Source organism: Ixodes scapularis, unplaced genomic scaffold, assembly GCF_016920785.2.
Source record: "Ixodes scapularis isolate PalLabHiFi unplaced genomic scaffold, ASM1692078v2 PGA_scaffold10__122_contigs__length_95168666, whole genome shotgun sequence".
Lineage (NCBI taxonomy): Eukaryota > Metazoa > Arthropoda > Arachnida > Ixodida > Ixodidae > Ixodes > Ixodes scapularis.
The window spans coordinates 90,276,618-90,420,796 of record NW_024609836.1 but is presented as its reverse complement, the minus strand read 5'-3'; the positions used below and the strand labels follow the sequence as shown (position 1 = coordinate 90,420,796).

Here is a 144,179-nt window from a genome sequence, read left to right as displayed (position 1 = left end):
CTCATCCCGTAATATTCACAAAAATACAAGCACTAATGGAAATTGGAAAGTAGAGAAAACATTGCAGTCAAATAGTTATTTGTTGCTTTTTCCTATAATCTTACATATAGAACACGTGACGAAAGATTTAATGATTTCAACGAACACGTCTTGGCAGCCATCACCGCAAGCTTCATCTTGACTCAGTGTTTCGGGACGGTACCACTGACGACTCGCTGGATTTTCGATATCAAGATATTGACGATGTTGAAGAATTCCCTCACAAATTCGCTGAAGACTTCAAAGAGGCTCTGGTCTTCCCGGCCCTCTACAGCTTCGGAAAAGCTCTTGCATCTCGAGGCCACCACCATTTGCAAAAAGAGCTGCAACGAGAACGTATGTGAGAGCAGGAAAGAAATAGTTTGAGCGCTCGTTTACATATGCTTTCTATCTCTCTCTCCCTCTCATAAACAGTATGCCAGGCTAGAAGCGGCGTTGTGGTGATCGGTCGCTTCTCCCTGTGGCGCGGAACAGTCCCAGGCGTCTTGTCCCATGTGTCCCCATCAGCGTGGTACCATCATCTGTAAGCTGGCAACAGCGTCACAGCGGCAAAGACCAGCCAATTTTTTGGAATATATATATATATATAAGGGGTTGTGTTCCCATTGGCGCCTGATTAATACTTTTACAGAGCAGGATAAAATACTCAATCTGCGTATTTTTGTTGGCACCTTTTAGCATAAGGTGGCGCTGCTTCTGGCATACTGGTTATACTCCCTTTCCGATGGCGCCTCCTTTTCTAGGCAACCATACTTATACTGATCTCTCAAACAGCAGCAGCCGCTGGCAAAGGTACGAGTGCGAGCGCGTGACCTAAAAAAGGTCTTCCGTAAACGAGTACACTTTAAAAAAAGGGGTATCACTTTACACCCTTTTGTCCCATATAATGCACCCCAAAACGACGTACAGCGCACTATAGCCGAACAGACGGCCCCAAAGTTAACGAGGGGCTTGATAACGGTGCGGTATAACTTATTAAATAGCTAAAGTATGTATCGAAGACCACGGAAAGAAAACACTAAGATTTTGCAATAGATCAAAAAAAATTTTTGGTTTGTAGTCAGTAACACGTACATTAGCTATTTTAAAAACCACGCGGCTGTCAACCCTCTCATGAAAGTTAGTACCGCCAGATCGACGTCAGTGCGCTGTACGTCGAACTGAAGTTTTTGGGGTGTATTATATGGGACTAAGGGTGCAAGAATACACCCTTTCCTTTTAGAGTGTACTGCTAGAGAAACAAGCACGTTCTACTAAGCTAAGCCTTTATCTGCACCGTAGACAGAAGCTTATTTCTGTAAGTGAGGGAAAGTTTAGGACGGTTTCTATTGACAACGACAATGTGGCAATGAAAACTCGCTACCTCAATTTAAACATTTCCATTCAAAATTGCCTTTACTGCTCAATAAATATGACAACTGCCCAAAACGCGCCACCGTCAAGGCGAAACCTCGAAATGCGCCAACGCTTGATGCAGATATCTGGCACGGTAACCTCAAACAGGGTGTAATTACTCACCGAAGATGAAACGCCACGACGCAGCATTGAATCGCTGAAGTCGTCATGTCGGTGGCGATGGCGAGCGCCACAACAGATGCAAATGCTTTAACCATGACATGATTTTGTAACACACGACCCTAACTGCAACCACCACGGTCGTCCACACCTACCCCCCCTACCCCCCGCCCCCACCTCCTCGTCTCAAATCACACAACTCATAGACGAGAACCCTAACTGTCATGCATATTAAACATGTTCTCTCTTTCTCTCTCTCTATACCGGATCAAAAAACAAAACAAAAAAACCGCTGCATTGGCGCGTCAACAAGGAAGCAGTATGGCTTACGCGTCTGGACAGGTGGTCCCTCGGGCTTATGTTGATTATGTTATGTTGAACAGAATGCTTGTTTCTGCATTTCAAATGAAAAATGAATAATGCATAATCTGCATTATTCATTTTTCATTTGAAAGGATCTGTCTCTTGACATGTAGTTGATTGAGCACCATTAGCCGGGAACGCTAGCTTCAAACAACAGTATGAAATATTCGGTATGTCACCTCATGTGTTGTGTGTGTGTTTTCTTTTTTAATAAAAATAAATAATAATAAAACTAAACTTTGAGTGACCCACCGAGATTGAAATGATCCAATTGCTCGTAATTCCGCGAAGTTAACGTCATTCCATTTTGTGCAGCTGACTAAACTTCTTTGGCAGTTCGGAATAATTAAATCCCATTTCCTTTGAGCGCACGTCTGCGCTGTATTTGCTGGTTGCCATTCTGGAGATGACTGAAATCACATTTAAACACGGCACTAGAGAAACTAAACCGCCTCCCGTTGTACACGTGTAGAAAAAGCTCTAAAAAGCTAAAATAAATATAGGATATTATGCTAAAACTTTGGCCAACACGGCGATATTGCCCAACCTAAAATATCTGGAGCGTTCACTTCCCTGCAAGGCACTTCAAGCAGCCAGTCGCTGCAATCTGCGGCGGTTGGCCGCTCCTATTTCATAGACAGTATGTACATTTCATCTCGCAAATATCGTAAAACCTTCGCTCTGGTGAAATGCAGTTCCAGGGTCACCTCACAGAGGGCGCCAGCGTGCCGGCGTGCTCTCTCGTTCTAAGAGATCACAAAAACTCGGCAGCAAGCAGACGCATGCGTGTGAACGTAACGCACATGACTCTATCGAGTCGACGGTCAGGTTAGGTGCTTCCATCGACATGGCTATGTCGATGGAAGCACCTAACAACAACTCAGTGTTTTTTCATGTGTGTGTGTGTGTGTGTGTGTGTTTTTTGTACAATTTTTGACCTTATAATAATATAACGTTATATAATTGTATTATAGGGCTTAAAATAATTTAGCAATCGCAATACAATGTTCACAAAACATGGCATGTGAAACTTTATTTATTAGTTTACAGTACGAGCTGTGTCTCGTCCTCTTTCCGTTTTATTATTTCTGCTAGAAGTTGTAATTGAGTTCGGTGATCGATAGCATTTCTTTTATTTCGATGTAATAAATGTGACTTTAATCTGCTATTATCTTTTTTATTTATTTAAGGCTGAATTGCATGCAAGCGATTTAGCGAGCGAAGACGAGCGACGGCAACAACGACGAGCGTCAGCGGCGAGCGACGATTATACTTCACGTGTACGAGATTGCCGCTCGGCTATACTCACACGAGTAAATTATGTTAATTAAGTCGCAGTCTCACTACTCGTACATCCCGCAAAAAAGGCTGTAGACAGTTCGTTGCAGACATGACGACCGAGTTAGCTGCTGACACGTGTCAAGCCATGTTCGAAGCCCATTTGGTTCACACATACGTCTGCTTCGAACATCTCTGCACGCGGTATTATGTATGACCAATGCGAAACCCAACACTCTTCATTATGTATTTTTCAAAGATGATAAAGGATTATTATTATTAATATTATTATTATTATTATTTTATGAAAAAATATTGAAAGAAGAAACAGGCCTCGAACAGCGTCTAGAGACTGCCTTTTATGGGATGTATTGGCAGCCTGACCGCGGTTTGACAGAACTGCGTACATAAAGGTAGTCTACGATCTAGCCTTTATCCGGTACAGGCCAAGGAGACCTTTTGTTTTGTTTTTATAAAAGATTTTATTTAATACATCGTTGCGAATCACTTGTATTGTTTTTATTGAAAACGTCAGTGGGGAGTCGGTGGCTGTATCGCCGCGCGCGTGCTTCGTCTTGGCTCAACGCACCCCAGGAGTACCGCTGATGGCTTGCTGAATTCTCGTCATGAAGACATTCAAGCTCGAGAAGAATGCGAATACGACTTTGCTGAACAGCTCGAAGAGACTCTCGTCTTCTCGGCCCTCGTCAGCTTCGGAAAGGCTCTTGCAGCTCGAGGTGATCATCATGTGCCAGAGAACTGCAGCATGGCACACGCGAGGACGGGAAAGCAAGAAATAGCATCAGCGTTCATTTACTCATAAACAAATGTGGCCAAACTGCGGCTCGCGAGCAGCATGCGGCTACCTACTAAGCGATCCCCTCCCCCTTTTTCACCTCCCGCTAAAGCGAAAGGGAAGCTATATAATAAAAAAATAATGGCTGGCATTTTGGCAACATTGTGTTACCTTGCGCACATTGAACCAATCGGATAAATGGCATCAAAGTCATTGACATAATGAGGAACCTCATTATGAGTAAGATTAACTGTGGCCACCAGTTGGAGACACATGAAATTATTTTTTTTTTAATGCCAAGTCTCTTTTTTTGCGGTTCTTCAGTTAAAGTTGCTTTCTGATATGTCCGTCTGGCCACCCCTGACTTATGCGGAGAGAAGCTGAGGGAAAGGAGGCAAGGAGAGCATGCGATGACGTCAGTGAGCCCAGCTCTGATTGGAAGGATTAGTGGGTACACACAAAGGCTATCTGCCTTTGCCTCTGGGCCCTGTCTCCCTCCAGTAGCAAACAAGAGCGTCGTCTGCTCCTCGTGAAGGGTTTGGCGTTCGGCGTTCGAACGCCAGACCATGGCGGCATGCCAAGGTTAACCAGATTGGTGAATAAAAGTACTTTTTATTTATCCTTTATCACCTATTAAACCTCGAAGGCGGGCATTACACGAGATAAGAGTACAACCTGGAGAATATATAAAGCAAAGAAGCAGGACACTTTTAGAAGAAAACAGCTAATTAAACAAAAAATGTACACAAATAAAATGTTCGCGATATGTTATAACAAAAATACCAAGCACCTGACATATACTGAAAATAGTAATTACCACGGTCTACTTTTCTTTTTCTTTCTTGTTTTGCATACCACCCATTCTTTTTGTACTTTTTCCGGTGAAATCCACCATATGATTCAAGTAATGATACTGATTTGACCCTAGATTGGCGGATTGATGCAAGTTGTTAGGAGAGGGGAAGTGGGTGGGATGATGATTGGCACTGACGCGCGGTAAAGACCAGTTTTTTTTGTTTTTGTTTTTTTTTATCGGCAAGTGCACCTGCTCACTGCTGTTTCATTGCTAAACGCACGCCATTCATGTCACGCCATAAACACGACCTGTTTTATAGATAGTAAATGGTATAACTACAAACAAGATGCGGATGCTCACCAAAGACGAAAAGCCACAAAACGGTGGATTTGACAGCTGAAGTCGTCATGTCGAGGTGGCGAAGGCGTGCGCAAAAAAATGATGCGATGACTGCCACCACGAGCGGACTTGTCACTTATATATAATATTCCCAGACACGTAATTATGATTGCAAATTATTTCAAGAGAAAAATGACTGCACTGACGCGTAGAATAGGATGCGGTAGCTTACGCATCCGGACAGATGGTCCCTCAGAGGAGGCCACCGAAGCATGGATAACGGACAGGATGTTTCATCTAAAATAATTTCTCACTGACAGGTCTTTGATGGATTACCATGACCAGGGATGTCGCGGACCAGCCAAAGTTCGAGCTTGACCATGTTCGACGTTTTCAACCTTTGAAAGCAAAGTTTCAGCAAAAGTTCGACTAGTTCGACTATTCGCGTTCGCCGAAATAGAAAACGAGCTGGCACCACTTAGCGGTGAAGAGGTGGCGACAAACTAACTAAATTCTATAAAATTTGTTTTTGTGTTGTGTAAAATAGAACACAGAACCATTGTATGAATTCGTTTTCCCCAGATATTTGAGCATTTTGTGTAAAAGTCGGGCCACACTGTTCAAAATCTAAAGTCGTACTTCGCCGAATTTCGCCAAAAGTTCGGAAGCTCGCGGATTCGGTCGATTTTCCGGTTCGACGAAAGGTCTAAGGTTCGCCTAATCAGTCGATCGCCAGATTCGCCAAATATTCGCTACGTCTACACCCGGATGACGCTGAAATGCACACAAACAAAGTAATAAAACATTAAGATACCCACTCTAAAATAGTGAAATAAATATTAAACATAAAAACAAGCATTCGGGCGACTCAGCAGGACGGCAATCATCCCATATTGCTCGTTATTCCACGAAACCAACGTCCTTCCATTTTCCGCTGCTCTCGCTCAACGCGTGGCAGCCTGCAGGTTAATTGTTGCGTTTCCTGTGAGTGTGCGTTAATCATCGTCTCTGTCGCAAGGACCGCGCTCAATTACGACGCTCAATGAAATGAAATTTTGTTAACGAACGAGTCGGCGTTTGCCCGGACCAGGTGTAGGCAGCGGTTTGGCTTCGGAACCGCGTCTGGGTGTATAATAAAACTGTGCACACCTGGATATTTTATCGAGGATATTGTCACGAACGACAAACGATGAGGCTTCGAATAACTGAAGAAACTAAACGTTTAATAGGACGAACTTGTGCCCAAAACAAAATAGAGGAAGGCTAGCGTCGCAGGCGTCAATATCGGCGAAACAGCGGGATCGAAACACTGACTCCCCGCTCGTCCCGCGGCGCCCCATGTACACATGTGGGCTTCTGGAACATTCGGCGTAGAACATTCGGCGCCTAGAACAATCGGCGCCTAGAACATTCGGCGCCTAGAACATTTGGACCACGAATACACAACAGGGTTCTCAATTTGCTAGAATGCGAGACTTATAGAAATAATAAAAACGTACGTCCGCTGCCTGGAATCGAACCGTGGCCCTTTGCGCGGGAACCAAGCACAATAACCGTTAGGCCACGGGCGCGCTGCCTACTTGGTGCAGTTGCGCGCGCGGCAATATCTCTATCAACTGATCGCTTGCCCAAACTTCGTCCGTCTACAGTTAGCGAGCTCTAAAAAATTTATCGAACAGTGGTCACGTGATGGTACGAGCGTGACGGTGGTCACGCGACCACTGTTCGCGCTAAATTTTGGCTGGCGGTGCCTCGCGCGCCTCCTTGAGCACATTTTGTTCACTTGGTACATCTCGGTCTTTGGTGGCCGCTGCAACGGTGCCACTCCCATTTCGCTAGCCAGCGGTGTCACTCGCATTTGACTCAGTCCCATTGGCTATAGCGTGAGCGATCATGTGACCATAGTGACCACCAATGGCGTTCTCGCCAAAGGTCGAGGTACAAGTCTCAGTACAAATGCAATTACACTCAGCTTTAGAGACCCATAAACGTGCGTAAACAAAAAATTATAAAGAAAATATTATATATATATATATATATATATATATATATATATATATATATATATATACGAGGGCCGTTCATAAAGTTCGTATCATTGTCACGAAGGAATCGAGGTTCACCAATCAAACTCAAGTAGGAGTTCAGACTTTCTCTATACATGTTCGCCGCCAAAAGTTACCCACTTTTTCCCGCGATGGACAACATGCCGGAAGCCATTGTTATAGAACTGCTCGTTTTGAGTGTTCAGGAAACGCTCCACTTCAGCAATCAGTTGGTCGTCGTCCCTAAACGCTTTCCTCTTGTTTGGCCACACTGGAAGCGTCTGCGCCATTTAACCACACTGTCGTAAATTGGGGCGTTGTCCCCAAACAACGCTCCCAGATTGGAATCAATAGAAACAAAAAAACGGATCACTTCGTGTGCTTAGCGCCGACGGGCGGTGCCATTTTTGTTTCGACTCCCTAGCGGTGTTCCGCGCTACATATAGCACGCGATGTTTATACTGTGCGGAAACTAGAAGGAGGCGCGCTCATGTTGATGCCTGTTTTGTTCCGTTTTTGTAGCGTGAACTACACTGGCCGAGGTTGAGCAGTTTCGCGTGGCTCGCATAATGAGCCGTGCTCCGTGCTGCGCATGCGCGAGGAGCAGTGACGTCACACGGCGCACAGCTGGCGCGCCGGAGCCGCCGCCGCGCCCGCCTCGCCGGTCTGACCGTATTCCAGAGGAGTGACGTCATAGCCGCGGCAGACGCGTTCGCGCCTCCGCGTGTCCCGCTGTGTGTCTCCGTTGCGCAGTAGCCAAGTCTGACGCTGCACCGGAGGCGCTTGATAGCGCCTCTCATTTTGTGCGCATAAGCTCACGCTACGTATATCCTGGCATAGCCAAGCTAAGCCACCGCAATTTTTTTTTTTTTTTTGTAACGATATTACGAACTTTATGAACGTCCCCCCCCCCCCCCCCCCCCTATATATATATATTTATTCTTCAATAAAATCGGTTCTCGTCGCTTTGCCAATTTCACTCACCTTCTGCTTTCGAGCTGACTAGCGTTGTCCGGTTTCCTTTTTCCACATTTATAAGTCCTTTCTAACCGATCATACAGTAATTATATTAAACCGTTCTAATTGAACTTAGAATTGACATTTGAAAAGTTTGATTTTTATGGACCGCATTGTGCGTGCAGGAAACGGATGATGATGGAGGGATGTTCAGTGGGCAGACGATACTTAACTAGGCGCACTCCGATTTGTCTCAATTACGGTGAATAAGGTTGTTACCTCGTTAATAAAGGTTTTCCGGGAATAATCTCATTTCGCCGTTTTGTTATAGTGCAGTATATTGCATTCGCGGGAGACACACTAATACCGTGCCACACGGGCAACTCGAATGCCATTTAGAACGAATGACATTTGTGTGATCGGCCAATCAGCTCGCAATCTGTCGCGCGTGGAATGCGCTACGCCCGGAGTGTCGCGCGCTGATTGGCCGTCCACTCAAATGTCATTCGTTGTAAATGGCATTCGAGTTGCCCGTGTGGCACGGGTATAAGTTAGACGACGTTTAGAACCAAAACAGAGTTGGGTTTTTCTTTTATATTTTGTTTAGAGTAAATTAAGGGGCAATTTGTTCAATATTTAGTGACTGCACGACCCGGCGAGCATTTCGTGCACCTGTAATATGAATAAATTAGGTGTTCGTGACGATTTCTTGTAAATGATTGGTTCGCACATTTGCTCTGACTCAGGTCGAGTGCGTTGCTTTCCCTTACACTCTGGGCCCTGGCACACTGGAGCCATCTACTATATAGGTAACCAATCGCTTCTATTTCGACGAGTGTACACATTTTTATAATCTTCTACAAATCACCCTATCACGGTGGACAAAAAAAATATTTTTAACAATGTTATGAGGAACAAGTTCTCATAGATTGCGCGTAGATGTTGATGTCGGAAATATTACAAAATATCCAGTCTAGTGAATACGCACTTCTACTGGGTGTTCTGGGCGCTATTCGGTCGTATTCCTTTTTATAAATAAATTAACGAACAAAGTTTATTTGCACTTTTTCACGAGGGTGTCTTTAGGCGGTGTATTTTTCGTACTCGAATTTCATGATGTAGGTTGCAGTAAAAACAATGAGGAACGCATTAAAAAAAAAGGAAATGTGTAGCCATTACACCCCTTGTCACATGTAACACACACCCCAAAACTTCAGTTCGACGTGCAGCGCACTGACGTCGAACTGAACACTTTAAAAAAGGGTGTATTCTTACACCCTTTGTCCCATATAATACACCCCAAAACTTCAGTTCGACGTGCAGCGCACTGACATCGAACTGAACACTCTAAAAAAGGGTGTATTCTTACACCCTTTGTCCCATATAATACACCCCAAATCTTCAGTTCGACTTACAGCGCACTGACGTCGATCTGACAGTACTAACTTTCACGAGAGGCTTGATAGCCGTGCGGTACAACTTATTAAAATAGTTAATGTACCTGTTAAGGACTACAAAAACTACTGCTAAACTTCGGTGTTTTCTATTTGTGGACTTTGATACGTACTTCAGCTATTTAAAAAGTTATATCCCTAGTAAAAAAATCCTTTGTATGAGAAATTTCTTGTGTCCAATAAACACAAATGAATCATACAAGATATATAAGAACATATAAGGACATATAAGAACCATATAAGAATTATATGAGAGCTATATAAGAATTATATAAGATATATAAGAACCCCATAAGAAACTTATAAGAAACTTCCCACTAGTTTCTTATATGTTGCTTGTATGTTCTCATATATCGTGTATAGTTCTTATATAGCTCTTATATGGTTCTTATACGGTTCTTACATGTTCTTGTATATCTTTTATGATTCATATGTGTTTATTGGACACAAAAATTCCTCATACAAATGAGAATTTTCAATAGGGATCGCACCGTTACCAAGCCCCTCGTAAAATTCGGGGCCGTCTGTTCGACTATAGGGCTCAGTACGTCGAAATGAAGTTTTTGGGTGCATCCTATGAAAGAAAAGGGTGTAAGGTGATGCCCTTCTTTTTAGAATGAAGGCTACAATTTTTACGAGAGGCTTGATGACTTTGCGATATAACATACTAAACGCCTAAAGTAGAGTACGTATCAAGTAATACAAAAAAAAACCACTAAGGTTTTTGAGTAAAACAAAAAAACTACCCCTTTTTTGTAGTTAGTCACATGTTAATTAGCTATTTTAATAAGTTGTACAAGTCGGCAGTTGCCGCTCGTGAAAGTTGGTACTGTCGGTTCAACATCAGCGCCCTGTGCGCCGAACTGAAGTTTTGGGGTGTATTATATATATGTGTCAAACGGTGTAAGAATTCGCACCCTTTACACCCCTTTGTGTTTTTGCGTCAACAACCCGCTTGTATGACGTTGGATGGAAGGGTAATCGTTACGGTAATCGAATAATTAACTGATATCTAATAATTCGTATAGGCTGTAACACGTTTGCAAGTCCGGCTTCAGGGCGCTGCCATCTTGCCTGTCTGGGGTGCGCTTGGACGAGTCATAATCCGATTACGAAGCCTTGCTAAGGCGTCGTAATCGGATTATGGCCGCGCCCAAAAGCGCACCCCACTGAGGAAGATGGCGGCGCCCTAAGACCGGACTCATACTGCATTTTAAACATGACTCACCAAATCAGAATCAAAATGTTAATAATAGATCTAAGTTAATTAATCTTCCGTGGCTTTTCTGAAGGCGCCGGATTAGAAGATACAAATTATTCCCCCGAAAAATCTCAAACAAATATTAAGCATACAGTAATATCTGGTCAGCCTCTACGTGTATATGCGAAAAAATGTCGCGGTATATAACAGGCCATGTGTATGTCCTGTTCGAATATGTAAATATATCATATATATTCCCGCTTGTCTGTGTAAGTACCAGCGACGCAGTTCGCTAGTATTTATTTCTGTATAAGTCTCTTCCAAGTGAAAAAAAAAACAGTATTTTTGCAATCTTTTCTAGAACAAAAATTCGTCTGGTCTACAAAAAAGAATTTTTGTTTCACATTTCTAAGAAGAGAAACTGTTTTTCTGCAGGGAAACGCAAAGTCAGTAATTTTACACAAAAAAAAAAAAAAAAGACCCGAAAGATTTTTTTTTTTTAGCGATACCGTATTTACTCGAGTAATCGCCGCACTATTTATGAACAAGGCCCTTGCGTCTGCTTTCCCTCAAAGCACATATACAGCCAATCATCGTGTTGCACATAAATAACATAGCGAATAACTAGCTCGAGAACACGATTCTTCATACAAATGCAATCTTCACAGATGGTACCTTCACACGAAGACGTTATCTTTGCCCTGTAAACCGCTGGAATCATGCTGCCGATCGCAGTGATTGGCAAGCCGCATGCTCCGCGGAAAAGCGAACCCTCAGGTTTTCTTCATAAACAGTGCGGTTATTACTCGAGTAAATACGGTAAGTACGAAAACAGAGAATCAGACGAAAACAGATAGTCACCTTTTTTTAATTAATTTTTTTTATTTGTTTTTTTGTTGTAATGGTATATAATGTTTAGTTTGTGTAAAAAATTCCTCAGATGGCATATGACAGAGAGGATATCCTACATGCTGGATTCTTCTTCTTTTATTTTTCATTCCTTTTTTTCTTATGTTGAAATGTTTTAAAAAGATGAGAAAGAAAGTAAGTCGTGAGTCAGCGCTGTGTCTGTGTCCCTCCTTCTACTTGTCCTTGTGTTTGTTTGCGCTGTTTTATTTCTATGTTTACAATAGTCACCTTTCTTCTGTTTTCTTCTATCATTTTTTTTTTAAGTTTCCTTCCCAGTTTTAGGGTACAAACAGCATGATTAGAACGCACCAGCTCGCCTGCACATTGACCATTTCTTCAGGTAATTTGTAGCAAAAAAAGCTTTTCTGTTTTCTTTTTTTTAACAGCTAGTTATTTTTTACAGCGCGTGGACGAGACTCTCAAAGAAACCATATAAATCATATTTATTTGATTTAAATAAAGTCATTCATTATCACTAGACGTGATGTGACAGAGTGACGACACTTGACAGAGTGATCGACCAATCCTCCGGATCATTGAAAGCGACCAAAGAAATAACTACTGTTCATTTGAAGTACACTTTAATTAACAACGTGTTATCAATCAGAATCCCGCTATGCCAGAAAAAAACACAGCTTGATTTTGTTTTAGCTAGTGGAAATAATAATAATAATAGTCATTATTGTATGTGTCCACCAATAGCGCAGGGTCTTTTGTGTGGTACACAGCAAATGCCGACAATAGTATAAGCACTGAGGAAACAGAGTTATCCCAAGAAAGCTATGATGTTTTTTTTTTTTTTGTCTATTTTGATTTACTTGCAAATCACTTCACTTATTTTCTTCTATTTTTTGCGTTATTATTTGCTTGCAATAAAACACAACTGGCGAACGAAGTGGAAGGCAGAACGTTTAAGATTTTCTCAGAAGGGCACCGCTTATTGATCATATGTTGAGCCCGCTACAATCTTTCTCGATTGATGATGATTTGCTTTAAATACAAAAACAATTGCACATGGAAAGAATCAAATGAGAAAGAAATTGTAAATATATATTATTCGGTAGTTATTTGTGCGAGATAGGCTCAATTTAAATCATCAAAATGGCGTGATTTAAATCGCGCACGATTTAAATCATCTTGATATGTGTCTTTCACGCTGGGTACAGCACACGCACAGATCTGCGAAATCTGCTTTCAAAATGTTCATTAAAATAAAAATAAAAAATCTTTCCCGTTTTTCTTTTTTTCTTTTGTGAGTTTGGTAGCGTGAGCCAAAAGGATTTTGGCATTTTCCTGCTCGCGTATAAAAATAACAAAATTGTTTTTGTGATATATTTTATATATATATATATATATATATATTAACTCAAAAATGTTTAGTACGGTAAATGCACCACCTAAAAACAAATTTGCAAAATATATATTTTGTTTTGTATTTAGTTAATTTAATTGTTTATACGAATATTTTGACGCCCCAACGACACCTGAAAACATCCTGTATATATAGTTACAGCCGGCAGTGCACCATTTTGTTCAAATTAACTGTTCAAATTAAAAAAAAAAAAAACATTTTGACTAGGTGGCGCAACACTAGGTGCTCTTTCGTTTGGACAAAGCATCCGTCATATGGGCCCGCTGTTGCGCAACAAGGAAAACTGTAAAAGTTAGGACCCCGCGAATCAATAAAAATGTTAGAGCATGCGCTCTCATGAGGCTAGCTGTCACGTGAATTTTTTTTTTGTCTGATGTTCTTATTGGTTGGTTGGGTACGTTAGGATTCATTGTTTGTCAATTGTTATGCATAAACACAGCACTGCAGTTGCCAAGTCCCAGCTATACGATGGAGGCATCATTTTTTATATCAATCTAATTTCTTTTTTTAGAACCTTCTCATTTACAACACAATCGGTAATCACTGACTTTACGCCAAAAAAAAAACGCATATAGGACGGTGGAAACGTCAGGGCCTTTGGAAGAATTCTGAAAGAAATTGCGCTATATGTTTCGCACAAATAGGGATGGTGTCTTTAGCGAGACTCGTCGGGCTCGTTGCTTCATGGTACCGAGTATACGCTTGACAGAGGACGAACACGAACTTGAATGCTCCTGTCCTTGTCCCCTCCTTCGCGTTCGTCCCCTGTGTTTGCGCAAACAAGTTGGTGATATCGCAGTTTCCTCAATAAACTTTCCACGTGTAACCTAGAATTCCATTCCAGTGAGCGTCATGGAGTATAGCGCCGCAGTGCACACAACCTATACCCAAACGATAGATAGTTCCTACTCGCAGGAAATGAAATAATTGGGTTGCCTACGTGCGCTCCGCGTCGCAGGTGTGGGGAGCGGCAACAAACAAACAAAACACAGAACTGACGCCGTCTTTGTGGAATACAGAGAGCGACAAGGTAACAAATAAAGAAGAAACACAGAGGACGAATCAGACGACACGTGCGGGATGCAGCTGCTGACTCATCGGTTTCTGAAATCGCAAATATTAAATAAAGCATGATGCGGTTTTAACGCTATCCCCCCATGTCCCAAAATATTAGAGAGTTTTAGTAGATCGTTCCCATGACTCCGATGACGATACCCGATACTCCGCCACCGCCTCCCTTGCGCATGCATAGTATCGTTATCGGGGCTATCGGAGGTATCGGAACGATCTACTAAAACTCTCTATTGCCCGTCCGTCCGTGAATTGCCCGTTAAACTTAGCGGAGAGATGGACATCACCAGACCTATACACGATTCAGTTTCTCAGCTAAATTTAGCGGGAAAGTTGACGTCACCTGACCCGACGTCACGGGACGTACAAACCAATTCAGTTTTCCCGCTACATTTAGCGGGAAATTGACGTCACGTGACCGTGACGTCATTTTCAATTCAGTTACCGGCTAAATGTAGCGGGAAAATTCACGTATTGTGACTCCCCTCCCCCCCCCCCCCGCTAAATTAAGCGGGGGAGGGGGGGATCGACGTCACGTGACACATACAGCCATCAAGTTTCCCCGCTAAATTCAGCGGGAAAATACACGTCACTTGATACGCCAATTCCTTCATCAGTAACGCATTCCGTGCATTATGCGACTTTAAAGGTAGGGTCGCTGCGAATTTTTATAATCGCGGTTCTGATAATTACAGATATAATGATTGCTATTCCAATGACTGCAATTATTGCAATCATCATAAGTGCGGTTTCAGCTGTCCTAGTGTGTGTTTTTTTTCATGTTTCGTTACTAAAGGAGATGCACACTAAAGTCACTGGCCGCTCAAGCAACTCGGGGCGCGACTTGTTTCTTCTTCCTTCGGTCTCGGTCGTTCCTATCGGCCAATGATGCAACCTCATTGGGCTACGGACTGATAATGAGATGCACAGAGATCGCCACGCCCGGCGTTTCTTAAGTTATCAATTACAATATAAAGTGTTTCCTAAGGGCGTAAAATGGGTATTATGTAAGTCGCTTCCTATGGGAAAAAAATCGTCAAGAACGACCGTTACGAAGGACCGTCAGAATTGACCCGTCACGAAGGATCCGTCATGAACGAGCGTCATAAACGAACGTCATGGACGAGCGTCATGAACGAGCGACACGTTGGGAGCGTTACACGACGTTAATGTTATATATAAAGTACAAAAAATATGAACATAATAAATAATAATAAATTAAAATTAAGTGTTCGTTGTTTGTGCGGGACACATTCTGTGATCCCGTGGTCCTTGTCAACATAATCAAGCTTGTGTAACTATTCTTTTTTTAACGGGAAACATTTTTTGGCTAGGTTTTCAACATTTCGTGAAGCCCCAAAGTGAAGCCTCGACAAAAGCGTGGCCGCGATGCTCGACACTAATTGGTTGACGGGTGGGAGAGGAGGAGTGAGGTGCTCGGCGCTGACTGGTTCACGGGGAGGTCATGTGACCGGGGGGTGGACTGAGGAGGTGAGGTACTCAAGGTGGGAGAGGATGGAGTGGGTTAGAAGATTCTGGAAGATCACCAGGTTTATCATTTCAAGCGTACACATGTGCCACGCGTCAAATTATCCAATGAAGAGCGCCGTGAACGAAGGCGTCTGGCTGAACAGGCTAGACGTGCCGCTAAACGATGATATAAACGTTTGTGAAGCTACAACGTTTCACGCATGCAACACAATTGCCTAACATGCCATACATTTTTTTTTATATAACATTTTGAAAATGGGTGCTGGCGATCCTAGCGGCTAGATAGAGATATTTTGCAACTCCCTAGGGCTGTACTCCATACGTCGACAATTATTGGACAAGTATAGAGGCACCAGGTATACATGAGCATAAGCAACAAATACAGACGCCACGAAGCACTCATTTACCGCTATCAGGCCCTGTTCACCGCTCGATCTTCTTATGCGCTCGATAAGTGAGACATGCTCATTCGCCATTGACTACCTCAGCAATTCATAAAAGATTATAAATATTTTACTTTTCTTTTTTTCCGTTACTATTCCCCGGGGAAACGTTATTTCTTGAGGTTTAAGGAAGTTATCCCTTAGTAAAAAAATCATAGTCATATACATGAACTAAATATTCAAAATGGTCTATAAAACGACGTGCGATAAAGTTGTTTGAGTTAGGTGTAAGATATAGCTTTCCGCACTGCACTGCAGTACTTTGTTCCGCACCTTTTTTACACCCTTCCAAAATGAAGCATATTCCTAGGCCGCAGTACCTTTTTCCGCACCTTTTTTACACCCTTCGAAAATGGAGCATATTCCTATAGGCCACAGTACCTTCTTCCGCACCTTTTTTACACCCTCCCAAAATGGAGGGTATTCCAAGGGAGTATTCACTGGCGGCCATAGCTGAGTCCGTGGTAGTTGAGGGCGCTGACGGCGAGGTGCGTTTGCCACATGCACTCCACAATACATGCATCAAGATTGTCGGCAGTCTGTATAGGGGTGTGACCTCGTTGTGAGCATGCTCGGTGAGCAGCGCACTCAAACATGGCGTTTAGTGAACCCCCCATAGCAGGCTATTTTGCGATTAAAAAGAGTGCATTAATCGGAATGCCAAAGTGAATAGCGATGGGTGTAAGTCTCTGGAAAAGCATTTTAACAACCTGAATGGCGTTCAACTTTTGTGTATGTTTAGCGGAAACCCTGCCACACGCTTTAAACTTATTGCGTTTTTTTTTTTTTAATAATTTTCCAGTTTAGAGTTTCTGTGCTAAATATCGCCCGCCAATGACAACTTTGTGTTTTCAAGGTAATGTCCCAATAATTTGATGGCACATCCTGTCTGTTCCACGTATTCCCCATCAGAGAGACCACCTGCCCGAATGCGTACTGCCCTCGCGCGATACACCAACGTAAAGTTTTACTTTTTTTTTTTTTAATCTGCGTGTTTTAGAAGTGTATATAAATGTGACAACATGGCTCGCTTTTCCTTCGCATCATCTGCCGTGTACACTATCGGTACCGACATGACGACTCCAGTGTTCAAAGCCGCCGTCTTCTGGCTTTCCATTCTCGGTAAGCATTCACAACTTTCTTTATTATTATTATTATTTTATCGGGCCACAGTGCAGTTTCCACGTGATGGTACAAAGCGCAACACCCTTCAGCACAAACAATGATCGAACTAACATGCCCAAGTAAAATATGTGCTTATGTGGAAAAAAAAAACGCAGATGTCATATTTGCGTTAAAACGATAGCTTGGAGGTGAGTCAGTTACCCGGAACGAGACTGTCCCATTGAAGGTTTCAGAAAATCACTGTTAACTTTTGAATAACGTAACGGTCCGTTCTGAAACTTCGGAATCTGGCACGGACCGTTAGCGCTACGTTTGGGACGGAGAATAAGAGTTTGGCGGTGCGTCGTTTATTTTTGTTCTTAAAAGCAAAAACATCAAACGCTGTAATTATTTTGGGTTTTTTGATACAAGCAAAGATTCTAGCCATCGGTAGCTTCACACCTTCAAAATCGATATCACTCGTGCAGCCGATTCAGGACGTGCGAAGTGTAGTATTTTGCAATAGACCGATCTCACCAGCCAGGTCGACTACACCACCGCTGCCGCAATGTATCGAGGGAACTTTAGTCTTTCTGCACGTGCGACAACCTCGCTGGAGCTCTGCGCGTGGGGAGCACCAGACAGCACAAGCCCCCTCGCGCACTGCAGCCCGCCTCCTGTGAACTAAAGTTATGGCGGCGTCACGCATGCGCCGAACGCTTGGTGAGATCGGTCTATTAGGTTGTGTGTATGTTTATATACAGCCGGAAGTCAGTCAGCCCCAATGTACGTCTGGTGTCTCAGCTTTAGATGAGCAATTTACCTAGCCAGTTCAGTACAACCGCAAGCCCGGGGTCTTGAACGTGCACCACGCAGTAGTGATACACGACCGCACGCCGGCAAGATGCTCATCCAGATCGAAACGGCCGGGGGTGGGGCTCGAACCCAGGATCCCTGGGTTCTGCAGCGCAAGCTTTCGCTCCACGTGCTCCGAGCTGGTGTGCACTATCCCACTTGACCACCAAACTTTTTTTTTTTTTTTACTTTTTTCGAACAAAAGCAGACAGCCCACACGTCGGCTGTTTGATTATGATCAGCCTGCTCGTTATATCATTATACGCTAACAGTTCACATAGATTATTTTTGTAGACGTCCTTCGATAAGGTCCCACTGCTCCTTGTCATCCGGAAATATTTTCGCCGAAACACTGAGAGTCTGCCTCAACCTGGCCGTAAAGTACCGCCATGTTCGCCTGGCACGTATGTCGCATTCGAGATACGCAGTTCGGGATCGCCCAATCGCGTGCAGTCCGAGCACCACCAAAACACGCAGCACAATTGGAGAGCTCTCCTCGCTCTCAATACACAACCATATGAACATGTTCCAGTCAATTTCAAACTCTGTACAGTGAGGAGGCACTTCAGTTTCGCCCAAAAAAAAGGTAAGCGTTGCTGCGCTCCACAAACACGTGATGTTAGGTTTCAGTCGCCCCGGCAGAAAGCGCAGTTCAGCGACCACTGTACAAAGAAACCTCTCTTATCAAGCCACACTTTCACAGGGAGCACTTCAACATGGAAACGAACAAAAGAATCTTAGCTGCTTGTAGGCACAGGCAGCTTTCTCAGCTGCTTGAAGACATCGGATGGGCTGAGAGTGTTGACGGACTGTCGGTACAACGGTACTGTCAAAACTGCTGAGGCAGTGTCCCAGTAAAGTGTCTTCCGTTCCACCATCAGAAGATACACCTAAGAGAAGTGAACAAAGAAGAACCTGATTAAGCCGGCAACCTTCTTGTAATAGCTGAGACGCCTCGACGTAGTCGTCTGGCCCGTGGTGCTCGCCATCCATTGTTGCAGGTTTCCGTATCCTAAGCAGTGGAATGCGGTCGTGAAGATTTGAGTCTACTGAGCACGCTCAGTAGACTCAATCTTCCAAGACACCGGTGGAAGCGGACGTTAAGTAAACTGCTTCGCGATTTACGCTACTTACCTCACCATTATAATAACGACTGAAAAGTGACTCCACGAAATATTGTGTTTCACGGGATCCGGAAGATGTTGTAAAGGTTGTTACATTATAGGGTTCCCAGAAAACAAACGCCGTTGCAATATTTCCGGAAGTATACCGACACACATAATGAAGTAATTAGGAGGAATATTATGAAAACCATCAGGAGTAAATAGGAAGACGTTTATTTGCAATGAAGACGCTATGAATGAACGGCGTTTAGCGACGGCAAGTTATGAGCGTTCGGGAATTTATAAGTTCACGTGATTGCTAACATGCGGATGAAGACCTGTTTTGTCGAGAGATGGAGTTGCGGTGATGACCTGATATCGGACGACTCGTGGCAGACGAACAAGCAAGTTTCTTCTCAGCGAATGGTAAGCGTCAAGTGTCAAGCACAGCACGTGGCTACCGACGTTGTCGACGTTTCGAACACTTACCGCTTTCGACAAAAGTCCTAACACCTGGGCTTACTTTGTGGAAAGACTCGAAGTCTTGCTCGAGTCCAGCGCCATCATGAACAGTAACTGAAAACGATCCACTATTCAGTCGGTGGGTGGCGAGACGTATCCGTACCTGCGGAGTCATGGTCGATGCGTACTCTGAGTGGTTGAAAGTTTACACTATGCCTGCCACGACGTCCAAATGCGTCATTGGTCATTCTACGCTCTCGTTTCCCTACTTTTGCCCAACCGAAGATACTTTTCTCTGATAACGCGCCAAATCTTCCTTCAAATAAATAAACAAGTTTTTGAAAAAAATAAATAAAACGGCATCAGGCATCACATTAGTGCACCATACCATCCTGCAACTAACAAGCAAGCAGAACAGATGGTGTGCCGAACAAAGAAAGCCCTTTTGAAGCTTACGGAAGAAGCAGTTCAGTGAAGAATCGCCAGGTTCTTGTTCCAGCAGCACGCGATGGTCTCATTTTACATGGTAAAAACACCCGCCAAAGCAATGTTCGGCGGACGAAGAGCCACACCACTCGATCTCATGATACTATGGCCTATGAACGAAGATCGAGAGATTCCTAGATCGGGAGTAATGGCAGTTTATTCGGTCGGACAACTCGTCCACGTGAGGAATTTCAGCGGAAGTCGGGCCTTTTATGTAAAACTTGAGTAGAAAAGCCTTTATGTTGGTTGACCAGAAGGTGTTATCCCTCTGAATCGTACATGGGTAAATTACTTCCAAAATGTAATTTAATTACAATTACGTACAATTACTTTGCTCCAAAAATAGTTTAACTACAATTACAATTACTACCATGTGAAAAGTGATTCATTACAATTACAAACTAATTTTAAAAAGTAATTAATTACAATTACAGATTACTTTTAGGAGTAATACAATTACTTTACAATTACTTATTTATTACCCCAATGTTTGAGGAGGCTTCGGCATCGCTGCATTAATGTAACGTATTGTATTTTCCTTTCATGATTTTCTTTTAAATTAACCTAAAGAATTAATGATATAACTTGACAGTTGGGGGTAGTTGAGTCCTACGTTCTTATATTTTTAATAACTAATAATAAATTAGTTCACACACTCCAAGACGCCAGATCGCTAAAGAAAAACATTAGGTTGACACACTTTTGTTAGCCAGACAAATAAAAATGCGCCAATTAGACATATCTTAATATTTTAATAGTGTTAATATAAAGCTACATAGCACACGCGCCCATACCGACCCCATTTACATGCAAACATCACGGTATTGGAAATTATTTACATTGAGTTGAAATTATAATGGCTCAGAAATATATAAGAACCGATTCGGGGCTCCCGAATCATGGGTGACAATATTCACAGGTGCGAGGTTAGTCTCCAAAATGCTTATGCAAATAATATTCGACGTAAAACCAACAGGAAATAAACTTGAAAACAAGACAAAGAAACAAATATGCGACAGTACTAAAAGAAAGGCGTAGAAAAAGGGGGAAAAATTTTTAGAGACAATTAAAATCTCCAACCTCGGCTAAAAGCTGAAGCTCAATTTTCTCTTCTTTAATTTTTTCAATATTTTGCCATGTTTACGGTATTGTTTTCTGCTCGTACCGCAGACTGCGCCACACGGCGCCGTTGAAGTAGGTTCCAAAGCGGATTGTCTCTTAGCCCGCAGCGTAAGCATGCAAAATCTTGTGCAAAACCAACAAAAACAGAGCGACACAATTTTGGTTGTGCGTGGGCGTGCGTGCGTGTCCACGTGCGCGAGTTCGTCAACGAGCGCTATAGGCCGATTGTGCGAGCGTTCTGGCTCTCAGAGAAATTCCGTCGGCGCCGCAAAGTCTTGCAAAAGTAATTGTAATTGTGTCTGAAATTACTTACGCTAGAAAGTCATTTAAATTACAATTACAATTCCTTTTAGCCGAATGTAATTAATTACAATTACAAATTACCAAAATGTATATAAATTATAGTAACTCGATTACTGTAATTGAATTACTACCCAAGTAAGCGTCAAGGTGAAATACGGTGGCACTTGGCATCACAGGGTCACGTGACGTCATGTCAGGTGACACCCATGACGTCACCAAAGCTACACTCCATGCGCAGACACGAAAGCGCTCGGACCTGGTCATATAAATGCTATGCATTTAAAGAAAAGGCTACTGCCACGTGTGAAACAGGCTAATTAAATGAGCGCTCCAAACTAATTTCTTTTTTTCTCCCCTTGCTTGTGCGCAGTTATCTGGCAAATGGTGGTCACCTCGAGCTGCAGGAGCCTTTCCGAAGCGGTCGAGGAGCGAGCAGAACAGAGCGTCTTCGACCTTTTCAGCCAATTCATGGCGGGAATCTTCACCACCATCGATTCCTTCATCACGAGGCTGCAGGAAACCATCAGTGGTAGCTCAGGGACATAAGGAGCCAAAACGAAGCCCGCTGCTGCAGCCACCATCTTCACACATGTCGCCAGAAAAAAAAAAAAATTATTTCATTAATGACGCTGTTCCGAGTAAAAGCTTTTCTTTCAATAATTCGCTTAATAATTTTAATACTTATGTGCGAAAAGACACAACTTACTCACTTTTATGTAAAGAGAATGTCACTAAGTGGAGGCTGCCAGCACATGGCATACGGACTTCTGCCTTTTGGTTGTCTCGATCAGGCTCTCGGGTGTGTTTTAAGCCAATAAACACTTTGACTTTGACTCTGTTGGATGCCTAGCCTCCCTCCAGCATGCGTTCGTGCCTTCCGTCGTACTCTGGTCCAGTGTTCACGCTAAAAGAGCTCCTTGCCGTTCGCAAAACAAAATTGTCAAAGAGAAAGTGCGAAAATGTTTCAGAAGCCGGGACTCATCATGATTATACAAACTACACACGGCTTGGCATAAAACAAATAACAATTTAATCAGACGTTCCGTCTCCCATACGGGAGATATCACCGGATGCACCGGACCCACTGGGAAACAGGGTTGAGACGTTGGGCCGGAGCCACGCGGGAGAAAGTCCTAATTTTCCCCTGTCCCGCCTGTCCGCACCTGTGCTACGCTTCTAGACATAGCTTCTACCACCTAACGTGTGGTAGAAGCTATGTGGGCCAAACCGGACGGTGCCTAAACGATCGCCTTCTCGAGCATGATCGTTCACTAAAATCTACGGTGGGTGGGGGGTCACCTTCCAGTTCACTGCAATTCCTGCTCGTGTGCTCCGATTCTAAAAGGCACAACAATAATTGGACACTATCGAGACAAGACAACTCGCGAAATCTTAGAAGCACATTGCATCAACAGCCTGGGGGACTGCTGCGTCAGCCACCCATCAGTGACACTACTAAACACTGAAACCTTGTTTTTAGAAAGGACTATGGGGCAAAGACATTGCAGTTAGATGGTGTTGTGTCGCGTGTCATAAGCACTGCGTGCCCTGCGTGTCTTTCAAAACGTTTTCTTCTTCTTCTTTCTTTTGTGTATAAATTCAGTTGCGAGTCAGCGCTTGTGTGTCCTGCATGTTCCTTTTCTCTGTCCTTGTCTTTGTGTGCGCTGTTCTGTTCATCATGGCACCTGTGCTAGTTGGTTGTGCAGAATTCAATTTTCCATAGATAATTTCCACTAATCTTCTAATCGCCTCTTTGTGACTGCAATCCTTCTTCCTCCCGTCCTTCCATCGCCGATAGCAAAACCCAGGGACCCGGCCAAATCAATTACCCCGTCAGGGGCGGAGCCCCGTGAACTTAAGAACGAAGTGCTCTAGCGTCTCGCTCTCATTATGGCAGGCGGCATATAATGTGCCTGTCTCCAGAAATTTAGCCCCATACGTCCTCGTCATCAAAACTCCCGTCCTTGTCTCGAACAGCAAATAACTTCCCAGTGAATTGTCAAACACATTTTCCTCTCTTATGTCCTGTTTCTGTGACCTGTGTATTGTTAGAGCTGATTTTTCCTGCATTTTTCCCTCCAACATTTTTCTTTCTGCCTCTTTCACTCCCTTTTCAACTGAAGTAGTCTGGTCAGCCCCATCACTATAGTGTGCAGGTACTTAAATGTTAGCTTTCGGGTTCGGTTTGTCCACTCTACGTTTAAACTTTTCATGTATAAATACTTGAATACCTTCAGTGGCTACCGCATATCATCCATTTCGGTCAACCTTTGTTCAAATTTCAACATACTAATTGCCTCTCTCAAAAGATGACCAGCCCATGCCTTCCTGTACTTCCTCATTTGGTATCTTTCCATGTGCTGTCAGCGCCAATCTTCCTGCACTTCTTTGGCGAATTTCTAAACCCGATTGAACCTGTGATTTCATGCACGCTACTACATTACCAAAAGACAGTCCTGGGACCATCAGTCCTTTCCATATAGGGTGTTTTAATATGACGTCAATGCCATTTTGTTGTAAGTTTTTTTTTTTTTTTTTTTCAAACAAATTTACTAATGTGAAGGATTACATTGCAACCTGTTGAGGAGATGTCAGCATGGTAAGACTTATAAGCTTCTGTGCTCTATGCAGTTAAGGTTCAAGGTTCAAGGTGTTTAATGGCACAACTTCCACACAGCCGAGTGCCTGAGGCAGCCAAAAGGCAGAAGCCCGTACAGCCAAGTGCTGGCTGCCTCCTCGGCTGTGTGTTAACAGGTGAAATGATGATGATGAGTATACAAATGAAAGGGAGGAAGAAATGATAGGTACACAGAGTTACTGAGCTCGGAGAGCACGCGACACAGTCCTGCTGAAGTCGCGGAGTTCGTCCCCAGTCCCCGGCAGGGGTGGGCGCGTGCGCTCAGGTAAGGACAGGTACGTGCTCACCGCGGCGGGGAACAGGGTCCTGTAAATACTTGGAATGCTCGTCTTCGGCACACGCCAAACAGCTCACAACAACAAAATGGGGGACATAATTACAACGGTGAAAACAACCTATAGACCTTTTCATTTTAGTAGTTGCCTCACCGGTGGATAGAGGGCGCTGACGCACTCGGCGCCATTAGGTTGCTTCAATTTAGTAGGTTTCGGTTTCAACGTGAACTCGGCTATGTTGCTGTTTTACGTTGTTTTTGCTTAATTTTGTGATACTAATATTTTCCTTGTAGCACACAACCAATGAAACAGCGGTATTGAACCACTTTGAGGACTCCGAGGTGTATTTCAACCTAAATTGTGGGCTTTTTTTTTTTTTTTTTTTTTTCCAACTCTTTTGATTATGGTCGGTTGCGAAACGCCTGACTGATGTACAGGAGAGATTATCATCATCTACGGCCGTACCCGATGACACCAATTTCCAGAAAAACAAACTAATGAAGAAACTAACACGTGAATGTAAAGAAGCATATCAACAGCTTGCTTGATTAGCAATGTTCTGAATCAGCCAGAACAGATGAACTCGCGAGCTAACTACACACTGTTTGGTTTTCGTGGACACCCAATTTTTAGTGAAATTCGCAGACTAAAAGCGTATCGTGTAATGAGGCAGATAATTGATATAAACAAGTAGTATCGTCTCGACCTCTTTTTTATAATTATTATTTAGTACTCGAGCATGCTTTGACAGGCCGAGTAGGAAATTTCTTAAATTATCAATCCTGCTAAAGTATTCATAAGCAGCATTTCGCGATATTGGCCCTAGAAAATAAATTATTTTTATATGAACATTCGCTTACTCAAGATATGATATAAGTGACAGGCCCGTCAAATTAAACCTAGCATTTGCCTTCCGTAACATTTGCCATATAAAATTAAAGGGCGCAAGAGGAGAAGTACCTCGGAAAGTTTGGCTGAATCCTAGCGCTAGGCACCACTTCACGGACCTGTGTAAACAAACATTTATTTGTTTGAACATATTCGCTTTGTAAATTTCGGCGACGCCAGCCACCAAAAGTAAATCTCTATTCGCCATTGACAATCCTGCACTCAAGTAATTTATTATGCAGATTGTTTTTTCAGCGTTACATATTGCGGATTTCAGATACTGACAAAAGTTGAAACAGCATACATAAAAAAAAAAAAAAGCGTCGTCATTATAGCGCATGCGCCGAACCCAAACCGCGTATTAGATGTGCAAATATAAACGACGTTATTTATTTGTGTACGCTATTCTAAAGCTCGCTACTGTTAAGTTGTGTGTGGCAGTTTCTTACGCAGAAAAGTCCCAACCTTTGTGTTAAAATGAACTAAGTGGTTCGCACTGGTTATCTGATTATAATCAATAAATCACTTAAATGACTGTCGAAATGGGAGCGAGCCATGGTATACAATTTCTTAAACTTCATAAGTAACCGATCAAACGAATGTTTACGTAGCAAAAAATATTGAGAACCTCATACATAGCAAAAATATTGAGACCCTCATGAACAAACAAATCGCCTGATGTTGACGTGCTATTACTTCTAGCCTCAGATAAAATACAAGCTAAACGTTCGTTGTCTATCTCCTCCGCGAGTTTCCTCAAATAATCAAAAGAAACTATTTTCAATATATTATGAATACAAAGCAGGAAATACAGATAGTCTCCTTGCGCTGACCATGCTTGACGCCTTCCGATCCTAGATGCGCGATATAAATATACGCGCTTCTTACTGAGAATGTTCCGCTGTCATAAGGACCTTTTAACCCTTGTTATGTCTTAGTCGTCGAGTACACGTATCGGACTAGTTTCCGAAGTAAGGCAAGAAAGCGCGGTGAAACGCGACGAAAAACACGAATGCAACGCATCCGCCAAGGCGCGGAGGGGAGAGCGGAGCAGCAACTTGAAGCAACCTAATGGTTGCCGCGTCACGTGATTCCAAGATGGCAGCGCCCATGCGGGGGAGGATGAAATGGTCTATACCCCGGTGACCACGTCATATCTATTATACTGGGTGTATCAAGGAGTGGCCAGGCTCTTTAAATCGACCGCTAAATTCGGTTGTTTAACCTATCGCGCTACGACTTTGTGCAGCGTTGCCCACAGATGCTGCTTTTCTTTTTTTGTGTGTGTGTGTGTGTGTGTAAAATTTGTAAACAGCGAACTTCCCTAAGGAAAGAGTAAAGAAAGAAAAAGGCTTAGCTCCTATGGAAATGCGGCGAAGCCAAAGGTCTTCAAACAATACGGCACCGTTCCGCACGAGGACAAGAGATGCCAACTAGGGAGGCTAATGCCAACTGCGCCAACGAGCGAGCATACGGCTGATACGGCGCCGAGAGCCGGCGTCTTTAGCAAACGATCTTGTCGACTCAAAAGCGGAGCGCGTTCCGCAGGCGGCGACAGTCGCAGAAACAAAAACAGACGCGGCGACGTTAGTAAAACACTCAGTTGGGAAACTCGCCGTCGAAACCTGGGCCGCTGGCGTCCACCGAGACCGAGCTAAATGCGATAACAGCGCCACTCTTTTTCGTTTGTCTGTACTATAGGAACCGTGCGGATCTAATTCACGCCCCGACCAGGGCGCCCCTAGAGCACTATATAGCTCCTTCGGAGCAGAGTAGCGCAATCTAGAACGCCGTCTCTCGGCGACTAGTGGCGAACGCCCGGAGGTTCCAACTGCGGTCAGAAATGCATGGAGAACGTGAGAAAATCGTTGTTTCTTCAGTTTTGTGGGGATGTGCGGAATGGAAATCATTTTTGACATAATAATTAAACATTTTAGAATAATATGCGATAAGTTTTGTGCCATACAAGGACGTAACTTTTTTTTAAAAATTGCCTGAGCGGCATCATGCAGCAGACGACACGGCGACGTCACACCATTCACGTGACCCGCTCCGGCCAACCCGAAAAGCCCCATCTCCGCTGCGAGCAAAAATCGTCTGCTTCAAACGCCATTGCCTTGGAAATTGCCTTCTCAAAATTTGCACACGCATCCGATATTATTAAAACTTTGGTAAAGTGTTTAGCGCTTTACTAACTTCACGACAGGCTAGTTTTGAAAAATGTGAACTCGCCGTTACTTTTTTAATCAGCCGTGTTATGTCGATCTCCATGTATTCTCCCATAGGGCGGGCCGCCTCCTGGAACCCTGAGTACCACGTGACTCGCGCCGAGCCGCTCTGTCGGCCATGTTGTCGGCAAAACACGGGGTTCAAAGGATTGCGCTACTCTGCTCCGTAGGCGCCCCTAGCGGCAAACGGGTCCGTTGCATCGGGCATCTTCTGCCAGTCGGTGCATTGGTTGTGCGTTGTAGTGGGTTAGCTATTCCGCACCAAGAAAGCCGCAACCATTGCTGCGTGGTCGGCAAGATCGCGCACGGCACGAAGTACTACATCGTCCCTTCGAAGCCGTACGAGGCGGAGTACTGCGCGACCTGGGTACGGCTTGTGCGTCCATACAGGTTAGTGGCGTTCCTTACCTTCCAGTTCGCGCTTTGTTTAAGCTGCTGACGAATAATACAATTAAGTTTTTTTCTCTTCTAGCGACGATGGAACAGCATCGACACCGACGGCAAACTCTAAATTTATGCAGCAAATACTTCACCGGAATCAAGAAGCAGAATGCGGTCGCCCTCCTAAGCCTACCGTTGGATGTTTCCATCAGCCTACAGGAAGATAGTAAACAGAATCGCGGAACGGCGCGAAAAAAAATCGCCCAGTTATTGTCAAGCTGATTCAGAAATAAACGTACATAATTACCGCAGTCCACTCAACGCCAACAAAATGTTTTTGCGGGCGCGCTTAATTTTGTTTGCAGAGTACGGCGCTCCGTGACATCCACTTGTCCGTCGAAACGGACCTCCTTCACGTCGCACACGCGGCCAGATTCATGAAACAGTTTTCGTCATATTGGCACCACGGAAGAAGCTTTCTGGATTCGTAACCGCCTCAAACCCCGTCGTAATCACCCCGGGAACACTGTCCGCTGTGCTGCTAATCGCCACTGCTTCACGCCGATGATTCTGCACCGGCTACCGAAGAAGCTTTCCGGATTCTTAGTCGCCCACTGTCCTCTGTGCTGTTCGTTGCTATTACTTCGCGATGATTCTGAGCCGGCGGCACCGGCTTCCGAAGGAACTTTCCGAACTCGTAACTGCCTTAAATTCCGTCGTAATCACGACGGGGACACTGTCCGCTGTGCTATTCGTCACCATTGCTGCCCGATGCTCCTGCGGCGGCTACCGCCAGGTCGCGGCGAACAATAGGCGACCGCCGCGACACGGCCGGCTTGCTCGCTTCCTATGGTCACCTCGAGCTTTTTGAAAGCCTGTTTTTGCGTAAAAACAAACGAAAAAGACTCTTTTTGTATGAAATTTATTGGAGTTTAGTACCAAAAGAGGGGCGCGTTATGTTTTTAAAATCTTTAGTTCGCAGAGTTTTGCGGCACAATTAATATTGTTTTTATACAACCATGCCTCAGCGGGCCTTTCAGGTAGCACGTCCCGCCCTAGGTGCATTTTAACTTCGATAGCTTAACGCAGCGCGTCCGCCGGGGAGATGGGGGTGGCACCCCTGTAACCTCTACCGCTGTATCTGTTTTTAAAGCCGAAATAGAAGTCGCGTGCAGTTCCTCGAGTGGCCGCTGCGGGAGAAATGGTGGCGTTGTGTTCGTCATTAGCTCGGTGCTCGGAGACAGGTTGGAGCCACTTTTTGAAAGCTGTCTCTATGGGAGTTTCCCAACTGAGTGTTTTAGTAACGTTGAGACGTGGTAACAACAAGGAACTGCAAAGCAGACGACATCGGTACCCCGAAAAACAAAACAAAAAAAGAAAACAGTCAAAATATTCCGACAAACCATTTTTCCTAATCGATTATGTATCCATTCAATAAGTTTTATCAGTAAAGATGATAAAATAATGCATGGCAACTTTTGGGTCGAAAAGATCGTCTGCTAAAGACGCCGGCTCTCGGCGCCGTACGCTCGTTCGTTGACGCAGTTGGCATCGCAATCGCTTGCGTGCAAAACGGCCTTTGGCTTCGCCCCATTTCCATAGGAGCTAAGCCTTTTTCTTTCTTTACTTTTTCCTCGGGTAAGTTCGCTCTTTGCAAATTTTACCAAAAAAAAAAAAAAAATGCGCCATCTGTGGGCAACGCTGCACTACCGCTGCACAAAGTCGTAGCGCGATGGGTTAAGCAGGGGGGTAAAGGTGGGTGAAGAGGAGTGGCAAATCCCGCGCGCGCCGCGCGCCGACATCCTGGGTCCCGAGTGAAGGACCGCGAAAGAGAGCGACAGAACACGAGAGAAAGAAACCAATGTTACCAGCTGAAGGACGACAGTCGCAATGGTAATCGCGAAGACTGAAAACTCTTAGCAATATAAACAGTGATAATTTGACGTTGCAAACTAAACTCAGCTATTCTAACGCTGATAAAAAGCAGCATAGCCATTACACTGCATTAACTTCCCTTCTATCGAAATCTCGGAAATCTGGTGGTTGCGCCGTTTCGTATTCCCGGGGCGCGGCCACTCATGCGGCCACTGGCGAAGCCGGTTATCTGGTTTAGTTTAGTGTTGACGGGAGGCCGTACATCTGCGCGCTATGCAAAAAGAAAGCTTCGAAAGGAACGCGAATATCTTTCCACCGGTAAGTTCGTGGATTGTTGAAGGTCATGAAACTGCTCTGATGATATAATTATATTTGTGAAATCGAAGGCAGTTGGTAACCACGTGTGGGACCCCGAGGGTCTGCCTCAAGGAGGTTATTATAAGTAGGGGTGTCGCGAACTTTTGTCGAACCAGCATTTTAGGTCGAACTTTCGGGGTTCGACTGAATCGAACCGGTTCGACGAACCTTCCAACTTTTCACCAGATTCGACCGGTTCGACTTTGTGGACAGTGTGGCCAGGCCTTGATACAAGCATGTCTAAGCTTAAAAAAAAAATTATGCAAAATATTTTTTTTTATTTTATAAACACTTGCAATTAAAAGGAACCAATTCTAATCACTGAAGAAGTTAATAACTTAATTTTTTGTACTGTATTAACTGAAATAACCAATCAGCGCTGCCCTTAATTCATTCCTTAGCCATCGCCATCCAATCCGAAGCCAACTGGTCAGCCTGTGGCGCATGCGCACACGAGTCGAACCTCAATACAAGGTTTGTCGAATTTTCCACTGAAAGTTCGAAAAAGTCGAACCTGGTCGAACTGGTCGACCTGGTCGACACCCCTAGTTATAAGCAGGGGTGCCGCGAACCGGCCGCGGTTCGAGTTCGACCAGGTTCGACTTTTTCGAACTTTTAGTGGAAAGTCCGACGAACCTTGTATCGAGGTTCGACTCGTGTGCGCATGCGCGTCAGGCTGGCTCGTTGGCTTCGGATTGGATGGGAATGGCTAAGAGCGCTGATTGGCTATTTCAGTTAATACAGTACTAAAAATTAAGTTATTAACTTCTTCAGTGATTAGATTTAGTTTCTTTTAATTGCAGCTGTTCACAAAATATAATAACCCTTTGCATAAAAAAAAAATTCTCCAAACCTAGACATGCTTGTATCAAGGGCTGGCCACACTGTCCACAAAGTCGAACCGGTCGAATCTGGCGAAAAGTTCGAAGGTTCGTCGAACCGGTTCGACCCAGTCGAACCCCGAAAGTACGACCAAAAAATCTGGTTCGACAAAAGTTCGCAACACCCCTAGTTATAAGTAGGGTGTGTACTTTCCGGTGTTTATTTGTGAGAAAAATCGGCGGATGTTTTTCGGTGTTTATTTATTTTCAAAACACCGGTGTATTTCGGTGGAACGTGTCACGACTAGGCTAAAATCGGTGATTATCGGTGGAAAAAAATTCTATTGATCACAGACAGTGTTCCAATTTTATTCACATATTTCATACATTTCTTCTCTAGGAAGCATCTATTTCTTACACTTGGTTATTACAGTGGATGCAAGCATACTTCGAGAGGCTTGCATCCGTCATGGCAGCACGTTCCTTGCAGTTCACAACCCGCAATTATGAAAGCGCACGCTCCTGTACGACACGGACGTTGGCAGTGTCTTCCAGGAACCACAACAACCTCTGAATACATGGCTTGCACCGACATAACTTGGCCAGACACAATGGGGAAAGGGCACGTGAGAGCCTACCCTCCACTGCGTTACGTTTTTCACAAAAGGGGGCCATGGGAGACACAATAGGGGAAAGGCGTGTGAGTGCTTAGCTTCCACTGCGTTAACAAGACGCTTTTGACCCCCAGAAAGGAGGGCGGATTGATGCCACGTGCAAGCCATGTATAAACACTGGAAGAATGCAGGATCCATGACATAACACGTTTGACGAATCTCTATGGGGAAAGGGTTTCGCTAAGTCGGAAACAGGCAACGACCGGTGTTTTTCGGTTTTAACCAGGGCGAAAATATCCAACCACCGGTGTTTTTCGGTTTTAACCGATTTCATATTTTCGTCACCGACGGATGTTTATCGGTGTTTTTCGGTTAAAACCGGAAAATACACACCCTAGTTATAAGTACTAGGAGGGGGCACGTTGCGATATTGGTGAAGCCTAGTCATAAAAAGTTTAAACGATTTTGTGCCCATTGTGACCGCAGATCTGGCGATTGGTGCGCGTGACATGTCACGTGCGAGATGGATGGTTGATTGTAGAATGACTCCTTGCAGGCTTGCGCGAGCTCCGTCCGGTAGGTTTTATCAGATCGAAGGCTAGACTGTGGTGTATTCTAGTACCCCATAGCAAGACGAAGGCTAGCTACGGTCACGTGATGTGGTCACGTTGGCATGGTAAGTGAGGAGAGTAAGGAGGAAAATGAGAAAGAGGCGAGGCGTCAAGGGAGCATGGCTTGTGGAGGCTACGCGGCCGACGTCATGCCCTCTCCTACGTACCCTTCTATCCTCCTTGGTCTGCCTGCATGCTCCGCCCACTCCGCCGCTTACGGCAGCCAGAATGCATGGGAAAATGGCGGACCTTTTCCTCTAGAGTTAGGATGTATGATCTCTATGGTCTTAAGAAACCGAATTTTGCGGTCGATTTAAAGAGCCCGGCCACTCCTCGATACACCCAGTAGTTCCAGAGTGCCAATTGAGCTTTGTAATAGATTCCCTTTTCTAATTGTGTTCTCCTCATGCTTTTCTAGATATTTCCTTCCCTCATTGAGCCAAACTCCCAGGTATTTGTATTTCCCAACATGGTCTATTAAAATGTCTTCCATCCTCAGGGGTTCCCTCTTTTCGTCGTTAAACACCATTACTCCAGACTTGGCACTACTAAAACTCATGACCAGTGTCCCCTTCCTCTCCACATATTCCAGCTACTAAGCTTCCTGTAATGTGTCCCGATTATCTGCCACGAGTACTATGTCGTCCACATGCATCAGCCCTGGTATTACCTGTATTACATTTCTCCCTCCTTGCATATATAACTCACATCAAAACCTAAGTTGCCCTGCTCTAATATATTTTCCATTTGACTGAGATGTATTATGAAGAGCAGAGGTGACAGTGGACAGCACTGCCTGAGGCCTGTTTTTATTGCTGTGGATTGTGTAGTTTCTGCTTCCCATGTTATAACTACCTTACTGTTTGCGTTCTTTCATACGGGTGCAACGTTTGCGGTTGGTCTCTCCAATATACAATGCGTCAAATTCTAGACAGTTTAATTTATACGCACCACCACACTGGGACTCTGGGGGGGGTTTTGTGTTTTGGTTTGGAAACGAAGTCACATAGATGAAGGTAAGGTTTGAAAGCTGTTTGAATGTTTAAAAGGACGAGAACCCTGCGAATAGACCCAGAAACGCTTTTAATATACGGAATTGTTACTTGCCCTGCTCCATCAGGATTTTTATCCCGACGTCTTCCTCGTCTTATCTGCTTACACAAGCTTTCAATAAAACGTTTAGGAAAATCCCGCTTCACCAGCGAGTAAACAATAACTGTATCTTCAGGAGCTTGTAGTTCCCGATTAGAAGAAATGTGCTCGGAACGATGTAGCACGGTTTTTCCGACTGCTCTTTTGTGCTCAACTGGATGATGAGAGTTGAAGTTCAAGAAGTTAGCTGTGTCACAAGCTTTATGGTACACATTTGTTCGAGTCCGGTGCCATTTCGGCATACATCAACATTTAGGAAAGGCCAGTCTGCCATTCAGTTCTACTTCACGTGTGAACGGGGTTGACGGTTCAACACTTTTCAAAGTCAAATCCACATAACGCCTATAAAACCTTACTGGGTGCACAGTCCACTGTAGAGCGGTTTCCTCCACATGCTCTGAAACCGGACTACCAATTGAACAACCTTACGAGACAACCCCCGCCCTGCCCCGCTCCTCAACCCGAATCCCAGTCTGTTGTGAATAAATTTAACCGTCTAGATTGCGACGCATCGTATATTGGAGAGACCGGCCGCAAACATTGCACCCGTATGAAACAACGCAAGTGTGACATGGCAAAAGCCACACATGCCACTAGGGCAAAGATGAAGCTGGGGGATCATTGTTGGACAACGGATAACAGTTTCGACTTTGAGAACGCTTTGATTTTGGTGCGCAAACAAAGGTGGGGTCCACAAAGGTAGTATGAATAGTGGTGCATCCGGTGCGATTCATCAGCTCGCCACCCCAACTGCGCCCTCCCCCCCCCCCTTCCTCAAGTGTTATGCAGACCTTCTTTAAATAAAAAATTGTATCCCTCATTATTGCCTCGGCTTCACTGATGATGTCTCCCAAACGGGAGACGAAAAGTCTGATTAAATTATTCCTTGTGTTATGTCAAGTCGGTGCAATTCATATCATCATAAAGAGAAAGTATCGACACGTTGCTTCCAACGCCAGGGGAGTCCCAGACCGGTGCGCCCAACTGGAGATGTGCCTGCCACGTACGCAATGTAGAGTTCCGACATCTCGGCCCTTTTACCAGCCCATCAATTTTTTCATGTTTTTGAAAACCCATACCCAGTGGGTGCATTACAGCTGCAGTTAACATCTTTGAAGTGTACAACCGTATTATCCATCCAAGTATATAACTTTTTACACTTTGATCACGACACAAGCACAGGCCCGTATTGTTTCACGGAAATTTATTTTGTGGACAAGCTCGTGCAACATTTTGCCGCTTTTCCTTTTACGAAGTGGAGTTGTGATATCCACTTTTAGGCTTTCTACGAGACCACGCTACAGACGGTCAACCCTCGCCCCGCTCCGTTCGGGCAAAATGAATTATGATCTCGGACGCGAGACTGTACCAAGCCTCATTGGAACCACTGTATCATCTGGATGTCGAATGTCGCAACAACGTGCACAGAAAGATACTTTCGACGAAACGCTGCAAGGTGTGTCGATGAAGCAAACACGGGAGCCTTTTGATGAGTTGAACTGTCGATGCAACGTCCCAGTGTCAACAAAACGATACGTTGATGAAACGTTCGACGAACTGATTGCCACCGGGGAGAGAAGGGTCACCGTCTCAGGGCCCCCTCGACTCCCCAGTGAACAGGAACAGAGACACAGCGAAAAAAAAAGATTCTGCCACACATTTTATTTGATTGCCAAGGGTGGTCGACCACCCGCCGTCCTCTCCCCGCACAGTACGGTAAACCGTTATTTTTTTTCTTCTTGTTTTGTACACATATAAACATGAGCTCCCCCCCGCCGCTCCCGGAGTCGTCGCCGTCACGCAGTACGAAGCGGCGAAGGATGTGGACACGTGCTTGCCACGCGCAATGGCACATCACAAAGCACGCATTCGGGACGAACGAGACACAAGAAAAAAGAAAAACGACAACATCTGGAGGGCAATGCGGTCTAGCACGTTCAAAAAGTGTGATGATTATCGAAGGAAGCCCTCACGGGAGCGGGTGGCACGGAATGGCATCTTTGTTTTAAGTAGCCGGGGCGTTGGTAGTGTACCGTTGGGAAGGTGCGCTTCACCGCGCGGCACCGCTGTTGCACCCTCACCACATTCAGAAGGCATCGAAGAGTGATCGCGTCAGCTCGCTTTAAAGACAGTCAGATGGTTCTAAACGAAATGCTACCCGAAAGCTGAGAGGCAGGCAAGTTGATGGAAGTTTAGTACCACGTACCTAACCACGAAAGGACAAATACGAAACCACAGAAGAAATTGGAGAAAAGACGAATCACATAGGCCCATGTGAACTGGCTTTATTTTGTCCTCAATCTTTTCCTGTTTCAATTTTTTTTCTGACATGTTTTATTAAGTTAGAATAAAGTCCCTGTTAGCCACATCGAACGTTCATTGATTGATGAAGTGGCAGCCTGCGCATTGCCTCGTGTCCCTGGAGGTAGCCTGGTAACGTCCCGAGCAAGTTCTCAAAGCCAGATCCGATAAATGTCGATAACTACTATTAGCGACGGCCTTTTGGGCAGTCAGAAGAGGCAAGGATCGAAGTCACACCTGCTACAGGTTCTGCGAGTCGACTTTCGTTTGCTAACCTTAGATCGGCCTGTACTTTGAACCGCAGTGGCATTAGAAAGATGCGGGGAGCAACAGAGCTTGCCAAACGCTGAAATGCATGTTCCCGACAGACAAGGCCGGAACAACTAACTTTGCACGTGTTCACTGCTGAAACATGTATTCGCTAACATTATCCGAAAGAAACAGTAGATGTACATTAAGAACCAGGAAATCGCCACATACATATGGTGTTTCCCTTTTTTTTTTTTGGTACACCCTTTGCAATAAGGTTGTATACAATAATGCAGCTTCTTCTTCTCTTTTTTTCTCCCTTTCTCGGTAAAATTTGAGTCGTCGTATAAAACATCTCATGTAAAAATGATTATTTAAACTTCTTTGGCTAGTTTTATTGCTTCTATAAGACAGCTAAACAAGAAAAAAAAAACGGTTTCAGTCAGAACGGACAGGTATTACTGAGTAAGTGAATATTTATACAGTGAAAAAGAGTAAATAAAAAAAAAAAAGAAGTCACGTGAACTGAAATGCAGGCGTAAATGTTGGTGACACCGAACAATAGCAGCGTTAAAAATAAAAAAGAATGAGTAAACGTTGAGCACACGGTTTGTCAGACTCCCTCCATCTTGTAAACGCTATCGTAAAAACATTTCACTTTGTGTCAGGGACGGGTGCGCCTTCTGGAGGAGACGGATACGGCCCTCCGTCGGACAGAACTTGCGCGTCTGTCACCTGACCCGAACCGCTGTCACGTGACGCCAAACCGAGACCAGTAGAAACCTCGTTTCGGAGGCGCGGGGAATGTCAACACTCGGCGCGACGCCGCTTGGAAAAACGCTCGCTGCGCGACGATGCTACGAGCACGAACGAAAACGAGACACGGCGTCGCGACAGATCTTTTGCATCCAAAATGGAATCGACGACGGTCACCACGTAGACACTCTGCAACCGGACGAAAAATCTAAGACGATGGCTGGTTATGATTGTGACATGCATAGGTCGTTAGTAGTACCAGGCGTTCGTGAAAAAAAGGATCCGTGTTTTTCGACCCGCGTATACAAACTATGCATCGCAGAAAGCTCGAACTCCGTGAGAACGTCACGCTAGCAGTTGGGACCGAACGCGATGTAGAGCATGACGTTACATGAATCAAAAGATAATCAAGAGGAACTTTCTTTAAGAGCCATCCCCCTAAGCCTAATATGGTCAAAACAAGAACCGAGATTGTAGACGCATGTGGCATTTATATCAGAAATAGCACTTGTTGGCAAGAAAGATAACATTGTTTTCTTTCTTGCTGAGAACCTTTTTCGCTGGAGTAGATGCTACGGGCGCCCACAATGTCGTTGTTTCTTGTTTCAACGATATTAGGCCTAAGTGGACGTCGGCTCGCAAAAGAAACTTCGTCTTCCTCTTTCATCTTTCGAACAACAAGTTCTCAAACTTCTGCGTTCTATCACGACCGCTAGCGTCACATTCTCGGGGAGTTTCAACTTCCTGCAATGTATAGATTATTTTCGTGGTCCGAAAGACACGGTTCCGTCTTTCTCACTAACGCCCAGTACTTAAAAAGATTGAGAGACGAAATGCGCTGCAATGAGGGGAAAACAAATAGTACAGTCATGACTCATGATGTAGTACCAACATCGTTAAGAAAGCGCGGCAGCGACAAGCTGTTGGCAAGAGTCCGAAGTCGCCCCCACAAATTTGCCAGCTGCCGAACGCACAATGGAGGGAACTAACGTCGGACCAATATTGGGATTAGGCTCCAGCAAATGGGATGACACCGAGGACTAATTTGAGACCAACTTACGTCCGAGACTGGCAGGGCGACGTTCAACTATGTAACAAAGACGGGGGACCGACATGAACCTTGGAACGACCTTGCACGTCTCGTATGCTACATAACTGACTCTTCCGTTCTTGTCGGAACCACTATGTGTGGAAGTAGACTGATATGTCACATGCAGGAGTGGCATCGCGTGATAAATGTCACGCAACGCGGGTCTTGTGTCGCTTTCCAGTTGTTGTGTGCCGCATGTAAATCCAGGTACAAGATGCCGGGTGAGAAAACAATGTTTTTCGTACACGGAAAATGAACTACGCATTGCAGAAAGCTCCGACCTTGTCAGAGTGGCACACCAGTGTGTTGGGATGAAATGTGCGAGCTTTAAAAACTTGCGGTTACGGAAGTGAAAAGCAGTAAGTGAAAGACTGTTTTGCCTATTGGAGGACACCATCAGACACCGAGAACACACGGAGTGCATTTCCCCTCCGCTGCATCACTCAGATGGCACTACTATTGGCGACACGCCGGGCCTCCGCGAGAAAACCGAACCCTGTTTTTCACACTGCAAAAATAAACTAGACATCGAGGAGAGCTCAAAGTTTGTCAGAATGCAGCCCCAGCCGTTCAAGCAAGATTCCAAAGTTTTAGCACCAACCGTTATCTTATTCAAATGTCATCAGCGATTTTCTGAAAATTTCAATAAAAATAATATGGCGGCTGATGGAGCTTCCGAATACGTGCTCTATGGCGCCAAGAACCGAAAATGAGTGAAAACGGGCCCTATTTTTCCATCGAAAATTTCAGAAAATCACTTCTAACTTTTGAATAAGATAACAGAGGGTGCTGAAACTTTGGCATCTTGCTCGAATGACTGGGGCCACGTTTTAACGGAGTTTGAGCTCTCCACGATGTCTAGTTTATCTTTGCGGTGCGAAAAACAGGGTTTAATTTTCTCGCGGAGGCCCGGTAGAGTAATTAGCAGGCATTAGGGCACTGTCTGCTCCTACGTTATGTCTGCCTGTTACCAAGAGCGGCACCATTTGAGAGATGCAGCAGAAAAAAGACAGAGCATACTACGTCTGCTTTTGCCGCCTTTCAGAGGCAGACGCAGTTGTTCTCTCTTTACTCTCGTAAGCGTTAAGTTTTGAAACTCCGGAATTTTAACCGAGCCACTGGAGCTAACGTTCTGGCAGACTCTAAGCTTTCTACAATACATAGTCTAATTTCGCAGGACAAAAACATAACACGGTTTGCTTTCGCCTCCCGACATCATGTACGTGGCACAGCAGTTCTTGCATGTACTACTATAGACCTAGCGCTTTAAATAAGGTTAAGGTGAGCTTATGGCCGACGAACACAAGAGCTGCTCGGCAGACGCAGGGCGGCATCGTTCCGGTGGTCGGAGTGGGGTGAGACGGGGGCAGCTTAAGCGTCGGGGCTGCCGAAAAACCAGTCGGTGAGCCTCTTGAGCTGCGCGCTGGCCGACTGCGACTGCTCGTGCAGACGGTGGTTCTCTTGGCGCAGCTGCCGCACCTGGTGCTCCAGGTTGGCCTTGTGATGCTGCTCCTGTGTTCACCACGCACACGGCACTTAAAACAAATTAGCAAGACCATCCAATCAATCTATTAATGGTTAAATCAATCAATTTGCCAGTCAATTACATAAAAGAATGAACCAATTAATGTTTTCTTATATTAGACAATCAAACCAATTTATTAAATAAACAAGTGAATCAATTGACCAATAAGCTATACAACCAATGAAGCAATTACTCCATTAACCAATCAATGCATAAACTTATCAACACACAAGTTAATTAAGCTATAAGCTAACCAACCAATGATGCAATTAATTGATCAATAAACTGTCTAAACTATGAACAAGTCAATGTATAAACGAACTAACCAACTGATGAATCAATAAACCAATCAACTAATAGACCAGTAATCCATAAATTAATAAAAAAAACAACCAATTAGCCTATAAAATAATTGATAAACGAACCAATTCATATACTAACCAACTAAGTGATACGCGACAAGGCACCTCAGTAAGACAGTAGGTCCGGATATTCAAACTCGTTGCGACTAGACGACTGGAAACAATTCCGTCAAAAACGACGTAAAGCCAAGAATATCTGTCTGGACGCGAACAAAGCAGACCAAAGTGATAAAGGCCATTTGAATAGCACACTCTATGGAAGTCTTTGAGCTTTAACATCACGTTCAGCGATTTCACTGTAACTGAAGGGTTTCACATAAAGCAGCACTTTCAGACTTGAATGGTTCTCAAGCTTTTTCAAGGACCCCAAGAGACTGGCAAACACAAGGAAACAAGCAAGTCGCTGAGCAGCCGAAGAAAAGCCAAAGGAGAGCAAGAGTAACATTACAAGAAGACCTATCCCTAATTGAAACCTGGTGTGCCGAGTGGCTTATGTCCATTAATCATAATAAATGTAAATGTGTATCTTTTTCTAAATCCCGTAATCCAGTAGATTACACCTATCAACTTGCATCCCAGCCCATTGTAAAGGTTTCATCTTTTAAATACCTTGGCGTGCACTTAAGCTCTGACCTTACATGGAGAACTCATATTGAACACATAACTTCCAGTGCTAATAAAACTTTAGGTTTTCTAAGACACCATCTTAGTCAAGCTTCACCGAAAATCAAACAGCTGTCGTACTGCACCCTTGTTAGATCCAAGATGGAATACGCTTCTACCATTTGGAACCCCCATCAGGCTTACCTATCTGACATGTTAGAATCAATCCAAAACCGCGCAACTAGATTCATTCTTGCTGACTACTCACCCACGAGCATCTCTGCCCTTAAGGCTTCTTTATCACTACCTCTCCTTAATACTAGACGCACCGTAGATAGATTATCCTTTTTTCATAACCTGTTTTACAAGCCCTGGACTGATCATGGATTCTTCTCTTCAGCCAGTCATGTCTCCCTACGCCGTGATCATTGCCAGAAGATAGAAATGCCCTTTGCCAGAACCAACATTTTAAAAAACTCTCCCCTTTTTTTGTGTATACGGGATTGGAATGCGCTACCTGAGTCCATTGTAACAATTACAGATCATACCTTGTTTTTAGCAGAACTTACTAAGCATATGATTGTATAATGAAGATATTGCACTGTAAAATAACAGATGTTCTTTCAACCTATTTGTCCCTACATTTGATTTCAACCCTTGAAGTGTTATACTGTGTTTTATGTTACCCCCCTTATGTAATGCCCCCAGGGGCCTTTAAGGTATAATAAATGAAATGAAATGAAATGCAAGCACGGCAAGGAGGAGCGAGTCGTCAACCTACCTGTGCCAACGTTTCCTGGAGTTTCACGACCCTCTCCTCCAGATCATGGAGTCGTCTCTGGGGCTGGGGCTTCCTGCACGTCACAAAAAGTTGCGGCAACGTCAAAACCAAACAAGAACCCCGTACGTTCTCAAGAAATTCTTATTTTGCTTCCCAACAAAGAAAGGTACAAAACAGTGACAGAAAGGCACGAGAGACGCGGCTGGGAAAGCCGAATTCGGGGGTTTTACGAGCCAATCCGGCACACCCCAGCTGATACCACCTAGAAGACAAAGCTGCGTGACGTCACCGTTTGCGGAGATCCGACCTGCCTCAAGCGGCAGAATCACCAAAAGAGCCGCTGCAAGGCAGCCGACTCATTTTGGCTGCACGTCAAATGATCCACAACGAGAAGTCTTTTGAGATGCAACAGAAATTTCGGTCGCACGGTGCACTCTCTGACAACAAGACTGCGTCAGATTGTGGGCACGTCGGCCGCAATTCGAACCTACCACCCCGGGACCCGTACGCCCCGGCGCTACGCCTCGAAGCCACCGAGGCGGCGACGCGAGCGAAAGACTCACTCGTCCTGCAGGTGCGGTCCCCTGTCGCCCGAGGGAGGAGGACTGGCGTCGGGGCAGGCGATGACCTGGGCGGGCTGCGCCGTGGTCAGGATGACGTCCTCGGCCGACGACGGGCACGACGAGCGGCAGCGCAGCGCCAGGCCCTGCCGACGGCCTACGCGCTCCAGAGACGAAGAGGGCGTGGCGGGGCCGGAGCGGGGCCGCTCCGGAGCGCCCTGGGGGCACCACGGGGGATCCTGCACGCAATGACCGGACCCCACGCGATGTTAGATATTTGGGACAGCCGACTCCTAAGTGACCCTTTTATCAAGTCGGATTAACCGCCATATGGAAACGGGAGATAAAGCGACTCGCGAGTGGTTCCGGTAAACACGGCCGTCATTGGAGACGCGTTCGAGGCATCGCAACGCCAACTGTGAGCCTTCCAGAATGTTCAAGAAGCTAAAAAATCTTGCTTCAAAGCGTGCCCGTGCCCCTCCCCTCACCTCGCAGTCGCTGTCCAAGTAGTCTGGGCCAATGAGCTTGAGCAAGTCCTCCTGCAAGGTGGAGCCGCCGGACCCCGGGCCGCTGCTCGTGCTCCCCGCGCTGCTGCTGCCTTTCACCGACGACGGGGACCGGGACGAGCAGGCGGACAGGGACACCGCACCGCCCGCCCGCAGCGCCAGCGACTGCGCCGGCCGCACCACGGACAGGGGGCTCCGGGGCTCCCCCGCCTCCGCGCCCACCCTGCAGCTGAAACGCGACGGTCGGATCGGATTGGATTGGATTGCAGCAACTTAAACCCATCGCATCGGGCGATTGCGGTGAAAGATCTAGTCGAAACGAACGAGGAAATATGAAAAAAAAACGCTAAGCGCAACTGCAGTGGCATTCCTTCTTCTACTTGCTTTTTCACCACCAGTCCTCTGGTTTTATGCTCCACAGGTGCATAGAATGTGAAATAAAATGTGTTTTGTGCTCGAAGCTGGTTAACTTTAGCCGTGCTAAAATGTTAGCCGCCCTTCCCTACTAGGTACGTACAAGTACCTAGCCAAGTTTGAAGAGGGCTGTATGAGCGATAGCTCCGTGTTTTATTACAGGGTGGTAGTTGGTGTCACCTACTGGTTGTAGTGAATAGAAGTGGCTTTGGTGGAAAAGTTCCCAAAAAGGGGGGACCCAAGAACGCGCATTACCAGGTTTTCGCGACGTAGCGTGGCATACATTTGAGTTTAAGAAACATGTTTTGTTGCTCGCGGTACAGATATTTGGTAAGGTAAAACTAAATCAACCTTTGTTCGAAAAATATCTAAATGTTTGGCTATCTGAAGTGAAGACAAGCCTCGTTGAAATTTCCTTCCAAGTTCTAAAGAGGACGAGGAAGTTCAGTCCATAAAACGATCAGAAAGAAGTGAGCAGTGAAAGGCAGGCAGTACACCGGCAGTGTGGTTGGCCAGCATGTAAGAATTGTATATAACACCATCATAAATTAAAAACCACGCAATTTGGCTTTAGTGAAAACATACCGTACCTATTCCTAAATTACCGAAGCATCGAAAAGAATGCTGAAAGTGTAATTCCACGCTCCATGCGCACTGGCCTACCCGTATAAAAGATTCGAAGTAAATAATCATAATAAGGCTTTGACGAACGCGCATACAAGGCAAAATATATTTTCAGGCTTTTGCTTTAGAACAGTTACCGTATTTTCCGATGTTCAAGACACACTTTTTTCCAAAATTTCCGGCGGTGCGTTTTATACACAGGTGCGTCTTACACACAGGGGCGTCTTATACACCGGAAAATACGGTACTACTGCAGACGGCAGCATGTGGAGCATGTGTAACTACACTCGTAGCAGGCGCCTTGGTGCTTGGAAAATTTAGCAAAAGGTCCAATTGGGACGCTGTCTGCATTTCTGCGCTATAAATACGTGGCCGATTGGGTCAGGGCAATCTACTAAATTATTCCAGACGTTGCCATGCCAACAATTACTGCATTCATTTAGGCTTAGGAATGGCCAGAATTGAAAGACTATCTAAAAAATGTGGCGAGGTCATTGTTCATCCTTTGCGATTTAAGTGAGGTAAAGCAAAACAAAAGCCTCCTGCACCATTCATTGCTGATTAATGCATCCGATATTGCAGCTACTACGAAATGTTAGTTCCAAAGCAAGCAACGCTCGCTCGCGGTGGAACCGCCATGTTTCCTCGCCGTCCTTACTCTGCTGGTCACGTGATTTAGAATTCCCTCTAGTAAGAAAAAGCGGTTAACTTTTTACCGCGGTTAAACTTAACCGGCTTCGAGCAAACAAGCCCAGCACTCCCATAATGTTGTGGGCTAAGGGCAACAGATACCAACGCACCTTTAACCCAAATTCTTAACACAGTTTTTGCTTTGGGCGGAGATTGGACGACTCACCTGAGGCGGACCTTTGGACTGTGGGCAGGGCCCCGGTCACAGAGGCCTCGCTTGGGCAGGGGACTCCCAAGATGGCTGCCGCTGCACGTCGACAGCTCGTCTGCACGCCACATCAACCACAGAATGTCAGAAATACGGCGTCTCGACGAGCGCGACTTGGAGCTTAAAAATAGCGCGAGAGGTCGCAAGCAATCGAGGGTATGGGAACGAGCCTTAAGGGCCGACGTGCGACCTCGGTATTCTGCAGGAAAGATAAGCCCCCGCCTGCCCCGCCCCACCCCGCCCGCCCCGTTTCGAACTGCGGGGAGCCATGTTGGGGCAAGTTGAAAGGCGGAGAGGACACGAAGGAAAAAAAGAAAGAAAAGTGGGAAAACGCCAAGTGTACGTCGGCCTTTAAGGGCCACAACACAAACGGCCGGACGACGAAAGGACGGGCACCCACCGGCGCTGCTGCCAGCGCCCAGCGCCCATTCGCTGGAGCTGTCTGACTGGTAGCCCGAGGCCAGGGGGACGCCGGAGTTGCTGTTGGCCGTCTGGTTGCCCCCGCAGCAGCGATCCAGGGCCAGCGAGGACGTCGACACCACGCTGCTCAGGTCCCCCTGGCTCTTGCGCTGGAGCTGCACACACAAGCAAGCAACAATGCGAAACGCGTACTAGCATGGAACGTTTTTGTTTAGCCCACCAATTCTAAAATTTTTTTATCGTGAGGATCTACTGGCCTCGGCATTAATGCAACGAAGCAGCGCTAGGGCAGGGGTTCCTAACATTTTCTAGCCAAGAGAAACCTCTCCCGACATCAGTGTTCCTCCAATAAAGCGGCACCGAAATTTACAGACCGTGTACGCAACGAGGCACGTACTGGAAATACGTGGCTCATAGTTACGCATCAATGAGCGGCCTACGCCCGCTAAAATAGACCTTAAACTGGAGAATGCTTTGCTTAGGGAAGGATGAGGAAATTCGGAGAGCTTGGGGAATGCACCGGGGTGCTCCGAAGAACCTCCGGGTTCCTAGGATTCCGGGTGTTTCCCGGACAACCCTCGCGGGTTTTCCCGAGCACCCGAATTTTCCTCGACCCTCCCGTCCCCCAAGTAATGTGCACTTCCGGGCACTGTCTCAGCGGATTCAAGCCACCCAAGAATGAGTAACTAAGGGGCAAACGTAACCTGCATTCTTCACTACAATGCACGTAAGTGTGCCGCTTTACCACCTCGGGTGTTCCTCGAATTCGAAAAGTTTTGACACCCCGCGGTTTACTCTATGGTCTGTTGCGGGTTAAGAACCAGTGAGCAGTCTATCTAAGGACCGTGGCATTAGTCTTCTACTTGTCCTAGTCTGTAGTGTCACCTGCGTTCCCGATACGTTCGCCTAGCTACACTTTGTTTCACCGTAACTCGGCAAAGGGCGAACGCTGCGGGCCCTTCAGAGCCGGTCAGAGCGACGGAGGAGGCGAAGCACGTGATAGCATTTACCAAAGGTATGGGGGTTAGAGCGTAACCCAAGCAGTAGGAGAAGAGGGGAAGGAGGAACTCCCCCTCTTAACACAAACCTTCCTGCTGACGTCGCTATTTTTCTCTTATAAATGAGCCCTTCGCTCGAAATTTGTACAGAGGCAGCTTTCCTCTCCCTTCCGCTCGTGACATCCAAAGCACTGCCCAAATTAGTGAGATAGAACACAGTCACGTGTACTTCTCCGACGCATTGAACGGCTCGAAGAAGCCGTAGCGCTTGCTCTTTGCCAACTCGTTGTGAAACGAAGTAGAGCCCAACGCTCCACGCCGGTTTTCACCTGCGATCCCAGGGCGTCGCGGGGTGCCGCGATGGTGTCGAGGGTGCCGTGGCGCGCCTGCCTCGGGTGCAGGCCGGGCACCCTGATCTGCTGCTCGTGGGACAGCTGGGCCAGGCTGAGTTCGCTGCGCGACACCACCAGGGGGCCTGCGAGGGGCTCCAGCAGCAGGAGGGAGGCCAGCGACGGACTGCTGCCCCCACTGCGGGACGAGCCTGCGACAGACAAAGGGAACGGCACTCACATTACCCGTCCGTTCCGACGCAGAATTCGAAGACCGTCGTAAATAACCGTCTTGACGAACCGTCACCAAGAATTGTCAAGAAGGATTGTCATGTGCTGCCAACCTTAGGGATTTCCCCCTATATCTAGGGATTTCTGTCATCATTTAGGGGTAAAAAGAAATTCGCTTAAATCTAGGTATTTTTTTAATGGGTTTCAAGGGCTTTAGAGACACATTGCTTCCCCTTTTCCTCTTCGTGCCGGTCGAGTGCAAGGGGAAGGCTTCTCTGTATCTTGTCGGGGTAATAACAGTGGTAATAACAGTGATTTTGGGGGGCCACACAAAGCCCAAGTAACGAAGTTTAACCATGTAAAAAGGTTTCCACGAAGCAAATTTAACTTTTAAATGGCCACCCAACTACAGGAATATATTCTTACGCTACTCTATAATGAAAATCTCAATATTGACATAAACTAACACATTTTTCGAAAATCTAAGAAAATCTAGGGAATTTCTTTTGATAAAAATCGGGGAAGAAACATTTACGCAGGTTGGCAGCACTTCACGTGACACTATGACGTTACACGACACCATGACGTCACGTCTGCCACATGACGCCGCACAAAGATAGCACGTGTCCGCCTCATTCGCGACACATTTTGTGCTCCCCCCGTCTTCGTCAATCCAATCAAGCCGGCGTAATCTTTTTTTCTTTTTTTTTTTTGAAAGCGCTCAATCATTTTGACATTTTTTCAAAACAGCCCTATGCTGCCGGGAAGTTTGTCTGCTCCTTGCAAAGTGAGACCCTCGCGTCACACCACTGAGCTCCGATCGGACGGGTGGACCGCCCACCGTGTCTACCAATCACAGAGAGCAGGTTCATCCACTCCTTGCGCAGAGTGACTATAGTCCGTTGCAACTCAAGAAGGTAGGGCGAGGGTAAGACGGGCTGGGGAGGAGGAAGCAGACGAAATGCTAAAGAGAAAGGAGGTTTCCCCCTCTCTTCTCCAGCATTCCGTCTGCTTCCTCCTTTCCAGCCAGTCTTACCCTCGCCCTACCTTCTTGAGTTGCAACAAACTATAGCTACGGCCACTGCACCCTCCGCTTGCTACTATGAACCGCCGTTCCCGGGTGGTGGAAACCACGCGGGAAAATGGCGGGTCTCTTCCTCTAGATTTATAACGTGGAGTCCGTCTTGTCGCTCACCTGTGTGTGCAGTGGGGGCCACCAGAGGGGGCAGAGAGGTGCACGCCTGTCGAGGGCCCCGGTCGCACGGGGAGCCCCCGGTCCGGCCGGGGGGGCTGCGCGCCATCCGCGCCGGCACGGGTGGAGGCACTGGCGACGGACGCTCCTGTTCCCGCAGAAACGCACCATCACCGACGATCGACAAAAGCAAATGTTGCTCGATCCCACAGATACTACAAGAACGCGCAGAACACACATATTTCTCCTGACATAAAGAATTAATTATCGCTATTCGTTAATACTTATTTATTTATTAATTTAGCTGAAACCAGTAGGCCCCGCAGCGTGCTAAACTAAACAACATTATTGAGTCAAATTATTATTGCTGTAATTCGTTATAATTCTACGTAAATTATCCAACTATATTAAAAGTTGATTCAATGCTTTGACCTTTTGTGTACCCTGAGCATGCGCGTGCGGCCAAAGTGTGGCAAAAGGCACGGAGCACGTGCAGGAAGTCAAGCGTTTAGAGGCGAAGCCCTGCTGTTCTCGCTGCATCAGCAACTGTAGCTGTTCTACTGTCTTGGAAACTTCTAGGATCCGAACGAACATTGCTGTTTCTGATTCTGGTGTCGTGCATCTGGTACCCTTGCCTAGTGTAGCTCAGGGGCAAATCCAAGGGGGGGCGACGGGGGCGGCCGCCCCCCCCCCCCCCCCCCAAACAAAATCGACCCCCTCCCCTCCCTCTTTCTCGGAGGGCAATTTGACATGGGTGGACCCCCTGGTGCACAAGAAAGAATGGGAGAACAGTATCCTTACAAATTTTCCGCCCCCCCCCCCCCCGCCCCCCCCGCCCCCGCCCCCCCCGCCCCCCCCCCCCCCCCCCCCCCCCAAAACGGAGTTCTGGATCCGCCCCTGGTATCGCTTCTCCGTCAGCTGAGGCTGCCACATACAGTGGCCATATACAGTAGACACATGAATTATCGGAAGACTGAATTATCATAAATTCATCTAAATATGCAGCAAGATAAATTATGATTCGTTACATGGGTCATTCTAGCAAAGATGAAACGTTTAGGTTTGTGAAAAGTTAACTTGGTGACATTGACTTTTGTTTACTATCTTATGTTGATCAACAGGTAATTCGTTTGTTATTTTTGTAGAAAAGACAGCCAAGCTCCCAGATACTCGTTTCTACCATTAACAACAAATATTGTAGAATATACTCAAGATAAAATTAGCGATAGTTATTTTAAGGCTTTATTTTCTTTTTTTGGTGCTTATCAAATGCACTGCTTTTATTTTGCAATAACATACATAAAACATATAAACTCAAATTTTGTGTCTAGATTAGAAAATATTCTTGAGAGGAATGTTTCTTTTGCAAAAGGGGAGCGGAAGAACAACATTCATGCTTTTGCATTCACAACTCATAAGATGTGCTCAGGTGTCCTTGGACTTTTGATGAACAGTTTAGTACCGTTACAGAAACCGAAAAATAAATTTATCACGTAAAAAGTATACAGTAAAAACATTTTCAGCGTACCCAAGCATTTTAGTTGATGCAAATGCAAAAGGGAGATCTACATTTTTTTTTTAGTTGATGCAAATGATTTGTGTTGTAATTTACTTGCGACATGACTGGCCGTTAGGCCACTGACCGTTTTAGGAACGACTGTTATACAGCTGACGATTCTGGCAAACTTATTTTTTTATAAAGATACTCACATTTCAATTACCACATAAAAGATCTGTTACACCACTGACACATCAAAACGGTATGCATTTGTTTCTATTTATTCATAAGCTAATAAAATTTCAGGGTTTTGCCCAGGGTAAATGGCTCTTGCAAGACTTTTCTGAAAATTTTGCAAACAGTCTGCATAGTTTCAAAATAAATAAGGTTTGCAAAATTTTTTTAATAAGTTTGTACATCTTACATTATAGTACCGCTCACATTCAGGTCGGTCGCACTAGTTTCTTTTAATGCGAAAGCATCACCGTAAAATACCGGGGAAGCGCCCACTTTGTTCAAGCGCCCACTATTTACATTTCCCAAACTTGGGAATTCTGCAAATCGTACGTTAAGCACCTGATTTGACCAGACAAGCGTCCATGTCTAGATTATCCCAGTTTTCAGTGAAAGTTGGGTGGGCGCTCCTCCGGTATTTTATGGTAACTGTCTCGTGGAGCGAGCCGACGTCATCGGTTTGAAGCGCGAAAACAGTGCCTAGTTTCCCTGATCCCAAAGATCCCATTAGCTGGCGCGCGGCAACAAGGCTCCCATTGGCCGCTGCGCGCGTCAGTTTTAACGACTGCCGCCAGATGGCGCTCCATGTCCGTGCAGCCTAAAGCCCCTTTATCCTGGAAAAAGTGGTGCCATTCATTGTTGTTAACATGCTCGAGACACGTGCCGCGCGCCACTTCTGAGAAGAACATGGCATCTAAAATCTAGCTCAGGGCTGCGCTGTGCCGCCATGATCTTCACAAAGGTTGCACGCTGCACGTGCCTCGTGCATCAATGCACCTTGCGCTACTTTTGAAACATGAAGCGGCTTTAGTGTAGCCTAGAGTTCCTGTATGGGCTCCCTACGGGAGTCAGAGTTGCGCGTTCATCCCCGTAGCGCCGTCTTTCCTGCTCCTCACGTGACTGAATTCGGTGAATAGCGGCACCGCACAATTGAGGCGCGCGGCATGCTCCAAAGCAGGGGAATGTACGCCGGGGTGCGGGCAATGTCTACTTTCCAGCGCGGCATTTGATCCGGCTCCTCAAGTGATCGGATCTTGGCGAATAGTGGCGCGGTGGCAAGTGAAAAACAGACGCGCAACTCTGGATCCCGTAGGGAGCCTGTACAGGAACTCTAGTGCCGCCAGCGCGCCAATAAAACTAACTGCCGCAACCCCATGCCACTACGGGCCCCGCGCCGATTAAAACGGACACGTTGGCGCGTGCTCGGAGGCTTCTGCTCGTCTCGCCGCCGACGAACATACTGTCGCCTTTATCATCCACGTCGTCAGAGGGGCTTCTATGCTTTCGCATTCACAACTCATAAGAAGTGCTCAGGTGTACCTCGAGCTTTTTCTTTCTTAAAGTTCGTAAGAATATGGATACTTTAGCAACACTGGACACTGAGATCAGATAAATTAGATCTGACGTTGGTGCGCGATTTTTTAAATCAAGCTTGTAAAAGTTTACTACGCTAAAACAAAAGTTCACACCTTTGAAACTTGTGTGGCAGTTAGCAGACACAAAACAAATGCTAAGATTACACATAGGACGCAATCTAAACTCAATCTTTTTTTTAAAAGCAGTCTTAATTATGATAACTTGCAAATATTTGTTTTTAGGACCCCCTGATGCTATGCTAAACAAACAATATTTTAGGAATGACGGAAGGAGTTTGAAAGTTACTTGGCAGTCACAGTAATGATTAATTTTCGCGAGATTGACCTTTATGGATGGCTATGCATACAAAGTGGGTATTTGATGATTTCCTCTACAAAGACCTACTGATCATACGTAGCTATGCCACGCATGAAACATTAATAAAATGTATGGACTGTTTAGATAGTGCATGACGCCTCGAAGCAGAATTAGGTTTGTTCATATGTCAAGGAAAGTTGTCTATTGTGGACTATGAGCCCCGCTGAGCTTGTCTTACGAGCCCCGGTGCACTGCGGAAAGGCAACATCTGTGGAATTAAGTTCCATAGGTGCTGCTTTTCTGCACTGCACCGGTGCTTGGTAAAAAGGGAGCTCAATGGGGCCGCAAAAACGAAAGGTAGATGCACAAAAATGCGGTTTGGATTTAGCGGCTTATAAATACATTGAAAACATGGCTGGACGACCAAAATCGAAATTTGTTTTGAATTAACCGGACTAAGTGATTTGTCCGCTGAGTTGTTCCATTGTCCGCGTCCAATCTTTTACGCGTCAGACATCATTCGTGACTTACCAAGGATTTTTATTATGTTTTTGGGGATTATGCCATATTTTTTGGAAGCCTAAAATGCTACTACCACCCCTAAACTGTACAACGAATAAGAAAAGCGTTGACAAGCGTTCAGTAGCAACACCCAGTCACTCTTTTCATTATGCGCATATTCAATCGGTAATTTGTTGATTGGGTTTGGGTTTTGCACCACACATTGGTATCCAATTAAAATCAAAGTAATTGCACCTCATAATCACACATTCCCCTTCCGGGTTTGGGACCACATCACACTTAGATCAAACGATCAAGTACGCCACCAACAGAAACACTGCGAGGTAACACCCGCTTCCTTACTACAGAAACATGAGCATCGCTGAGTCGCCCTACAGGGGCAACGAAAGAAGCATCGCTCACCTCAGATGAGGTGTCGCACACCCTCTGGGATTGGTTGGCACTTCTGAACTGGAGATCATTCCTACGAGGGTTCGAGAAAAAACAATTTGTTACCCACATCTCGCACTCTTCACAGTTCGTTGTGAAAGGCTTCTCAAATAAAACAACACAAAACACACTACCTCTGTCACTATACTGCAGGAACGTTAAAGCACCCCTCAGATCTTTTACGAAATGTTTTAAGTCACTTTCTCCGATGTACTCGGAAAGAAACGCTTACGTATCGTGAAAACCATAAAATGAGAAAAAAAGAAAGGAATGAAAAACAACATGCAGGTTGTAGCGACGGCTCGGCTGCATGTGAGTCTGTCACTGCTCAGAAGAGCGAAGTCGGGATGGAAAATGTCTAGTGTCCGACTTGGTGTTGCGGTAACCTTATGCCGAAAAATGATTGGTCCAGTTCACGCCGCTCCACCTCAACAGCTTCTTCTTAACGTAAAACATTATTTCGCTAGGTGTTCGGCATTTCGTGAAACTCAAAGGGAAGCCCGGATAAAAGCGTGGCCGCGACGCTCCACACTGATTGGCTTCGAGTGGAAGGGAAGAGGCCATCGCGGTAAAAAACAAGTGTTTGCACGAGGAGGGAATCGAACCCAGACCGTTTAGATTATTAAGTGAGCGTCTTTCCAGCGTTTCACGACACATCGCCGTGAGTTGAGGTGCCATTTGGCGGGCAAGCCCTGCGGGGCATCCGCTCTGCATCCGGCGGATGGCAACTTGACACCTTGTCGCACGTTTTTCAAACTTGGGTTAGGGCTGGCATTTTCAGTCCAGGAATTGCTGTTGAGTGTACATGCCACGCGCTATGCCAGTCGCAAAACTAGCCGATGGAAGAGTGCCGAGAGTGTAGAGGGTGTCTAGCAAATTATTATTTTGAAATTCCCTGACTTTTCCAGGTTTTCCCTGACAATTTCAGGAGAAATTCCCTGACGTCTGTAGAGGTGGTTAAATATAATAAGACCATAACAACACAAGGCTTTGAGGATTGAGCACAGTGAGGATCATTTTGCACGGGCTTAGTCTAACTTGCATATTCCGAAATATTTGGGTTCGTCCAGTCCGGATTAAACGAGCACGTTCTTGCCGCCGACATCTTCAGTGAAGAGGCCACTTCCGGAAACACAATGAAAACACGACGCTCAACCATACATGTCAATAACCGAATGGCAGCATGGCGAATTGCCGCCAGATGCACACTTTCGGATACTTTCGGCTTAATGCTAAAATTGGATTGGGGTCATCTGTTACTAAATCTAGAAGCTCTTACTGAATCTAGCCTAGTGTCGTGCCCTCATACCAAACCAATCCAAGGCTTGGACTGGATTTGTCGGCTGTTCCCTTTGCATCGGGTAGCACGCTGTACATTGGGTGAGCAAAGCCCGCGCTCCGCTATAAGCAGAATTTAGAGTAGACTCTCATTAATTCAAACTCTAGGAGGTCACAGATTTTAGTTTGAATTATCAGAAATTCATCTAAATATGATACCAGACAACATTATGATTTGTTACATGGATAGCTACACATACAAAGCAGATTTCTGCCACTTTCCTCTTCATAGGCCTAACTATAAGCAAGTACAGGCATAATACATGTGACAGTTGGTAGTGGGTCATCTTTTTCTTCATCATCATCTTCACTCTCACCGCTGCGCTGTGCCGGCATTACTTCCTGTACTATGTTCTTTAATGAGTCATCACGACACACACACATCGTTGTCAGGACTAGCATATCCCGCCAGCTCGGTGTTCACATTATGTGCTTCAAGGCCAGAAAGCATGACGCCATTCAGCTGGTCCTTATCCTCAATGTCGTCTTGGTCATCATTGCTAGTTTTGAAGCACATAATGTGAACGCCGTTTTCTGCTAATGTGTGCCCGCTTCAGCCGCGTTGAGTGTGCTTCTTTCCGAACACCGATGCACTGCGGAGAAGCAACACTCGCGAAAGCAAGCTTTGCGATAATTGCTTCTCTGCGGTGCACTGGTGCTCGAAAAGAAGCGCATTCAACGGGGCCGCGACAACAAAAAAGTATGAATTAAGTGGCTTATAAATACATTAAAAACATAGCGGGACAACCAAAATTTTCAAATTTGTTTGAATTAACCAAAAGTATGAAATATCCGAGTTTGAATTATCGCAAGCCTACTGTATTGCCCATTCTTCTGCCCCCAAGTCCTCAAGTCTTTGCTCAGGGCACTCGATGGCATTTCTGGCTCATTTTGCCTGTCTGGGCTCGCTTTTTGACAATATCCCTGACAATTCCCAGACTTTTCCAGGTAATTAAAATTTCTCTGACAATTCCCGGTCTTCCCGGTCGCTAGACACCCTGGTGTAGACGCCACATGTTCCATGTGCAACAAAATTGCTGAGCAATTTGCTACGCTTTTTTTGTTTTTGTTTGAAGTGCATTACATGCATTTAAAGTTACAAAGTTTTGTCAGCCAACGTAAAAGCAAATGAAGTACACCATATTCGTTCGAGCAGTGGGTGCATCGTTTATGAAAAATGCCTTTGCACACACCTTCCAACAGAGTGCCCAGATAGCCAGTCATCAATTCACAATTCATCAATCGAAAAAAAAAAAAGAAACCCAGCGAATGACGTGAAACGAACTACTTCGTTACGAAAACGACGCCACGTCTATACTACGACATTGCGCACGACGGTTTGCAGCCCAAGATTCAGCATGGACTGGTTTGTCCGAACTTGATGTTAGCTGCGTTTGGTGCCTAAAACACGGCGATTCGCCGCATCTTGGCTCTGCGGACCCGTAAATGCACAAGCCCCATTCAGAAACGGTCGAGCTACTAGTTGAGAAAACACAACCCGCTCGTAAATTAGTAAGCAAAGAAGATGCCTAAGGAACAAGTCAATCTTGAAACACCGTCCAAATGCGGCTGGCATATCGTGGGTAGGTATTTATCGCGGCCGTAATCGCCAATGGCCTAAGGAATGCATGGCGTGGCAAGTCCCATGCATCATGCACCTTATTGTCGTTCTGCACCCAATGAGATTACGGCGCTAGCCGATAGGAATGCTTAAGAGCAACTCGCGAAGTAAGATGTGTAAACACAATGAAGCGGTCAGCAGCTAGAGTTTGAGACACGTTTTCAGGGTAAAAACTCCAGGTAGCAATGAAGGTAGTGTACTTAAAAATACTTTTCAAAAAGATATTAAAGATATTAAAGACGTTGAGAGAAATTTGAGTAATGACAGACTTTAATGCACAAACGTTTCGAAAAGAGTCTTTCCTTCTTTGAGCGTGTACACCTGTGAGCAATATGAAGGTGAACAGCCCTCTTCTTGTTTTTGACGCTCCTGTAAGTTTTGGAACAAGCTCTGTTCCAGAAGAGGGCTAGAACGCAAACATTAGACCCCAAGCCACGTACCATTTGAGACGTTGAGAGTTAATATAGCTTTAGGGAGCTGCAAAACAGGCAAGAAACCAGGCAAGTTGTTCACCTTCATATTGCCAGCGGGTGTACAAGTGTTAAAAAGCATATGCAGAAGAAAAATACTATTTTTAAACAGATGGAAAACGGAAATAATAAAACAAATTTACAACACAATTTTTTTTTTTTTAGAGTTATATTTACAGCGCGGAACAAATTTGCAGTAGGTGCCCGCGGGAGGCCGCGGAAAAGTGGCCGTTATAGTCAGGTGACTGGCCGCTATGGCCACGTGGTGCTTGCGCTCTTTCGGGAGCTTAATATGGGCTCTAAAAGTTACTTATTCATCTTCGTTTGAAGTGCAACAAAAAAAAAATATTAATAAGTAACTTTTAAAGCCCTAAGGAAGCTCCCGAAAGAGCTCAAGCGCAACATGCTAGACCTGTGCGCCGGTCAGAAACTGACGCCGCACAGCGTTCCCTTCTGGCGCCGGCGTAGAGAAACGCTTCCAGCCGACGGCGTGCCACGCTCAGCGTGTGGCAGCGGCAGGGGGTCTTGGGGACTTCAGCGGCGGCGCTGAATGGTTCCGGCGTAACTTGCGGCAGTGGCAGCGCTGGCGGCGGCGGCGCAGCACGGCAGCACACAGGCCTACCACGTGACTAGTGGCAGCTCCCGCAGGCGCCAACTACTAGTTCGTTTAGCAAAGTAAATATAGCTCTAAATATTTTTTTTGTTCCATGTATATTCATTTTATGACATCCTTTTGCCATCCAGGCTATTAAAAAAAATGTTTTTTTCTTTGGCATATGTTTTCTAACAACTGGGTATTAAAGCCTATTGTAATTCGAATATCTCTAAACGTCTAGCAATCGAGGGGAAAGTAGGCGAGCTAATAATGTGTCCGAAGGCGGCTTCGAGACTCTGAAGAGCACGGAAACGCCGTTCGGTGACAGTGGAGCTTACAGAAAGACAGCAGGGAAACGACAGACACCGGATGCGAAGGATCATCGTCGTTGCCCGTTTATTTTTGTATGCTTATAAATGGCTACAGTCCCCAGCAGGATGAGGACGGCAGAGAGATCATTCAGTCGTTCTGCCTTTGGCGCGTGCTTTCTACCTTCGGCATCGCGTGCAGGACGTCGGGCGTTCGAAAGACCGGCCCTGCCGTCCTCGTCCTGTCAACGACTTTAACTGCCCGGGAAAGTCAGACGAGGCTACTCACCGTGCCCTGGCTTTGGCGTACGAGGGAACCTGCTGACCCACGGCCGACGCGTGTCCTCTCGGAGGCGACGGGACGCCGCCGCCCCCCAGCTCCGCCATTGCACCCTCGTAGTCCGACGCAAAGTAGCTGCAGTTCTGGAGGGGGCAGCCCCTGCGACACGCCCCACGGACGCGGAGTGTGAGTCTCGTGATCCCGCGTCACCCAACAAAAGAAGTAATTAAGCCCAACAAGAGCCAAGGAGAAAAGGGAATGCAAATGTCAAGGACATACTTCTCAAGAAAGAAGCACTAGCAAACAAAGTTCAATGCCCGTTTCATGCTTTACCAGTGCGGAAAGCTTATTCGGTTCACGAAGAAGTTAATACACAATCCGTTTAATCTTGTTGCAACCTTAACATGGAGCAGAGTTGACGCACAGAATAAGAATCGGCTTCTAGTCCGTTATGTCGATGGTACAAAACAAAATTTCGAGGATTTAGGTAGCAAATTGACGAAGTCATCTGAAATGTCTCACTAGGGGACTGAGGATCGGCTAACACACCCCGAGGATATTAAATGTGCAACCCATTCCTTAACTTTACAATGCCCCGACTGTGACAATCTTTCGTCAAATTCGACGACTGGGCATCCACAGTAGGCTGGCACTTGGCCTCGGGCTCGCCGAGACAGCATTGAACAGCCAATAAACCAACTGCACTATAGCGGCACCGTAGTGACTGACACGGTTCCACCTAAAACTCTCGAATTCACACTTTTTAATTTAAGACTAGAGGCAATATACCGTACAGGGTATTCAAACATTTTTCTAGAGAATTTGGGTTGACAAAAATATAAACAGATGACGGAGACCGACGACAGACGTAGACCTGCCACACCCGGAGGCAAGACGAACGTCGCTCACCTTCGGGGGCTGCCATCTTTGTGAGGTGGCACCACGGTGACGCTCACCATCACCGAGGTCTTCAGCAGGTCCACCATCTGGTCGTAGCTCAGGGTGGCCACCGCCACCTTGCAGATCTGGGACGACCACCACAAACACAAATTTAGAAGGCATCGCCATTTCCAAGCTCTCAAAAAACTTATTCACAGGCACTTTCACTTTGACGGAAATACATGCGCCACGAGCCTGCTACAGGATCTGAGAGTTTGCAGAGTGATTGTCAACAGCATGATTACAGTGCCTAGAACGCGTCATCAACCAGCACATTTACGCATCAAAAGTGGTCCCAAAGCGGCGACAAACGGACGTCGCAATCCTGGTGGTCTGTCGTCGAGGTCCCTGGAAAAAAGTACAAGGAAATGCGAACGCTGCCAGCATCATGGCATCTCAACTCTTGGCTGCCAAAGCTTCCGCGAACTGCAAAGCTGGAGAGTGAACTACTGCAGAAGGGTTCCGGAGCTACCCAATAGGTGGCATCAGCAGGCTCCCTTGTTGTAAGCGGTCACAAGCGGTTGCATTGCAACATGGTTGATCATTCTCGAACGCGAATGCATCGACGAGCCTTCGTATGCGGCAAGCCCCGACGGGCTTCTCTCCCGGGCGCATCGAAAGTTGTGCCCACCTCGAGCAGACGGCAGCCCCTGCGCAGTCCGGCCTCCCAGGCAAGGCCGTGGGGCTCCACCTCGGTGACCAGGCCCTCGTACTGGACGTGGAAGCCCAGCTGCCCCACCGTGTTGCGGCACAGCATCAACTCCTGCGTCTGCAAACGAGGAGAAACGGGCGGGCCATGTGTGTCGCCGGATCAGATGCACCGATTGCAACTGGGATTTTTGGAACGTATTCGCATCGGAGGAACCGTAGAATTCCGATGAAACGTGGCGAAGAGATGAATGGTGAAAAAATATAGAGCGAGAGATATACTATTTGGGGATGCGACAGCGAAATGTTCCCAGAAATGGGCAATAGACGGGGCAGGCGCCTGCTGTGAGCCACGCGACGAGGTTACCGATACCACAGATCGAGGACGCAACAAACTCGGGTTTCGTGGTGCTATAAACACGCAAGAATTCGCTACGCACTCGATCTGTCACTCCCGTGTCATGAGAACTGATACCGCAGATTACAGATGCAACAGATTCGTGTTTCACGGTGTGATAAACATGCGGGAACCGGATACAAACTCGCATGTCGCGAGAACTTATACCGGAGATCTCGCAAGTCACACGATTCCCGTCGGACATTGCGCCATGTTTGAGAATTGGGGCTGGGTGACGTTCCGGAATTTTTAACTTACGGACATTTTTGAGAACTAATTTACATTTAAATTACCTCCACTAGTTTTTGACCTAATGCCGTGAGGCGATAGAGCGACAAACACGGCATTACTCTGGCAGCTAGAACATCCGTGTAAGAGGGAGGGGGGCCTCTAGCCGGGCTTACCTCGCATGCCGACGTGACGCAGGCAAGCCTTGTCACAATCTCCTGCACCTCGTCAACATCCGAGTCCTTTGTTCGGAGGACGATGCACTCCCCCTGGTGGTAGAACAGCTTCAAGCTGCGGCGAAACAAAGCGCACGGGGAGCTTGGGAGAGGTGCCACAAACAAAAACCCCTATTTCCATCCGCTGCCTCAAAAACCCCTACAGTATAGACCACTTACAATGTAACCGCTTATAGTGTAGGACCGGGTATAACGCGGTTTTTTTAAACCACCGGTTCACCTCCCATAGAACTCCATGTAATTACATACCGCTTAAAATGCAGGCGCGCGAAGGGAAATACCGGTTATAGTGCGGTTTTTGGCACAGCCCGCCGACCGCGCCGACGACCGGAGCAGCGAGCTCGCTTTCCTGTGCGACACTAGATAACGGCGCTGACGGCGAGCCGCAAGCTGCACTCGCGGGGCAAGGAGGTTGCTCGAAAACGCGGGGAGAAGCAAAGAGAGAGGCTTCAGTTGCCATAGCGACGGAGGGACGCACGCACGAGTCGTTCACGTGCGTGCGTCCCTCCCCTCCGCCGCGTCGGAAACAAAGAAACAAACAACCGCAACGACAGACCAATCGCAGGTCGAGGAGAAGTGTTCGCGCGCGTTGCATGCCGGTCGCGGGCCGGCTGCTTCTATCGCTTCTATTCTGCAAACATGGCGTCGGTTGTGATCATTGTCGTAGACGGCGTGCATCTCATCGTTCTGCGTAAAAACGCTATCCTTGACTGTGAATTTTCGTTGTGTGTCGCTATGATAACCCAGCACGTACTAGAAGGGAAGATCCACCTACTCGTGCGGCGATGTCGTGGAGGCGCTCTCAAGACGGCAGAAACGCCCGTGTCGTCGTGTTTGTTTACTTCGACTACAGTGGTGATTTCTAAGCATTTGTGTCCTCGAACATCGCCCGGATTTCTTATTTGGCGCATTTCATGCGTGTGCTCAAATTCAAGGTATTACTGGCGCGTACCGTATGAAGGATGCGAATTTTCACGCGTTTTCATCTCCGGAGAAAAGTGATTAGGGTTAGCAATCCTGAACGCTCGCAACGTCCGTCCGCAACCCGCGGCGCCGTTAAAAGGCTGCGCCAGGCAAAAGCCGCTCATTTCTTTCAAAATGTGTCACACACTTGAGACAGAACTGTACTGGTCTGGTGAAATGAAGACTTTCCTCAAACTAAGCTTTATTTTTCATCTAACATAAAATAAATTCTCTTATAGAGGTAAGTTGTCTCATGGCATGTATTTTGGCCTGAAAAATTGATGTTTTGGTTATAGTGCGGTACCGCTTATAGTGCGGATTTTCGCGACTCCCGAGACATACGTTATATGCGGTCTACACTGTATGCGGTCTACACTGTATTTCCTTCCCATATCCTGCAAACCAGGCACGTAGCCAGGATTTTGTTTTGGGGGGAGAGGAGGTCATGACGAAATGCTGTATGAGGGGGAGGGGGGAGAGGAGGTCCCAGCAAAATTAAAGATTTCGGGGGGGGGGGGGGGGGGGCCGGGCCCCATGGCCCCCCCCCCCCCCCCCCCTGGCTACGCGCCTGCTGCAAACGGACTGCGGCGATACAACCCAGGCGATGCAATCTCTGCTCCACACAGACTACACGGAACCTCACTACATCGACATTTACCCACCAAATTTAGCGGAGGAATTTTCCCGCAAGGCTTAGCGTCGTAGTGAAAAATGCACGAAGCATTTCCTCGCCGAATTTGGGGGTGAAATTTTTTCGCTAGACGTCATGTGATACCATGATGACACAGGTGATTGTGATGTCACATGATGCCGTGGAATCGCGAGCCATGATGACCCATAAAACACATCCCGCGGATCTGCTGCGAAACCTCACCAACAACGGCTGCCATTGTAATACAGTCAAATCTCATTAATTAATTCAAACTCTCTTAATTCAAACTAACATGCAGGTCCCATCTTATGAGTCTCCACAGGAGGAAACTCCCGGTATATCAAACTTTGCTTTATTCAGACAAAGTTTCTGTCCCCCTCGAGTTTGAATTAACGAGATGCGACTGTACAGTAGAAAAAAGAGAGCTTCGAGGATTGGGCGCGGGTCTCCCACCTGCCTGTATGGGACGACCAGCCCAGCAGGGAGCCTGTCGGGCAGCCGAAGAGCGGCTCCCCGGTCATCTCATCCAGCAGCACCAGGGAGCTGATGGAGACGCCCAGCAGGCAGTCGCACACAGAGCCCTGGCCCTGGTCTTCGACCTGCAGAGAGAAAGAAACGAGGAATGTTGATCCTTCACGAAAGCGCAGCACAAGCAGAGAAAAGCCAACCAAAATCTCATTGTTACGGGACATAGAATCCACGTTACAGAACAAAGATATTCAGGCTCTGGTTTTGGGAGACTCCTTAGCTACTTCAGAAGTGCCGCCCCTCCCTCCTCTCGACAGTCTTGCAGCAAAGCCATTCAAATATTACACAGATAGGGAGACAGATGGGAATGACTGGTGCAAGGTATTGCATGGGTTCTCAATCTTGGTTCTTAGAGAGCTCCCCAGGGTATACCTAGGGGTTCCTGGGGGGGGGATTGGTGGCCGATTGGGCCAGCGCACACCAGTTCAGAGCACGTGGAGCGAAAGCTCGTGCTGCAGAACCTCCTGGGCTCAAACCCCACCACTGCCCGTTTCGATCTGGATGAGCATCGTACCGGCGTGGGGTCGTGTATCACTACTGCATGGTGCATGTTAAAGACCCCAGGCTAGTGGTTGTACTGCACTGGCTAAATTGCTCATCTACAGCTGGAATACAAGTCGCTCGTCGAAGCAGACAAGTTCTAGGCTTTATAAACATACACACACCCCAATTTTTACAGCAAAGCTGTTTATCGCTACGGTTCTGTGGATTTTTCGTGTGCGTGACCAAAATATCTAAGCTCACACAGCCGCACACACATGCCTTCCCCATATAAAACATTCAAAGTAAATAACCAAAACATGAGTTGATGAACGTGCGTGCAAGATGCCAATTGTTTTAGGCTTTTGCTTTAGAAGAGTTACTGCTGCAGACGCCGGCACGTGCGTGGAGTGGAACACCATTCCCCACATTCTCCTTGATGCTTGGGTAATTTTGCAATGGGTCTATTTCACTTCTCCTCTGCCGTCATAATGGGGAGGCCACGATGACCACCGATCAAGACAATAAATGTGTTTGTACCTTTGTACAAAATTCTGTGTCACGTCTGTGTCGTGCGCTAAACAGCATCACTGGCCATCCAACTTCACAAAGTAAAATAGCTCATGATTTCTTTCTTTTTTTTTTTTTGGGGGGGGGGGATGGTTTCTAGAGTACAGAGATGGTCTATTATTCCTATACCCAACTGTTTTCCCCGTTTAAGCCCTATCCTAGCATATCTGAGCCCCGAATGGATGCATAGCCCGTTCTGAAACATTGGCACAAGCTTACCTGCACCAACCACGAGATGGCACCTTTCACGAACGCCTCGGGAACGAAGCGTGGCCGGGGCCGCTCCTTTTTCCGCACCCCGAAGCTCAGCAACGCTGAAAGGTTAGCACAGGTGGTTGCGACCTCAGTCTCGAGTCAGTCCCGATTCACGGTCACTCAAAGAAGCAGCCAGACGCAAACTGAGCTCTCGGTGGGACCATGCTATACGTTAAAGTTCTCAGACAAGTGGTGTATGTACTCTTGAAAGTGGACGTATCATTTGCCTGAAGAGACGCGGGTTTTAAACGCGGGTTTTAAACGCAGGTTTTAAACGCGGGTTTTAAACCCGCATTCAGTGACGCGGGTTTTAAAACCGCATCACCACTGAAGTGGTGACGCGGGTTTTCAAAAATTTAACGGCAATGCATAGCAGCAGGATGAATTCAAGGATGCCACATTTTTTTCTGCAAAATTTGCTTCATCGTGGATTTTGGTTGTCTTTACTCGTAAACAATGATGCAAACTGTCAAAAGGCCTGGGCAGTACAAATTTACAGTCCTTTGCTATACCACTTCAACATGGGGTACAAGTGTATGCGGGGCAAAGTATTACACTTATAACCGGTGTTCCCAAAAATATTAAATTTTTGAAAAGCAGGAAAGAAACATTTTAAAATATTCCTACTATTTAAACATAAAAAGTGTAAGATATTTTAATGTGTCTCGTTATACATGTTAAGTATTGAAATCATGGCTTATAAGAAACATAGTGTACCTATCACGCCCATTGAAGTATCATCAAAGGCATTGGCAACAACTCTGTGAAACTTGCTTAACTTATCGCTACAGTTATTACAAGAGCACGCAATCGCACCGAACAGGTTATCTGCCATATCACGAAGGGCGATTCCGAAGAAATGACAATTACATCCAATATTTCAGCCTCGAAGCACTTTCCAAAACGCAGTAGTTTTCTGAAAACGTAGTTCAGCTTCGTACCCTCCGAGCTAGCATACGACGTTGCAATTTTAGGTTTCCCACAGCACAAACATAAGGTCAGAGACCAACCGCGCTTAAAAATGTCAGTTTTTTGCCTCGAGACCAACACTCTTATGGTTAGCCATGCCGCACGTCTGAGACACGTTGCAGAAAAGCTGACATTTCTAAGTAAGCAACAGCGCGTGCAACAAAATTTTAAGCAACAACACGCATAACAAAACGAGCAACTCGAATGTGACCGATGAAACGACCCCCAGAGACGAGCCGACAGGTGGCGTCACTCACAGAACTTGGCGCCGGAGTCGAGGGTGGTGCTGGTCGAGTAGTTGCTCGCTAGATCCTTGAGATACTCTTGCCTCGTCCGCTGGGCCATGGTGGCAAACTTCTCCGACCGATGGGCCGCATTCTCTGCGTTGATCACTGCATGGCCCAGCAAAAGACGTGCATGCACGTCACACCCGAAGGAACTCGTTCGTAGTCGCAGACGGGACGCAGACGACAGGGCACCTCTTTCGAATGATCATGCTTTGTCCCTCACAGTCATGCTTCTTCTGCATGGGTTGTGGTGACATCAGAATGCCAAGCTCCGATTGGCTCTGATTGAAGGATAAGGATAGCGGGTAGACCTCAAAGCAAGCTGCCTTGAGGGCTACCCACTATCTTATTATTCTGGAATTCGTCACTTTCTAGATATGGTGTTACGAGACCCCGGGGTCGTTTTGCCAAGTGGGAGCACAGAAATCATGTCCCGCCTTTTCGTCGGCACATTAGCAAAAGCAGGCCACAACTGGCAACACTGGTACTGCCGCGCGTGAGGCACAGCTGGCAGCGCACGCGGAGGAACCGGGCTTGAACCCCGCAAAGCCCGATTCTCTCTTTTATCAATCTTGGCTCTTCCGGAAAGTTGTAGCCCATTCAGGTTCAGAATGTTTCCGAACGTACCGGGTGCATGTAAGCAACGGGAACCCGCTGCCTTCGGCACGGTCGCTCTTCCGTTGCCATCGCGGGACGTGCGACGTCCCTTTTGTTTGGTTTTAGGCACAAGCTCACCTTGTGAAACATTTATTTCAACTTCTACATTTGTCTACCGTTTTCCGTCTGTGACAGCGTTACGCGACAATTTATGACCAAAGCGAAGCTGCTTTAACGCGTAGCCAATTTGGTGGCTTCAGCTCCTTCCGTCTAGCTAGGAGGGAGCGGGGAATCTCACGGGCCAAACTAGGCATACGTAGATGTTTGACTCGCTCTACGCAATGATTACAATATGCGCTCAATGCCGAAAGACGACATCCTGAATTTATTTCCCGAGATTAGATGCTCACCTTTGGCCAGGATAAAGTCCGTGAACTTCTTGGACTTTGCGAAGGTCGCGCCTTCGGGTATGGGCGGCCCGAAGACAGGCACCTCCTTGGACCGGCTCACGGCCACGCTGAACAACACAGTGTGAAAGTCGTATCACAGACAAAGCCTTTTCAAAACTCCACTTAACAAAAAAAAGAAGAGAAGTTTTTTGAGAGGTGCTGGCTATCTATATTGCAAGATATTTCTTTGTTTATGACTATCACGTTCAATTAAAGCAACAGTTGAAACTCAAACATGTGGACCCTCAATTTCTTATAGGAGCAGCGTGCACACAGCACGTGACAGTTAGCACACATTGCACACGACTAGTTGCTTAGTTAATGTACCACAGAGGCACATTCCTCAACACTACTAGTCCTGGTCAGAGCCTTCTATGGCTGCAAAAGCAAAACCATGGAAAACATGGGAATGGCTCGATCATGCTATGTGTGCACTCCATTCATTGCTAAGCTGACAGTGCGACGGAAGCTACGTGCTTGCCGTACCAATGAACCACCTTCCTTTTGTCACCCGACCCCATCCCCTGTGTCTGGGTATGGGCGGGAGCGTAGTCATGTGGCGAATGATAGACGTACGACTTGTTCAACGAGCAAGCACGTAACTCCCACCGGGCTGTCGGCTTAGTAGTGAACGAAGTTTAACTGCTGTGCTCCGTACATAAAGATGACAATCTGTATGAAAAAAAACAAGAAAATCGTCGCTCTGAAACTTGATTCTCATCCAAATAGAGGCAACCTACCCCGACATTCACGAAAGAAGTGCGCATCCGCCCCTTACCTGTAGCGTGTCTTGTCCGAACAGGGTTCGATGGCCCTGACAATGATGAAGACGTGTTGGAAGTGTGACCGGATGTTCTTGGGGGTGAACGGAAGTGCCCTTGGCTCTTGGAACACCAGAGTCACAATGTCGTTGCCTATGTGCCTCTTGCGCAGAAGCTGCAAGCAAGCGCGCGAGCCAGGATCAAAACAACTCTCCCTGCAGAAACCTTCACTAGCGCAGGAATCAATCGTAAGGGATATGGCAAACAATAGGCCACGAAGAAGAGGAGGCGCGCACCTGTTGTTTGTTGCTCGGAGTATACGGAAGTAGAGTTGACACGTGAAACATGATCTCGCAGTCTTCGTAGGTGGAGTAGACGGAGTACAGACCCGTGGTGTCGGCTGGGAAAGGGCACGCCACCAACGAATAAATAAAAACGATGAAACAGGTTTGTTTGCAACAAAGATAGAAAATGAACAAACAGATGCTTCAACATTTCTGTTGCTTGCCCCTATTCATTCCATGCTTTTTTTCTTTGCCTAATTTAATATTAACAAGCTTAGTTTATGATCATGGTCTTAACAGAGAATGATGACTTTCGGTTGTACACCTCGTATTAAAAGCGTTACTTTTCGTGCAACCAATAAAATATAAAATAAAAAAAAAAGAGAACAGGTGGAGAACAGGTGGAGAACAGCGACGGGGAGACGCACAACATGGGCCGACACGACGACACTCAGCAGGTGCGACCTACTCTTGTTGTCGAGACCCGCCCTGTAGTTCTGGAAGCCCTTCAGCCGGACCCTGTGGCCCAACATCTCGAGGAACTCCTCGAATGCGGGACCAGCCATTTCTGCAAGAGGCAGGCGACAGGGGCTCAAACAACGGGCAACGAAAGGCTCGTGCAGAAAGCGAGAGTTAGACAGCTGCCTTACGACGACGCATGGGCAAAGTGGCACGCAGTTAGAGTGACAAACACACTATCCCAAGTCTTTCCTGAATTTTCCCAACCAGGCTGAAAGGCAGTCGTCAAAACTGCCTACCATATTTATTCTAAAGCAAGTCGACCTTTTTACGAGCAATGAATGCCTCGGCGTGTTTTTCTCTGCAATGCTCAAGAAGAGCCAATCGTTGCAATTTACGGAAGAGGCCCGGCGAATCCGGCGCTGGCCCGGCGCCGGCACCGGTAACAACAGACGCAGAAATCAAATCTGTGTGGATTGAATTTTTTGTATTCCAAATGTTATATCTGCTTTGCCATTCGCCAACTCCTTTCGTAAGTCTTAGTGATTGGTCTCCGTGGATTCTGTGGCAAATTAGACACACGGATCTTATCGTAAAAAAGCTGACCTTTTTTCGAATAAATATGGTTAAGCAAGGCAGCAGTATGGATGGTAATATTTCACATTTAATTCTGGCCTGCCAAAATAAAATAGAAACAAAAAAAGTGTCAATGCTGTGTTTTTCTTAACTGCATCGTACCAGATGCGTTTGGTCACAGTTGGCCCACGCGTGAGGTAGCCCCTCTGCATTTTGTACACATTTCGAGTGCCAAGCCAGAAAGCTAATGGACCCAAGTTCACACTCCAGAAACGTGCGTTTGATCATACCATTCGTTCCAGATGGCCCTTTGACATTAGAGGAAAAGGTAAGAGGCCAGAATTGGTGGCATCTGTGTCGAAGTAGTGCTAACCTGTGTTCTTACATAGGTAAGCTAAGAGGCACCCACCGTTGTTGTACATCTCTTCCTCTGTGGACTGCCCAGCCTTGCAGTACATCACGCCCACCTTGTAGGTCTTCATTAGCTGTAAGAGTGACTATGGTCATTCTCAATAACACACACACACTTTTATTTAGGGTAAACGTTTAGTACATGCCTTTTTCTTCACCACCTAGTCAAACCCACTTATAACGATCCCACATATAATGACCTATCGGTTATAACAACCAACTTTCAGAAAATATACGAATTCAAGGCCCTACCCGTTAAAATTGGTCCAGATAAAACGACAGTTTTTGAAAGCATCATACTGTTACAACGAACACAAAGTCAGCTTTCGAAAGAGAAAAAAAAAGAAAAAGAACTTCTGCACACAAAAAAAAGCAAAAAAAAAAAAAAAAAAGCAACATCTTGGGCGCGGCGAACCGCCAGATGCTTAAGGTCATTTTCACGGCATCACGGCAGGGGAGAAAACAAAACTACAAAAGCAAAAACGCCCTCCCGGGTCGCGCAGTCTGCTCATTGTGCATGCACGGGAAGGAGAAGAGGAGGAGAGAGTCAACTCTCATGCCGTGCTGCGTTCGTTCGTTCTCTGTATGCAACTCAAGAACAGCTCAATGCTCAGTACAAGTTGGCTAGCCCCGTCCAGTGTTGCCAGATTGGGCTATATATAGCCAAATTGGGCTACATTTTCTTCTACTTGGCGTCAAATGTTTGTGGTTAGCTATGTTGCTATTTTGGGTTATTTCTAAAAATGCGGCAAACTTCTGTCGAACCTCGAGTTCGATGCCAAACTTTTAAAATTTTCGAACTTCGAAAAAAAATTGTGTCTGTTTTGGCTAGTCGAGAGGAGAGAGAGGAAGGAGAAAGGCTTCAAACTTCTACAAACTTCGGTGTTTTCACAATGCGCAGTGAAGCAATGCTTGCAGAGTTCAAACGGTCTCCCTACAGTGCAGTGGAGCAAACCAAACAGATTGCACTATTATCACAGGCACGATAGCGTGCCTTCAACCCGGGCGCATATGGCTCTGCCGGGACGTACACTAAACTTCCCAAATGCTGCTTTGATGCCCATTGTGAGAATCCTTAGGCATCCAAGTTTGTAAAGATGAGAAGTCCGAAGTTTTACCGCGAAACAATTGACTACCTTCCAGTCGTTGACCACCCCAAGAAAGGACAACACAATCAAAAATAGCGTGAACATGAATGGGTGACACTAATATTCTTCGCAAAGAAAAAGAGAGGGGTGGGATACTGGTAAGGACCTGAGATATTGGGGTTTTGTTTGAAATACCCAGTGTTCTGACTGTTCTGCTTCTGTATTTTGTTCTTTTACTGTATGATCATATCTCCCGGGCTTCACAATAAAGCTGCTTGTGTTTTGTACTTCTGAAAACCTACGAAGGAAGGTCCAGTTTTGTACGGATTTTCATTCTTTCTAAGCTTTTCTTGAAAAATTCACAAGTAACATAATGTACACAAAAGTCGGTGCATCTGAGGGTTGAAACAGATTGTAATGTGTATTGTATGAGTGTGAGAAATTGTCAATATAAGGCTTAAAAATCATTGTTTTTAGTCATGGCTATTTTGGGCTATATTTTTTTTACGGCTTTGGCTATATCTGGGCTATACCTCCCAGTCGTTTGGCGGTTTTTTGGTGGGACCATCTGGCAACACTGGCCCCATCACGATTGTGACGGTTTGTTTACGTTCACCATTTTGGTATCATGCATATTCTCTCGCGTCTACGAAGTCGTGTCTGTCGTTTTAAGACGGAGAAAACAAAAATCCACCAAGAGGCTTTATTTAAACGAAAGGGCATCACGCTGGCGGAAAAAGATGACAACGGAGCAGCACTGCATGGCCTCGCAATCCCAGCCACCCGACGAGCTCGCAAAGTGTTGTTTGAAAGACGACGCTGCCAGAGGCGACAGCTGCGCACTTGTACATGTGCAGGAAGCGCGGCACTTAAAACGCTTTAGACCAAAGCAAGTATTAATTATCTCCGAGGACAGTAAAGAACCATCGTCGGACTAGTGCACGGCATTTATTTTGTGGTGGCGTGCGTTCATAAAATCTGTTCTCTGAGGTATGGGGTCAATCTTCATTATTTTACTTGCGCGGCAAAATCGGTAGCAATTTAACTTTAATTTATCTGAAAGCTAAATCTGCAATAGCGTTAGAATTGGGGGCCCGTTAGAATCGTGCAAACAGTTTCATTAAATAAAGAGCTGGCAGAGTGAAACTACCAATATACTAGCTTCATTATCCTTATTTATAATGTTTTAAACCACTTTTCGCGGAACAATCACTCTCGTTATAAGTGGGTTTGACTGCACATCATGGGGGCATGATGGAAGAAGCATCCTTGCACCCCAGAAAACATAGTTTGAAAAGAATGAAGAGGACGTTGAAGTGAAGGAGAAATTGTTGGTAGAAAGTTGTCAATCTCATTTAAATCAGAGAACATCAACAGGGAGAGTTTGCAAGTTTGTACGACAGGAAAGCCCTTTTACTGTCTTTAAATGGCAGGGTGTCCTGCAAATAAAAAAATTTCCTGGTGTACTTAGATCTATCGACCGAACAGTCATTTGCAGAATTATGTTTTACGAGCAATGCAGCGGTACAGTTGAGCCTTCCAGGCACGCGACACCATGTCTAGCATTGCCACATTCTCCTTTTGTTACAAGAAATATGTCACGGGTTCAAGGCGTGCGGACATCAATGAACTTCTTGACCATAAAATAGCTTGTCTGGATTTTTAAAACCCGTGGCTGTGGTCAAAGAAAAAGAGGAAACTTTGACGACGAAGAAAAAACTTTGAAGTATTCGACTTCAAAGTTTCCTATCTTACCTTCAGCACAGTCTCGGGCTTTAAACATCAACATTAACTAACACCAGCTCGCCTGCACACTCACTGTCTTTTTCGTAAAATAGGGCTTTCTCATAAACAAACATTCTTCGCGGAACGGGCTAACGCGTTACAGAGACCGAAATTCGGGCTCAGCACACGAGAAAAGAAGACCCGACGCTCAAAGGGTCAGCGAAAAGTGAGAAACGCCCGGCCGCCGCTCACCCCCTGCTCGTCGAGCTTCAGCAGCTGCTGCTCCGTGGCGGGGCCCGGGAGGGCGAGCCGCAGGCAGGAGCCCTGCAGCTCCGGAGCGGCCAGCTCCAGCAACTCCCGCACGGGCAGTCCCCCGCTGCCGGCTCCCAGGCGCCCATTGCTTGCCTGGCCCAGGGAGTCCTCCGCCAGGCTGCAACGCAGCACCGCCAGCTGCGGAGCGGGACGTCGGGCGTAAGAGTGGGCGCTGGCTCGTACGACACTCGTACCCAATCGTCGGGTGGAAGTCAAAGAATCACGTTTGAGGACGCGGTAAAATAATCCAGTCAGAGGTACGTTCCAGGCAGCGTGGCGGACTACCTGGGACAGAACACTGGTGAGGGGGACGGAGACCACGCAGATAACTTCAAAGGTGCTGTTCGCAAAATTTTTTTGACTTCGGTCAAATAATTCTGAGAGTTCTTCCCAGTCATGTCTGGAGTAAAAAAATGAAAACCAATTTTGCCAGCGTGCGTTATACAGTCAAACCTCGATGTAACAAACTTCTAAGTAACGAAACCCTCGATGTAACGAAGTGCATAACTTTTTCTAACTGCGAGTGTATGCACGCCATGTATTTTTGACCTCCATGTAACGAAGTCCTGTTCACCAAAATTTCTATGTAACAAAATTTCATGGTCAATTTGTCACAAACTTTCGGGTCCCAAAGGAGATTTTGGAAAGCACATGCGCTGAAATGGACCCCCAAAAAGCGCAAAGGGTGAGAAGGGCCGAATCTGGCGAGTGCGGTGTACAGAACGGCTACTAGAGGACACGAGAGCCGTCGCCGTTCCATCCGTCGGCTTCGTGTTCGCTGTGTAGTTCGTTTCGCGGCCTAAGTAAAAGCATGCGTTTCTCATTGTCCTGAGAGATGGAGCTTTGAAGGCGAAGGAGACGCCCCTGACAACGTCGACCTCGACGACTTTCTATATGTCGACTCTGCTGCCATTGCGACGGAGGAGGTGACCGACGAGGCGATAGCTAGCGATGTTCGTGGGAACTCGCAAGACGGGGACGACAGGAGCCTGATGAGCAAGACACCTGCGATGTGCCCAGTAACCGTGAGGTGGTGGACGCGATCAATGTCTTGAGGCGGTTCGCGATCAGACAGCAAGACGAAGACGCGATGCAGGCCGTCTGGCTATGCGAACGTCGCGAGATGCCAATAATAACGCCAAGAGTGGCCCAGAAAAAGGTGACAGACTCTTTCAACCGAAATAGAGACGTTCTCGGTGCGTTTTGTGCACCCAAGAAACATTTGACGTTAGCCTCGAATTTCTATGTAGCGAAATTTCAATGTAACGAAGTAAATTCCGAATTTTACCGACTTCGTTACATTGAGCTTTGACTGTAGTTGTTTTGTGTTTTTTTTTTTAATTGTCAAACGATCGAAGTTTTGGTTGCCTCCCTCCCAGCTTCTCTCAACTCTTACAACGGTACTGAGTCAAGTGCACAGTGATATGTAGCAGGGTGGGAACACAGAGTATCCAGTTATTTCCTCTTTCAGAGCCTTCAGAGCACGCTGCCTCTGCTTGCAATTGTCAACACACATGGCAACCTTGAAGGTTGCCCAGTCGGAATGATGTCGTATTGACAGGGCAACGCTACTAGAACAACTCAGTTGGGAAGCTACCATAAGAGCCTGCTTTGAAGGGGCCCTGCAATCATATTTAAGCGCCTACCTTTCTAGCGACTTCCACGGCTCTTGAGGTTTGGGAAAGCCATCGGACACGGAGAGAGTAACTAAATATCAGTGCATCATATTTTAACCGGACGACGTGGAAACCTACTCCACCGACGGGGGTGACCCGCGGTACCGAAAGCGCGCGATATGTGACATCTTCGGTCCCACTAAAAGCCTCTTTTTAGTCGAAATACAAAATATAAGTGGCGCGAACCGTTTGAATTGTTTATAAAAGTAGTTTTTGTTCAGTATTTCAGATCAGAAAAAAAACAAATGCAGTTTATAAAATACAGAAACAAGAGATGACCCGTCGACATACCCGCCACCAAGCGGTGGAAAAAGCGGCGCATACTAGAAAGGAGTAGTGGGATCAGGCGCCGACACGGAAAGGTCCCGGATGTACGCTGCAGCACTGTGGTCGTATGGACTGGAAAATCCGACCGGCTCCGAGCGTTCCCAAGGCCTTCGGCGAGCAGCTTTGTCGTGCGGTTTGGCCATTTCGCGGTATGGCAGCGCGAAGTGGCTCCCATTCTGAACTGATCTTTACCCCGTGTTTGCTGTCGTTTGTGGCCAATGAAGTGTCATGCCGAATTAGCGTTTAATCGTGCAGCAAATGCAATGAGAGCCGGTCTGGCTGCCCGCTGGATACAGCCTATCCAGAACATGCTTTAGTGGCGCCCTCTCGCGCCGTCGACACGGAGTGCGGCAGCTGTGGGCGCTCGCTAAGCTCACTACCCCTCCTCTAGTTCACGGCCACTCAAGCAACCAAGGACGTCATGAAGGAGGTTAATTTTTGCTTGTTTTTGTAATTTTAATTTGCCTATAACTTTAAAAATAAAGCGAAAATCGAGAAAAGAAAAGTTTTATTAAGTCACTACGTTCAGTGTGCTCAGGTTCGGTGCAAATTAAAAACCAGTAAAAAAGCCCTTGCAGGGCCCCTTTAAAAAGTGGTACTCGAGAACCAAACTAATGGCGATTGCAATGCCGCCGTTTTTCCCGCGACGGCCACTCCGGCAACTGCTTGGCTGCATGTACTGGTTCAGGTCGATTTGCGCAAGGGCCGGTGGCACCTTCTCGCAGTGCCGTTTCGCCGCAGTTACATAAATGAACTTTCATATTTTGATTCCTCACTAAAGGGCGGCACTGTTATCATATTTAGTTTGGTCTCAATGGACACGAGCGGTTCGGGTTTCAAGGCTGAGTTTCCCAACTGAGTGTTTTAGTGACGATGTGACAGGGTGAAACTCGAGAGAGGAATGGTTTTGTTCGTCTTGTGCAGATGGCGCCACTAAAGCTGCATGTAGTACAATTTTGTTGAAGGTATGAAGCTTTTAACACTCTTACTCATGCTGAAACGACAATATTTATAAAAGAATAGCCTCAGATTGAGCATGCAATTGCACATCTTGCCGACTCATTAGATTGTGCCCAGCCGGGCATCACACCTTAGTTCCCATGGCTGCCACCTCGTGGCTCCAAATGGCTGAATATTCCTGTTGTTTGCTTTGCAGTTACGCTACGGAATAGCAATATTTCAAAGTTACGCAACAGAATAGCAATATTTCAAAAGAATGAGGCGGGTTTCTCCACATCTTTTGGTAAGATAAACAATGTAAAAATTAAAAACTCTACATTTTTTCGATGCCATTATTGTTGCATCGTCCCATTCAAGCAAGTTTTGGCAAAAAATTGTTGCATTTCTACTCAATTTTAATTAAAGAAACAACATAATGACTCACAAAAACTAGCCAAGTTCAGTAACGCAGCCAAGTTCGGACCATAAACACAATCTGTGTTGAAAAGTTTAGATCTTCTATAAATTTTAATCTTTGAACTTCCATCTTCAGCTTTTCATCTTTATCAGAATAGCACATGCAAAGTCACTTAAAGTGCAACTCTGCAAATGATTTATGTGCAGTAGGGTGTTTTCAAGTGCAACTCTAAGCACCAGGTATTACCGTTCCACTTAGGATAAGTTCCATTAAAAAAAGCTTCGACTCAGCAGAAGTTTAAATTAGCAAAAGTTCACTCAGCAGAAGACAAAAAAAAACGACCACTCTAAAGACGTGAGGACCCAAACAAACGTTTTTCAATGCTCCAATAATCTAAGACATTCCACCTATCATAGTTTCACATAAGGCAAATCAACTGTACCACATTCACTCCCACATGTGCAGCAAGAAGGTTCACAGGAACCTTGTAAGCGCAAACAGAGACAGAGACGAACAAGGGGACACAGAAAAGGGCCGAGTAAAGTCTGCACATTTTTACCAAATTTCATTATAACCTTTCTCGTGTCTGCCTTTGTTTACAACTAGGAGTTCTCTAATCGTCATACACCAACTAGCTTAAAAACTTCGAGAATGCATGGCAGCACTCAAAGACAAGAACAAAAGGAAGGGAACTGGACAGCACTGTGCACACAGTGGTGTCCAGCTCTCCACCTTTTGTCCTCGCTTCGAGCTCTACCACATATGCTCAAATTCGGCACCAGCTTGCCCAACTATCAGCACCATTCAGCCCAAAAACAACAATTCTCGTTAAAGGTAATTCAAACCCACCCCGAGATTTTGCAAATTTTGAAAACTTGCCTCGCTGGTGCGCACGATGACCCTGTAGAGCGCCTGGTGTTGCGCCCCAGGAGCAGACCTTGAGTTCGGGCCATCCGGCCGCTCCTTGCGTAAGCTCACGGCCACAGGGCCTAGCCGCTCGTCCAGACCGAACCAGTTCTGGTGACCTGGGCATCGCAGAAGACGGACAGCCTCAGGTCAGTGGCATCGAGAGAAAGCAGGGCTCTCCAGACCAGATTTTCTTAAATTTCTCGATCATGAGGGGCCCCTAAATGCACCGAACGGCACTTAAAGGGACACTGACACCCCCCAAAAAATTTATTTTTATTTTTTGCCAGGCGCTTCATTATGGTGTCGGAGGACTGCCTAATTAATATTTTGCAACAGAGTAGCGTATTTTTTTAATAAAGCCAAAAGACGCAACTGCTCGAAACCCGAAACCGAAACCCGACAGAGGTCGGAGAAGTGGAGAGAAGAGAGCGAGTGGCGGAAGTCACATGGCTACACCCGACCGTGCGTTTTTTTTTCTTTTTTTTTTTTCTCCTTTTTGTAGCAGACGACACGACATGCGGCGTGCGGGAACTGCTCGCCGTGCGATTACTTGCAGTTATGTTTGTTCCGCTCGTTGTTCTGTACTCCAAGATGAGTTGTTTTGTACATTGAGGAGTTGGAGATGAGTAGTGAGTGCCCTTGGTGAATTTCCTTGATCGGCTCCGAAAAGAATACGCCCAAGATGTTGCGTGAAGAGCTGGCTCATATGTCCTGCATCCGAAAAAAAGTGGCATTGTGCGACAGAGTTTCCGAAAGATCAACGGGATCGGGACCAATGGCTGGCTGCAATTCCTGCAAAACAGTTATGGGCACCTCGGAAAGCGGATGCTACCCGATTTATATGCTCCTTGCATTTTGTGGAAAGTGATTACATGGAGTTCGGAGGTGTCAAAACGGAAATCCCATACCATTTATTTCAGCGAAGTACCGCCCACAACATTTGTTTGTTATTTTTTTGTTTTGTTTCTTCAGTGATGATTGTAAAAAAAAGAAAAAGATATGTAAACATCGAAAAATGTTTGAAAAAAAAAAAAAAAAAAGTTCCACGGGGGATTGAACCCGGTCCTACCGCGTGTGAACCGGACGTCTTTCCCACTGAGCTACTGCAGCATTTCTTCAAAGGTGGATCTCTTTCCTTAGTAATAATTCAGCCGGTAACTAAGTTAAAAAGCTTGCTGTCGATTTTTCTCTAGAAAAAGCACTCCCTGGTCGAAGTCGGGAAGCACCACGCATTGGGGACATTCGCACCTAGTGAAGAAATCGTACGCGTGCATATTCAACTCGAAGTAGACACGTCGTGCTTGACGTTTGCGCGAGCGATGTCTTCAGCCACGAGAAGGGAGCGACGGCTCGGCGACGTCTTCGTGCAAATCGGCTTGGTGGCCGGCCGTGTCGTACGGGATGAATACCAATTCTTTTGATCAGTCCCAAATTTCTCTTTTAACGGTCGACAGAATTCGCCGGTACCGCGAACGACAGTTCTGAAATAGAGGTCCCACGCCCGTCGTCCGCTGCCATCGCCGTCTCCGCGAGTCCCACGGTACGCGAAACGACGAACGCACAGAATGCTTCCGGTTGTCTGTGGAACTTTTTTTTTCAATCAACGTATTTACAGCTTTTTAGAAGCCACTAAAAATGGGGTTCATATTTTTTTCTATTTTTAATATTGAGTGTGTGCCTTCAGTGACCTACGACTTTGATTAAATTTGGTGGTCGCATCGATACCTTAGAAAACGGCCCGTGACCGCGAAAAAGAGAGTGAGCGAGACTCGAACCGGCCAGTTCTTGATCGGCGGTTTTCGGGTGGAAAGAAACCGAATTTCGAGCCGCAAATTCTGTTCTGGGTAGTTGAGCTCTCATATGTCACGTACAACTAAAAACTTCGGCGATCATAAATACCCTGTCAGTGTCCCTTTAAGGAACCCCTCTTAGTCTCAACACTGAAGTAACAAAACAGTGCGGAAGCTTACGGACCTCGCAAACCACTCATGAACATATTATGCTTCGTTTCACCGTAACTTGGCAAATGGTGAAGGCTACGGTGTCAGTGAGCCAATCAGCGTGTCGGAAGGCGCTGCGTGACTACTCTATCTCGCCAGTTATTTTGCAGTGCTGTCGAGGTCATTGGCAGGAGAGAGAAGAGAGCCGCTTCTGTACGAATTTTGAGTGACGGGCTAATCTCCGAGGGGTACAAGAGCAGTATCTGGGACGCACAAGAGAGGGTCTGGGTAAGGGCAAAGTTCCTCCTTCCCCTCTTTTCTTACTGCTTGGGCTACGCCCTTGCCCCCGTGCCCTTGGTAAGGGCCGTCATGTGCTTTGCCTCTGTCACTCTGATTAGCTCAATGGTTTTCAACCACTGATGCTTCAGGGTCCCCTTGTGGATAGGCGGAAGTGATGGGGGACCCCATCCACCAGGAGGGAGGGGAGGGTATTGGATGATTACAATTACAAAGCAACTTTCAAAATTTCAAACAAAGAATAAGTTGCCAAGTTACAGTGAAACAAAGTATAGAGAGTGTTTGCCTGATAGGCACGAATGGGTGGCTCAGATCTGGTAGAAGAGTACTTAAACCGGAAACACGCTTACTTAGGGGTGGAGGCAGTTGAGGAAATTTGAAAGCTCAGAAGGGCGCTTTAGGAGAGCCCCCGACTTCCAAGGAACCCAGTTTCAGAACCCACGCTATAAAGAATCCTCAAATCGTCCGAGCCTACATCTTCGCGAGCACCCACCTTTCCCATGGAAGTGCGTCCTGTAGTAGAGTGCCCCTCGGTCCACGCCTTCAAGAAGCGTCGGGGGACGCTGGTAGGGACACGCCCCCTCCTCCGCGCCGGCGCGCTCTAGCACCGCCACGCCACACATCGCCGCAGGCCTATGCCAGGGCCCCGGCATCACACCGCCGCGATGCGAGCCGCCGTGCTGCGGAAGACTCCTGGATGTTGCCCTGCTCAGCCCCAGCGCCCTCTGGGGCTCTCCACCGACCTCGTTGCGGAAGAACGGGCAGCTCAGCAGCAGCGCGCTCTGCCGGCCATCGCCGACATCCGGCACCCCCTCTGTACCCTCACCACGGGCGCTACGCTGCGCCATCGACGCCGCCGAAGCCCCCGTCGTTGTGTTCCGCCGCCGGCCAAGCAACGACGCGAGGCGTCCCGACGTGCGGCTCAAATTGGCTCCCAAACTCTGGCAGTCGTGGTGTGCGAGCGCGCGCCTCCGGATCCGTTCTTCCGCGGGATCCGGAAGGAGCACAGCGGCGGCCGCCGCGGCAGCCGCTGCGGAGGCATCCGCGCTTCCGGCCCGCACGTCCGTGGACTCGCTGCGTCCGCCGGGCTTCCACTTGCGGAAGAGCGAGCTCTCCTGCCCGCCGGGAAGACGGCTCCAACCCTTCCCGCGGTCGCGGAGCTCCAGGAGCCTCTGGAACTTGGTCTTCAGGCGCGGACTCGAGGCCTCGTCGACCGCGCCGTGCGCGAGCGCATTAGAAGCGTTCTGGAGTGCAGGCGCCGGGTCTAGGCGTCCACGGAGGAACTCGTGGATGTTGGCCGGTCCGGGGCTGCGCTGGTCCCGCGGGTCCTCACGCTTGCCGGCGCGGTACTCGCGGAGCATGGCAAAAAAGCTGCCGTCACCCGCGGAAGCCGCGAGGAGGTCGAGGGAGGAAGCGGAGCCGTAGTCGCGCCGCACGGGACCGCGGAGGCCGGGCTGCTCGCAGCCGTGCTCCAGGTCCAGGCTGCTGTTGCTCCGGTACAGACTCATCCTGGGAGCGGTAATGACAGATGCAACGATCAGCAACCGAACTACTCATCCTTAAAACTGGAAGGGACACTGCACACTCGAGTGATCAGTCTTGCCCAGACTCGCTGCGGGATTCTGCCGAACCAGATGTCTGGCAACGACAGACTCGGAATATAAATAATGGGAAGAACATAACACACAGGGACGGACAAGACGATTTTCAAAAGGCAGCAGACGTCTGCTGCCAGGTGGAAATCACCCTGTCCGTTCCTGCATTTTATGTTGATCCCATTATTCATATTGTCCTTATCACCATGCTCTCCATTTCAAGCATAGACCCAGATTGCCAGTTTTGGTACTAGGGAGTAATAACTTAAAAAAATGTCAATAACCAAAGGTTTACAGTTTCTATAAAGCCCTGAAAGGGAATTGTTTGTCACAACTTGATATTAAGAATAGTAGTTTATTTCTTGAGCACAACTCAGCTCACTTACACCTATCACCTTCCCCCTTCGATAAAAAGAAAAAAAAAGAGGACTAAAAGGGAGCAGTGTTCTGATCAAGAAATAAATGGTGTCCTTGATTGATATTTTTCTTGTTATTACAACAGGACGTAAGCCCACGAAGTTTAAAGCTGATTCAATTCAGTAATTGGCAAAAGCAAAAGAATTACGCAGAACCCAACAATAGCTGGACCCGCGGCATCTGTTCCAGGGCCATCCGATTGACGATGCCAGCGCTTCCTTTCGCCGTAAGTGATCACGTGCAGTTTGCGACGCAGCCGATCACACTCAAGCGCAAATGTGTGGACAAACCTTTACGGCGCTACCTCAACATCCCAACGGAACATGATCCCCCACAGTGTAGTTAGAAAAACTGCCTCTGGGGGCTACACCCAATCCCCACAGCTTGCCTGGAGGTACGCTGGGCCGACGAACGCTCGCTGTGAGTCCTGTGGGGCCTGTCCGGGGCGGGGGGCCTCCTCGCGGGGGCGGGGCTCGCAGCGGCGGCGGCGGCGCAGCCGTTGAGTTGGCTCGTTGACCCACTCCTACGCAGGCCTTCGGGCAGGCAGGAAGTGTAGTAGTGCGCGGTGCAGGCGCGCAGGACGCTCGAGCTGAGGGCGGGCCCCAGAGGGGCGTCAGGATCCAAGGCCCCGCCCCCTTGCTGCGGGGGGCTGGCCCCCGGGCCACGCCCCCTCTGCCCCGCCCACCCCCACTGCTCCACCTGCGGGCAAAGACGAAAGGGCGAGGCGTAAGAAAGGGCTCGACGACGATTGGTGAAGTCTTTGCCAAAATTAGCGGAAGTATCGGAGTATTGCAACAGGAGCCATTTCGAAAAGAGGCACTGACACGTCAAAAAATCATTCCTTCTGGTGCGAAACACTACATAAAACACGGACTATGTCTTTTTGCCTTCTTGCCGCAGTTGCATATTTGTTGATAAAAAGAAACGGAGCGCCATCCTCAGTGTAGGGGGATTCTGATGTCAGAACGTAGGGGAGTAGCAGAGAGTAACCCTCCACAACTCCAGTGGTCAAAGTTTCTTTAGATCGACAGGTTTGTGGTGTTATGGCGATGATGAAAGGTGTTTTGCAAATTGCACTGCTTTTGATTATGAATACATGCCTTAGAGGGCCTCTCAGAAATATTTTTGGCTCAGAGTTATCACAGTGCACAACAAGAAAAAGGGAAGGAAGAAAAGCAGTTCTGAACACCCAATTCGCAACCAGTGTTCTCCGTGCAAGAAGAAACAGATTTCGAGCTGCAGTCACTATATTTTCTGGCCTGTAAGTAGCTGTCACCTATAAACTGCCTATTTCCTAAAAATAAAAGGTGGCGCATCGGTAAGTCACATCTTTTGTATAAGTCCCACTTTTTTGTAGAATTGGTGGGGTGAAACTGCATTGATTAATAAGTCTGCATATGTGTAGTGTGATTCTGATATATATGCGCAAGCGGGAGCCAGTTTCGACATTCTTACCAACAAATCAAATGAGAAATATAACCCAGTGTCAAATTTGCGCTTAAGACATGGAGTACTAAAAAGACAGACATAAGTCACACCGTTGTATAAGACACACTGACGAAAATTTTGAACGCAGTTTTTCCGAGTTTTGGGCCCTTACAGATTGTGTTTCAGTAAGAAGTGAAGCAAGCATACATACACTGTCGGTGTCCCTTTAATGCAGACTTAACTTTACCCGCTTCGGTAAAACAAATTTTACATTTCGTAGAATAAGGTACGTAGCGCGACACACACAATACAAAAACATGAACCGCATTTTCCCTTTATTTTTGTAGCGGAAAGGTTACCAACAACACTATTAGTGGGGTGGAATGGGCCTATATCAGACCCTTATTTAGGCAGTCAAATTTAGTGGTCGACAGATGACCTTTTCGAGTAAATTGTGAAAAAGCTGCAATATCATGTTTGGCCTAACTCTGTCATACAGTGTACAGCTAATGTAGAAATAATGTCTTCAAAGTAAACAGGACCGCAAATACAGGCAACTCGACGAAGAAGAAAGTACAATGGTTAATACAAAGGCAAAAGAATAGAAACACACAATGCACTACTCTATCTATAGCAGGGGTGGCCAGGCTGACCGGGCCTAAGGGCCGCAAGCAAAATCACAAAACTTCCAAGAGCCGCGGGAGGGGCTAGAGCAATAAACGAAACTCGAACTACTTTCAATGTATCCGAATCAAAAGCAGTCCAACTGTACGTAAGGTAGCAGTAGCACATGACTACGAAACTGCTACCTGTCTTTCAATTTAGAATGCGTTCCATTTCTCTTTTTGGGGAAGTGCTCGTGTGACCCAGAGCCGTAAATGTAGAGAGTTTGGCCATTCGTTGGGAAGTAAGGAGACAAATGAGGAGGCACTATTCGCCGAAAGGGGGCTGGGCGTGTTCCAGGGCGTCTTCACAAATTCGAATGTGACGAACCAGAAGCCGGAAATAATACCCTGGCGGTGGTCGCGAGAGACAAACCTGATAAGTGCATCGGAGTAACTCTCGGTGACCGAAAATATGGTACACGTGATGTTTCAATCATGCTCATCCAAAATGATGGTGGAAGAGTGCGACTAGCGGAACGATCGACATAATCTTTGGAAAAATATTTGACTCCAACCAAAAATTAATTAAACTCGGACCCAACGTTTCAAAACCAGTTCGGTTTCTTCTTCAGGGGCGATTGATCTCGTGCGTGGGAGCAGCCTCGTCTTCTTTGGTGATACGAATATTTTTTAATCGCGCTTCCGCCTTGCCATCCAGTCTTTTTCTAATCACGTGTCGTAGTCCGCTCACATAAACAGATGGTAAGGTACCCATAGATCTATTGATATTTCCTGGTGTATTTTGGATGTGCCATGATTCAAGGTGATGTCTTTTTCGGAGATTGGTTTCAACATCAAGAACGGACGCGTTCGCGAAGTCTATCGGATGGTCAAAGGTGTCACAGTGCTCCGCAAGAGCACTGCGTTCTCGATCGAATTTGCGTACATCGTTCTTGTGCTGGCGTAACCTTTCCATGAAGTTCTTTGTTTCGCCGATATAAGATGCAGGACATTTTAAGCAGGGGATCCGGTAAACAATTCCCGGTGCTTTTTCCTTCGGGGGGCGATCTTTTGGTCTTGGCATGAACCGTCCAAGAGTGGATACCGGTTTGTGAGCCACGTGAATGCCTTGTTTTGCTAGCACCCGTGATAGCGCTTCGCTAGTACCTTGAACGTAGGGAACGCTGATGCGCGTGATGGGGGGATGCGGCGCAGCTCCCTTTGGTTGTGGGTTTTGGCGAGCGTGAACCGTACGTTTGGTGACTTGTCGAGAGTGGATACACAAGAGTGGATACCGGTTTGTGAGCATTCACGTGGCTCACAAACCGGTATCCACTCTTGGACGGTTCATGCCAAGACCAAAAGATCGCCCCCCGAAGGAAAAAGCACCGGGAATTGTTTACCGGATCCCCTGCTTAAAATGTCCTGCATCTTATATCGGCGAAACAAAGAACTTCATGGAAAGGTTACGCCAGCACAAGAACGATGTACGCAAATTCGATCGAGAACGCAGTGCTCTTGCGGAGCACTGTGACACCTTTGACCATCCGATAGACTTCGCGAACGCGTCCGTTCTTGATGTTGAAACCAATCTCCGAAAAAGACATCACCTTGAATCATGGCACATCCAAAATACACCAGGAAATATCAATAGATCTATGGGTACCTTACCATCTGTTTATGTGAGCGGACTACGACACGTGATTAGAAAAAGACTGGATGGCAAGGCGGAAGCGCGATTAAAAAATATTCGTATCACCAAAGAAGACGAGGCTGCTCCCACGCACGAGATCAATCGCCCCTGAAGAAGAAACCGAACTGGTTTTGAAACGTTGGGTCCGAGTTTAATTAATTTTTGGTTGGAGTCAAATATTTTTCCATTATCACTTCCCAACCAGACAGACGTCTGTCGAACATGTTTACCTTCAAGACATAATCTTTACGCCAAGCGCCGAGGGCTGGGAACGTGCCGTCCGAGCGGTCACACTCTGTCCGAGCAAAACAGAGTTGAACGGCGCATTCGTTTCTTACATCTTTCTGCATGATATGATCAAAACATCACGTGCACTCAATTTTCAATCACGAAGAGTTACTACACCTCACACCTACGCGCCTATTAAAACCATAAACGAACATATACCTTTGATCCGAACTGTTTCTCGCTACCACCGCTAGGGGATTCTTTTCGGCTTCTGGTTGGTCAAGAGAGCATGCCAAGCCCTCTTTCCGAGTCTGGCGCACGCCCTGGCTCTGCCCTCGAGCCGCGAGCCGCACTTCGAAACGCAAAGAGCCGCAGCTTGGCCACCCGTGATCTATAGTAACTAGGGGGATCGGTGGCCGATTGGGCTGGTACACACCAGCTTGGAGCATGTGGAGCGAAAGCTCACGCTGCAGAACCCAGGGATCCTGGGTTCAAACCCAACCCTTGTCCGCTTCAATCTGGATGAGCATCATACCGGCGTGTAATCGTGTATCACTGCTGCATGGTGCATGTTAAAGCCCCACACTAGCGATTGTACTGCACGGGCTAAATTTCTCATCTACAGCTGGGAGACAAGCCGCTTGTTGAGGCAGACCAAGTTCTACGCTGTATAAACATATACACACCTCAATCTTTTTTCCTATAGTAACTACGTAGAAATAATGGATTCCACAAGCCTGCGACAAGTTTGCAAAATTCATTTTGTTTTGTCACAGCAATTGTCCTGTCCCTTGCATTTTTTATTTTATTTCGTTTCAAAATCCACTTTGACGACACAGTTGTTCCATTCGTACAATAGTCATTGTACTTCCCTCTAAGAAATACAAAGCAACTTTGGTCCAAGTAATGTAGAAGTACAGACTTTTGACATGCGGTTTTGAGTTAAATGTAAACACTCAACTTACACAAAGTAAAACATTGACTCCATGGATGTTGTCAGGGTCAGCACAGCAGCATGAACGCGCCGTTTTGTACTGCCTCGTAACCATCGACTGCAGGAGTAATTAACTGCGACAGAGTTGGTAGCGCCAAACAACTGGTGACAAAAGCGTTGAGTGTGGGGCCTGAGAGTTTTTATTAGAGAGGCCTGGATGCGCTCATTAACCAGCTCTCGAGGGCAATTGAGAAAGCATTAATGGCCATTGCTTCTCTTCTTATTCATTGTACACTGTGGCAGCGAGTGCGTCACTAAGCTGCCCAAAGAAACATTTTGTCTAAAGTGGGGATCATTAAGATAAGTAGAGGCCTTTTGACCAGCTAAATGCTTCAAGCCCTCCTCGCTACGAGCCGAGTATGTTTTCGGTGTTCCCGGAATAGAACAATGTACCGTTAAGCACTGTTTATAAACGTCATTTACATTTTGCCTCCCTCCCAATTTGCCTTTTTTTTTTATAACAATTTTGTTTTATTTTGTTTGTTACAGACAAAGTAGACCACTGCAGGTAGCATTTTTCACATTTTAATACCTTCTGAAATCACTGCTGCTTTATAAATAAATATTGATTCATTCCAAAAAAAGTCAAAGTTATCAAAAACCAAAAAGAATTTAATAAAGCTATTGCAAGGGCCAGAGAAACAAATATTAGCAACACATTTATGCACCCAATATACTTCACCATGCAAACCTGCATTGCACAAGTTTGCAGTCATTTCCCTGAAGGGTGTCGTCTTTAACAACTGATGTCTCGGCATTTTTTTGTGTGTCCTGCAAACGTCTGTACAATTGCACAATTGCATGTTGGCAGGGTCATAGGCAAACTGCTAAATGGCACCACATTTTTCCCGAGGAGTCATGTAACACAAAATTAGTACTCTCTGGGATAAAATCAGAATCAAATAACAGCAATAATTCTGGTGAAAGGACAATGCAAGCATGTTGCCACATGTTGCACGAACGGGCCAAAATTCCCGTGCACTTCATTTATCCCTGGCGAGTTTCCTTGGTGTTAACTCTCGTGTAATGTCATAATAAGCTAGATATCACATTTCAAATTGACGTATGACTATTAATAACCCTTAAAGTATTTTAATATTATCTTTTCTTTTTTTGGCCTCGAGACAGCGACAAATTCCTAATCCAGTTCCTTAGCCAAAAAGATTGGAAATTTCTGCTCTATAGGATAGAGATTAGTCTTGAAGCATATGCTTTATAAACACAAATCCAAGACAGATTTATTAAAGTGTATGTCAACTCCGGCGAATGAAGAGATACCTTCTCCTCGAACCTGGCAGAGAAGTATGTCTCAGCACGGGAAACACCATCGGTTCTTATCTCGATACAAAGCTTTCGACTATAACATTTTCGCCTTATTTGGAGAGCTCGCGTTATTGCCTTTTGCCAGCCAGCTGCCAAGCATCAGGTCTAGTCCAATAAGAAAAAAGAAGAAAAACAGATAAAGTTGCCCCGGTAGCAAAAAATAAAAGCATTGTTATTACTCAGCTTGCATTTCTCCACGTGTTGTTATGGTCCCCTGCCCTTTACAATCTGATAGCTGAGACAAAGTCAATGACTTGCTCTAATACAGAGAGAAGGGAGTACTTTTTACTTGCCAGGATGGTTTTGGCAAAGGGCAGCCAAGTGCATTATTCTACTCTGTCTCACTCTAAATGCGGGTACAGCAGAAGCCATAAGAGCGAGCACTGGCCTTTTAGCTTCCCTGCCAAGCACGTGCGCTTGTAGCTTCGGCTTTGCTAGCACTAAAACTGAAACAAACTGTAGCTTTGTCCGCAAACTCGAAGCTCCCAGAAAGATTTTTTAAAGATTTTTTTAACAATAAAGAAATAACCTTGCTGCTTTTCAAAATATTTTAGAGCGCAGCTCTTAGGCACTCGTTCCTGTGCTTCGCGGCGTCAACGTAACCGCGCGAGTTGCATTATGGGACGTCACAGACCTATACATACCAATTCAATTCCCCGTTAAATTTAGCGAAGAAACTGAATTAATGCATAGGTCTGTGAGGTCCCGTAATGCAACACTGCGGATTTAGTTTCCCCACTAAATATAGTGGTAAAACTGACGTCGCATGGCCTCAACACCAATCCAGTTGCCCCGCTAAATTTAGCGGGGAATTGAACTGGTGTTGAGGCCACGTGACGTCAATTTTCCTGTTAAATCAAGCGGAGAAACTGAATTTGTTCATAGGTGACGTAACACGAAGTCATGCGACGTCATTTCCCGCTAAATTTAGCGGGGAAACTGAATTGGTGTTGAGGCCATGTGATGTCAATTTTCCAGCTAAATTTTGCGGGGAAATTGGGGGAGGAGGGGAGGGTATGGAGGAGGAGGGTCCTTCATACATTCCCTCCTCCTATATATATATATAGGAGGAGGGAATATATATATATATATATATATATGGCAGAAAACGCACTTGAGACGGTTGTTAAAGTTTTTAAAACATATTATTCGTAAAGTTTGTCGACGTTTCGGCCTGAGACAGACCTTTTTCTTGAAAAAGGTCTGCCTCAGGCCGAAACGTTGATGAACTTTACGAATAATCTCAAAAAAAGGTTCGTCTTAGGCCGAAACGTCGACAAACTTTACGAATAATATGTTTTAAAAACTCCAACAACCACCTCAAGTGCGTTTTCTTCCGTATATACTTTTCGTCATCCTGCGCTATGTTTTCTCTCTCTCTCTTTTTATTTATTTATACATATATATATATATATATATACATATATATATATAATTTTAATTTATACTATGTACGCAGGAGTATGAGGTCTATATTTGTACATAGATATTTCTTCCTCAAATTCTTTAGCGTGGTATAACGTAGAATCAAAATACCTCAAGAGTTGCGCTTTAATTTCGTATTACATAGATTTGTAAATATCTGAATTTTTTTTTCACACTTAACATCATCTTCTCACCAGATGTTCATGCTCAAGAATTTTCTCATAGAATCTTGACCTATAGAACTGTCGTGACGTTAAAAAAACATATAAACCCTCTTACAAGCTAGAGTTTTAACTAGGGGGTGCACATTTCTTAAGACTGTACACCTGCAATACTGAGACATCCATAGCCAGAAAGTAAGGGAAAAGATTCCAAACCTCTGCCTTTCGTCGCCATGTAAACCACCGACTGAATATTAAAGGGGCCAGAAAACAATGCTTGGTTTGAATGTTATGCACTTTATACTTGCATACTGAGAAAAGTGTGACCCAGGTATACTTCCACGCAGCACTACTGCGAAAGGAGCTTCTTAGTCACTGTGTAATTTTGACGATAGCAGACCATTTCGTTCGTCTCTCCTTCTCAAAATCTTGCTGACACAGTCGTAGGAATCACAATGGTGATGTAGTTGGAGGCATCGCCTCACGGTGACGACAGTCAAATGCAGCGAGCACTCGACCTGTGCTCAGTCACAATTAACACTGCCTTGGCAAACATGAAGGTTGGGGTTCGCGTTCAATCGCCACAGCAGCAGTGATAGCCAAAATCTAACAATGCTCAGAACACAGCATGTACCCCGTGCATTGCCAACCCCAGCTTCGTGGCTACGACGAACGTTGGTCGCACTTAAGTGGCGCCAAATTATGCGCACACTTATTCTGGTTGTGAATTGAGGGGATGCCTGCTCGTCTTCATTGAAGAATACATTTTTTTGGTTGGGAAAGAGGCTACCAAACTTCTCCGATCTCGAAGAACCCCTCCCAGTCTCGACACTGATGAGACAAAGCAGCGCAGGAACCCCACAGACCTTGTAAAGCAGTAATGCACATGCTAGGGATAATTTGTCACATAGTTATGCAACAATATTTGGCTCAAATGAGCTAAAGTACTGCTCAAACTGGAAAAAGCACTTTACTTAGGGAGAGATACGGCAGCAAAATTTTAGAAACTCTAAGAAGCCCATGAAGATGCTCTGGGGAACGCCTTGATGCCTAGAAACATAGTCTGAGAACCGATGGACTAGGTGGCGACCCTCAAAAGAGGTGCAACATCACGGACAAATGTAATGTCACGGATGGCGCACACATCCCTTTTCCCGCAGAATTCAGTGGGCAACGCTTCCGTTCAACTTTCCAGCTTTTTTTTTTCTTTTTTTTTTCTGCAACTGTTATTGTGTGGAGAGAAGGATAATGTTTTTTTATAAGTTATGAAGGACAAGGGTTCACATTCAAATGCTTTGAAGGAAAAAATAATGTGCATTCTGTATGTGATAATTACGAACATCAAGGATTATTTCTGAGCAGTATTTAGCAACAGAAAGAAATTAATTTAATGGCCTCTTTAATAAAAAAGCAAGTATTCAGCAACACCTGTTTTTAACTCTCCCCTTTATTTTTGAAGCTAATTTTAACTGGGTGAGTTGTGTTTATAAGAATAGTTATTGCTTTTGCGCTGCCTGTCTTATGGCTCCTGAAAATTCTTGTTTTTATGGCTTGTGATTTCATGGTTTTCCAAAAGAAATTGGTCACAACCGAATTGCTAGGGTGAATACCAAGGATGCAAAAAATTTGGATTCGTCGAGCTTTAATCAAAAACAAGAAGTCCTGTTTCATAAGCCGCACGAAATGAGAATAATCACACCGTTCTCTAAATGCAAAATGACCTGCCTAGCATTAAAACTATTCCACATATCTCTTTTCAAAGCCAAGCTCAGTCACAAATTCCACTAACTGGAAGCAAAAAAAAAATTTTTTTTATCTGAATTTTGTGTTTGATTTTTATCTTGTTCAACTGCTTCAAAGATATAATCAGTGGCTAAAAAGGTAGCAGATAGCAAGAGTGCCCCACAAATAGCGTGTTATCCCAGCATTCTCAACGATTCATGATCTGAGGAGAAAACGACAGGAAAGTTTGCGAATAACAGTGTTTATGGAGATCGCCTTATCGAGACAAGGACTTCCTAAGCAGTCACTTAACAACTCTACGCTCATCCATGCATTTGCACGTCACACTGGCAGAGTTGATACAACACTGTACCATTCATGGATTGTGACTAAATAAAGTTTGTACCCCTGTAGACTAAGCTTACCATACCCCGTCACGTCCTGTACACAATGTAAAACTAAAAAGACGTATCAGGCAATCATTTCTGTGATTCTGTCACAGGACAAAACAGAGATCTAAACACATTAAATTTGTGGCAGATGAATGATTAATATGGCAAACAATTAGCATTAAATGTTAGACTGCATGGCCCCCTCCATCAGTCTAGAAGTTACGGTACCTCGTAATTTTACGTAGTATTATGCAGCAATAATTTATGGTCCTTCTTGCCTGTTCCCTCCTTACCATGCTTGAAAAGTGTGTTGAGAAGAGAAGAGAATGCTCTGTTGCAGTGAGCAAAAACTTCAGTTTCCTGCAAATGCCCACACACAAATCAAGCGTCCCCAGTGCCTCGAACAGATCTAACCCAACATGCCAGTATTTCAATGTGCCGTAGATGAAGCCTAGAACTGTGGACCGACAACGTAAAAACGGGGGCCCAAAGGCACGACAGGGCCGTGCCCATCTGCTAGCGCTACCTTGGTGGGTATTGGGTTCATGAGGACACTGAGCTCCCACGAGATTCAATTCAAACCAGTGTGAAAGTGTGTCCTCTTGCTACAGCCAGCCACAAGCGGTTCAAATGCATACGGTCACCCTCAAATCCAAACGTGTGAATCGGCCAATAGGTTTTACCGCAACCACGCCTTGGGCAGTTGGTCGTGGTATGAATGATCCGGACACCTCGAGGTGCACGGTGCAGGCCAGCAATCGGGTCGAGAGATCTCGCACCAAGGGGGCAGTTTAAACGTAGATAAGGCGCCTTGCGGCTATGTTTACGTTTCGCGTCGCCTGCAGATCGCTGTCGCGAGAGAAACGAAAAAGAAAAAGAGAGAAACCTACCTCGCTGTGTCCCAGCGCTCCGGTTTTACTACGCGAGTCGTCGTGAGAACTGGAGTGAGAACGACGACCCTGGCCGCCAAGCTAGCAGCTCGAAAAGTAAGCGCAAACAAAACAACAACAAAAAATGACCCGCATTAGGTTCGCGCTTCTCCACGCACGGATACCAACTTCTCCCGTGAAGGCGGCGGGCGTCCCCGCTTCTAAGAATTTCGGGGAGTCAGTACCACGGCGGGGCCGATAACTGAAAGATTTGGAAAAACAGAGCTTCCTTTCTGTGTGTGCGCGCGTGTTACATCGCTGAAGAAAGAGAAGCGTTCGAAACATTCGAGTTAGGTTCGACTTTAACATGGCTCCTTTTAAAGAAGATACGGACCCTAAAAACGACTTGGTTTTCTCGGTTTGGGTCGGGTAGCTCCAAGCAGCGCTCGCCGTACCCCACGCTGCAACGAGCAGCGCAAAGACGAGAGAAGCCGACGTTCGGTGGAGAACAGAAAATAATAAAAAGAGGAATATCCGAAATCCGCCTCTTCTCAACGACGAGGAATCCGTGTCACTTTCACCACGAACCAAACGACTTGGGCGGACCGACAAATAGAGAGAAAAAGAAAAGGGCACATCCCAAGGACCGCCGAGGCGTTTGCCGCGACAAGAAATAATAACAAGAACCAAAAGAGTAGTTTAGGCCGCCGAAGTCAACCCTCCCACACTCACGAAATCCAGCTTACCGTGGTAACGTTCTCCAGCAGGGAGTTTAGGGCGGGCGACCGACCACAAACCGGTGTTGTCACGCCACCGCAGATCACTACACCGTCTTCGCCGCTGCCGCCGGGGCGCTTGAACATCCGCTATTGTCGGTGACTTGAAGGGCCGCCACGGCGACACGGACCACAACAACGAGAACGGGATGCATCGGGCTAGTAGTACGGGTCTCCGACAACACGTTCACGCCGGGGACAAGCACGCACGGATAGCACCACCACCGCCGCCGACACACACAGACCGACGAGATCCTTGGGTGGCTCGGCGATCACGGCAGCGTTAGCGGGGGTTCAGGGCGGATTCGGAGGTCGTGGAGATGTTTAGGCGTCGTTGTTGTCGCGTTGATTGTGTTGTTGCCGTAGCGCTGATCGTGGACGCCATCGTAGCTGCTGCTGCTGTTGGCTTCAATGGAGGGTCCGTGTTCGGCTCGCTAGCGCTCGCAGCGCAACGAAGCGGGGGCCGCCGGAATGCCTTTTTCCCGTTTCCGCTCGCATGCCTCTGCCAGCCTCTGCTGCTTTGCCGCTTTGCCTCGGTCGTGGGGGAGAGGAGGGGTGATATCCTCTCCCGATTTGTCTCGTCGGCTGTAAAACATTTTAATCCGCAAAAAGTAAGAAAAAAAAATATATATATATAGTGAACGAAGAGGGGAGAAGGTGATTATTGAATTTATTGCTTTAAAGTTAGGGAAAGGGTCGCCACGGCAACCCTTTCCCATTTTTCGCCAGCTCTCTTTCCCTTTTCCTGTCCCTAACTTTAAAGCAGTGAATTCAATAATCACCTTCTCCCCTCTTCGTTCACAATATTACTACGGCTGCACTTGTCAATCTTCACTCATTCCCATTAGATATATATATGTTTGTGTTCTTGCTTTCTAAACATACGCAAAGCTGACAGGCGCACCGCGTAAGGGTTCTCACCTATCTGTTCAGCCCAGCACACCACCACCTGCGCCCTTGGAAGAGCAAATAAAATTATTATTATTATTATTATTTATTGCACCAGTTCAGCGTCGTTTAGATGTACCCATTTTCCTAAATGTTTACCCTTTGGAGGCTGTAAAACATATACATACTCTCTCAGATGTTAGTGTGTGTGTGTGTAGGGGGGGGGATGCACACACACTCCTCCTCTTTGGGACATTCGCCGCGTTGCTCAGCAAAACAATGTAAAATTCGATCTCCAGTCTTTTCCATATATTTAATCTACCCGGCCCATGATGAAGAACCGTTATATCTCAGAAGTGTGTAATAGCGTAGATTTTATAACACGCATCTAGTGCTTTTTTTTTTATTTATTTAAACATATTGTAGGTCACGAAGGCCCTAGTAGGAGACAATCATACTTAGACACGCGCCCTGTTTAATAACGATTAAAAAAAAAAAAAAAAAAAAAAACTCCTATTTAGAAAACAGAGATGCGTGCGTACCAACGTCCAGAGCACGGCCACAACATAGAAAACAATCTGCAGAAAGCTTTATTTTTTGTACAAAACCAAATTATTCTCCAGAAAACACTCGCACACGAAATGTTTCACAATTTAGCTTGTGCCCAATTTCCATATATACAGCGTTAAAATTTGGTAAAAGAAAAAAAAAAAGGTATTGACAACGATGTTTCTTTCGAAAGCTTGCTTTCTATGTTTTACTTTTAAGGTAGGACAATTCCATGCATACAGCTGGTCTTATTTTCTCATCGCAGCTAATTACACCCTTTTTACTTTTTTTTCTTCTCTTTCTTTTCTTGTTCTAAGTTGTTTTAGGAGCTCCTAGTCTTTAGCTGTGACGGAACACGTGGGCAGGCGGAACCCACAGCCGCGCGCGCACGCTGTGTTTCGCGGAAGCGGACAGCTCATCATCGTTTGAGCTGCACAAGCAGAGGCAGCGGTGGAAGGTTAGGCGACTTTTCATGGGGACTCCGTCCGCGGTGGTCGGTCCGTCGACGGCGATTTGCCGACGCAAACCGGTTTCCATTGTGCGGGATCGTACCCCCCTTCTCGCTTTCACGGCGCGCTAAACTTCGTTTCGCCGAACGCTGGACCGCTGAGGAAGCTACGAACGATATCGTAGCCAATCCAATGCCGGTGGAGTTTCTCGTGACCACGTTGTAGAAGGGAGAGGAGACTCAACGAGACCAGGCGATGTGACGAAAATCAGGTTGATGTCTGTTGCAGTAGATGGCGCTACACGCCTGGGGCCCATCGTCGGTTAGAAGCTTTGGGACTGGGTGCATGCCGTGCACCGTCGTGCACGTAACCGCACATGACTTTCGGAAGGCGCGCAGAGTTCGAAAGCGCGCTCGAACAACCTCACCTCGTCGCCGCAAAACGAACGCAAGTCTACCCTGTCGTCGTTGTCGTCTGCTTTCTTTCTCCGCGCGCTCGCTGTCGTTTTCGTGCTGTCTCTGCCCTGGTCCACCGATGTCAGCGGTTTTACGATTTGCCGCGTTCTGCCAGTTCTGTTCCTGTCCTTAGTTTACCCCTGGCAGCGACTCGAGGGACGCGTGGTCACGTGTTATGTCCGCAGTGCGTGATTGGCTGGGATGGCTTGTAGCGTTCGCTGCGGTCTATCATGAGGCGATTGCGTGCGGGCGCGAGAGGCATTCTTCTGTGCTGTCCTCCGTCGACGGACGTTCTGATTTTACGCCGACCACGCTATTCGCAACGGCGGCAGCTTTTGTTCATAAACGAGCACCGGCCTGTACCGTAAAATATACTTAAAAAAAACAACACTCAATTTATATATATTTTTCTTTTTTTTTTTGGCCGGGGGGGGGGGGGGGGGGCGGTTTAGCTTTGAATATTCATCTTTTGTTGTATTCGTTTATTTATTTTAGGCACACCGAAAGGATGGACTTTACAGGTGTTCGTACATTATGCGCATTGTGGCACTGACTTCGAGACACGAGAACGGTAGCGTGTGAATACAGATGGCACTCAACAAAAAATGAAATTCAGAAAGAAGGAGCAGTGAAACTACCAGAATAAAATAAACACAACGTATACTCGGCGGCCGAAAGGAGCTGTAGTTTCTTTACAGTCGTGCCGGTACCCCGCACTGCGATAAAAAGAAAAAAAGAAAGTGTGAGAGACATAAGCTAATTGTTTTGTTTTATCTAACTACTGTTGTTGACCCCTGGTTCTTATTAGCCCGCCCGATCCTTTTAATTTGATTTCGCGTCTCCTTTTCAATTTTGCACTTTTTTTTTTTTTCATTTTAGCTGTATGTGTCCACCATGTGCCTAGCACGGGCAGCGACTTTTAGCGTACTAATCAAGTCTTGTACATCGTTAAAAAAAAGAATAAAAATAGTGCGAGCGCGTTGTAAATTGTTTTTGAAAATAAAATTGGTTGTTCAAACTTTACCTGCCTGTTTTTTTGTTGTTTTTTTTTTTTTGTTAAGTTAAGACAGGTTGCGTCGAAAAAACGAACTTGGCCCACGCGGAACTTAAATGGTTTGAACTCTGGGCCTCCCAATGTCCGGTCGTGTGTGGTAAGCACACCCGACCGGACATTTCACGATATATATATAACGACTTCATTGTGAATTCTTCCAAGTCCATGTTGAAATAACCTGAGACTGGGGTAGAGAAGAAGCATCAAATCGTAGAAGGGACAAAAAATAGACAGCTGGTGAATATTAAAGGAGCGATGCAACAATTTTTGTACTTTGCGCAAATACCGCTTAAAACGGATCCCTAACGTTAATGACCTATGAAACACGCGTTCGTTCTTCACCCCACGCAATAGAAGTCCCAAAAAAAAATTTAAGAAAAACGAGCAGCGTTTACCCCCTCAACTCACAGCCAGAACAAGCGGCCACGTGATCTGGAGCCGATTATATGCCGCCAGTGTTCATCATAGCCACGCGCTGGAATTGGCAAAGCGCAGGACACGCGCTGAGTTCCAGACATTGTTATGGCTCGGCTGTTGTCGTGGTTGCAGCGATTGGACACGGGTCACTACTCGAATGCTTCTCGAGCTAGCAATTATCACGAGCCAAAGTCGAGTGCCCACGCAATGCTCGGGTCCAATCTATGAACCGCATTCAAATATCGTCACTTGGGTGTACTGCGACCCCCACATTACGTCATCAAATTTTGTAAAGGTGAGATTGAATGAAAATGATCGCTTTTGTCCTTGAAATTACACAGCAACAAAGGAATTTCTTGGCCAGTGGTGTTGCGTGTGGGTATCCTTGAGTCCCAGGTGTGCCAGTAAGCTCGTGTAGAGTGAAAACCATTCCAACTGAATATTGTTGCCAAGGTCCTTTAACATGGTTAATATTCACCAGCTCGCCTGCACCCTTACGATTTTTTCTATGCTCTTCCAAGTCACCGGGAAATCTGTGCTTCGTATTAAGCCTGGCACGCGACATTCGAGACACAAATGTTTCGGTGACGACGAGCTGGGACGGTGTATTACCGTGGCAGCCAAGGACACAAGGCTCGTCGTAACGTAACGAAAGGAGTTGAGCTCGGTTCAACTGTTCATACAACACCATTTTCTTGCGTTACGAGTCACCGAAACATTCGTGTCTCGAATGTCGCGTGCCAGGTATACCTTCTCGAATCGGTAGCCACGCTTGATATGAAGCGCAGATTTCCCAGTGGCTTGTAGTACTTGTACGTACGCTTACATAACGTATCGGGGCTGTGTGGACTAGGGTGCCTCAATGTCCTTCTGTTTAGGGTGATGCCACCCTTTGTAGTACCCGATGCCGACAGCACGCGCTCACGGAGAAAATACAAAGAAATCGACGAAAACAAAATGTCGCCGTAGCACAGTTAGCGCCACGAGCGCGTGCAGGCACACGCTCTTTCACGCGCTTCTGAACAAAAAAATAAAAGTGTGAGACAAAATGGCCAGATGTCTCCACCCTAAGCAAAGCGCACATGAAGGCACCCTATTGTGGACAAGCCTTCACATGGAACTCGCGGATTGTACACCACGTCAACGGTTGGTTCGTCCAATGCGCCGTTTTGCGACAGCTTTCGTGTGGAAAAAGAAAATAAGTAAAAACAGGCATAGTCAAATAAATACAACGCAAAAAAAAAAAGTTTTTTTTTTTTTTTTTTTTTTTTTTAGGTGCAAAAATAAATTATGCATCGCCGAACGATAATTTTTGCCCAAATATAAAGCGCTAGACGTCCGAACCAGATGCCAAATACCTTATTCAAAACTTAATTATAAGTGATTTATTTTTAAATTTTAATAAGGAAACTGGGGCCCATTCTTGCCCGTTTACGGTAGCTGCATTTTTCCATTAAAAATTCAGTAAGCGTTCGGCGGAGTGTCGTTTACTTCGTTTCGTGCTCCTGGCAAGTACATACCTATGCATTGCGTCCCTAAAACACACAATCTTGGACCTTTTATTTTTTTCAGAAAATAATTATGCATCAGGACAAACAGTATCTAAAACGTTGCTGATCATTCGTTTTCGAAAACCGCGCGGCCGTGGCTGCCGTGGCGCGGTCTCCGAAACGAAACTAGAATTACCACCTAAATTATTTAAGATAACGGCAATACAATTTAAACATAACAAATTTAAAGGGCATATAACGTTGTTTAATTATATTTATAATCCTTCAGAAACTAAAAAAAAAAGAAGGTTTGTTTTTCGCATTGTGAAGAACAATACATTTGGGGAATTTTGTACTTTGTCCGACAACCCTCTCTTTTCTTTGTGCGTTTTTTTTTTCGGTGTTGGCGCGCAGTTGTTTCATCTTTATTTGCTCCGAAAAAATAGGTATACAGCAAATTAAATCATACAGTATGATGACATTTAAAAGTAAACATTTGACAGAGATCTGTCTGGTTGGGAGTAATTAATATTAAAAAATTCGAACACCAACCAAGCCCTTCTGTAGGGACCCAACATTTCAAGGCCAATTCGGCCTCTTCTTCAGGGGCGACTACGGCTATGGCCGTTGAGGAGCAGTGTCCTTTTCTTTTTCTTCTACGGCGTGTGTCTGGTCTTCTTCTTCTACGGCTCTGCCTTTTTCAATAATGTGACGAAGCCCATTCACATAGGCGGATGGTAAAGCCCCTAGAGATCTGTTGATGTTCTGTGGCGTTGTTTGAATGTGCCATGATTCTAGGAACAGTCTTTTTCGAGGATTTGTCTCAACGTCAACGATGCATGCGTTGTCGAAGTCAATGCGATGGTCCTTGACGTCGCAGTGCTCAGCAACCGCGCTACGCTCGTGATCGAACTTGCGCACGTCGTTTTTATGTTGACGGATTCTCTCTCTAAAGTTCTTCGTTTCGCCAATGTATGAGGCCGCGCAAACCCCGCACGGAATCTTATATACAACGCCTTGGGCCCTTTCTTTACCAGGGCGATCTTTTGGGCGTGGCATGAGTCGTCCAAGGGTAGACACAGGTTTGTGCGCTAGTTGGATACCCTCTTTCGCAAGCACACGTGCCAGTGCCTCGCTTGTTCCGTTGATGTAGGGAACGCTGATGCGGGAGGTTGGGCGGAAATTCGCACTTAACTGTTGCTGCACGTGTCGCTGGTTTCGGCCTACACGGCGGGCAACGCGATGGATGAAGCTGCTCTTGTAGCCGTTTTTCTTAAGGTCAGCAATGACGGTTCGTTCCTCCTTTCTTTTGTCCTCTTCTGATGAGCAGATGGTCTTTGCCCTGGTTAAGAGCGTCCTGACCACCGACGCCTTATGATTGGCTGGGTGGTTGGATTGAAACTGGAGGTTGCGTCCAGTGTGCGTCGGTTTTCGGTATACAAATCCTCGAAAAAGACTGTTCCTAGAATCATGGCACATTCAAACAACGCCACAGAACATCAACAGATCTCTAGGGGCTTTACCATCCGCCTATGTGAATGGGCTTCGTCACATTATTGAAAAAGGCAGAGCCGTAGAAGAAGAAGACCAGACACACGCCGTAGAAGAAAAAGGAAAGGACACTGCTCCCCAACGGCCATAGCCGTAGTCGCCCCTGAAGAAGAGGCCGAATTGGCCTTGAAACGTTGGGTCCTTACAGAAGGGCTTGGTTGGTGTTCGAATTTTTTAATAGTATGATGACAGTTCCTTTGTACAAGGAACTCTCATCGTGACATTCAGTGCATGCATCTCTTTGGTAGATAAGCGAGTCGGCGAATTCTTGAAACAAGACGCTCTCCGTGCGTGCTCTCAAAGGTCAAGGTGAACATTGTTTTGATTCAAGTCGACGTGACAGCCTGCTTTCTCAAGTAAGTGACAGCGTTTCCTTGCTCTTCTGTTTTAAAGTACGAAGGGTCCAGCGTTACGTCCGACGGAACCCGAAATAAAAATTAAGGTCACGTCCGACGTAACTTTACCCCAAGGTTTCGAGCTATGTGTAACCCCAAACAACACACTGATAATCTTAGGATATCCAAAGGACGTCCGTACCAAAACTGGCGTGCGTACTGGTGATGTCCCGAGGGTCTCCTGGCAATCTCCTCATAGTGTCCAAATGTCACAGACTGGTAGGTCTTCAGGTTGTCCGCAGGACATCCCACAGGATTAACTCAGGATGGTGTCAGGATTCTTTATGGCCATCCCGAGTTAATCCCACTGGATTAATCCAGGATGTGATGACTTTTGACGGACAATATCTAACATACGCGAACCGTGCATAAGTCACAGCTATACATACCCCGATTGAAGGCTTACTCAGACATTTCCGTTATAAGTACGGCCCATTACGAATGCTTACACGAGATGCTACGTGGGTTGCTTAGCTATAGATACCCGTGTGGCATCTTGTCATCAGCATTTGTAATGCAGTCGGTCATACTCAGAACACAAATGTCTAAATTAGCCTTCATTCTCGTGGGAAGCAAGCATCTAAAGATCAGCTGCATCGAAAAAGCAGTAAAATATTTTATTGTGCACAACTTTTCCGAAAGGGGGTTAACCTACCCGAATATTTGAATGGCTGTGTCTAGAGTGCCGTCCGACGGTGCTTGTAGCAAACATTCAAGTGCCGTCTGACGACACTCCAAGCGAGCCTTCCACTGCCAGTGCTCGAAGCGAGCGTTCAAGTGCTGTCCGCCGACGGTGCTCCAAGCGTGAAGTGCCATACTTACGACGATCGTCAGATTTCTGCATTTAGGTACGGGTGGTCCCGATGGCATGACTGCCCTTTGAATCGACAGCATAAATCGGTTCCTGCTTTTGTGCTGCGACTTACTACATACGTGACCTTAGACTACTGGTCAAGAAAAAATAAGAATGTATAAAGTATAGGAAAAATATAGTTTTGCTGTCATTTTTCTATAATTTTAGTATAAAATAGCAGTCTTCCTAGGCCTGTGTGCTGAAATTACACCAGAATTTTGTTAACCCTTTCACTGCCAAATTTTGTTTAAAAAAATGATGCGAATCTCCCAAATTGTTTTCTTCCTGCATTGTTTAGAAACATTATTTTAAAAGAAGCTATGACCAATTTTTAATATTGGACCTTAGTTAATAAATGTTGTTATTTTTTGTATTCATACGTAATGACTGCTTCCAATGCAATTTTTCTATTCTCAAACAGAAAACAGTCCGTGTTATTTTTGGAACATTTATTATGGAGATAAAACATTCATACTTTGCAAAGAAAAGAAACTGGCAAAGTTTTATTTTTTTCTTGACATTCTGTGCCCAACTGAGGACCGACTTAGAGAATCTAGAGGTTGGTCCTCGTATGGTAGATCTCGAAGCATGGGATTACGCAAACCGCCACGTTGCAGTCTTTGCACCAATATCTTGTTTCCTTCCGGATCTTGGTCCCTCTGGCAGACGAGGCCCCGCAGCAGACGACACAGCGCCGAGGCGGGAGCTGCTTGTTCTTTGTTGGAGGAATGAAGCTTACAAAATGGGGAGCTTTAAGCCGCTTGGCTTACAGCTTATCTGACGAGGCGGCTTTGGCTGGTACAGCGATAAAGTCCACCACCTCATCGTCGCCAGTCGCTTGCATCGCGGCCAAATGATGTGTGTTAGAAGCAGTTCCCAATGATGCTCGTGGTTGTGAGGTTCCTTTCCATTCCCTGCCGCCTGTCTTCGAATGGACCACGCTGCACAACTCTTGGTGCAACTGTTTATTTGCGTCTTACGTCAGTGCGGGGGATGCTGTCGATCGCCAAGCTGTGGCCGGCGTTAGCTTGCCCTGATGTCGCTTGCCCCGAGGTCGTCGCACCCAGGCTGGTCCGTTGGGCCGCTGGTGGTGGTCCACGCCGCCGATGACCACGCGGCCGGCCATGCTCCACCATGGCTCCGGCGATTCGTCCGCCCAGGAGAGGCGTTGTTCGGTCGTCCCCGTGGTCTCTCATCAGATCCGGGACGTCGGGAGCCGGGCCCCAGGGAGCGGCCGGCAGGGCCGGCGTCAGCGGGGCTGCCCGTCCGCCAGTCCTTGGTCCCTGTCGTCCGTCCGTCGTCTCCCCCCTCTCAGCTCAGAGCGCGCCTTTTATAATTTCAACCTCGGTCGATCACGTGCACCAACACAATCTGTTCGTGTGCACCACTTCCCGTGACCCACTTTTCCGGGCCACGCCCAGCCCGCGGCTCTTAGCTGAAGGCCACGGTTGCACTCAGGCCGTGGCTCTTAGCTGAAGGCCACGGCTATGCTCAAGGCCGCGGCCCCTTTCGGGCGACGCTCAAGCAGCGGCTCCTAGCCGAAGTCCACGGCTTCTCGCTGACAGGGCCCGTCCAGACGGGGGCCCGGGAGGCCCCAAAAAGGAGCGCCAGGTGGGACGGCTGGGGGCCCCGAAAAGGGGTGCCAGGCAGGACGGCTGTTGGAAGGATTCCTGCACGTTAATGCTGATCAATGCGACCTGAAGCATCTCGATCGCCATATACAAGTCGGATGTTGGTACTGAGTTTCAGGCTCATGTTGATCAACACCCTGTCAATCGGACGCTTTCAATAGTCCGCCTTGAAAGCCATGATGACACCTTGGTCGAGGGGCTGTATTACCGCTCAAGTACAGCAGTTGTGTGTTGAACTGTGCGATTGTCCAAGAATAGGCAGATCTTTATCTTCTGCTTCTTGAGCTTCTCATCTCAGTCGTGAAGCCATTTGGCTAAAATGTCTATTGACATCCATTGCTTCTTGTTGGAAACATACTCCAGTTTCCCCACTCCCTCCACCATGGTGTGTCGAATCTGTTCACTTCCTGGGTTCACTCCGAGTGTCTTTTCAATCGTCTTCCTTAGTTTCTGCTTTCCTTTGAAGCTTCGTGGAGATGTGCTTTTCTCGATCACCAATGTTGGCATCTTCTACGAGCCTTCAATGTTGGCACTAAGAAGCACAGTGATGCGCACCTTGCTTTGCGTCCTACTATGGCAACGATCGCCTTTGAGCAATACAGTTCTCTGCGGCAGCATTTGAAAAAAAAAAGTCCAGTCTCGTCAGCCTTAAACACATCTCCCTGCTCCAACAACTGACCAATGCTGCTCTTCACCTATGCTGTAGCCTCTTTTTTGTCCACTGACTGACACTCACCGTTAATGACTTTGCTGACAATGTTGTGGCATTCCTTGAAGCGCTGCAACCAGCCAGCACTTAGAACAAAAGTGTTAAATTTCATTATGCAAGCGAAATCTCTTGCCTCCTTCTGGAGTAGTGTTCCACTCACCGGAACATTTGCAGCTCTGGTGTCCAGGAACATTGTAAACAATGCTTTCTCCACTGCTTCAAAAGCAGCAGAACGCAGCTTCTTGCGGCTGCCTTTCACGCCACATGCAATAGCTTCCGCGATGACTTCTTTGCTGTCAGGGATGTCTTTGCCGCCGATATTGGAGAGCTGCTCGTGCAGATCACTCTTCTCAGACCTGTCGAGCGCGTTCGCGATGCCAGGCCCTTTGATTGAATGAATGCGCGACAGTTTCTTCCGGGATGGAAGACCATGCCTTGGCTACGAAGTCCAGGACGTCCTTCCGTGATGGCTTTCGCAGGTTGCCTTTTGGAGTCTTCTCTTTTCGCATGAAAGCCTCCCAGGTCCTCTGAAGACTGGCCTTGAATGGTTTATTCCAAAACATGTCAGTGGACTGAAGCAGACTGGTGGATCCAGCTGGTACGTACACGACGTCAGTGCCGCGCTCCTCGATCACGTCCTTAGCTGCCGGGGTCTTACGTTGAGCGCTCGGCCTCGCACTAGCAGTCGCCGCATGTCGTCAATGTTCGGGCCCTATTCTTCCCTAGCTACTACTGGAACTTTTTGGACGTCATCCATCTGTTCTTGGGAGCTGTGACGTGAACATTCACTAGTGATGAAAAAACAAAGCAAAAGAGGGATTAGCATGCAGCCTCGCAATGCATAGCATTTCTCAGTCATAACATTGCAAACAAAAAGGTTCAATGAAGGACGTTTATGAAGGCTCTTACTGGGATTTTCCCAGCGTTCATAAGTAAACTAAAGTGATCATAGTCTTTCTTGTGGCCTTGATGGTATTAATTCAAAGTTTTTGCAAAACACAAGTGAAAATAGCTCTATAATCTTGGATCATAATTTCTCTAAATCTTTTAACGATGGTTGTTTACCTAAAGAGTGGAAAAGAGGCAGAGTTATTCCACTTCATTAGTCTGGCGACACTCATAATCCTTGTATATATCGTTACAGGGATTACAGGATGGAAGCACCACCATGGGGTGGTGCTTTCGTCCGCAGTGCCCTGACGACAATGGGTAATGCTCGGCTGGGAAAACATGTCTTAGCTGCGTAGGTTGAGCACTCCACCACCTTCTTGAATGACGAGGATGTCCGGTTGGGTGTCCATAAAAGTCAAATGGTTGAGGTTTTTTTTTTTTCTTGCGGAGTCCACGGCAGTTTTACTGCCAGATGGTCGGAGGCTGCTGCGAGCAGCGAAGGTTCAGAGCCGTGGAAGTGTTATTCATGGTGTGCAGGATTGCGGTCTTGGGTTGAGGCAGATGTACGCTTGTGGGGAAGGTGGCCCTCTTCTACCCAGACAACGCAGAAATGTCCCAAGGAAATCCCAAGTATATTGTTCCGGGACATTAGTGACATCCCTGGGATGTCCCAGGCAACTTCCAAAAAGTTCCCAAAAGCATCCCAAGTTAAACTCTGAAAAACCTCCAGAAGAGCTTCCTGGAAAAATCTTACTGGACATTGTGGGTACCAAAATAGTATCTTATTGGGACAACACATTTCACAGAAATGTGTCGTAATTGAGGGGCAAAGGTTGTTGTTTATCTAGACGGTGGTTTTGAAAGCGCAAAAGACTGAGAAGAGAAGGAGGGGACAGGGGGGCTTTGTTGCTCTTTTTGCACTCCCAGGAGACTAGGGAGAGGGAAGTGACGTCAACAACGCAGCAAATGCAGATTGGATGTTGATTTCGTTTTCTTCTGTCAACATCCAATCTGCATTTGCTCTAGTCGTTGACGTCACTTCCCTCTTCCAAGTCTCCTGGGAGTGCAAAAAGCGCAACATAGCCCCCCTGGACAGAGCGCTTACTTACAACTGACAAATTTAATAGAGCATCTAGAGAACGACAAGGTGGAAGTGAAAAAAGAAAAGGAAGAAAAGAAAGATGAAATTAAAGTCACTGCTGCTAAAAAGAACATATTTAGTTTTATAAATCGAAATAAAAATTATTTTAACTTCAGCCAAAGGCAAAGTACTTGTCACGTAAAAAAAAGCTCTCTACTACAAAAAGAAAAAGAAAAAGAAAAACATGAAATAGAAGAGAAAAAAATTACGCTGAGCAAACGGCTAAAACATCTTCAGATAAAACACCGCTAGAACTGAGGTTCTCTCTGTGTTTCAGGTCTTCAGGGGAAACACCGAAAGAACTGAAGTTCTTTTTGTGTTAGGGTCACTGATGGCGCGTTTATGCACTTGTCGCCACTGGTGAGGATGACTTGAGCCTCGTACAGTTCTCTGGTGTTTTTGTCACGGAACCGCTTTAGAACTTTGGTGTGGTTGAATGTTGGTGAGCATTTGCAGTCTCTGACATGCACCGCAAGATGTCCCGATGGTGAGGATTTTATTGTTTGGGTATGTTCTCTTAATCTGGTATTAATACATCGCCCCGACTGACCTACATACATTTTGCCGCATGTAAACGGTATTTGATATACCACTCCACTTTGACAATCCACATACTTGAGTCGATGTTTTACACTGCACTCTGCCTGTTGATGCTGTTGGCAATTGATCTTAGGGCAGAGCCTTTTTAGTTTGTCCGGAGCTGAAAGCACCACTTGGACTTGAAACTTCGCAGCTGTTCTCTTCAAGTTGTGGGACAAGCGGTGTATATATGGCAGAACAATCGGTCGGTGTTTCTTTCGTTTTTCAGTGTCACGTTTTTTATTTGAGGTCATCAAGGATTCGGCGACGTCATATATTATGGAATTCGGATATCCCGACGCTTTCAGTCTTTGCACTTGAGCATCGAAGCTTTCCCCCGCTGAGTGCATGCAAGATTTTTTAAGGGCTGTATTCAGGCAATTTTTTGCGATTCCTCTTTTTATAATTTTGGAGTGAGCCGAATCATACTGTAAAAGACCTTTCTTCGATCGAGGGGAATACATCCAGCAAGCGTGGTTGTCGGAGAACACCAGTCTTAGATCTAAAAAGTGGAGTACGGAGTTCACTGGTGATTCCTGGGTGAACTTGAGACCTTGGCCATTTTCTAAAAAGTTAGATTGGATGATGTTGAATATTTGCGTCTCATTCTCACTTGGACGATGTTGAAGGAGAGCGAGGTAATCATCAACATATCGAAAAATATGAGATACATGGCTGTTAGAAAGTGTACTGTCTATTGCCCGATCACATTGGGACAAGTAAATATCACATAATATAGGTGCCGCACAGGAACCTATACATATACCTTTCTTTTGTAGGAAAGAATTACCTTCAAATGTGACGGCTGTAGCAGAAAGGTAGAGCTTTAAAAGTTCTAAGAAGGACTCTATCGGAATGCCGCACTTGTTTTGAAATGAAATAGTTCCATTGGCTTCAATACATTCACTTACTGCTGCAAATAATTTGATGTGAGGTACTGAGTAAAACAGATCCTCCACATCAAGTGAGAAGCCGAAGCGCACTGTCATTGCATTTAGTTGCAGATACTTAATAAGTTCCTCTGAATTTGTTATTAGGAATGGGTCATTCAGCTGGAGATTCAACAAATGGCTTAAGAGGAACCGTGACATTAAACCCTGCCAAGACCCTTTCTCAGTGACCACAACTCGGAAAGGACATTCGTCCTTGTGTGTTTTTGCCGTGAAAAACATATCCAAATGGTCCTTTTTTGTAGCAGTAATTGTCTTCCTCAATTGCTCCAGCTCAAGCCTGTGGCACAGTTGGAGTGCCTTTGCCTTCACTCTCTTGGTTTTGAAATCATGCAACTGGTTAAAGTTTTTCTCTATGGCCTTCCCTGCTTTTTCGAAGTAGAGTGACCTAGGAATGACAACGAAACCTCCTTCTTTATCAGAAACTAGAAGGCTTAGGCTATTCGTTTTGAAATAATTGACAATAGAAGGAATTCTCATATTCTTGTCATTAACTTGACCAGTATGTAGCAGCACATCAACACAATCGTCCACACATCGAATTCTATCAGTTTCTTGGGCCTTAGCCGCTATGTCGTGTATCTTAGACACCAGCTGTACGCCCTGCATTTTTGGTGGTGTGCAAAACTTTGGACCTTTTTCGAGTATCTTGCCTATATCTGTAGGTATTGTAGCATCCCCCAACAAGGTTACGTAATCTCCCTTGCGTTGGTTATTTTGGGCACGGAGACTTTTAATATGTGGAATATATGAAGACCACAGGAATTCCGTCTCCTTACTTGCTCTGTCAAGGAAGGCTCTGTACCTTCGTCCTTGGCCGCCACCGGGGTCTCCACAACCGGCAAGAGCCCAGAGGCAAGTCCTGAAGTAACGGACCTGCCTCCACATCTCGGAGCGAACGATCTTGCATATTCTTTTTGTATGATGTTGAGAAGGTCTTCCAAAGCCAAACTTCTATTTCATGTTTTTCTTTTTCTTTTGCTTTTTGTAGTATAGAGTTTTTTTTACGTGACAAGTACTTTGCCTTTGGCTGAAGTTAAAATAATTTTTATTTCGATTTATAAAACTAAATATGTTCTTTTTAGCAGCAGTGACTTTAATTTCATCTTTCTTTTCTTCCTTTTCTTTTTTCACTTCCACCTTGTCGTTCTCTAGATGCTCTATTAAATTTGACAGTTGTAAGTAAGCGCTCTGTCCTGTCCCCTCCTTCTCTTCTCAGTCTTTTGCGCTTTCAAAACCACCGTCTAGATGTTCAACCAACTAGCCCCCCAATTAATTCTGATGCAGAGGTTGTTGGATCATTTTAAGAATTTAGTATCAATCGGTTGTAAAACCTACTTGGGTAAAAAAAAGCGTTAACGCGTGGAGAAGCTTCCTTATTTCTTGGTCCGGTCTCTTCATCCAACCTTTGTTGAGCATGGGCAAGCCACTTCATAGTAGCTCTTTCAACTTCACTGAGTGTTCCCTGAACCCTGCTTTCCTTCTTGTTCTTAGTCAGGAGAGCTGCAAACAATAGCAGAAAACGACGTTAAGAACTGCGTGAGCAGTAATTAGTATGGGCCGAATCAGCCAAAGTTTGGCACGCTCAATGCCTAGGTGCTTTGAAATGTGAAAAACCAATAACTCTTAATGTGTGGAATGTATCATAACGGAATCCCCCAATTTTAGAAATCTGTCCATTAGTGCATACAGTTGCGTTCAAAGGCATCTTGAATGATAATGTAGTGAAGCTGTTTGAGGCATCGCGTCAGCCGTTCCTCACCACCGGTGCATTTTAACCTTGTTCCTGAGCAAGTAAAGCATATTCCTAAGACGACGACAAGCCTCAGGAAATTCCATCAGAATTTTCTGAGGCTCTTTGTCGTCTTGTTCTGTGAGGTGTTCAAGAAATTTCGGCGTCAATCATGTTGCCGGTCACTGGAATATCATTCTCGTACGGGGCGTAATCTTTGGAATCAAGGTCCCCGTCTGCACCACGGTCGGCACAACCGATCGGTCTGTGCACTTCTTCGCAGAGTTCGGTGCAGTCGCAGCACTTTTGTGTCTCTGGCTCCAATGAACTTGTGGCACGAGAGAAAAAGTTAATGATCGACAATGGCAGAACCTGCTTCCAGGTGTTGTCGATGAGATGCACTGCACCAAGGAGGTTGCCCCGGCACTCTTTTTTATTGTCGTATTACAGCAAAATCTGCCAGGGGGAGACTTTTCCTGTGGTGCTTCCGAATGATTTCAATGACTCCTGGATCCATTGGCTGGAGTACGGACGTCATGTTTTGGGGAAGAAATTCCATTGTAATCACTTTCAGGTTGTCCATCTTTTCGTGCCCCAGGTAATTGTCGACAATGGAGATAACTTTTCGGTTTTCTCAGTCCAGCTTCCGGTCCAGCACGCGGACATACTCTTCAACGAGTGGCACCGTCATCCTCGCCGTCTTGTTCGACCGGTAGATGACATCCTTTGGCAGCCGAGCAATGCGAAAGTACATGGGCTTCTGCACTTTGCCGATCACCAGAAGTGGCAGCTTCTGTTTGCCACCAATATTTGACCCAAAATGGACTATGTCCTTCCGCTGTATCGCTCCATTGCACGTTCCTTTTTCGGAGTGAAAGTGAAACTGGGCAGCATCATGTAGAAGAGTGCCGCCTCATCCAGGTTGAAGATATATCTTTCTCATGGTAGGTGTTCTGAAGCTTCCCAGTTATATTTTTCGCAAAAGAGAAGCAAACTCGTTGGAAATTACCTTTGTAGATTCCCTAATGAATACGTAGTGGTGGTCCAGCCATTTAGGTTTTGGTGAAATTCTTTGATAAAAAAAAAACAACTAATTTTGGGGCAGCTTTGTATTGGAAAAGCACAGATTCTGGAGCATGAAGGAGGCATTTGCATGTAGGCAGTGCCAGCACAAAAAGTATCTAATCACACTCTTTGATGCATGTTAGATCTACCATTTTAGCAGTCGTACTACGCTACCTGAATTTTTCTGGATGGATAGATTGATAATAACGACTTTACCCCTCATAACAGGCAATATTTTGTGCCACCTAGCCTTAAAAAAGAAAACAAAAAAAAAAAAAAACTGATTTTTTTCCCCCAAGCTATTGCGTTTCTGTAAATATCACCAGGTCATGAAGGTGATTGTCAGGCAGGCGTTTGGGGGATCTGGCAAAAAAAAACTAAAAACATCCCCCCACCTCTTCCCCCAGTGAAGGAGTCTCCAATTTCCCTCCAGTTGAACCTTGTCGGCGTCGCCTAACACCAGACCCACTGGGGGACAGGGTTGAAACTTTTGGCCGGAGCCGCATAGTAGGGAGTCCCATTTTTCCTCTGTCCCTGTTGTCCTCCAGCCGTGCTAGTTAGTTGTACTTCATTTGATCTTCCCTAGATAATTTACACCAGCACTCCAACCTCCTCTTCATTGCCTCTACTGTTCTATAATCCGCCCTTTGATCTTCTACAGCAAAACCGAGGGTCACCGGTACGTCTGTCATTCTTTCAGGAAGGACAAGACTAAGCTCCTTACATTTTAGAATCGCAAGCTCAATTGTTTCTGTCTCTAAGATAAAACATTCATGCCGGGCAAAAGGCATCTAATTCCATTCCCATTCCATTCCCCTCAACGTTGCCGCCATTTCATTCCCATTTCATTCCCGAGTCGCAAAAATGCAGAGTGATTCCAGAATCATTCCAACTCCGGAGTGGCAACTCCGCAACACTGGTAAACATCAACTAATGCCTCATGCACACTTACTGGGAGGCATGTTGAGCCTTCCTGTGCCGCCAGACTGATTAAATGGCAGCAGCATCCAATGACGGCAAAATGTTCTCGTGATTCTCCTTGACGACAGCAGCAACATTGTTCTTGGATCCAATCATGACTGGAGCGTTATCTCATGCCATGCCAATACAGTTCCGAATAGGAATGTTCTTGCTCTTTAACGTCTCCATGGCAAGCGCACCAATGTTATGTCCCGTGGGGTCGCCTTCGAGAGCAGGCATCGCGAGAAGGACAGTGCGAGTCGTCCTGTCACAAAGCATGACTATGATGGGATAAAGCATGGCATCATTGCCAACGTCATTGCTCCCGTCAGTTGCGACAGAGAACGGCACGGACCTTAAACTGCTAACATCACCAATCTCTTTTTCAGCCATTTCCTTCACTATCACAGCTGTCTTGGTCCGAGTACAAGCGTAGTTAGTAGCTTTTTTTGAGCCTGGAAACATTTTCCGAAAGAGGTCTCCGGGGTGATCAGCCGCCATGAATGGCACTTTCTGTTCAATCAAAAATGCTGTAAAAGGCACCCTGCTCCGGAAGTGTCGTGATTCATTGATTGGCTAAGCTAGCCTCCAAGCTTCTCGTTGGTTTCAACTAGTTTTGCAGAGTCCTTGTGCTTTTTGTATTCAGATGACACAAAATGTCCCGGCAACCAGCGTGCAAAATGTTGACATCGCAGCGGCACAGACTACAAAATGCGTACCTTTCGCCCTTGCGCGACGTCTCGATAAATGGAAAGTTGGTCGAATAGCTGGGAATAAATACTTGAAAGTATTTTTTCCCCGACATCTTGTATGTAGTAAAGGTGGTTTCAATGGATCTTGCGCAAAAGTTCCAGTAACACAACGCACGACGTGCGCCACAATTAACGTTTCCACAAGAAAGAAGATTTTCTAAAAGGAAAGTTATTTTGTATTTGGATGGATGGATGGATGTTAGCGGTTAGACCCCTTGTAACGAGGAGCGGTAGCTTGCACCCCCTAGCATACAAGTCGATGTACCAGTGTTGCCAACACCGACTTGTAAACTGGCGAGATGCAGCTCAAGCGGAAACAATTTGCAATTTGTTTTTTATACGGGATTCGGAAAATTGTACAAATATTGTTGCTAATACGATAACCGTAAGAAAGCGCCGGAAAGCGGGCACTCTGCGATAAAATCGTAAAACTTGGCAGGGATGGGTATGCATTTAGTACATACTTCTGTGTTATGTTTTCCTTCCCCTGGCCTTTGAATTAGCGGGAAGAATATTCCCATGCCCAAAGCAGCCCAAGTGAGATAGTCATTTTAAAAGCCTTTAGAACAAACTCCTTTAAAAAATTTGCGAACTAGCGTACGCCGAAAGGCACGTGCACAGTCAATATGGTGAGCTGATTTGTCAATATTTTAGAGGAGTTTGTTCTAAATGCCTGGTCACACGAAACATCCTTTGGCTCGGACACCGCTCATTTTGTGAACCTTGCCTGTTGTCGGTTGTATCTTTGCACGTTTTTGGTGGTGGGTGCATTTCGATAACGAAACCGTGACGGGGCAAATCTGGGTGCATTGGGTCGTCTGAAGGATCTTCTGTAAAAGGAATAGGAAGACATCTATCAGCTCAGATGGAATGCAGGGTACAAGGTCATGTATTTCCAGTCGCACTTTTTGTGCATTGACTTCATGCATGCATAAATGGTGAGTGTACATCCACACTTTGCTAAGGCGAGCACCCTGTTTTGGGTTATGTCACGGCAGCCCATACAGGAAGTTGTGCAGGGGGCAGAGTATACCATTGGCTAGATTTCACTACTAATAATACAACAAATTTATTTAAGTTCATTAAGGCTGTGAAAGACAGACATAGTGGGGACGTGTCTTTCGCAGTTGCATGATTGCGCCTTCAAAACCAAAATGACATGGTGGGTACACACCGCTTCATAGAGCAGGTCCTTCGGAACGTAAATAAATATTTAAGCTTTCTACCAAAATTTGGTTCGAAGCCTGTGTTTCTGCTCGTAAAGGTAGTCACCATTACAGTTCTACCCAGAGAAAACTTTAAGCCTCTGATTTTTTTGCTGTTACCCACACAATTTTGAATTGTAAAAAAAAAACAAAAAAAACTGAAGGCATGCGGCACACAACAGGGCCCCCCATGCTGCGTTTCCTTCCGTACTTTTACATCGTCGCTGACACATCCGACCGTGAAGTTTAGTCGTAGCGGCAAATGCAAATCCGCGATTCATAGAGGCGGCACGGAACACTCGTTACCGAACCTAATTGACCGCTCCGCGCAAACCAGGGATCGAAACAGCGGGTATGGCAAGCAAAATCAAACGGTAGGCTTCTAAAAGCCGGGAAACTACTGGAACCTTGAACGAAACTTGACCTTCTGCTAACCTTTCTGTTGTGACAAAACACACGTATCTCCGTTTTTTTTTTTTTTGTTATGTCTTCTGACAGTGCTGAAAGTGTAAATCACCTCTCAAAACAAATGAAAACTGCAGTGGCTCCCCTTGTATGAAATGTGCAGAGCATATTTGATTTGTTGTTGTTCAGTTGCCACTTGTCCCTCTTCATGGCCTGAAGCCACGAAGCTCTGCGCTTGGGGTCTACCGGAAAGCGGTGCATCCTTGCAGTAGAAAGTAAGTTGGCCTCTGAACGCAAGCTGCAACCAGGGACGCTGCAACACATTCTCTTGCTTGGCAGTTGAGAGCACTTTGTTTGCAAATGCATATCGGTCGGAGAATTCGTAATCTCATCGCGAAAAGACACAAAACCTACGAAACGAAAGGCAAGCAAACTGCTAACCCGTGTCGCGGATACATTGTAGCCGTGCAATGAAGTGTATCAACATGACTGCAACAAAGATTAAATTAACTTTAAAAGGTTGAAAGAGGACCACCCTCTCGTGATCAGCGAGCCGTTCCTTCTCGGAAATGGGAGTGAGTTGTGCAAGGTCGACGAAGCTGTCCAAGTAATGTGGAGAATACAAAAGTACATGAAACAAACAGCTCTTGAAGGTTTTAACAAGCATTCTGGATTAATAGTGCCATCTCACCGGTTGACTTGACGTCCGCATACTCAAAAAATTTTCATTTCATCCAAGACGTGGCTCCCACGGCAGGAAAACTCGTCCATGTCTGCTGTTTTCTCAGCAAGGGCATCAAATATGTTCGAGTTGAAACCAAAGCCATTCGTGAAACTCAGAATGCGCTTTTCAAGGCATGTTCGTCCTGGGAGAGCCAAGATCTTGTAATGCCTGATATGTTCGTACACCCTTGGGCTCTTCATTTGCATTCAAATGCATTCAAGCAGCCACTCATCAGTGTACTTCATTCCCTTTGCAGACTTGCGTCTGACGGCTTCGAAACATATCCTGACGGCGAGCTGGTGCTTAGAGGGAAGGCCACTGATCCTCTGCTCTAACTCGGTTTTAGACAGCTGTCTGTTTTGACTCTTCATTTCCTCGAGTACGTTTGGTACCTTTCTAAGCTTCTGCTTCATGCACTATAGGGCACGGGTCTTCAGAATTCGTGTCTTCGTAATTACCTTCTTTTTTTTTTTTCGAGACAGTCAGTGCTCATAAAAAAGTGGCACTCATTAGAATCTTTGAAAGATTTGCTCATAGGCTTAAAGGGGCGGTGCAATGATTTTAACACTGAACGAATGTGCAGCTTGTATTTTTTATATTGTTTACTCTGGCATAAGTAAGAGAAAAAGTGCCACCATACCCGAAAATACCTCTATTTCGCTGCGTAATCGTAAAATAAAAAACACTTTTTTTCCCAACCTGCGGCCACATGGTGGCCGCAAATGGAACCTGGGGTGTGACGTCATTCGGAGTGGTTTTTGTAAGTGATAGTGTTAGGCAATTGTAAGCTTGATTTAAGGTTACGGTTAAAAAATCTTGTTGGTTAGGCATGCAGAAGCGCTTCAAAAGCCTAATATTGCTGCTAAAAGGGTATGAATTATTTGTGGCGCCATCTACCGCAAGTCAACAAAACCTGCCGTCGCCGTCATCCGTCGACGCCCGAGGCGTCTGCGGCGGCTACACGAGCAACCCGGACGTTTTGTCTTTCCCTCGCTCGACGGAGTGCGTTGGTCGTGGTCCGTAGTATCGTGGTGTCGTTATTGTTCCTGGTGTCTCGACCTCGACTTCGACTTTGACTGCCCGCCGCGTCGCAAGCATCTTGCGCTCGACGTCGCTCAGGCCGTCCGCCCATGCTGCCATGTTGGTCGGGAATCGGTGGGAGAGCGGGAGAGCGGCGAGCCTAGCAAGCCGGCGAGCGCTGGGGAAACGGAAGCCAGAAGAACCCAGCCGGAAACTAACGCCACTCCGAATGACGTCACAGGCGAAGCTGGTGCCGCTTCAATGTTGAGTTGAGGGGTGCCAGAGATACCAATTTCTTTTATTTTTTTTTTTATGAAAACTAGGGCAAGCAGGAAAGAATAGTTTTCGGTCCTTCGTTTTATATGTGGCCGGATCGATTCCCGCAATCAATTAGCCAAAGTCCGCAAATTGTTGCACCGCCCCTTTAAACTCACAGCTGGGGCACAGGTTCCCAATTTCTTGCGACAGATCATCAGCCTCCTTTGTGGTTTTTATATCTTGATCCTTCAATTTCTCTCCTCGAATGTAGTGTCGCTTTCACGATTACCTCTTCCGATACACTGAAATTTAGCACAACATGCCGGCTCAGATGTAAGCGGTCTAAAGCACCATCTCTGCTGATATGGCAGTGAGTAAAAGTTGTTTGGTCACTGGTGTCAAGAAGATCAACCTTCGTCCAGGGCGAAGGTGCTTGTAACTCACTAAATTCGCAGATGACAGCAGCATTGCAGAAAGTATCATCGGTGAAGAGATCGTCACCATTCATTTTTGCATCAGTACACCAGTGTTTAGCAGGCAGCAGTGGTGTTGTTTGATCGCACAAGTTGCGTTCCCTTCTCTTCTGAGGCACAAGTTTTGACAGATACCTTGGCACATCTGGAAACACTGTCGGCACTGCGTCCTTCACTAGCTGGAACAGGTCGCGAAGAATTTCTATGACCTCACCTTGAATGACATTTTTGAAGGTACTCTCGATGAAACAGGGTTCGGAGTGTCTTTCACACGACATGGGCATCGTCGAGGGACTTGTCACTGCGCTTTATGTTCCGTTCCCACTACTGCAGCCTTTCTGGGTCCTTACCTAAGCACCCAGAAGAGAGATAACTTTGGCTTGTACGAACAGTAGCCACTCCTGCAACCGGGCATAAAATAGGTGCTGTCGCGATTCTGTTGTTTATTTGAAGACATGACGCTTCCCTCGAGGCATTTGGGGCATCGTAGCTGATCAAGAATGGCACATGCTCGGGCAGCTGAAGCTAAATCTAAAACAAAGCACAAAACAAATGAGCGCCCGCATTCAAAGCGTCGCCAGCAGCAGCTACACGTGGAGGCAGCGAGTAGAACCGCACCGGCCGCACTCCAACAGGACGCCAATTGCGCGCAGCACCCCCTGCACACTTCATCCACGGCGCTGCCTTCTCGCTGCATGGGGAGAGGCATTTGAACAGGAGACTAGCCAGTCTTTCTAGGGACTGTACCCACACCACCCTGTGCCCTGTTTCTATAAGAAAGAGAAAAGTGGCTAGGAATTTCATTGTAACTTTTTGAATTTGGTTCTTCACGGGGTAGACCGACGTGCTCGTTCGTCCAACATGCTCATTCCAGTCAAGCATAGCGAGGCTTTGTCTTGGGCCATACGTTTCATTCTTGTAGTGAATGCATTTGTCCATGTACATGAGCACCAAGTTGTTGAACGATTCAATGTAAAAGTGTTTTTGGACCTCACAAAATTGTGTACATACCTGTACACTGTCGTTGACTTGATGAACTTTGTCAAGATATCGAGAGCTATTGGTTCACTGATGATCAGCGTCTCGTAACGTGCCGAATGCCCTTGCATTGCGAATCTGAAGCACATCACCAACGGTCACCGGAAAAAGGATTAACGCAGTTTAGCAGTGTTGCCCATGGGGTGTCAGCATCACCTCCACAGGTGGCCATCGCAAAATAGACATGGTTGCATAGTTGATGGCATTTGTCCGAGAGTTGCTGATGCCACTTTTTTTCCTTCATTTTTCTTTGGTCCCGAGGCTATGCTCATCATGCCCTTTTTTGGACTTTTCGCTGCATGCCAGCGTTTGTTCATGTTTGTCGTATTGCCATTTCTCTCTTGGGTGATCTTCTTTAGAGGGGTCTACCTGTCTTGAGCGTGGTCTTTCAGTTCGATTCCTCTTGAATCAAAATACTTGTTCAACTTCTTTGTCCCCACGACTTTATGATTCTGTTGGTGGTTTTCCTACACGCAGTACCAATAATAAAGCCAAAACTTTATAGAGGAGACCACCTCTATCGACTGAAGGCATAAACACGATGTGAAGCACGTAGTGCGTACGTCGGAAAAGAGATACCGACGAGCGAACCATGGCGTCAAACATCTCCAAGCATCGCGCAGGATAATGCTGTGCCTAACAAAGTCACTTAGGTTGTATATCAGTAAGTGATTGGAGATAAATGACCAAGTATACAAAATATAAATAGAAGAAAATGAATTCCTAGCCAAAGCAGTGCTTATTGCGAGAAAAAAAAAAAAAAAATACTCGATTTTGATAGTTTATGCACCAAAATGTCCGTGCACCAAAATGTACCTGCACCAAAATGTACATGCACCAAAATGTACATGCACTGAAATACCCGTGCGCCGAAATGTCCTACAGCGAAACGCTCTACACTAAAAAGTGCTAGACCCATCGCGGATGGGATCCTCCGTCTGTCCTCCATCACGTCTGCCGGTCCCTGAACCATACTGATTCATAACCGCAGGTCTATGGAACGCGATCCCCGAGATACCGAAAAACCCCGCTTATACATCCCACTGTTGCCATGAATTCGCCTAAACAACGAAAGATGCCAAATGAGAGATTTAGAGTTGAAATAGATACTTCAATGACTACTTCTTTGAACAGAGCAGTTATTTGTGTTCTCACAACAGCAAGTATCATTCTCCAAATCCATGCTATGGTCCTTGGAACGACTTGCTAGTCTCCCGTCCGCTGCCCGGGGCGGCGACTGCTACGGAATGACTGCGTGTGGTGGCGCTGCAAGCAGTTGGTGTGCTATTGGCGGCGCGCCAGCCATCCAGCCATCATATTTCTAAAGTAAAAAACAAAAAAACGCTTTCGCCTGCGTGTGCTAGTTTTTATGTTAAAAATGGACAAAGATTGAGATTTTTGGTACCTTTTAACTCCTCCACCATCTTCCGAGTCACGTGCACTGTGACGTCAATGGGGTTTGCGCGGGGTTCGGGGAAGCTCTCTCTCTAGAGCCACCAGTGAGCAGCGAGAACTCATCCGCTCGTGACCACGTGCGGGCGGGCGCAGCGCGAACAATATGGTGAAAGGAGGAAAGCCTCATCCGGGTCCGGCCATACCCGTCCGGCTCTGTCCCCTTCCCCCTCCGGCTTCTGTTCGCGGTAGCACATAGAGCTGACGCTTTTGTGGACCTAGGATAAATGGCCCCACTAACTCTGTATAATAAAATTTTTGTCGATGATACCAGGTTTTGATGCATTTATATTTATGTTGGAACAAGATTTATAGAAAAGTTACCTTTTATCGAGCAGGTATCCGCACAACTTGCTATCTTTCTACAAGACCCCCATTGACGTCACGCGGCATGTTTCTCATGACTGCCGCTCGCGGCTGCAGGTGGGGGAATATTCTCATTTTTGCCTTGCGATTACGCGGCAGAATCGCAACATTTTGAAGGAAGGAGGTGTGTTTTCTGTCCTTTGTGACAAGGTGAACTATGTCAAAAGTAGAAGATGCCAATTCTTTCAACGTTGAAATCGTTGCACAGCTCCTTTAAGTGGGAAGTTGCTTTGCCGCATTTCACGCAGAGAAGCCATCGTGGCATGTCAATAAGGGCATTCAAAGCACTAGCGACACCGTACCGGCAGAGATGGCTGAGAAAGCCTAGATTTAAGAGGGAGCAGTAAGTACTCCTGCATTTGTGTCGCATGGCCAGTGTGGCGAGGAAACTGTGCAGAGAGGCGGGGACACGTTTGCAGAAGGTGAACGCTTTTGAGTTTTGACTCCTTGCATGTTGCGGCTTGTTTTGCTAACGTGGCCCACAAACCACGTCACCCCAATCGAGCAGTTGGCCCATCTCTCTCTAAAATCTAGACTCTCTATACCGACGACAAACAAGCTTGAGCGTAAACTCAGTGCCGTGCGTGCCTTTGTTTGTTTCGTGATCCGTGTCAGTGTCTGGTCGGTGAGGTCGCTCTTGCGTGAAAGTCTACTTGCTCAAGCACCGATTCGGTGAGTCATCGTCCCTCAACAATGGAGAGTCCCAGCACTGCCGGCAGCTCGACGGGGAGGACGAAGGCAATCTCCTTGAATCAAAAAAGTGCCATCATTGACGAAGTGCGCATAAACATAAAGAAAGCTGTCCGCCGCCGGTGTCCTCCACTGCAGCCGTAGCAGCTGTCGACACGGTTCGTACATAGCAGGATCTTTTTTCGATCGGAGCTTGTCGCAGCTGGCGAGAAGCGGCTGCGAGAAGCGGCTCCAACCTAGCAGAGGACGCGTGCAGGGAAGCCTCAACTGCTTTCTGCAGGCTTGTTAAACATGTGCCCGTCACATCCCGTGTCACGGGCACACGATGCAAAGAAGCAGATATAGTGAAGCGATTTCCGATTCCCGTTGACTCCGTTATAACCGTTCTCGACAGTATTCAGTCCAAATTGAAGCTACTGTAATAAAGAGAGTGCATCCCTTCCTCACCTCCAACCTGCACCTGCTCACAGTGGAGGATCTTGTTCACGAGGGGCACGTGAAGGGAGTAAGTGAGGTACTTGGCGCTGTAGCCAGGGGAGTCGCACCTCCCGTCCCCAGCAAGGTCCAGGGGCTGGTCACGAAGCTCCTCCAGCAGCATGCCTTGCTCCCCTTTCCACACCTGTGCGAGGCAATGCTGATATGTTTGACACTGGCCTAAACGCTGCAATGAAAATGTGCACCCTTTTCTGCACTATTATGGTAGGGGCAGTGGTCACACAAAACATATTATGTGTCGCCTCACTGTTTGTGCCTCAATGGTCCAATCAAATCATTTGGTGCAAATATCATTGTGCATAATCTAGAAAAGAAAGCCCTGCCTCCAGCATGAATGGAATGCAAAGTTGGTGTCTGTTATGGTTGAGCGCACTCCCACCATACGTGCAAAAGCGTTCACACCTGCGGGACGACCCCCTTTTCTCTCGTGCGCTGCTAAAACAGATGGTCTATACTCGCAGTCAGCTTTCTGTGGCAATGCAGTCAATGCTAGGGGCGAGGGTGTGCCAACCGCTGTAGACGTGCTTTCATCCTCTCTTCGGATTGCCACAGAAAAGCTGACCATGAATATAGCATCATGTAAACGACTGGAGGGAACCTGGTTCGAAACCTGGCACCATCCTGTCTTTTTCTTTTTCAAAAGGGTGATTTTGCGTCGCTTCCGTAACTAACTTTCGTTTCAGGCTTCCCTTTCAGAATAGCATTACAGGGAGTGCTAGCAGCCAGCCGCAAACACATTCTGTATTAAAATCCTCCGGTTTACGTTTGGTGACACAGAGTGTGCAGTGCGATTTGGCAGTAGTGTCGTTGGGTCTATGAGCTTCTATCCTCCCACCTCTCACTACACATACTCTGTCACCAGATTTTAAGTGTGAGATGAAAGCACCAATATGACAATTAAATTAAAATAAATAAAATATACACCAACCAAATCCTCGTATAAAGGCAAAACCCTACGTTTCGAGACCAGCTCGGTCTCTTCTTCAGGGGTTGACTGCGGCTATGGCCGTTGAGGAGCAGTAATCTGTTTTCTTCTTCTATGGCAGTGTCTATCGTTTTGCATCGGTGAGGTGGCGAAGTCCGTTCACGTAGCCGGTCGGCAGAGTGCCGAGGGATCTATTTTTATTGAATCTTTTCACATACAAATATCGCCAGAAAACATAAATAGATCCCTCGGCACTCTGCCGACCGGCTACGTGAACAAACTTCGCCACCTCACCGATGCAAAACGATAGACACTGCCATAGAAGAAGAAAACAGATTACTGCTCCTCAACGGCCATAGCCGCAGTCAACCCCTGAAGAAGAGACCGAGCTGGTCTCGAAACGTAGGGTTTTGCCTTTATACGAGGATTTGGTTGGTGTACATTTTATTTATTATTATTGTTGCTCCCCAACCAGAAAGACTTCTCTCAAATGTTCACCTTCAAGGCAATGAAATTGTTTCAGAGCCAAATGAAAATTAAAGGAAATTGCCACATGCCTTGCCCAGTAGTGCACGAGCCACGTAGAGCAATACTTTTTAGCTGTGTGTATCGAACAGCAGCAGAAACAACACTAGCAAAGCGGAAAAAGCAGCGGTTATGATTGGCAGACCCGGCTATATCCCAATAAATCAGTTTGAATGATTCAACCGCATGGTGTCAATTACCGTTCTGTAATCACGCAAGCATACGTGATTGTATAACATTATGTGATTATGCAACATAAAGCGCGAGACACATGTGCGAAAAATCCATCCGATCCGACGTCCGATCCGGCAGTGCGACTGCCTGATCCGAAAAATTTGGTCGCTTCAGGCGTCGGATCGGCGGTCCGACGTGCGTCCAACGTGCCAGATAGTTTCGCACGGCGGACGGATTGTCGGATGCGTCCAGCCAATGACAGCACAGCTAGCGCGAACGTCATGATGACGTACTGGGTCTGGCGGGACGAAGCGAATGCGATAACGGGACAGGCGAGGGGAAGCCGGAAGCGTGGATCCCGCTGACCCATTCGAGAAAGATGGCTTCGGCAAAGAATGCACGCGCTAACGAGAACGAGCTTCTAACTTCGCTCGTGTGAGCTAAACCGTCAATCTGGGACCAGAGATCTGTGAACGCGGGCCTCCGCTGGAGTGCTTGGATCTCCTGGGTGGAGCCGAACGGATAGTCGTGTCGCATGCAAGTTCGGAAGCGTGTGTGTTTTGATTACCCTTTGCCAGCTGGATCTCGACTGACTCCTTCCCTGGCTTCCCGGTGCTTAAATAGGAATGCCGGGAGTGCCCCCTGGCGGCGCCCCCTCATTGGTCGGTTTTGGGATCATGTGCGGATGACCCTTGAGGGAGCGTCGGCAGGGTTCACCAGGGTTGGAATCCATCGAGCCCAGAGGCTCTTTATTACGAAAAGTACAGAAATTGCCGTGGCAAGTTGCCACGGCAGGGCTCTCCCATGACCTCTGGTGATCGCTTGTACTACGGCTTGGTTGTCGCACAGGATTATGGCGTGGTCCGGGCACAGGAGGGCGGCCAACGCCAAAGCCTTAGCTTCCCGAACGTAGATGTCTGGTGCGGGGGTCGTGATGATGGCGAGGTTGCCTTTGCTTGTAGCAAGTCCCATTCCGATTGGACTTGCGTCCGAGGCGATGGTCTCGGTGGGGGATCGAATCCACCACGACGTGCGGTGCGGTAGGGCCGTCCAAACTTGCTGGAGGGTGTCGACATAGCGGTCAGGTAGAGGTTGGGGCGTATGTAGGAGGCGAAACAAAGGTCCAAGCATGTGATAATGGCCTCTATACAACGAAAAATAAAACACTAAATGTCCAACATAGCGCTCGACAGTCTTGGGCGGCAGTGGTGTCTTCAGTTGTTGGAGCAGCTTGGCCAAGTCTTGTTTGCGTGGCCCTGTGTGGCCGATCATTTCGTCCTTGCCTTCGAGTAAAAATCCCAGGAACGTGATGTTCTGGGTTGGTTCCATCCTGGTGTCTTTTGGATTGATCCGAATGCCGCAGTTCTCTAGTTCTTGGGCAAAGTTGCGGGTGACTCGGGCAAGGAAAGCGGGGTCGGGGTGGGCGAGCAGAAAATTATCTAAGTGGCTCCAGGCCCACACCCCGACCGCGCGAAGATGGCGTGAGAGTGCTGTGGCCAACTGCTGCATTACAAACGGACCCGGCCTCAAACCGAAGGGGAGGCGGGTGAAACAAAAATACTGATTGTCCAGTTTGAAAGTTGTCAAGCGTTGGGTATGTGGACTTAAAGAAAAATGATAATACGCCTCCGCGAGGTCGATCTTCGTAAAATACGCTTTCTTGGGAAGCGGATTCTCAAGAATTGCCACGGGCAAAGGCTTCAGGTAGAATCTCGGCGCTTTCATGTGGGGGGTGAGGGCGGACGCATTCAAAATGAAGCGGCTCTCGGTTGCACTTTTGGGGGCTAGTTGAATGGGGCTGAGGAATTTGCCTCTTGTTGTGCGCTTAAGTACTCCGGATTCCAACATGGATTTGACGGCCGTTCTTAAAACTGGGACTTGGGATGGCGGTGGGGGGCGGTTGTTAACTGCAGTGTTCCTTGTACATTGGAATTGCAGGGCGGAGGGATCACACGGTGGGAAGTAGCCGAAAGTTTTGCTCACCCTGTCCCAGTCGACGTTGGGGGGGGAATGTGACGGCCGGACCGGAGGGTGGGGTGGTCCTGCTTGTCGGGCTGGCTGCTGGCGGGAGTCCGTTTCCTCGGAGAGGTTCTGGTCCTCTTCGTCGTTGTCGGCGGCATTTCGAGGCTGGTCCGCTTGAGGGGGGATGGTGGGCTGATGCGCCTCAAGGTACCGCAGGATGCGGTCCGCGCCGACTTGATGGGTGTCGACTTCCTCGGGCTCTGGCTGGGGCTGGTGGAGGACTTGTTGGGGCTGGAGCTGCGGAACAATGCCCGCGATATTCAGGGCTTGGGCCAAGATATCATCTTCCGCGACAACGTCCTGGACGAGCACTAAGGTGGGCTGGTGGTTAACCACGAGCCACTGTGGTCTGGGGTCTGATAGAACACAGTTGAGGTGAAGGGGAGTCCCTTCTGGCGCTTTAAAGTAGTCCTTTAGTCCTTGGATTTCGACGGGCGTCGGAATCACAGGGGGCGGCAACGGGGCTGCAACAGGGGCAGCTGGGGTTGGGGCGAAGGCCCTCGAGTTGGTGACCCCTGGTTGGGGTCTGGGTGGGACACAGGGTGTCCGGTTAACTCGCCGGCTGTTGCCGGTTCCGGCGAAGTAACACGTGTGCGCTCTGGTGGCGCTAAGGAACGCGGGGGGCTCTGGAGTAGAGACTGGAACCTTCCTTGAGGGTCAAGGGGTAACTTGCGAAAGAGTTCTCGGGGTGGACTAGGTCCGAGCACTCGTCGCGGGGAGGAGAAGAGGGTCTGGGACTCACTTATCCTCCTTGGGCTGGTTCCTTTTTGGGTTGTCTTTCCTGCTTTGGCGGCCGGGGTTCTTGCGAGGCCTTGTGGGGCTTGCTCCTCGTTGAGGCTGCTCCGTGCGTCTTGCGGGTGGTCCCAGCAGGTAGCTGGCGCTTGGATCGGCGTAGCCGTCGAGTGCCGTATTCCACCCGCTGGTGGCGACGTGGTACAGGAGCCGTACCCTGTCAAAGACTCGGAGGCGCCTCTGGGGGGCGAGGGGGGGGGTAGGAATCCCAGACCTCCAGGAATGACTCGAGCAGCTGGAGCTCGATGATATCACGTTTCGAAAGTAGCTGGGTGCTTCGGTTGGCATTCTGCACGTGAATGAATGCTTCCCCAAGATCCCTGCGGGTGGGGATTCGGAGCGGCGTTCGGACTGTCGGATCGGACGATTCTGCTGTCCATGTGTCTCGTGCTTAAGGCGATCACGTAAAGTCAGACAATCTTTCGCACATTGGGCAGCTAGGAACAAATTTTTTTTTTTTCCGTAATGTTTACTGTAAACTTTATCTCTCGGAAACCATAAATATATTTTGTGTTAACCCTGCATACGAATGTAGAAGCACATCAGGCCAAGATCAGATAGCATCATAATCACCTGTTCGACTGCTGGAATCAAGATGGCCTGCTGGTAATTGAAGAAGGTCTTCCTGCAGATGACTTGGATGTTCATGAGACGCCACAGCCGCAGGGTTCTTGTTGGAGAAGCACCCGTAAACAGGACGAGCGATGAGAGCAGCAGATCTCCAACAGCCCTTCTTTTGATGCACGGCTGGCTGTCCCAGCGGTGTGTGTGCTTAGCAGGACAACAGGTGCGCACAGTCAGGAGCGTGCCTCTTACTTTCATAGACACGGTGCAGCTGCTGTAGCATGTCTGGCATATTGCAAACAACAGTCGTAAGCAGCTCTCAAATACAATAAACTTCCTCTCCTTGTAGCCTGGCTCCCCGCTTGTGGTGGCATCATCCCTGGAAAAGTTAACAGTGTTTAGAGTTATTGAATAACTTCTGTGCTCACATTACCAAAAAGAATAGAGCATTATTGCCTCATTCATGTCTTAGCAATTGACTAATACGTGTTAGAGACATTCTATGCAAACAACACTATTTACAACCGCTAAAAATTTTGCAAAGTGCAAGTGTTTGATCAAAATGGACTAACACTTGCATCAAATATGACTTACTAAAAAATTTATGGTGTCTTGCTAGTGCAAATTATGTGGCACACTGCATTTTCTTTGCCCTAACCCAATGAACCTATTCCGAGAAGATTTCTGCGTGCACTGAACATGTTTATATAGCTCCATTCATAACAAGCAAACATTGCGATTGATGGCCGAGTGATCTAAGACGTCGTGTTTTTGATCTCCCACCGTAGTATTAGTTGCACTGTAAAGCAAGCAACTACATGTTCCTTCCTGTCTAGCCTGCTTTATCTAAAAGAAAAAAAAACATTCTTACTTGACAGACCCTTTTTTGACGAATGGCTCGTACAGGGGGTTTCCTCTGTCCTCGTCATCCTCGTTGTAGTCGTCGTCTTCCTCCTCCTCCTCCTCCTCCTCCTCCTCCTCCTCCTCCTCCTCCTCCTCCTCCTCCTCCTCCTCCTCCTCCTCCTCCTCCTCCTCCTCCTCCTCCTCTGAATCACTTGCGTGGGGGCTCATGGCGGGTGCCAGGGCCGGGTTAAGCGGTGGCACTGGAGTGGTTGTGGTGATGGTGGCATGGTTGCTGGTGCTGTGGCCGCTGCTGCTGGCAGTACTGCTGCTGCCAGGAGGCAGCTCCGAGCCTTCCGTCTGGACCCAGTGGCTGGTCACACCTTTCGCGTAAAAATTTACCTGCGTGCCTGAAGGAAGGAAAGGGGTTAGCATACTCGGTTCTTCCTTCTGCTTCTGACCAGAACAAGCTTCTACAAAATTGTGTTCTGGCACAAGACTACACTTCTCAGAACCTCATGAACCGGAACTACCAAGTTCCCGTTCATATTGAAATGAACATCAACTACAGCAGGGGTGGCCAAACTGACAGTGCGGAAGAGCCGCAAACGAAAATTGCTAAACTTCAGAGAGCCGCCGACAAGAGGGAGAGGCAGAACATTTCCTCAACAGCCAAGCAGAAGTGCACGCATGCTTTTGCAATTACAGTCCCTGACTTGCTTTGCAGGATCCGAAATTATTTCAAGAATTATAAAGGAAAGAGTTCTTTGAGTACACATCTGAGTCCAAAGTGACCCAACTGTATGCATGGTGTGAAACGGCTCCAAAACGGCAAGTATTCGTCAAGCAGACGAATACGGGCAGCTCTTTCCATGCTTACCAAACGACTTTTTTCCCAGCCTAGGGTCTGTTCTAGTCGATCTGTCTTTCGTGACAGGCGGCCTCAGAGTTAGCCCAGGCTCCACCTGAACTGCTGCGTCGCGTGCAGTCGGTGGGTCCACCTGAAGCGCTGCGTCGCTTGTCGATGCTCGGTGACGGAAGTGGCACCTGCCCTCACGAGGCATCTGCTCACGAGGAGTCTGGTCAACGAAGCAGTCCATCTCCTCAACCGGATCATCGTCCTAGAAACCGAAAATTTTCGGTAAGCCGCTGCGCTAGAGGTTTTTGACCGTCTGCCGCTCACTGTATCGTAACAGTGCACTCACCAGAGTTCGCTGACGTTTGGACGCTGGATCTTCGGCTAGGGAAAAGGGAGGCTTCCCGGTGAGGGGCGAACAAAGCGATGGAACCGCCTCGGGCTTCAGACGGACATCCTTCATGGTCTGCCCGGCGTCTTGAAGCACACTTCCTACGCGACAGTAGTCACGATCCCCGTCGAAGTGATCGGAACACACGCGGAGCTCAACCTGTCCGGGGTCTTTCCTCCCGATCCTCCGACACCACTCAGCTCGGTGAAGTTCATCACACGGTAAAATGTGATAGCCGATGACTCTTCCTTGCTCCCGGAGCTGGCGGCTTCCTGGAGACCGGTTCGGACACAGCGGAACACCGCGCCCGGTCGGCATTGTCGACGTTAGCAGCGGAAGATCAAACTAGATACTGAAAACAGAAAGTTTGCTCGTTCCTCACGCCATGAGCAAGTGAGCAACGCTGCAACGCCACAGAGCAAAAATGATTTTGTTGACATCTGATAGATGGCGCCACTAAAACTACGAATAATATTTCGTGAATGGTAGGATACTTTCGATACATTTGTTTATGTCAATACGACAAGATTTCTAAAAATAAGCCTTATGTTTAGCAGATAATAGCACAACTTGCCAATGTTTTACACATTCCCCACTTGACGTCACGCGCGCGTCATGTCCACGTCACGTTGGCCGCGCTCTGTGGTTCCGACAACCAGCTCTGTGCGGCTGCAGGCCGGTAAAAAAACAGTTTTAAAATGTCCAGTTACTTAGTGAAATCGCAACATTTCCGAGGAAGCTTTAGTGTTTTCTGTCACTTAGGGCAAAACACATAGGATAAAAATTACAGGCTGCGATTTCTTTCAACGTTAATATTGGTGCACAGCCCCTTTAAAGGGGCCCTGCACGAGGAAGAAGAAAATTAAAGTGTGTTTGGAATGGAGCACCAATCAGTGGCAAACGCAGGCACTTGGTGACGTCCTGCTGACGGCATTGGTTCAGAGCGTTTAACAATGACGACATTGGCTGGACTGGCTGGAAAAGTACACGTGACATCAACGTTCATGCATACTGGCGAGTGGCATTTTCTCCCATCTTCAAGTGAAGCACCTACAAATCCGTGGGCCGTTCACATCTTTTATAAAGAGATGTTCCAACATTTGTGAACGCTGCTGGTTCTGCCTGCATGTACTCGTTGTGCTGAGTCTCCATTGGGCTATTTCAACTGTGTCATGAACAAAGAGAAAAGGTAGCTGCAGTCGTGAGTTTATTTCACATATTATATTCTAAGTAACACAAACTGGTTAACAAATACATTTTACTGTGTTACTAAAGTCTCATATACTACCTTGTGCATAGGTTATGTATGCACAGACAAACCTATCGGAAACCCATTGCAGGGCCCCTGAAGTGAATAATCCACTTACCAATGACGACATAAATTTTTTCTGGGGTGAGCACCCCACTGCCCCACCCTTCAGAAGGCGCCTGCAGGCTTGCTCAGTGACGCTTCGGTCAAATAGCGCTTCAGGCTCCCACAGACCACGACTGACCATCCTGATGAACCGTCCTGGACTGGAGGCATGGCCGACAGCATGGTTCAGTGTGGTTTCCACCATAGTGATTCCGTGGCCAAGACGAACCTGCAGCGTGGCACGCAATTTCAAAATAAAAAAAGATGGCCATCTTTATTCCCCTGTAGAGCTGCTGTGATCGTGTTCTGTATGACTTAAGTTTGAAACAATCTGTGTCATTGCTGATATCAAAATAAGCAAGTTATTAGCACCTCCTTTTTACATATCACAGCGTCTTGATCACCGACACAAGATGGGCGTACCTTCATGTAACACTACTACTTTTCACAATTCATTCATACCCCGAACTACAGTGTTGTGGAACCACCTTCCAGCGTCTGTGGTATCAATATCTGACAGCGTTGCTTTCAAAAATTGCCTTAACAATGTTCACATTTCAGCGTTTCACTAATATGTACATTAAATAAATAAATAAATAAAAGCAGTAAAAAAAGGGAGTGTGCAAAAAAATGGGTTTTTATTGCTCTACTGTACTCGTAGCATAATGCTATTCATCAGATGACAAAACCTTCTGTAGCCACCGTTTGTTAAAATAATATACTTTAAAGTAGAAAAGAAAGACCACCTATGCCACTGACTAGTATTATAATAATACAGTAGAACCTCAGTTTGTTAGAAATTTCAGATAATTCATAGAATTTCTACAGTCCCGTAGTTTCACATGTAAATATGACCAAATAATATGTACGACCAGAGTGCACCTACTTTGTTAATTTGTAGATTTTTGTCAGCCCGGCTCATTTTTTACACTCAAATTCATTAGCAGAAACAAACATGGCGGGTCTTCGCCATTCCGTTTCGTTTCTTGTTCGCATGCGAATCCATGTGCTTAAAAGAACTTCTTTGTGTGCTTCTCTGCTTTTTCCGGTGTGATCTGGGGGTCAGTGAGGTCAGTCTCATGTGCGATTGTAGGGCAGACAGAACATGCCAAAGCACAAAACCCTAACGCTGCACCAGAAAGTGTGCCTCATTGAGAAAGCGAACAAGTCCGAATTTTCGAGAACGAAGCTTGCTGAGAAACATCAGGTGCCTCTTCACGAGGATGAAGGTTCTCGAGGCCTCCTACAAGATGCACTCCTCAAAGCGTTTACTAATTCGTCGTACATGCTATGCAGACACTGAAAGTGATATTGCTGGGAGTGTGGCTGACGTAGACCAAGATGACAGCGACTTTAAGCCCACCCGAGCCTTCACTCTTGAAAAGTCGTCCAATTGCTAGGTGGTGTCTGCAGTTTTGTGGAGTGTGTAACGGTGGCTATTCGGAAATGGTTGCCTGGTCGTCATTTTTGAGAACAGAATAACTGTCACTAACCGCAGGACGTGGCAAACACGGATTGACGATTACTTTATGTAATCATATCACGTGGTGCAAAAAAACGTTGTGCAAAAGAAAGCCAACTATAGATGAAATCCTTCACAGAGTTATCGTTCTAGCAAGTTACGTCATTCATCTCTTCATAAACCTCGATCCTCGGGTGGGAATTTCCATGGAAGATGCCCCCAATCCTGTGGTGCCTGCATACCTAATTTTCCAGCATATTAGGGAAGGCCAGGACTAGCCAAATGTTGGGATTAGAACAGGGCAATGCAGCAGAGCTACAGTGCTAGCAAAAAAGTAAATCCAAGCATCTCTGAAGTCCACATTCACGTTGGAGACTAAGCTCAAAGAAGGGAGCATTGAGTATTAATCTCCACGTCACGTGGACAGACTGACCGACAAGGGAGCATAGCCTTTTGCAAAGAAAGCAAACATCAAGTTCCTAGGCAGGCCTCTTTGCAGGCGGCTGTTGATGCAGCATATGTACTTGTTGGGAGCTTTCATTGGACGCTGTAGCCAATGGGGATGAACACTAGTAAAAATATTCTTCGTTTCTTATCCCTTGGGTGCACAGTAGCTGAGGGACTGCTCCATATTCTTTGTCTCCATGCAGTTACCTGAAAAAATCTCGGGGAAGTGCCAGTGATTTTTGACAGATTGTAAAGCGAGGGGCACACACACGGTAAAACTGGGTGCCTTGCGGCGCAACACTCGGCGATGCACGCAAATGCCCGTCGCGCGAGATTTTGATTACCCTTTGCCAGCTGGATCTCGACTGACCCCTTCCCTGGTTTCCCGGTGCTTAAATAGCAACGCCGGGAGTGCCCCCTGGCGGCGCCCCCTCATTGGTCGGTTTTTGGGATCATGTGCGGATGACCCTTGAGGGAGGTCGGCAGGGTTCGCCAGGGTTGGAATCCATCGAGCCCAGAGGCTCTTTATTACGAAAAGTACAGAAATTGCCGTGGCAAGTTGCCACGGCAGGGCTCTCCCATGACCTCTGGTGATCGCTTGCACCACGGCTTGGTTGTCGCACAAGATCATGGCGTGGTCCGGGCACAGGAGAGCGGCCAACGCCAACGCCTTCGCTTCCCGCACGTAGATGTCTGGCGCGGGGGTCGTGATGATGGCAAGGTTGCCATTCCTTGTAGCGAGTCCCATGCCAATCGGGCTTGCATGCGAGGCGATGGTCTCGGTGGGGGATCGAATCCGCCACGACGTGCGGTGCGACAGGGCCGTCCAAACTTGTTGGAGGGTGTCCACATAGCGGTCAAATAGAGGTCGGGGCGAGTGTAGGAGGCGAAACAAAGGTCTGAGCATGTGATAATGGCCTCGATATAGGGAAAAATAAAACACTAAATGTCCAACATAGCGCTCGACTGTTTTGAGCGGCAGTGGGGTCTTTAGTTGCTGGAGCAGTTTGGCCAAGTCTTGTTTGCGTGGTCCTGTGTGGCCGATCATTTCGTCCTTGCCTTCGAGTAAAAAGCCCAGAAAGGTAATGTTCTGGGTGGGTTCCATCCTGGTGTCTTTTGGATTGATCCGGATCCCGCAGTTCTTGAGTTGTTGAGCAAAGTCGCGGGTGACTCGGGCAAGGAAGGCGGGGTCGGGGTGGGCAAGCAAAAAATTATCTAAGTGGCTCCAGGCCCACACCCCGGCCGCGCGAAGATGGCGTGAGAGTGCCGTGGCCAACTGCTGCATTACAAACGGGCCCAGCCTCAATCCGAAGGGGAGGCGGGTGAAACAAAAATACTGATTGTCCAGTTTGAAAGTTGTCATGCGTTGGGTACGTGGACTTAAAGAAAAATGATAATACGCCTCCGCGAGGTCAATCTTTGTAAAATACGCTTTCTTGGGGAGTGGGTTCTCAAGAATTGCCACCGGCAAAGGTTTCAGGTGGAACTTCGGCACTTTCATGGGGGGGGTGAGCGCCGACGCGTTCAAAATGAATCGACTCTCGGTCGAACTCTTGGGGGCTAATTGAATGGGGCTCAGGAACTTCCCTCTCGTTGTGCGCTTGAGCACTCCGGATTCTAGCATGGATTCAACGGCCGTTCTTAATACTGGAACTTGGGATGGCGGTGGGGGGCGGTTGTTGACTACCGTATCCCTTGTACATTGAAATTGAAGGCCGGAGGGATCACACGGTGGGAAGTAGCCGAAAGTTCTGCTCACCCTGTCCCAGTCAACGTTGGGGGGGGAATGTGACGGCCGGACCGGAGGGTGGGGTGGTCCTGCTTGTCGGGCTGGCTACTGGCGGGAGTCCGTTTCCTCGGAGAGGTTCTGGTTCTCTTCGTCGTTGTCGGCGGCGTTTCGAGGCTGGTCCGCTTGAGGGGGGACGGTGGGCTGATGTGCCTCAAGGTACCGCAGGATGCGGTCCGCGCCGACTTGATGGGTGTCGACTTCCTCGGGCTCTGGCTGGGGCTGGTCGTGGACTTGTTGGGGCTGGGGCTGCGGAACAATGCCCGCAATATTCAGGGCTTGAGCCAAAATATTGTTTTCCGCGACAATGTCTTGGACGGGTACTAAGGTAGGTTGGTGGTTGACCATGAGCCACTGTGGTCTGGGGTCTGATAGGACACAGTTGAGATGAAGGGGGGTCCCTTCTGGAGCTTTAAGGTAGTCCTTTAGTCCTTGGATTTCGACGGGTGTCGGAATCTCACAAGGTGGCAACAGAGCTGCCACAGGGGGCAGCTGGGGTTGGGGCGAAGGCCCTCGAGTTGATGGCCCCTGGTTGGGGTCTTGGTGGGACACAGGGTGTCCGGTTAATTCGCCGGCTGTTGCCGATTTCGGCGAAGTAACCCGTGTGCGCTCTGGCGGCGCTAGGAAATGCGGGGGGCTCTCGGGTAGAGCCTGGAACCTCCCTCGAGGGTCAAGGGGTGACTTGCAATAGAGTTCTCGGGGTGGACTAGGTTTGAGCACTCGTCGCGGGGAGGAGAAGAGGGGCTGGGACTCGCTTATCCTCCTTGGGCTGGTTCCTTTTTGGGTTGTCCTTCCTGCTTTGGCGGCCGGGGTTCTTGCGAGGTCTTGTGGGGCTTGCTCCTCGTTGAGGCTGTTCCGTGCGCCTTGCGGGTGGTCCCAGGAGGTAGCTGGCGCTTGGATCGGCATAGCCATCGAGCGCCGTGTTCCACCCGCTGGTGGCGACGTGGTACAGGAGCCGTACCCTGTCAAAGACTCGAAGCCGGCTCTGGGGGGCGAGGGGGGGGTATGAATCCCAGACCTCCAGGAATGACTCGAGCAGCTGGAGTACGATGATATCGCGTTTCGAAAGTAGCTGGGTGCTTCGGTTGGCATTCTGCACGTGAATGAATGCTTCTCCAAGATCCCTGCGGGTGGGGAGGTCGTGTACCGTGAAAACCCGCTGTCTTGGGGCTTGCTGTCCGTAGACAGGAAGCTCGATGGGTGTTGGTGGGGGAAAGGGGTGCGGGGGCCCAAGGGGGGGCTGGAACGCTGGCTGGGTGGGGGGCTGGCCGAAGGCAGCCGCCTGTGCGTTGGGGTTGGCCTCATACCCGCCAAGGGCGGACTGGAGAGTATACCCACTGGTGGGCTGGGTGGGCCCGGTGTAGGTGCTCGTGGAGGGGTGAGGCTGGAGGGGCTGACTTGCACTTTGGCCGGACTGGGGTAGCCCTTGGGTGGTGTCCGGGTGGGGGGGGACTGGCGCTGTTGTTCTGGGGAACAGCTGCTGGAGGGCGACGATGAGGGACTCCTGCATCGCCGTACGTTCTTGGCGTAAAGCCTGTAACATTGAAGAACGATCGTCTTGCATAGCCTCCCTGAGGCTGCGGGTGTGGCCAGCAATGGCTTCATTGATGATTGCTGAGATGTCTTCTTCGTCGTCCGAAAGTCGGGAGACTGGCGCGGGTGTCTTGGGCGGCATATGTTGACGGGTCGTGCGCACGGTTGGATTGGGTCTATCAACGCCGATGATTACCCTTTGCCAGCTGGATCTCGACTAACACACGAATGCAAAGTATGTGGCGGCACTTTGCTTTAAAGTCAGAGCCATATATTCAGAGAGTTGGGCCATTGGGAGGAGCAAGGGCCAGTGCCAATTATTCCCCAAGCCGTTATAGCGCAAACTCTGGGTAAGCCATTTGCACCAATCAGCAAACCGTTACGTCACAACATTGAAGGCGTGTAAGGGAAGCGTTCAGTCGGTGCAGCGGTCGGTGACACAACCAGCGACAGAGCAACGGCGGTCGCCGACTGAGTGCGGTGGGACCGGTGTGACTCTACGAAGAAACTGATAAAAACGCTCCCATAATCGAGGCGGTGGTCTCTCTTCCGTGGAAATTAGACTTCCTTGTTTGTCAATAACAGGTGAGTGAGCGCCAATCTAATCGAAGAGAGAAGGCATCGGGATTTCCGCTGACACCGAACGGCTCTGTGCAGCGCCTTGCTTACAAGCTGCATGTACCAGAACCTTTATGCACCAGAGTGGACTGTACAACATCCTGCCTGGTGTCGGAGTGCGCAGTGGAAAGCAACTCGCAACCACCAGAAGCTAGCGGTATCATGCTATCCTGCGAGGGCGAGCACCTCGCTTTTGTACCCACCTGAGCTGCTCGAGTGTTCGTCGTGGACCGAAGTGGTTGATGCATCGATCAGAGCCCCGATGAGCGGCGCCGGAAAAGAAGCTACACCTCTGAGCCACACAAGCGGCTTGTTTGATACTGTAACCTTTGAAGGGGGCGAGGGAACATCTGGTTTCTCCACCACTTTAATAATTTCTGCCCTGGAAGTATGCTTAGCAAACTCCGCTACCACACCGGGAGTAAAGAAGCTAGGTCGAGATGAAGCTCCCCAGGTGTTGCGGTTTTGTCCAGTGGAGGTTGCCTTTTACGCGTCATGTAAAGTCACTCAATTGTTTTGGGACAAAGACAACTGTCATTTGGACCAGAGCATAGAGGAAGCAGAGTATCAGTAAATATTTTCGAACCACTACTTTAACATCTGGGCGACATCAGTTAATTTGAAAATGTCATTTCTTTTGCTCACGAGAGACGGGGGTAGAGCATGTAGGCTGAAGGCCCGAACCAGGTGGCTGTCATAATGTGTTTACACTGGATTGGTTACAGGTTTAATTACAGCAAGAGAAATACTTATAGGTGATACGAGCACTGGAAAATGTATCTAAATTTTTTGCTGTAATAAAAAAAGTCCAATGGGAGCTTTACCTGGACAGTCATCATATTTAGTTGGGTGTATTTCCTGTCTGCAGTTGCCTATATGGTCAAATGAGTACCATCCCAGGCTCTACGAGCTACAACACTCCATCTGGCTTTTTGGTACTGTTGCGATTTTCACAAGCAATCTCTGAATTTCTCAGAGTAGAAAGTTTGGGACTGAAACTGTATTCCAGTCCTACTCTTGACCATAACTTCAAAAACAGGAAAATATGTGGCAAAGAAGCAAAAAAGGCTGTTGTAGCTCATTGTTTGTAATCAAGTAAAAAGACACTTTGGCGAAGTACCTTTTTATATGAGCGGAGCATAAACCTTTTCATATCGGACCTAAAATGTAAAGTTATGTTTGCGCAGACAGGCATGGTGTGCAAAGTTTTATGTCCACATACTTTTTTTGTGCCTGTGCCTTACTCACCTGCTGCAAAACTTTTGTTTCGATTTGCTGGCAGTTCGTCAGTGTGATCATTTTTATTTACCTTTTATCATTCTGTCCAGACGAGGTGAATGGGCAGGTAATTTTTCAGCAACACATGCATAGTGCCAAGTGTTTTTGTTAGCACCTCCATAAAACTTGCACTCCTGAATTTAAAAAAAAATCTGCGCTATAGAGGTGTGCCCACTATACCGAGAATCACATCTTAGTATGCCTAAACTTCTCTTTCATTAGTCACGGAGTCTACTATAAACTACTCCCAACGAATTATAATGTGGTGCTACATAAAAAGAAACACACACAGCTACCAGTATGCAAATTTATTTTGAGTCACTCACAAAAGGTATAAAACATGCTTTCAGAGAGAGAGCAGAGCAACTTTGTTGGTCAACGGTCAAATGGCATGCTGGAAAGAGCACAGGAAATTGCACTAAGGATGATACATAGAAGAATAACATTGTTGTTTAGGATGCTCAAATATATCGACAGCGTGTCCTTGGTGGATGCGCCTCCTAAATATCGTGTTTACGGAATTACTACGCTACTCTTCTACCATTATCGGCGCAACTTCTTGTGCATGTTTTTTTCTTTTAAATCGGGCGACAAAAGGTAAACTTTTAACAATGAATTCTTAGAGCCTGTTCTCTCTTCATAAATTTTGGAGTACATTACCTTTCTCCACTTGGCGATCCGGACATCCCCTCACAGTTATAGAAAGCATTAAGGCATGTACCACAGATTAGAGGGGAAAACAGAGTACCACAAATGTTAAAGCAAAAGTGTTGTGATTCGGAGAGCCCAATAAATAAAAAAAAGAAAGGAAAAGAAGCAGCGCCGAGGCGGCCTGCTGAAAGATGTTGTCTCACATGCCGAGGTGGGGCGGCGAACACCGGCGGGTCCGAGGCGGGAACGACCCGGAAGGAAGGGACGTCTACATCGGCCGAGGTCAGAACATGCACTCTTTTATTTAGAGGGAAACAACCCGGGGGCCAACCGCCCCGGGGGAGATCCACCTGGGCGCACGGCCCAATGGATGAAGTGTAGCGCCGCCTGGCTACAGCGATATGGTGTGGCGGTCAGTGGCGCCATCTGGTTAGTGTGGCAATTACTAAAATGGAAAAATTCAAATACTACACTTTCCTTTCCTTAAAAGAAAATGAATGCCTATCCTTCCCTCTCTTAGGAAAAAAATGTGAAGGCTGTCTGTACAAAAGCAGCTATAGTCTCTGAGACAAAAGCAAACACCACTGGGGAAAGAAAAGGCTGAACTTACTGTATCAGTTAAAGTGTTCAATGGAGACAAAATGGAAAATGCAAAGCATAGTTTGACAATTACGACAATGGTGCCTAAGCGACGCGACAAAATGCGGTGTAAAACATATGACATCCTGAAGGCTGAATGAAACCTTAGGGCAAAAATGAAAATTGGGAAAGACATTTGGCAAAAATACTGGGCGAGTAGCCAGTTATACAATGCTCACTGCATGCTGCAGGAAATAAAATCGAACACTTCACTTTAAAAAAAATGTTCATGGACATGTACTAGCACTGAAAATAGTTGTCTTCTAAAATGTCTGTTGTCACCACACAAAGAAAAAAGAAATTCACTCAGGTGGATTTGAAGTATCCATTAGTATGCACTCTTTAAAAAAAATTAATCTAAGAGTTCCTTTAACTTGGGACTGGTTTCGTACCAGTTCACTAAGTAATCTTTAAATCGTTCTGGCAGTCTGCGTAATCGTTGCGGACGACCTTGATGCTGGGGCGTTGAAACATCCACATCTTGAAGCTCAAGAGGCTCCGGTCTGGGAGATGTGGGCTGTGTCGTGACTGGTGGTGAAGACACACTCACAGGTGATTGCACTGGCACTGGTTCTGGTGCACCCTCAAAGGAGGTGCTGGAAGATGCACTCTCAGTTGCCGTCTCTGTACGGCTGGCTGACCAGCTGGCAGCTGACCAGCTGTTATCTGGGGACATCCCAGGAGACTGGTAGTGCTCAGGGGGCTGAGCAATCTCCTCAGGCACCGGTTGCACCTCAGCAGGACCCTCGGGAACGGGAGGGGGACTCCCAGCTGGAACAGGACCCTCAGGAGGGGAAGGGGGGGCCTCAGGACTCAGGCCAGGGTCAGGACGTTGACCCGCAGGATCTGGATTGGTGGTGTCCGGGCTAGCCGGACCAAGGACAGGCACAGGCGGCTCTGGGGGAGCCGGCGGAACTGTGGGCAGAACAACTGTAGGAAAAAAAGGGGGGTCCGGGGGGTACAAATCTTCCCGGAACCAAGATGCTCTGGTTGATGAAGGTTGAAGAGTTGTATGCGTCAACTTGGACGCATGCCACGTGGATCCATCGTCCAGCCGGTATGTAGCTGGACCCACTTGATCTTGGATCTTCTGAGGAGAAGCATACTTCATCTGTAACTTTCCTCGGTGACGAGGCTTGTTGACCTTGACAGTCTGTCCAGGAATGAATGTAGGCCGCTTGACAGCACGCCTTCTGTCTGAGTACATCTTCATGCGTTCTTGATATTTCTTGATTGTTTGTGGAAGTCTTTGTTGGACTGTGGACCTTGGAACTTGAGGGTCGGGGACTGGACGCCCCGAAAGATGAAGACGATTGCGATGGTTCCTGCCATGAAGCAGGAACGCGGGAGTTTCTCCCGTTGCAGCATGGCGAGTGGCACGGTACACTCCTAAGTACTCCGTGACTGCTTCTCTGAGGTTGCGTTGCTGGACGACAGCCAACTGTATGGTGGACTTCAAAACACGGTTGAAACGTTCCACCTGCCCATTCGCTTGGGGGTGGTACAGGGATGACCTGAGATGACGAATACCTTGATTCTTGAGGAACTCTGTAAATTCCCTGGAGATGAACTGGGGGCCGTTGTCGGTGACGATTTCTTCCGGCAACCCCTCTCGTGCAAAGACGAGCTTCAGGAAGTCTACCACAGACGCAGTCGTGACGTTGTGGACGCTCATGACCTCTGGCCATTTGCTGTGGTAATCCACAAGGGTGATGAAAAAACGTTCGTTGCGCGGAGCGCGTTCGAACGGACCAACGATGTCCATACCTAACTTCGTCCAAGGACGAGATGGAAAATCGACTGGCTGTAAAGGTGCTCGGAATGTCTTTGCTGGTTTGTCCGTAGACTGACATATGGTGCAATGTCGGACGTATTGTTTGATGTGGAGAGATACTTGAGGCCACCAGTAGAGTTCTTTGATAAGTCCTGTGGTCCTCGTGATCCCTTGATGCGTCTCATGCGCTATCTCGATGACTTGGTCGCGTAGACTGGTCGGCACGATGATCTTCTCGGCGTTAAACAGCAGTCCATCTACCTGTGACAGCTGTTCTCTGACTGCGAAGTAGGGCTTGAACCCTGGAGGCAGCTTGTCTTCAGCTGGCCATGTTGTAGAGATGTACTCCATGACTTTCGGTAGAATGGGGTCACGAGCTGTTGCATCTTGGAAGTCGCGCTGGTTTAGTGAGGCGCAGACTGTGGAAACCACTTCCTCAGGAAACTTGGTGCCGTCTTCTGTGTCCCTGACGGGCAGAGGGGACAGTGCATCTGCGACGGTGTTGTCGGTACCCTTGCGGTACTCCATCAGGAAGTTGTAGTTGAACAACCGGGCCGTCCAACGGCTGATGCGTAGCGGTCGGACTCCGGTGCCCTGCGTAGACATGAGGGTGACGAGTGCTCGATGATCAGTGCGGATGGTGAACTGCCTTCCCCAGAGGTAAGTATGCCACTTCTCGCACGACCACAGGATCGCCAGGGCCTCCTTCTCTCCCCTCGGAGTACCGTCGCTCCGTGTCCGTCAAGGAACGGCTTGCAAAGGCCACGGTCTTGAGCTTCTGCCCGTGCTGTTGTTGCAGAACTGCTCCGAGGCCGTAGTTCGAAGCATCAGTTGATACGATGACCGGCAAAGTCGGGTCAAACATTGTTAAGATGGGTGCTTTCTGGAGAGCTGTCTTGACTTCTTGGAAGGCGCTCTCGACATCAGGAGTCCAAGAAAAAGAGTTGCCCTTGCGCAACAAACGACGCATCGGTTCGACTACTGTCGCACAATGTGGAATGAATTTGCTATAATATTCCACTAGACCGAGGAATGCCTTGAGTTGTGTTGGATCGGACGGTGAGGGGAAGTTCAGAACGGCTTCTATCTTGGACGGAAGGGGCGCTACGCCTTCCGCGGATAGACTATGGCCGAGAAAAGACAAGGTTGGAACGCGGAAAACCGCCTTTCTGTTCAGTTTCATGCCAGCGGACTTGATCCGTCGGAGGACTTCGCGCAAGTGCGCGTCGTGTTCTTGAGGTGATGATCCGTAAACGATCACGTCGTCTAAGTAGAACTGTACACCAGGACAGTCCTTAAGGATCTTTGACATAACTTGTTGGAATGCGGCTGGCGCGGAGGCCAAGCCGAAGCAGACTCGCTTGAAGCGAAATAAACCCTCATGCGTGATGAACGCTGTAAGGTCTCGACTCTTGGGGTCGAGTCGCACTTGATGGTAGGCCGACGCAAGGTCGAGTTTTGAAAAACAAGATGCTCCTCTGAGCGAGTTCAGGAGCTCGTCGATATGCGGTAGTGGGAATGAGTCGATCACGACCGCGCGGTTGGGAGCCCGGAGATCGACGCACATGCGGATACCGCCGTCTCTCTTCTTAACGACCACGATGGGCGAGACTCACTCGGAGGCGCTGACGCGCTCAATCACGCCCTGACGTTTGAGTTTCTGGATCTCGGCAGTTACGGACTCGCGCAGCGTGAACGGTAGACGACGGAGCTTCGCCTGAACGGGCGGAACATGACGACGGACAGTGACTGTATGTGTTTGGTTTACAACCAAACCCAACTCGGACGAAAAAAGTTCTTCAAACTCCTCAAAACCGGGAGGAAGCGTGGAATGATCGCTCACCGATGACGGAGAACGGCCACTGGACGAGGTCGATGGACCTTGGGCTGCGGGGACAGCCGACGACAAAGTACCAAAGGCACCAGAAGAGTGGAGTGGCAAACTTGCGTCCGCCGTGGACGATGGCTGCGGGACCTCAGCCTCGGTTACATGTCCCGGGACGGCTGTTCCGGGAGCAGCTGCGTCAATGTGGAAACATTTTAGCGGTACGCCAGACAAGATCATTTTGAGGTCATGTACCGCGTCCACTCCAAGTAGTGAACGGCCGTTGCGTACAACGTAGAAGAGAATGGTCGCGAAGCGATCCTTGAAGACGACGTTTGCGTGAAAGCATCCCAAAACGGGAATGGAACCCTTTAGGTAGTGCACTAAAGTGCGCGGCGGCTTTGAAAGCTTGATGCGGCCGCTCCGATTGATGCGGTTGAAAGTCGCATCCGAGAGAAGGGAGACCTCAGCACCGGTGTCGATGAGAATGGAAATAGGGAAGCCGTTCACCTCTACATCGGCCGTGAAACTCCGGCGCTGGGGACCAGGTCGCTGCTCCCGGCGACCACCGGGTGACCCCACCGTGTAAACGCCAGGCCACATCTCGTCTTCGTCATACTCCGAGAACGTGCAGACGCCTCGCACGGGTGTGCGTGTCGGACCAGCTTGGCGACGGTCGTAGTAGCCGCGGGCAGAGACCCGCCGGCCAGCAGGAAGGGCCAGTTGTCGATGATCCCGGTCGCCCCTCGGTCGGCTTCGACACACATTTGCAAAATGTCCCTCACGGCCACACAAGAAGCATGTGGCTCCCGATGCTGGGCACTCATCCCGCGGGTGGCTCCGTCTTCCGCAAAAAAAACATCCGCCCTCGCGAACGGGAGGACGCGCCCCGGGGGGAGGGTCACGTGGGCGCGCACCGGAGAACGGGCGGGAGGGAGCTCGCAACTGCCGGCGGTCTTGACGCGGCGGGAGAGGGAAAGTCCGCGCGCGTCCCGACGGAGGAGAGGGAGGCCCCCGCCTCGGAAGGGAAGAGTAGGAGGGCTCTCGCTGTGACGGAGACGGGGGAGGAGGAAGGGGACGCTCACGCCTCGGGGGGGAAGATCCGCGGCGGCGGGGAGGCTGCCCGCCATGTTGAGCATCTCGGTCGCGACCGCGTCCATCTTGGATCCGCTCGACCACGTGCGGCGCGTTCGGGGTTGCGTCTAGCGATAAGCGTCGGAAAAGATCGCAATCACGAGACGTCCACTCGAATTGCTGCGCCAGCTGGACAGCACGCTCGAGGCTCGGTGCATGAGCTCCACCGGACTCTCTGATAAGACGATCTTGGACTTCCGCGTTACGGATTCCCGAGATAAACATTTCCGCGACGCGGCTTTCCAACGACTCTCCGTAGTCGCAAAACGAGGCTAAGCGCCGAAGCGCCCCAAGATACTCCAGGACCGTCTCCCCTGGGCCCTGCACCCTTGTGACAAACTTCCTGTGTTCGACGACAACGTTCTGAGCGGAAGCGAAGTGAGTGTCCAGAGCGGACAATAACACCTGAAACTCAACCTGGGCCGCGCCAACGGCCGGGCCAGCGAGGCCAAACGCATCCACGACGCGATTCCCTTCTTCTCCCAAAAAGGACAGCAAGATCGCCCTTCTCTGCTTTGACGGAAAACCGTCGGCGTCAGTCGCCTCAAGATAGTTAAGGAAGCCACGCTTCCACGTAAGCCACGGCATTACCAGCGTGCCGGGCGTGGGGAGGAAATCGGCGGGAACGCGACCCTGTGGAGCCGCCATCTTGGACACAACGGACCAAGACTTCCTTTGTTCTCGCGGCCCACCGCTTTAAGACTTTATGGCGACTACCGGCATGCAAAGACCTCGTTTCCTCGCAGGCCCTGTACTCCTTTCGCGATCTTTAACCGCTAAGCAATCCACATTTTGTCGAGGAGCCAACCCTCGTCTAGGCTCAACGCGTGTTCTCAACGCGCATCCTTCGCATCATTTCAACCTGCCGACTCCGCAGCAGAGCGGCTTCTCTCTTCGCCGCGCGCATCCGACGACTGAAGGCGTCTAAATTTACGTCACCACTCGCTCACCGGAGCGAACGCGCCTTATGCGCTCCCTTACGCCGCGACAAGCTTCCGCGGGTCTTTCACTCGACAAGGGTTTTACAACGATTTTTTACATGTGCGCCTAAGATACTAACAAAAGACAACTATGTATGGTGACATTTGTAATACACGCAACGCCTACGCGGAGTACGGTCCCGACCTCGACGCCCGGGGACAAAGGCAAAATCCTGTGGGGGACAGGATTCACAAAGAGCCCAGCCCACTACCGTCAGACAGACCTTAGTATAGGACGCGAGCCGTCTGAAAGCTCCGCAACGGAACCCAACGGCGCGACGCTGCTCGAAAACGTAAGTGGAAAGAAAAAGAAATTTTCCACGAAATGCGCAAAAAAAAAATTTACGCCCGCCGGGGCCCAATCCGGCGAAACGGATACGGGAAAAGAATTTCGTTGAACGGGAACGAGAGGTTGCCGGGGCCCAATCCGGCACACCTCACGCGGGAAAACGTGGCGTCGCAAGACAAAGGACGTGAAACACCGGCTGCCGGGGCTAAGCCTTTGTTTTCCGAATCGGAAAACAAAGAAAATCCCATCCTCCTTCGCCAAAAATGTTGTGATTCGGAGAGCCCAATAAATAAAAAAAAGAAAGGAAAAGAAGCAGCGCCGAGGCGGCCTGCTGAAAGATGTTGTCTCACATGCCGAGGTGGGGCGGCGAACACCGGCGGGTCCGAGGCGGGAACGACCCGGAAGGAAGGGACGTCTACATCGGCCGAGGTCAGAACACGCACTCTTTTATTTAGAGGGAAACAACCCGGGGGCCAACCGCCCCGGGGGAGATCCACCTGGGCGCACGGCCCAATGGATAAAGTGTAGCGCCGCCTGGCTACAGCGATATGGTGTGGCGGTCAGTGGCGCCATCTGGTTAGTGTGGCAATTACTAAAATGGAAAAATTCAAATACTACAAAAAGCATGACATTTTATTATAATAGTGTGAGGCAGTGTCATTTATCCGAGTACCAATCTTCAGTAAAGCCTTTAAGCTTCTTAGAGAAGAATGATTTGTGCACTCCTTAATTTAAAATTGGTAAGTTTTGATATTTGCTTGCAGACTTGCAGCCTACAATAAAAAGAGGTGTTAGTATAAACAAGTCCTGTGTCTTTCATTAGTAATAAAAAGTTATTTAAAATGTATTAAAAATTACTGAAAAATAATTAACAGTGAAATTTTAAGCCTTATATTGTTCCCATTCAAGCAAGGGGATTCCGCTCATAACTCGTCCCAAAAAGAACAGAAGAATGATAAATACTCAAGATGACTTGCCATGATCAGGTGTCCTGTTAATTTTGCAGTAAATGGCATGTCCTGCATGTATGAAATCAAAATATGTGGTTAAGGACAGCTTCCCAAGATCAGTGTTATTGTGCTCTTGGTATAACATACAATTCTTACCACAATTGCTTTATGAACTATGGGTTAGAATCATAATCCCCAAGTTTGTCTATGGGTTTTCAAGAGTTTCGCAGGTACTCCACCAGCTGGTTTTTAAGACAAAGAAAGTGGCATTCCTACCAGAAACTGGCATTCCTACCAGAAGCTATGTGCCTTAAAATATTGAGAAAGATCTCATCAAATGGTTGGAGATAATTGTAAAAAATATGGGATGGGCACTTTTGCAGGTTCCAGAGCTGAAAGTCAAAACGGTGCAACAGAACAATGCAGGAGCAGTGTTGTGGTCTGGTGGGACCCCCATTTTCTTAAAGCAGTTGCACCGCTTGCATCCAGCCAGCTTTGTGCTGGCACTCTCGTGTGAAGCTTCATTGGTTCTTACCGGGGTGTGCATGGAAAGCTTCACCGTTCTGCACCAGCGTACTGGGAAATGTGGTTGATGCGGAGGAGTGCCTTGTTTCACTCAATACATTCAGAAGTTTACTGGCCTGGGTGCTTGATATGTTCGTAATCACTTTTTGAATGTTCAAAAGTGGGGGGTGGGCACCTATTGCGAAATGAGCACATGCTCAGCATTTTATGGCACATAGAATGGCAGAGATAAAAAAGTAAGGCAAATATTTTGCCTATAACAATGGCAGGTAGTAGAAATGCATCGAAATGATCTGTCATGTGTCATAGAAAGTTCTAAACATGAATGGTTAGTAGTGACTACTGCTGCATTAGAAGGAAGAAGGAAGGGCAGAAAGGAAGGCAAAGAAGTTAACCTGGGGTATTTTATGCTGCATTAGGTAAGTTATAGTAAATTTTATATGAACACAACATATAATTTATACGATTTTCGTCACGGCAACATACATACACATCCCAAACATTTAAAACGCTATTGCGTGCCATTGTAAATAGGGTGCTATGGCAACAATTTAGGCATCTCTCTTCACCCGTAACATAGCAGATATTGTAACGTATCAGGGCACAGGCAAGACCGTGAATTTCAAACATTACTAAATCTTAGGCACAGGAAGACAGCTAGGAGAAGACACAGATACAGAGTGACAACACTGAACGAGATGGTGTATGTGTTGTCCTTCTTTTTTTTTATCTCCTCTCTGTCCTCTTGCATCTTAGGTTTTTACTGATGCTATGACATGTTCCAATCAATATATCAAGACTTAGTCATTTCTGAATTGAGAAATATAACATGCAAAGCATACTGCTAGATGTACCCACTTCTCCCACTGAACCATTCACACTATCCTGTACTGTCACTCCAATATGAGCTGAAACGCCACAAAGCGTGCACGGAATACTATCAGGTTTGCCTGCTGCAATACTCCGCAAACATTGATGCCCGCCGAGGCTGACGAGTCCCTCCTATCTTCACCTGCACTCGTCACGCCACTCTACACTGCTGGGTCGTCTGCTACAGAACATCGGCCAGCATATTTACCTCCATGGTTGCATCAGCAAGGTTACAAAAATTGGGAGTGAAGAAAACACTCCCCGTCTAAACTTGAATTCACATCTCGACGCGTGCAAGGTACTGAGGTCAAACTAGTGCTAGTATGCCTGTGATGAGAGAATCATTCCAACACAATATGAATAATCTACCTCTTCATACCACACTGCAACTAAGTGAAAAAGGAACCATGACACCAACTCACCATTTTAAAATAAATTTTGTAAAATACAAAAACACTACAGTTACTAACAAGGATATTACATCTGCAAATAATCAACAGGGAGCTTTGAAGCACTTGAGTAGCCTAACAACAAACTTAACCTTCAAGTCGCCGCCGCAGTGTTCTAAACGACGGCAATGGGAAGTCCCCCTCCAGTAGCAAGTCGTAGCCCGTGCTGCCACAGGCGAATCGCATCTGCAACAACTTTTTCACCGTCTCACTAGACCATTTGAACCCCCTGTTGCTGGATTTCGATAACGCTGCCAGTTGGTCCGCAGTGAAGACCTTGTGCAGGTGAGACCGGAATGTCGCTTCCCTTGTCTTTTGTAAGGCAGCCTGCCTTACAAATGTTCATTTTTTTTTTTATAAAATGGCAAGCTAATTGGCTCATACGCGTATCATATTCAGTCAGTTTTACAAGAAATCAGGCTTCACAGTTTCTGAAAACGGCTTAGCCATCAAGGGTTGACTTCACGCTTTAGATGATTTCTATGGGAACGGACATCTTGTAGCATCTTCATGCGTGGAATTACTGCCTGTACGATGCTCACGGAAGAACTCAACTCGGGAATAACACTACCTCTCTAAATTGTCTTTCCGTATGGTGGATACAATACACAATTTCAACGCAGCCTGAGTTTGCACTCTATAATCATTCATGCAACCTCATTCTAGCTTACAAGCTGCAGACTACTTGTTACCTCCTAATAAGCAGAGCTATTTGGTTTTATTTACAAATAAAACATTGAGTACATACGTAACACGAACAAAAGAAATGTTTAGAAAGGCGACACACATCTTCCTCAAAACCGTAGACACTTTCTGGATAGCAGCTTGTGTACATAATGTTGTGCCCTCTCCACCGACATGGTTAGGCAGACTACCTAGTTGGCAAGAAGAGGGTGTAAAAGCTTCTGAAAAAAAGAAAACTGAGCAGAGCTCACTGCTATGTTCATTTATCATTTGGTGATCGCTGGACCACATAACACTGCAATCTTGCAGATACTAGAGCAGGGTGCTGTAGAGCAGCTTAGATATGCGTCTTGAATGCCTCACTTCTGGGGTCTTAAGTGCCAATTCGACAAATGTGCAAACGGTGCTGCACACCTACGTCGCTTCGTCTGTTGGATAGGTAAGACCTCCAGAATCCAGGTCAGCCATGTACTTGTACGCACTGTGGTTTGTGCGCGGTGCTTCCAGCAGTGTCTTGCAACTGGTACATGACACCTGTGAGACGATGTGCAGTGTGTATCGTGTGAGGCGAAAAGATATAATGGAATCTGACAAGCCTTACGAATGCTTGCTAAAAACCTTACCTTCTCTTTGCATGCATGTACTGAGTAGTTAGTCAAGTACATGATGGGCGGTTGCTGAAGCTGTAGAAAAATATGTATGTTTTGATCTGGTAATTAGGGGAAAGAGTAACATATTGCACAAAAGGAAGGACAGAAGTTGCCCTCTGGGCTAGCGCATGTCTTCGCCTCCCTTACTTTTTTTTATCTTCTCACGTGCCTCCCCGACACCTGCCACACTGTCGGACATCGAGCGTCTAGAGTTTTCGGATTTCATCTGGAGATGTCCTTTCCAAGTTACCTAAAAGAAACTATTAAAAATACTCATATACGAACCAGCTTTATAATCATATCTGTACAAAATTTACTTACGAAACCATTGTCTGATTCATCACACAACTGTGGGTAGTGGTGCACAAGCTGCTCTGAAGCGGTAGAGTAAAGGCGCTGGAGGTAACTAGACAGAAATGTAACCAAAGTTTACTTTTGCACTACATTCTCACCAT

General features: G+C 47.1%; 3 protein-coding genes and 1 long non-coding RNA gene across 4 annotated transcripts; all 4 read right to left on the bottom strand.

Moving 5' to 3' along the window:
- Positions 1-112: 112 nt before the first annotated feature.
- On the bottom strand, positions 113-1,623 carry LOC121834869. The gene is made up of 2 exons (XR_006077364.1): positions 1,558-1,623; positions 113-362 (listed from the first exon to the last, which is right to left on the bottom strand). It is a non-coding gene; the product is annotated as an uncharacterized LOC121834869 (long non-coding RNA).
- A 33,366-nt stretch (positions 1,624-34,989) lies between these two features.
- LOC8036972 (signal-induced proliferation-associated 1-like protein 2) lies at positions 34,990-90,533 on the bottom strand. Its single transcript, XM_029976201.4, has 26 exons — positions 90,071-90,533; positions 78,873-79,183; positions 76,966-77,981; positions 74,206-74,351; positions 69,907-70,104; positions 66,840-66,915; positions 65,865-65,963; positions 65,408-65,511; positions 65,129-65,286; positions 64,312-64,418; positions 63,275-63,409; positions 62,013-62,107; positions 60,669-60,814; positions 58,541-58,655; positions 57,723-57,860; positions 57,062-57,177; positions 56,162-56,311; positions 51,514-51,574; positions 47,187-47,331; positions 45,761-45,972; positions 44,414-44,588; positions 43,972-44,071; positions 42,060-42,306; positions 41,575-41,810; positions 41,012-41,084; positions 34,990-39,252 (listed from the first exon to the last, which is right to left on the bottom strand). The coding sequence occupies exons 1-26, from the start codon at positions 90,185-90,187 to the stop codon at positions 39,112-39,114; spliced, it is 4,617 nt and encodes a 1,538-aa protein (XP_029832061.2). The 5' UTR covers positions 90,188-90,533; the 3' UTR covers positions 34,990-39,111.
- Positions 90,534-100,527: 9,994 nt separating this feature from the next.
- LOC115316782 lies at positions 100,528-124,235 on the bottom strand. The gene is made up of 6 exons (XM_040211307.3): positions 123,785-124,235; positions 123,460-123,700; positions 122,751-122,989; positions 116,690-116,903; positions 100,702-100,925; positions 100,528-100,611 (listed from the first exon to the last, which is right to left on the bottom strand). The coding sequence occupies exons 1-6, from the start codon at positions 124,142-124,144 to the stop codon at positions 100,528-100,530; spliced, it is 1,362 nt and encodes a 453-aa protein (XP_040067241.1). The 5' UTR covers positions 124,145-124,235.
- A 13,075-nt stretch (positions 124,236-137,310) lies between these two features.
- On the bottom strand, positions 137,311-138,945 carry LOC115324551 (serine/arginine repetitive matrix protein 1-like; the record flags this gene model as incomplete). The annotated part of the gene is made up of 2 exons (XM_029985195.2): positions 137,311-137,387; positions 137,704-138,945. Coding segments are annotated over 2 exons (1,275 nt in total), but the record flags the coding sequence as incomplete, so codon positions are not given.
- Between the last annotated feature and the right edge of the window lie 5,234 nt (positions 138,946-144,179).

What these genes read in the sequence shown, in the direction of transcription:
- LOC8036972 (XM_029976201.4), bottom strand. Translation starts at nt 90,187, where the DNA reads ATGTTCAAGCGCCCCGGCGGCAGCGGCGAAGACGGTGTAGTGATCTGC. An exon ending in CCATCTCGTGGTTGGTGCAG is followed by an intron (nt 60,815 to 62,012) that starts GTAAGCTTGTGC and finishes TTCTCTCTGCAG; the next exon opens with GTCGAAGACCAGGGCCAGGG. An exon ending in GCGTCACGTCGGCATGCGAG is followed by an intron (nt 57,861 to 58,540) that starts GTAAGCCCGGCT and finishes CCTCGTTTGCAG; the next exon opens with ACGCAGGAGTTGATGCTGTG.
- LOC115316782 (XM_040211307.3), bottom strand. Translation starts at nt 124,144, where the DNA reads ATGCCGACCGGGCGCGGTGTTCCGCTGTGTCCGAACCGGTCTCCAGGA. An exon ending in CCAAACGTCAGCGAACTCTG is followed by an intron (nt 123,701 to 123,784) that starts GTGAGTGCACTG and finishes TTCGGTTTCTAG; the next exon opens with GACGATGATCCGGTTGAGGA. An exon ending in TGAGCAGGTGCAGGTTGGAG is followed by an intron (nt 100,926 to 116,689) that starts GTGAGGAAGGGA and finishes ATTCAATCAAAG; the next exon opens with GGCCTGGCATCGCGAACGCG.